Below are 144,179 nucleotides of genomic sequence, written 5' to 3' on the forward strand. Positions count from 1 at the left end.
AATCTCAGTTCCCTCCGTTTTAGACCCTCCACTGGCACTTACAGAAATAGCCACCAACATATTCCCAAAGCCAGGAGCAAGAACTTGTGGAGTTCTGCTTTGTGTTCATGATTACTTTCCACAAGCAGGATTTGCCACCGTGTCGGAAGGGTGTTCTTCACATCTAGAGCCTTACTCATCTGCTTCTGCTGTGAAGTTTGTGCCTCTCTTCCCCAACCTGCTAGATTCTTCTTAGCAAATTCCCACAGTGTAATTTTAACAGGCTTTGTTTAGTAATCTGATGGTGTGTGACAGGTCTGCAACTCAAAACTAGGTTAGCACAAAGGAGTTCTTTAACTCATGGATCCAAGAAAGAATCTGACAAGGAAAGGAACAAGCATGCAGCTGAGCTTGGGGAAAGAACTGAAACCAGACATCTGAGTGCTCCTCCAGACCTTGTCTGTATCACCTTTTCTCTGTCTGGGTGTCAGCTGAAGGCTCCCTCCTTGATGACATCACTCCCATAATGGCAGGGGTTGCCTTTCCTAAGCAACCAAGTTTTGCACCTTAGCCGTATGTGCGTGTGCATGTGTATGTGTGCGCACAGTCAAGGGTTTATTTCATCATTTCCTATGTACAAATTTGTGGCATAATAACCAGGAGCCCCTGAGGTCACCCTTGGTTGGAGGGCACAGTAGGTCTTGGCAAACATCTTGTCTGGATCATTGACAAGATGCACTGATTGGATACAGGGGAGAGATCCCCTGACAACTGGGTTATTAAGGCTTCTGCAGGAAATAGGTTTTTGATGATAGACACAAACACACTGGCAGTCTGAGTTGAAGCCTCATTTCTAATTCTTCTGTCAGTTACTGCTGATGACTAGATAAGGAAGAACTCATTCTGCTTCATTGATATACTCAGTGGAATGCCTGGAACAACTTAGTGCATTTGACACAGATACAACTGACTTTGGTGCACTGGTTCTTGGAAAATCCTTGATTTAAAAGTCCAGGCAGGATTCTACCTGGGTCTGTCTCTCCTAAACCAATCAGAACCACAGTGAAAAGTATGGATGTGGTTCCAGGAGAATAGAATTACTGGGCTGAGGGCTCCATAGATTCCTCTACACAGAATTTCCTGAAGCCCTGGAACAAATTAGATCAATGCTCCCAACCATCCAGTGCTCCCACCTTCGATCCTGCAAGTCATCTTCAGTCTCCTTCCTGGCAGACCACACTCTCTCAGTAAAACTCACCCCAGCTTCCTATTTTGTTGTTATTGTTATTTTAAGTCCTTACGTGTTGTCATTCCATTATTGCCCCCAGCTTACCACTAACCAAGCCAAAAGCTGTCCCTGACAAGCACCTCCACCCAGTCTCTTCCCCATAACAAACAACTTCTCACGCCCCCTCTCCCGTTCCTCCAGTTCTTCCTGTGGCCAGGCACCATCCTTGCTTACTAGGTTAGTCACATGCGTGTCAACTTTCAGTTGGGTTTCGCCACGTGGGTAGATTTCTTCATCTTAGCCTTACTCCCAAGTTTCCTTCACCTTTGACCCCCTTTCTTTCTGACATCTCCAATTTTTCCAGTTAAGCTCTGATGCTCTTTTCTCTTAAGCTGCATGCATCCTTATTTTAATTTCTCCTGGGGTCTTTTTCTAGAGCCTGTTTCATACATGCACACCCCACCACTGCCACAGCTTGCTTTTCATGGAGTCTCCTCTGCCTGCCTCCCTCTTTCACCTTATGCATCTAAATGAGCAAGACCATCCTCATCCTAGTGGGGGGACATCTGCTTCTGGCTGTCCTTTGCTGCCTCTTGAGTTTCTTGCTCAGAATTGAGTTACTTGCTCAGCTACTTGCTCAGAATTCCTTCTCAGTTCTGCACCATCCTCTGATCTGTCTTTTCTCCCTCCATTCCCCTTCCTGACTACAACTTTTCTTTTCTTTTTAATTTTTTCTTTTTTTTTTTTTTGTTTTCTTAGTACCAGGAATTTAATCCAGGGGTGCTTAACTATGGAGTCTCATCCTCAGCCCTTTTTTTAAAAATTATTTTTAAGATTTGAGACAGGGTCCCTAGCTAAGTAGTTTAGGGCCTCCTCCTGCCTCGGCCTCCCAAGCTACTAGGATTACAGGCATGCACCATGGTGTCTGGTTGACTACAACTTTGCCTTCTTTAACACAATGGCCCCCCTCTCTCTCCCCACAACCATAGGCACCGGCCTATTTCATTTCCCCTCTCAATCTGAGCCTGCCTCTGCTGTGGTTAGTTTATACAAATGTAACTTCCCTCCACCCAAAGATTACCCCAGCCATTTTTTATTTTATTTTTTTTCTCAAGAGGCTGTATAGGCACTATGCTTGAAACACTATTCTCAACTGCAATACTGAATTCAAACAGTTTCCTCTTTTTGTTGCATTTTAAAGTCACAAAATGACTCTTGGCAATTGCAAAAATAATACACAGCTGGAATACAAAATCTGGTAATGAAAATAACTTTTTGCTGTACAGTTATTTCCTTTGTTGTTTAAAAAGACACTTTTAAAATAAATAATCTTATACGTAACAATTGATCCTTCCAATTTCACTCAGTATTAAAACTCATCCATCCAATATTTACTGAGCATTTTTATGTGTGAAGGATTGAATTAGGTGAGCTAATGGTGCGGTGTCAGAAGTGATCAGGTGTTTGTGATATTGTGCACAAAGTACAAGGTTCTGCAGCCTCCAAACTGGTCTTGGAGGGTAGTCAGAGAGGGCTTCCCTTAGTGAAGAAAGGTCCAAGCCACTTTGTGAAGAATTAGCAGGATTTACCTGGGTAGTAAGGAAGGGCTGCTCTAGAAAAAGAGCCTGGAGGGGAAGCGGCCAACGGCTGTTTTGAGTCTAGAGAGGCAGTAAAGGCCTGTGTAAGCCAGGTGTTGGGTTTATATTTTATCATAAGAGCAATGAAGAATTTCTTTTGTGCATTATCAGATTTGCTGATCAGTGGCTGAGTGCCCTGAGTTCAATCCCCAGTCCCCCCACACCCCCCAAAAAATCACATGATAATTGATAATTACATACCACCTATTAAAAATTAAAATAAAATTAAAAAGAAATAGCATCAAAACACAAAGCTCCACTCAAATACAATCCATGATGTTTATCTACCTAGATCCACTACTAAACTTCCACTGGAACATTTGGTAAAGCAAGAGAGACACTCAAACATTTAATTTTGCACCCAAAAGAGAGACTCCATGGACTGAATTGCATGTGTTTTTGCAAAGAGTCAGGAGATCTAGTAGGAGAAAGCATGATGAGAAACCAACCGTGTATGCACTTACTGAAAGTGTACTGAGAACACACACCAAGCATTTTCAAACACTTCCTCTTTTACTCAGACCCTTTTTTTAGTTATCCCAGCTCAGTTCTTAATTACCATCAGTGAGTGTAGAAGAGGAAGGAAGCAAATAACACCCTTCTTGAGTGGTTGTGCTATTTTCAGTCACATGTGATGGATCCACAACTTGAAACGTTGTTCTAAAAGTTCTACTAAGCTTCCCACCAACATCATAAATCACTAAACCTCATTGCTTCAGTTGGATTTCAAAGAGCCAAAGTGTGTGTTGGATGCTCTCTAACTATTTGGGGCAAGTAGTATCCCTCCATTTCTAGTATTTTCTACTCTTTGAAACTCTTGTTATTCAGTCATCTTTTTTGACGATATGCTTCCTCTTAAATTATATTTTCTTTATTAAGGAAACACCCTGTTTTCATGGTTGGTAATTTCTTGCTAACCAGACTGTGTATAACCAAGATATAAAAACTCATACCAAAGTTTATAAATATCTTGGAAATATCACACTACAGCCCATTTCATTCTTAGTCCCATGTTAGTGTGTTTTAAAATCCTTTTTTTTATTAGTTGTTCAAAACATTACAAAGCTCTTGACATATCATATTTCATACATTTGATTCAAGTAGATTATGAACTCCCATTTTTACCCCATATACATATTGCAGATTCACATCGGTTCCACATCCACTTTTTTACATACTGCCATACTAGTGTCTGTTGTATTCTGCTGCCCTTCCTATCCTCTACTATCCCCCCTCCCCTCCCGTCCCCTCTCCTCCCATCCCCTCCCCTCTCCTCCCATCTTCTCTCTCTACCCTATCTACTGTAATTCATTTCTCTCTCTTGTTTTTTCCCCTTTCCCCTCACTTCCTCTTATATGTAATTTTGTATAACAATGAGGGTCTCCTTCCTTTACCATGCAATTTCCCTTCTCTCTCTCTTTCCCTCCCCCCTCTCGACCCTGTTTAATGGTGATCTTCTTCTCATGCTCTTCCTCCCTATTCTGTTCTTAGTTGCTCTCCCTAAGTCCTGTTAAGAATGCCCAAGCTCCTTTATGCAGAAGGGGCAATGCCAGACAATAGAATACTCCATGAACTTATTTATTCATTTCTTGTTTCAAGACATATTTATGAAAATATCCATGATGCATGAGCTTTGTGATATATGCTCTACCAGGAATTAGGCCAAATCAAGTAGGAGCCAAGTTCCAGCACTAGACTCAAACCATGCTCAAGAGTTAAGAAGTTATTCCATTTCCTGAACACCCTACCAGGAAAAAAAAAAAAAAGAGTTCTTCATAAACTTACAAAGAAAACTCCATTGTGGCGGCACACCTAATATAATCAACCTCTAGAGCAGATCATTTTTCAGTATCTCCCTTCTTTCCATGACAAAATGATTTTCAGCCATTGTCATGAAATGAACTAAATAATAGTTATGGTCAGAAGTGAAACAGACAACAAAATATTATATTATTGAACTTCAAAAACATAATCATGACAATAAAAATAAATAAATGAATAAAAATATCATAATACAAAAAATCAAAAAAGCAAATTATTATTTTTAAATTGCATTAATGTATTTTAAGAAAGGAAAAAATCGGTGTATATTTATCTGTGTCAGGAAAGAATAAAAAGTTAGTGTCTGTTTTCCAGTGATCATTCCTGAGAATCTCTCAGCAAGTTTGTGAAAATCAGTGTTTACATATTCATATGCAATTTCTATGCTCGGATTTGCCCATCCTCACTTGTAGTTACTGAAGAGCAGTTTACACTAACTTTAAACTCGAAAGTTCCCTTCACATGAGACAACAGAGTTAAAAGAGAAGGGATATAGTTTAGCAGAGATTCCCTTAAATGCCATTTCATAAATGCACTGCAGAATTCACAATACTGCCCATAAATTTACTTCTCTAAGTGATTCCAACAGTTTTCAAAAGACTTCACCTTCAAAAATTTCCATTATCTTTCAAATATCTTTTCTAGAAAAATCATCATGTGTTTCTTCTATGTTTTATAAAAACTTTCAAAATTTTTCTTCTGCAAAAATCAGGTACAATAATGGCAGAATAAGAGAAAACATTGATATTATTTGATTTATCCCTTGAGGACGAGTCTTCAGTTCTTGGGGAAAAGGGATAGGGCATTTATACATCACTCTTTGAGTTTTTTCTGGCAATGCGAAGCCAGCACGTTTTGTGTCATTTTCCTGCATTCTGCTTCAAAATTTAAATTTATTTTCCATTTAAATGTCACTTGCTAATATTTGGCCCTTGCAAAGTTGAAGGTCATCTCCATAATTTGTGGGCAACAGTCTTCAAGGAACAATTTTAAAGCTCATTGATTACTGTATGAAAATCATTTAAGGCTGATGCCAGCTATTGGTGGCATTTTAGGTCTAATTAACCTCATCTAAAACTTCATTAGGGTAAAAAATGTAACTTAGAAAATTAAAATTGTGTGAAATAGAAAGCAAAATCTAAACTGATCCTCTCAACCTTAGATCTTAGTGTCAAATTTCAAAATTAGTCCTTGTGGAATACACAGCTTCATACTGGGCACTCTATCTTGTCTGGGAAAGACTTTTTTATTGGTTGTCTTCACTGCAATACTTCTTCATTGATGAGGTAAGATTACAAATAATGAATACAATTCATAGTTCCAAAAATGTCACACATGAAGAAACATATCTGGGAGCATAGACTCCTCGAAGGTTGAGAGGATGGTTTGCAGAAAGCATTTTGATAAGGACTTTGATCAATTTCTTCCATATCTTCCAAGCACCACTGTGAACACTGGTTGTGATTCTGTGATTGTTATTTACTAGACCACACCAGAAGTTTATGCTCAACCCATCCATACACAGTGTTCCAATGGATGTTTGATACATTCAGCAACAACTTTCCCATAAATAAAAGAAATACCCCAAAATGATTATTTTAACTTGTCCCACTTCAGTATGACTACATCTAATCATGCCAGCTAAATATTTAATATTAAGAATATTATCAAAAAGTATAACAGTATAATTTGCTTTTTTAAAATGTGTCATGATTCTCATGTTGATACAATTTCCCAGAAGATGATTAAATTAATTTTGCATTTTTTTTGAAATGGGTACATACTATGATTTGGATAAATGTTCCCAAAAATCCATGTGTTAAGACTTGGTAACCAGCCTGTGGTGCTATGCAGAACTTTTAAAAGGTGAGACCTATAGGAGGAAGTTAGGTAACTGGGGCATGTCCTTGAATTAGATTTTAGAATTCCACTCCCCACCTCCCCACCCCCGTCTATTTTTTGGACTGCCATGAGGTGAGCAGCCTGCTCCACCACACATTGGCCAACATGATAAACTGTCCCACAACAAGCCCAAAGCTACAGGGCCAACTGATCATGTACCAAAAGCTCTGAAACAATGAACCAAATAAAGAAAGCTAGGCTCTTGTTAATTTGATTATCTCAGGTATTTGTTGTGGCAGTGGAAACTAATACCATATGAAATCAAAACATATTCTACAGTAACAGTCCTCCAGAGCTACATGACAATTTGAGGCAATTCCCACCAGCCTCCAAAAGAAACAGAGCATCATTTCATGTGCTAATGATATATCACAAAAACAAAGTCTTTGTTTGGCCAGAAACATAAGGTACAAATGATACTATAAAATTTCTCACTATTTCAGTTTTTTACGGATGAATTTTATCTGTAGTTTTAGGAGTTTCTGTTCCATGGCCAAAATTTCTCACTTTTCTTAGCAGGAAAGATTTGATAGAGCACTCACATATGAAAGAACTTCAAGAAATAACTTTTGGCAGATTTCAAAGCCAGTTATAAAGTTGGGTGTTCAATTTCTTTCTGTATGTGTATGTGTGTGTGTGTGTGTGTGTGTGTGTGTGTGTGTGTGTGTATGGCCAGAAATTGAGGCCAGGGTCTCATGCATGCTACCACATGCCCTATCACTGAGCTACACTTCAAACCCTCATTATTGTATATGAATTATCTATAGATAGGCACCTTCTTATTATCTGCACCCTGACAGACACCTTCCACTGCCCCACACCCAGTACACTCCTGTCCTGTCCCTCTATAGTTAAGAAACTTGGTTCTTCATGGCAACATTAGATTAGGAGATGATTAAGTTGTGGGTCTTCTCAGTTTCAACATGTCCCAACCAAAACCATCAACACCCAGTCCCCAACCCTTCCCTGAATGACCACCTATCCTCTTTCTGTCAAACTCATCACTATCTGTCCATTCATCAACACTTAAAACTTTATGTTCATCATTGACTCATTTTTCTCTTTCACTCCCACATCAAGCAACATGACTCTCCTACCAGGTTTTTCTTGGAAAACATCTTAGACTATCTCCTCTACCATAATCAAAATTCAGGCTTACACGTCTGAACTTATTTAATAGCTTCTTAAAGTAAACTCTTGGAACTAAGTGGACTTCTGTTTTTTATGAAGTGACTCTTGTTCTTTTTAAGCTAATCTTATTTCATGGTGCTTTCTTCTCGAAACTTAATAGCAAGCTACTTCCTGCCACACCAAGGGGAAAGTGACCTGCATTATTTCCAGGACCTTCAAAGTATGACCCCACCCACTTACCAGTATTTCTTACAACCCTTCAACTTCTATTGTGTCAGGACCACCCCCTTGATATTCCACAAACTTGTCTTACTCATTCCTGCTTCTGCTCATTTGTTCAACCTTCTTCCCTTCCTTCGGCCCAGCCACATCATACTCACCCTGTGTATTAGTCAGATTTCTATTGCTGTGACAAAGTACCTGAGGTAGTCAACTTATAAGGAGGAAAGGTTTATTTTGGCTCTCAGTTTTTTAAGTTTCAGTACACAGTTGGTTGGCCCTGTTGCTTTGGGGCCTGTGGTGGCCTAGTATATCATGGTAGGAGCATATGGCAGAGAGGCCTATTCACCACATGGCAGCTGGGAAACAGAGAGAGAGACAGAATGGGATCAGGGTCCTAACCTTCCCTTCTAGAGCACACCTCAACATCCTAACTTTCTTCCAGTAAGCTCTACTCCTAAAGGTTCTACCACTTCCCAATAGTGCTCCAGGCTGTGTTCCAAGTCTTGAACACACAGACCTTTGGGGGATCCAAACTATAGCATTCTGCAAAGGTCTTTCTTAAGTGCAGTAACCTCGAATAAGCTACTTCATCTCTCATTTAATTATTTAATTAATTTATTTATTTATTGAAGCATCAGGAATTGAATCCAGGGCCTCATGCATGCTAGGCAAATGCTCCACCATGGAGCTACACTCCCAACCCTTCTCACTTAATAAAAACAAAAACAAACAAAAAAACATTGAAGCAGTGAGAAAGACCTGAACTAAATTCCTTTTAAGAATCTATGCTAGATATCTTCATACGCTCCTCCAGATCCACTGTCGTAACTTCTCCACCCAGCTCTGACCCCTGGGAGACTTACCTGTACTACCTACCTCAATAAACTTTGACTGGCTCCTGTTGCTGCTCTTACCCTCTGACTCTTTTCTCTGTGAGACAGTGTTGGATTGGTGTTGTTCCTTGACCAAAGGTCACTGACATCCCTGACATCCTCATGAATGTCTGGAGTCCAGTAACTGCTTCCTTCCCTGAATCCTTCCAGCCTGAAGTTGATAAGAGCTCTTCTGTCCGTGCCAAATCAACCCCCATGTTTTCCTTATGCGGTCATCTCCAGAAAAAAAAAAAAAAAGCCTTTTTGAATAGATTCTTCTGAAATTGCCCTAATTTGAGAGTCAAATTTCTTTTCCCTTAGAATTCTGTATCACATGCAATGTATACACCTCCTCAGGTTTGCCTGACTCCACCTGCCCCCGTGCCTTTGTTTGCCTACTCATAGACTCCTCCCACAAACACATGGCTGCCCTTTGCCACCGTTGCAATCACATTGATGATCTCCAAGCTTCCACCAAGGGAAGTGCCCAGCGCCGACATGGCTTCCAATGCAACCCCATAGGTGCTCTGTCTGGACTTGGAAGCTCTGGTTCCTCCTTTCATTTACAGATTTGGAGGAAGTGTTAGACTGCTGCACTGAACACTGCAGCAACTCCCTCAAGGTGTGTGGAGGCCTAATCCAGAAGGACAGGAGCGTTCATGCTCATGGAAAGCCCTTGACCAATGAGAGATAAGATATGAGAGGCAGAGAAAGTGAATTTCTCTTCCCTTTTCCCTTCACTAGGGTATTTCCAGGACACCACGACCTCTCCAAACGTACCCCATATGATTAAGCAACCTACTGGGTCTTCTCCTAAAGCTGTCGCTGATGCAGTCGTCCACTCCTTTTATTTGCTTTTCTTCCTCGCCTGCTCTTCCCTCTCCCACTTCCCACTTCTCTCATTTGCAGGGTCCTGGAACTGTACTTCTCATAAAACATTTCACTTAAGTTTTGCCTCATGCACTGTTTTCTAGAAAGCTGAGACTAAAAAAGACACTACTGAGGCAAATTCTTCCCAGTTACATGAGTTAATGCAACCCTCATTGCCTCCACTTTGTATCCTGCATATACTCCTACAGCAGTCTATATATGAAACAAAAGGACGTCCTTAATTACAATGAATGATATGGTTGCTATCATTTAAGGGTCCGGCTCTTATTGTGTTTATGAGTAAAGACCACATTCTCTACAGTTCTGTGTGTGGTAAAGAAGAAAACATGTTCCATTAACAAACACTATATATAATTCGATAACTTTATTTCTGAAAATAGGAATAATCTAATAGTCATAGGATTTGAAGGCTTACTTTTGCAAACTTGGGTAGGAAATTTTTCTTTATCCTTCCTTCCTGTGACATTGTGAAACAGTAGAATTTATTGGGAATGGCGAGAGCTTTGGAGTCAGATGGACTTGTATTCATATCTCGGGTCTGCTGTGTTCTAGTGGGTGTGTGCTCATATGATTATCTGACCTCTCAGACTCAGTTCCCTAACATATGTAAAAATGGCTGTCACAAATAATCCCTCAGTAAACAACTCCTTTCCTCTGAGATTGTTTTCCTGCTTGCAAAAATAAATAAATAAAAAGAAAATACCCTCATGGGACAAGGGCTCAAGCCATACCTTGACCACTACTAACTGAACAGACTTTATAAATCCCCAGCATAGCCCTTCCCTGCCCAGGCATGGACTCTGGTTTACATGCGACAGGTCTGACCCAATCTGTACTCCCTCTTTTCTGAGCTTCAGTTATCAATACAAATGATGGAGGAAACCAACACTCCCAACACATCTACCAACGCCAGAGTTAGTGTTAGTTTGGAAGAGCTTTGCTTTTAGAACATAGGGCATCACTTTGCATAATTCACAAATTACTGAGATTCTGTTCCTAACCAGAAACACCATAATATGGCTCACATGAAAAGTAGTTTGAGTCCCACAGTATCAGTTCTATGGACTATGACTTTGTGTCTTCCCACAACCGCATTCTAGAATTCTTGGGCACACAGCCATTATAGCAACTTCAAAATTAATTTCAATGAGAAGTCCATGACTTTACTTTCTTGCACCAAGAAAATCTATCAGTTGTTCTCTCACAGTTCTTTTCCTTCAATATCACTTTGATTTTTCCTCTGATGTAGAATCTTTTCTCCTCTCCATTCTTTATCCCAGAGCCTATTCTTATCCACCTGCACTATATCCCATGACATCAACTTGAGACAGGATCCAGTGTCTTGCTATTAATAAAAGGGAACTGGGTCAGTCTAGCCAGATAGTTCCTATCAATTCCTCATACCCAAAAGTTAACCTAAGTATAAACTGCTGTCTTGCTTCTTCTGCTCTGGGATTTCCCAGACCATCAATATTAAAAAGGAAAGTAAGCATCAAGAAGCAGTATGGTGTGGTGGAAAAATACTTTTTTTGCTGAAAATTTTCTTCTTCTTTTTCATCTCCCTTGATGCCTTGGGGAAAAAAATGTTAATTAAATTCAAATAGTTGAATGCATTTGGATTTACAGAGGGACCACTATGGAGATGTGTTCCAATAAATTGCCATCTGAAATTCTAGGTTTATTTGGGAAAGATAAAGCTCTGTTCTTAACCGATTATTCATGGATTTGTATTTCCAGTTGGCCTCCCTTTTACGGTCACCAGAATGAACAGGATCTCATTAAGTCATTCATTGCCTTCTGGGCAACCAGCTGGTCAGTTATTAATATCTGTTATATATGGTGAAGCAGATGTCCCTGAGTTGGTTAAGTACTCAGAAATTATCCAAGCATTGAAAATAAATGGGGCTTAAGCTCTGTTCTTATGGGTGATAACTGTGAATGGTCATCAGACTAAACCAATTTCTGACAATGAGGTTAAGCATAGGTAATATGGGAAGAAATCTGCAGTCCAAGTGCCAACTGTTGAAGGCCAGCTGTTGCTCCTGGAGCTAAGAGCTTTTTAGCAGCAATGTAGGACATGATTTTCTCTTTCTCCTCTTGACATTCTTACCTAAACACCCTCCCCTCCCCAGAGAAAGCCAAGCACAGATCCTGGTGAGTGTGTACACAGATTAGTTTAAAAAAAAAATGCTTGGTAAACAGCTGCTTTACATTTTTCCTTTCTCTGGTCCAAAGTGAGTTTTGAAACCTGATAGTGGTCTCAGTCATGTTTTATAAGCATTATTTTTTATGCATTTCAGGTTAAATTGATATTTTTTTTAAAGAGAGAGTGAGAGAGGAGAGAGAGAGAGAATTTTTAATATTTATTTTTTAGTTCTCGGCGGACACAACATCCTTGTTGGTATGTGGTGCTGAGGATCGAACCTGGGCCGCACGCATGCCAGGCGAGCGCGCTACCGCTTGAGCCACATCCCCAGCCCTAAATTGATATTTTAAAAGCCAGCTCTCAGGTAAAAGGTAAAACTACAAGTAAATACTTAACCAAAAAAGTCTTTTTGAAAATAAATGAGGATGTAAATTAAAGCAAAAATCTTCTAATAATTCCAAATGTGTTTCCTTTTCAGCTGGAACTGAATGTATGAGTGGCCAGGACCTTCTCTTATTTGTGATTCCTACAGGGCCCAGCACAGTTTTGCTTTCTTTATGCTCAGAGTGGTTGCCCTAGGGCTTCAACTCTCCATTAACAGATCTGCTGTCCTGCTGAGCACATTCCATCTGGCAAGGGAAATGGCATCAAGCAGTTCTTATTTCCATTCACATTGGAGACCCACAAAAAGAAAAGAAAATCCCCTAGGCTTTCCAGAAAATTAATGTTGAGTTAAACCACAGAAATGCACTATCCATGAAAGATCAAATTGCTGTGAGATCCCACCAGGGAAGAACCAAAGAACCCAGGGACTGACAGAATCCCTTTCAGGTCCCATTCTAATACTCAGTGACATGGCAGATGTTCAGTGGAAGCTTATCTCAAAGGACATAGATGCACTGGCTGATACCCAGATAGAAACCATCACTTTAAGGCTAGGCAACTTCCCATTAAGTCCAGAAAATTCCGAGTAGGCAGTCTTTGTGCTTGCCTTCTGGTTATTTTATAGATGGCAAGGCAAACATGAGGTGGGTAGTGAATCAGAAGATGAAGCTGCAGATCGGCCACATGACCTCCCTGAGCTTGTACAACTACCCATCTATGTAGCAAGGGGCTTAGACTAGTGCTGGAAAGCGCTCATCTCCTGCTGCCTGGAGCTAAAATACCAATGGTGAGCAGAAGTTGGTTCCAAGAGGTGATGATTCTATCCTGCTACACTCAATCTAACTACGTCAGTGCCCCTCTTCTCAGGAGGAGCTAAATGACAAATTCCCTAGGAACCCACTTTCTTCTCTTAAGCTGAATCTCTGCCTGGTGACCATCTTAGTTGCAACTCCTGGCCTTGCAAGCATACAGCTCTGCAAGTCCTTGGTGCACAGGTCTCAACCGTGAACTTCCCCTTCTAGCTCTTTCTCATGACCACTTCCTCACACACCACCACCTTACACCCACTCTTAACAAACATATCCAGAGCTCCAAATGATTTCAAAGGAATAGTTTTCTCCATTCCAAATGGAATTAATTAAGTGGAACTCAATTCCTATTGACTATGTACATTTAAAAAAAAAATATCAGGAACTATTCTCTTACCCAAGGGGTGGGGGCTGGTCCAAGTTTGGTTAGGTCTCATCTGGGGTAATTTGAAACTAGGCTGGAGCTCTGAAGGGGCCCATACAAGTGAGGAGCCCTGAGACTGTGCTGTATTAGCTTCAAGGTAAATACACTCTGTCCTTTCCGAGGAAACTGAAACCCAGAGGGACAACTGCACTTCCTCTGCCGTGAGATGTTCTGTCCCTCGTAATAACTCACTACTTGTAGCATAATAAGAGCCTGAGTATGGGAGTCAGAAGGTCCAGGTTCAAATACCATCTCTGTCTCTTTTTTTTTTAATATATATTTTTTAGTTGTTGACAGACCTTTATTTGTTTATTTATTTATTTATTTTAAAATTTATATGTGGTGCTGAGAATTGAACCCAGTGCCTCACACATGCCAGATAAGTGTGCTACCACTGAGCCCCAGCCACAGCCCCCATCTCTATCTCTTTACTTGCCTTGTGATCTTGGGCTTAAAGTTGCCTCACTGTGCTTCAATTTTCCTCCCTAAAAAAAAAAAAAAAAAAAAAAAAAATGAGTAAGAGCTGGGTGCTGTGGCGCATGTCTGTAGTCCCAGTGGCTCGGGAGGCTGAGGCAGGAGAATCACAAGTTCAAAGCCAGCCTCAGCAACTTAGCAAGATCTTAAGCAACTCAGCAAGACCCTATCTCTAAATAAAATGTTAAAAAAGGGCTGGGGATATGGCTCAGTGGTTAAGCACTCCCAAATGCCCAGATGTTAAAAGCTTGGCTGCCAGCCTATGGTGCTATTGAGAAATGGTATAAATCTTTAGAAATGGAACCTCATGGACGGGAATTAGGCCACTGGAGGTGTCCCCTTGAAGGAGATATTAGGACCCCCACCCCTTCTCTCTTTCTCTTTTGCTTCTCAGCTATCATGAGCTAAGAAGCTTCCTCTGTTACATGTTCCTGCCATGATGTGCTGCTCATCACAGACCCAAAGGTAACAGGGCCAAGGGACTGTGGTCTGAAACCTCTGAAATCATAAGCCAGAATAAAATTTTGCTCCTTAAAAGATGATTATCTCATGGGGGAATCCGGGAAAGAAAGATGATGGAATGAGATGGACATCATTGCTCTAGGTACATGTATGATTGACTGCACATATGGTGTGACGCTACATCGTGTACAACCAGAGAAATGAAAAGTTGTGTTGCAATTGTGTACAATGAATCAAAATGCCTTCTGCTGTCATATATACCTAATTAGAATAAATAGACTTTTTAAAATCACGGAAAAAAAGGTGATTATCTCAGGTATTTTGTCACAGTGACAGAAAACTAATTAATGTATAAGGGATGGCATTTTTTTTACTTAATATATGAAAGAGTCTTGAATTCTACTCACTCAGTGAATGAAAGATAGTATTCCCATTCAATAATTTTCATTAGATTTGGTGTGTCTTAAATTTGCCTTATACAAAAGCAAGTCAGTTATTAATTTTCAAATATTAATAAGAACATGAAATCCTCCATTCATGGGAAATATAAAAGTACAAAAACAAAATACAAAACAGGACCCCACTTACCATAACCAGTGGCTTATGATTTTTTTTTTTTGTACTTCAACATATCAGAGGATAAAACACATGTCAGTTGACAACAATGGCTTTAGAGAGCAGCAATGGGAAAAGAGTACACAATTTGCAAACTCCCAGGTATTTTTTTGCCTTCTTAATTCTCCTTCAACATATATCCCAAACTTATGACCCATCCCGTCCCAGTCAAGAAGCATACTTTTATAATAATTAAGACAAAATATTAAATTTATTCAGTTGATTTGACCAGTCACATTGGACAAAAATGTTGGGTTTCCTTTGCATAATGTAAAAACATATTTTAAGTAGGAATACTTACATACTTTACAATGCTACAAATATGTACATATATGAAAAATTCATGAAGGCATTTGATATAAAACATACACAGTATGCTATTTTCATATACAAATGCTTTAAAGAAAATACTCAGAAGAATTACAAAAGTAGTAGTATCACCAAGAATTTACAAATGTTTCCATTTTTAAAGGTCACATTTCTCATCCTTTGGGATGTACAGAGATTATGTGGTTTACACAGTTTTATCCACATTCAAAACATCATGTTTCAAATGCTTTAAGCATAGCATGTACAGTACAAAGTGTTTCCATAGGAACATAAAAGAGACTCACTAGTGGCCTGCTGTCTGATGGCTCCTAAGTAAACAGCCATTTTTAAGGCACTAGTTAAGCTTATTGCTACAATAGTCAAGTTATTCTATTTACCCAAAATATAATGTATTCAATTGATACTTGAATCTACCAACAAAGGCTCCAAGAATTATCCTACTATATACACCAATATATACAACACAATTATTCTGAGTTAAAGGAAGATCCCACATTTAAATAAGAACCAAGAATAGTAATTTTAGGCTAGTCTCCTCATGATTGGTATTTTTAAAATTTCAAGCAAAATTCACACTGAATGAAATCAGTCACCAGAAATGATCCTTCCATCAACTTTTCCCTTTCTTCCTTTAATTCCTGCCACATGAGAAATGAGAACCTTGAGACCTGGCATATACCAGAGTAGCTTCACAAATCAAATCCACAGGGGCCACTTGGAGTCCCATTCATATGTATGTCACTGGAATCCCTACTGCCGGCTTTTAATAAAGGTTATAATTCACTATCTAGAGCCACTCTGTAGAGTCTGCAGATCCAAAGTCCAGGAGATAAAGGCTGTCTTTAGTTGAGAGCAAATAGTGCCATCCATCAGCCATATTCCAGTGTTGGTGGGCCCCGAACAAGATTGAAGTAGCCAGCCAGGGCACCAAGGTCTATGTAGAGAGAACGCTGTCTCTTGAGCATCTCAGATTCCTCAGTGCTTCCTGTGCATGAAGAATCTGAAAAGGGAAACATTGCAAAAACACAATAAAATACAAGGGGCCATGTGAAATAACACACACATATTCCTTCTGCAAAGAAATGATCCTTTGGGGCCTACTCAAACAGGGTCCAAGCTCTGGTTTTGTTACAGATAGCCCTTTGAATACTCTATGGGCTAATTAATGGATCATGACATAGACCAAAGAGTTCAAACAGGAGTTAATGATGACAAGAAATTTGTTAGAAATCCTGGCACATTTTACAACAACCCAGATGGTTTTCTTTAAATACATTAAAAAAAAAAAATCAGACAAAAAGCAGAGAAATGGAAACAAGCATTCCAGACTTGACATCTGGGTTTGGGCCTCAATGGACTACGAATGCCACAGATTAATAAAAATGAAAGTACCTTTCCATGCATATCCAGTCTCCTGGAATGCATAATGACTTTCCTAGATGGAAACGATTCAGAGCTGACAAAGAGAGTTTAAGCACAGAAAGAAAAAAATGCAAATTGACTTCAAACTCAGTATTTTATCTGTTCAGAGTAAAACAGTGCCAGGAGGCTTCTAACCCAAGATGCGATGGTCTTACCCTGTTAATTAAGGTAAATTAAGTTAAACATAACCTGCACTTACAGCAAAGTTGTCATGCTCCATTTGTTTTTAACACCAAATAACAGTCTCTGTTGCAAAAAAGCAAGTCAGAGGCAATTTTTAATGATTACCTTAGGTAACATTCACTTACCCTGAAAACCTGCTATAATTTGATGGTAAATTAGCCATTTTTTAAAAAAATTGCTTTTGTTAATGTTTTTGTTGAATTTCTCAAACAACACATGGTATTCAAGAACAGCGCCTGCCCAGTTGAATTCTTGGGCTCAAGGGATCCTCCTGCCTCAGCCTCTTGAGCAGCTGGGACTACATCTAGGCATGTGTCATTGCACCCTGTCATTCCCGCTTTTTTTGGAATACATTCCTGAACAACATCAGAGATTTGACATGAACAGAGAAAGAATAGAGGCCAGGGGCACTGCATGCCACAGGGTGTCCTACCAGCAATATTCTCAGGAAGCTCCAGCTCCTTCCTGCTTAACAGTCTCTTTCGTTCAAAGAGAGCAGAGTCCAGGCTCTGACAGCGTGGCTGATCCTCTCTGGGGGGATTCAGGGCTTCATGTTTTAGCAGGTCTGCTGCTCTTGGACGGTGATTGGGGTTCCTCTCCAGGGCGGCTTCTATCAGCTCTCTCATGCCTGGACTGCAGTCATCAGCTATATCTTCCAAAGGAGGTGCTTGCTTGTGGATCTACAAAAAAAAAAAAAACAGTTCTTAGTATCAATGGCATGGAAACAGACCCTCAACAGAGGTCCAGACCCAGAAATTAATCTGCTCCCCACCATACAATTTACAACAAATATGGTTCATACTCCTAAAGAAGATTCCCTTTAATTTCCTAGGGCACTTAAACCCATCTTTTGGTTTAATGCTGCAAAAAGTACATGCTAGGTTTGAATAAGCAATGATCGCTTCCCATGGATGGCCCAAAGGTCACCATGCAATAATAGGAAAACATTTGCTCTCAATAGCAAAATGGGAATTGCACATTCCACTATAAGCCAGGCTGGAGCAAAGATCAATAATCTACCTTTTCTTTAAAAGTTTTCAAAGAGCATATAAAATTTTCTTGGTTGACAGATTTGTAGTATTTTGACACTATTATGTAGTATTTTATTATTACATATACAGTGCAATAGAATAGCATATAATTTATGCCCAATGGACATTTTGGTATGTTCCCACTAGAATAGCCCTGTTTTCTTTGCAAAATGGAGCTTACTTCCACAGGGGAGGAACCCACAGCTAACTTTCATGAACACTATTTCACCATCACCCCATTCAGGAGTGGGTATTATGGGTGGTAGAACAGTCCCTACCCATCAGCAGGTGAAACTACCCCCATCCCTGGTTGACCCTCACTTACTATATACAGGTAAGAGGGATAGGCTGAGCGGGGGTAGCGCTTCACCCAGGGTGGGGTGCCTGTCTGCATGTGGATGAGCGTGGCTCCCAGGCTGTAGATGTCTGCCTTCGTGGAATGGCCTCTGCATAGGATCACTTCTGGACTCATGTAAATCTGGAAAAGATGTGGGAAACATCAGCCTGATTCCTCTCAGTTGTCTGGGTTTTCATTTCTCTAATCCAGTTCTGAAAATTGGCTCATTCATTTTTATCATATTTTTTTCATGTTTTGTCCTTTCAGAGGACAATGTAATATCATTGCTGTGTTCCCTTAAGCTAAGGAGTATGCAGTAGACATTCTCTTGGAACTAGGCAGATTTGGATGGATGTATCCCTGCAGTCTGACAAAGAATACCTCCTTCCACAGACAGAACACATGCTTCATCAGACAGCAAAGGGCCTAGAACAAAGAAGCCACCTGGGACTCCCACCAATCAGAGTTCTGCAAACACTGATGGGGTATAGTTAATTTTTCTATCAAAACACCAATTCCTTTCATATATATATATATATATATATATATATATATATATATATTTTTTTTTTTTTTTTTTTTTTTTTTTTGGTAGCAGGTATTGAACCCAGGGGCGCTTAACCACCAAGCCACATCCCTAGCCCTTTTTATATTTTATTTAGAGACAAGGTCTTGCTAAGTTACTTAAGTCCTTGTTATGTTGCTAAGGCTGGCTTTGAACTTGCAATCCTTTTGCAAAAGGACACAGGCATGTGACACAGCGCCCAGCCTCCTTTCATATTTAAGTGATACTACAAACATACTTCCTCATCTGTTATTTAGTTGCCAAACCTCTAATTATCAGTAGTGTTAAAAGGTGGCAGAAACTTACAGAATATCAACACCAATTGCTTGGAAGGGAAGAACTTTAACCAATAAAGTGTAATGCTGCAAAAGGGGTCCTAATGAGTCATTTCTTTTTTTTCTTTGTGGTGCTTTTCCCAGGGCCTTGTGCATGCAAGGTAAGTACTCTACCAACTGAGCTGTATCCCCAGCCCACAATGAGTCATTTCCATGGACCACCTTTTACTTCCACCTACCATGTAAGCCCAGTGACTGAAAATGACATGCCTCCCACATTAATGGTGTCTAAGTTCTCTTTAGTATAACAGGTAGATACTAAGTAAGTAGGGCTAGTTTTATAAATAATTCTCTAAGAAGTGCTTATTTCTAAACTTCTAAGAGATAAAAACAGAAAACATCAGTAGCAAATAATCCATGTTTATGGCTAGGTACAGACATAGTAGGTAATATCCTAAGTTTTGATTCAGGTTGAACAGCCCTAATCTGAAATCCAAAATTTTAAAGGTTCCAAAATCTGAAGCTTTCTGAGTTCTGAGAAGATGCCACAAGTAGAAAATTATACCCCTGATCTCATGTAACTGGTCATGTAACACAAGTGCACAAGGCATGGTGGCACATGCCTGTAATTCCAGCTTCTTAGAAAACATGGGCAGGAGGACCATTTAAGTTCACAGATTACAGGACAAGCCAGGACAACATAGTGAAGCCCAGCTCAAAACAAAAACAAAAATAACTCCAAACTACAGAAACAGAGGCATATTAAAATTATTGTAAAAATTTTCTTCAGTCTCTGTGTATAAGGTAGGCATGAAACATAAGTGAATTTCCTATTTTGGTTTGGGTCCCATCCCCAAAGATATCTCATCATGTATATGCAAATGTTGCAAAATAAAAAAAAAAAAAGCCAGGAATCTTAAACATTTGTGGGATTAAGTATTTTGAATGAGAAATAATAAATTATTTAGGTTTAATAAAATTATTTAGGTTTAAAAAATTTTGATGCTGTCTGTCATGTGAATATGGAGAAAAAGGTAATGTTCCCAGAATATATCTCTGAATAAGTAAGTAGAAAACAAGCTTCAAAAACTGGGGAAATTGCCCAGTTTCCCCTTCCCAGCCCTCAACTTTGTCCTACAACTCACTTCCAGGCTGACTTCCTTTCACTCTCAGCAAACATGCTAAACTGAGCTCTCTGCTCATAAACTTTCTCTGCAACAAAGACAGAGTATTTAGATTTTGTATGGAGTGGGCGTTCATATCAATAGAGGAGACCTATCTCCTTGAGGCCCCTCAGGGTAAAGTAAGGATTAAGCCAATTGTATATTGTTGATATAACCAAGAGTGGCCATGCACAGGTGGCTTTGCAGACTCTTTGACTGCACACTGAGGCTGCATCTGGCAATGGCAGCATAAGGGTCCAGCCTGGTGACCTGGATGCTGGCCCTCAGATAGACACCCAGAACTTCATGGCTCAGAGCTCCTATTCCCTCAAGCTCTACAAGAGCCAGAACAGGCAGACCACTGAGCAGCAGGGCATGATGTACAAGCACTCTTCAGGCTGGCTGCCTGGAAGGTGCAAACAGAACTAATGGGACCCTCTCTGAGAGTTGTACATCCTCAGGCATAAGTAAGAAGTAAGAAGCCCGATGTCAGGATTAAGTCCTTTGCCTCTCAACCTGTTTTTTATTAAGGGAAAGACTATGCATGTGGATGTATGTCTGTATGCATGTGCCTGCGATGATTACATATCAACCTAGAGAGGGTAAGACCAGGCTCAGAAGAAGGTGAGAACTTTAAAAAAAAGGACTGCACTATGGATGTAATTATAAATTATTACTTATGTTCATGCAATCTTTGTTTTTATCATATAAAGTAAAACTAAAAAAATACATGCAGATGGACCTTTATATGTTTTATATGGTTATAATATAATGCTCTGAATATGAATGCCGAGAGTGAGAGACAGACAGACAGAAATCCAACACAGATGACTGGTATTTGTAAGCTATTATATGTTAGGGATCAGAAGTCATCTGGCTGTGCAATAGCCATATAACTAAGTTCTAAAGGAAAGCAAATCCATTATATGTGTACAGTTGACTTTGACTAAATATATCTCATTTGCTATGAGAAATAAAAGCAAGTTTACTGAAAGAGTTCATTGATAACTTTACGAAATTTATCACACTTCCTATTAGCAAATTTTAGTCTGTGAACACTGCACAGATAGTAAATGCAGGTTGATTGAAAGAGAGTTTATAAACACCAAAGCCGGTTTTGCACTTCATATAAAGTAGTTTGCATTAGCTGAAAAATACTTGTCTAAACACTATGCAGTGGTGAAATCTGCTATTATGTCATATCCAAGTATCCTTCAAGAATCCCCAAAAAGACACATCTTTCTCTAACATTGCAAAATGTTCAATTTGACTGCATTGCCAGGAAGCAAAAGGTATTTTCCATCTCTAATACCATAAATAGTTTCTCATACTGGCTCCAGGAAAAAGGGTGGAATGTCACATATCTGAACGACTAAGTAATGCCAAAATATGCTGAAACATTTTCCAAAGAAAACATGTCATAAGCATCAAGTCTTATTAGATTTTGCTGTGGCAAAGTACTCTTAAGATCTGAGGACTAAACATAGTTGTTGTTGTTTTTTAACACTCTACAGTTTCTCTTCTGAATATTATTCTGCTCAAACATGATGATCAAGAAATTTCTCTCAAATAAGTTCCAGAAATTACATCAGGCATGTCAGCAAAACAAGGGTTTCTTCACTGCCCGGGAAGTCTTTGTTTTGGGAGAGTTAAGAAAAGGATAACAGAATCTCGGTTTAGAAGCAAGATATTTTTTTTTCTCACTGCAATTCAGTTCATGACAGCATATATACCAGCTACACTATGGGCTGTCATCTGGTTCAACACCAAGACTGACATGGTAGACTTGAAGCAAAATGTAGCCAAGGACTCTCTTCACTTCCAGTGGCCACTATGGGTGTGGGAGGTTCAGCAAAGAGTAGCCAAGAGGCACCTTTACCTTTCCCAGGTGCATTGCTGTGTTCCCATCACATCCTATTGTGAACTCAGCTGCTGATCTCTTAATAATTCATGTGAATCTCAAAGAGATCCTTCTGGAGAAGGGAGGGATGGGGAAAGGTTGATCACTGAGAGCTCAGCTGTTATTAGATATGAGCAAAAAGTTCTGGTGTGCCATTTGCATGGTATCATGACTATAGGCTGTGATTGTGTACTGTCTCTCTTGAAATGCAAGAAGAAGGATTTTGAATGTTTTCACCATAAAGAAGCGATATAAGTTTGAGGAGAGAGATGCTTAAACTGATATATATGTGTATTGAAACATCACAGGGTAACTCATCGATATGTAAAATTTATGCCTTTATGTATGCAGTTAAAAAATAAATGCAATTAGGTATCACATGATATGGTACGTGCCTGTAGTTCCAGCTACTCAGGAGGTTGAGGCAAAAGGATTCCCAAGTTTGAGGCTAGCCTGGGCAATTTAGTAAGACCTGTCTTAAAAAATTAAACTAGAAAAAAAGGGCTGGAAATATAGCCCAACGGTAGAGCACCCCTGGGTTCAATCCCCAGTACTGCAAAAATAAATAAATAAATTTAGTTAGATAAGAAAATACTATGTTAGAATAACTTTCTAAAAAGTAAATTGATTAATCTAATTGACTATACAGTGGGGACCAAGAAGTATCACCAAGGGCACATGCTGGCTGGTGTCCTTAACAGTCTGTCACATGCCAAACCCTCAGTAGACACTGGCTATAGTCAACCACTCAGCCTAATGATGGGAATGTTAAATATATTATTTAAAAGCCCATAAATGTTTGCCCCAGAAACTCATTTAGATTCACAGATGAGCTAAATACTATACCTATTTTATATCTTCAAATGAGATGTGTTTGTGCTAATGACTTCAGGTTTATTATAAGACACCTAGAATGAGAAATAGGGCTTTGTAGGAAGTTCTCAATAAGTAGTAATGATCATGGTAATTAAGACCATAATTGAAACAAAACATAATGGTATTAGTTATATTAATAGTACATTTTAGCAATATATTTATTATGTTAAATGGGCTATGTGTGTTATTCAGTGGTAGAGTGCTTGCTTAATGTGTTTGAGGCCCGGGGTTCAATACCTAATACTGAAAAAAAATAATTACACAGTAGGTAGACTTTAGGCTTAAAGAAAGAACAGAATTCAAGTCTCAGACCTGTTAGAAGCTAAACAACTTCAGGTATTTTATTTTGATCTCTTCAAGTTTATTTCCTTATAGTATAATAATATGATAATATTACTACCAATAATAGAGTTGTCAGAATTAAATAACATAATTCATTTACAGTGTTAAACCTATTTTTGTAAAGTTAACTGTAATTTCATAACTGCTTTTAAAGCTGAATTGTGGATGTGCAAGTTGAATCTCTCTTATCTGAAATGCTTAGGACTAGAAGCATTTCTGATTTGGGAGTTTTTTGGATTTGGGAGTATTTGCATAAACTTTACCAGTTGAACATCCCTAATCTCTGGATTTTCAGATTAGGATGAGGATTGTTCAACTGGTAATCTATTTTGGCATTAGATGGTATCTAAGAGTTGTATGTTATATATATACACACACACAAATATATATGTGTACATGCATACATATTATATTATAATATTATAATGTATTATAAATAGTAGAGAATAAAGAATTAGAATTAAAGTGTTAAACTAAAAACTTGGTACAAAACAAAAGTGACCATTAAATTTGTTCTGATGAGAATGACTTTCATGCAATGGTTTTCATCCCCTTCTTTGTCCTTTCTCACAGTAATTCTAGAATACATTTTTTTCTAAAGATACTAAATATTTTCATATGAATATAATTACCTCTGTTCCTCGAAGATCCTTAGGGAAATAGATATCTTCAGTCATCTGAACGCTTAGGCCAAAATCCACCAACACAGCTTTTGTGGACATGAAAACAATGTTGCTAGCTATAACAAGAAGAAAAAAATTTAGCACAAAATTGTTTATATAGCCTATGTATATAAAATGAAACCATTATCTAAAATAAAAATGAGTCTCAAATCAGAGCAGACTGAAACGCTTTCCCTAATGAGAGGGTATATTATGTTTAAAAGAGGAAGATGAATCTTTATAAGAATTTAGGTGAAAATCATTTCAAATCTCAAGAATTAAGCCAATGCTGGCATAGATGATTACAGCCATGAATAATGCTCAAGAGCTTGAGTTTCAAATTCTAAGATATAAGCATACTATTATCTAATTACTTTTTTAAAACAGGAAGTACAATATTCTTCTTTTTTTTTCAGTAAAAATTGTGCTAGTCCAACTTAGCATTAGGTTTTTTTTTTTTTGTATTTTTAATTTGTAGATGGACACAATACCTTTATTTTATTTATTTATTTTTATGGGGTGCTGAGGATCAAACCCAGTGCCTCACACATGCTAGGCGAGCGCTCTACCACTATGCTACAACCCCAGCCCAACATTAGGTATTAAAGGTTTATAATGGGTTTCTTCTTTATTTCCTCACCATATCTTAATTCTAGAAAAGGGTCAGTAAAGCCTGGCTGATCAAATTATTAACTAGTTGGTGCTCAAAATTAAAATTAAAAAGTTACTTTGTTCCTAAAAAACTCTTGATTTATGTGTTTAAAGAAGTAACTTTTTTTTTAATTCTTTCAATTTTGGGGATCCAGTCCAGTGTCTTAAGCACGTTAAGCATGCTCTCTACTACTGAACTCCACCTCCAGCCTTGTTAACAATGGCCAAGGCAGAATATCTTAACAGATATGTGGCTATAATCTTTGAATCAACTGTTGGGTTATAATCTTTTCATCTGACTTTTAAAGTGCTATCAACAGCCCATTTCTAAGACCTACCTCAGGCGCAAAGAGAAGGAAGGTGAACTGTGCTGTCTTCCCTGCCACTGAGGCTTCAGGTTGAAGGAAAGAGCCCATTTGCCTCCCACCTCAAGAGTCTGCTTAAGCTAAAATGCTACACACCCCAAGCTACTCACGTTTAATATCGTGGTGAATCACTTTCTTTGAGTGTAGAAAATCAAGTCCCTTGAGAACATGCTTTGTCACCCAAATAATTTCAAATTCTCTCATGGGTCCACAGCTCTCCAATTTTTCCAGAACAGACCCACCCTCGCCTGCTTCCATAAAGAGATGGACAGTTTCGCCCCAAAGGACAGCACCATATAATTCAGCAATGTTCTCATGCCGGAAGCAGGCCTGGATTTCCACATCAGATGGTTTAAATTGATCTACGGGGATCTAGAATACAAAAGTAGGAACAAGAGTCTAAACAACCTGAGAATAATTGAAAAGTATAGAATACTGGTCAACCAACAAACCAGAGGGCAATAAATAACCTCAAAGCTACTTTGACCTGTATGAAAAGGTATGTCCACCTTAAAGTAATGTTTACCTCTGATCTGCCTCTACATTATATCAGCTCTCGGTATAAAATTCAAAACAAGTACTCTAGTGAATCTTTAAGAAGGAACAAATGAGGGCAACATATTTTCGGTCCTTGAATTATGATAAGAGACTGAAACATAATATTCAGCAATTAGTTTTTATTTTATTTTTTGTTAAATCCAAATTGAGTGTTTGGGTCTGGGGATATAGCTCAGCAATAGAGCACTTGCCTAGCATGCATGAGGCCCTGGGTCTGATTCCTAACACCACAAGGAAAAAAAAGATGAGTGTACTTTATTTGACCACACTTTAAAGTCCATTTAAAACAAACAAACCAGACATATATAAAAGTGTAAAGATAGTGAAATGTCAAACTCAATGAACTATCAACTGAACACATAAATGAAATCCCCATCTAAATAAAAATACAGAACTCTACCAGCAAACCAGAAATCCCCTCTTTGACTTTTCCAGTCACCATTCTACAAGGGCTCCCCACTATCCTGGTGTCGAGAAGCATGGATTTGTTTTGCCTGTTTCTGTCCTCTATATAAAGAGAAATCTCATATAGTAGATCTTATTTTGTGTCTGTCTGCTTGAGCTCAACGTGATGTTTTTGAGAAGCATTCACATTATTTTAGTCCTAAATCATTTATTCTCCTTGTAGGACAGTATTCCAGAGTATAAATATTCTACCTGTCAACATTGGGAAAGTTTCCAGTTTGGGACTCTTACAAATAGTACTCATACGAACATGCTAGAACTTAGTTCTAGCTTTTTAATGACCATGGACATGCTTCTGTTGGGTGTACCTACAGAAGTGGAATTATTAAGTCACATGATGTGTGACTGCTCAGCTCAGGTAGACTCTGCTAAACACTGTTCCCAGGTGGCAGCACCTTGGCAGTTATCACTTAATAAGAAGAGATGGGGTCTTTTCAATATGTGGTATATATATTTAAATTCAGCCCTTTAAATCTGAAGCCCTGAAAAGCCTTTTGCTTTCCTAGTCTCCTTCTCTGCCTAGCCCCCTTGTTTGTGGAGAGGATTAAAGGAGCTACACACAGATTGCTCTTACAGTACAGGAGAGCTGGCCTTCACTCCCCTTCAAGGGAGATGATGCTGTCCAAGCTGTTGCTAAATATACCAACACATTCCTTTAATTTGATTAAAATCAAACAGGCACCTATGCAGACATTCAGGGGCTGAATGGCACCAGGTAGAAAGAAAATCCAGAAAAACAAATGCTTTGGGGTAAGATACACCTAGATAAATCCAGTGTAAGTGTAAGAAACTTGGATTAATACAATTAAAAAAAAAAAAGCTCATAATGTCAAACATTCCATGTGAATGTACATACCAGTTTACATGCCATTCTTTTCTTGGTCTTCATATCTTGTGCTAAGTACACTTTTCCAAAAGCCCCCCGAGGAATGAAATCCGAGCCTATGTTCCTATAAGTCAACTTCCAAGGGATGAGGAGAACATCAGAGTCTATTTGGTAGCGCCCATTCTGGGGAGTGATTACCTATTAGAAAATAAACATGCAGCAGGGTGAGAATCTCAGCAAGGTTGTCCACCCAATAAGAGCTGGTTATTTTAGAAGCATTCTTAAACACTGCATTTAAAATTAATGGTGCCTTGTGTAATCCTAACATTGTACAGAGACTATATTTAGAACTTGAGCAAGACAGAGAAAGCATGTAAGAGAGACAGAGATCCCTGGTCAGACCTAGTCACATTTCCATCTATGCATGAGTGATTAATTGTCAAATAGAACTTCAAAATTATTTATCTAAGGAGGATGACCCAAAGGCTGAATATGAAGATTGCCAACTGTGCCTGCACATTGACTTGTTTCTATTAAAATGTGCTAACCTGTTTGTCTGCATAGCTCTTACTCACACATGATGCATAGAGAGAGCGTGGAAATTACCTGAGGATCATGGAGGATTTTGGAAAACAATATGTGATGCCAGAGCAATGACTTAACCATGCCACATAAATAAACTCAGGGAAGGATCATTTCTCGTCCACTTACTCATTTAATATCTATTTCATGCCTAATGTGTGTCCAGCACTGGGATTGGCGCTCAGGAGGCAGCCATGAATGAGAGATAGAAGATGCCTGACCTCAGAGGGTTTGAGACCAAGCAAACACTTAGAACCGGTTTTCAAAACTAGTCAATGCAAAGAAAAACATAAGTAAATAAAAAACAAAATGAGTCAACTTGAAAATTAAGAGCTAATAGCAATGAGGGTGACAAGGCTGTGGGCATTTGTCAAAGCTCAACAAAGTGGACATTTAAGCTCTGTGGGTTTTACAGGGTAGAAAGTATATCTCACCTTTTAAAGAGGAAAAAAAATGAAAAGATAACAATTAAAATGAACACAAATTAACATAATAATCCATGGGAAACATGACCAGGAAGATATATCAAGAATGTCTAGAATGTTCTTTCAAGGGTTAGGTAGGTAGTCTCAAAAAAATTAGTTTTTCCTAAATGCAACAAGCAATATTATGGCTTCAGATTATGAATTCAGGAATTTCTGAAACTATCTAAAGACATTATGCTATACCAAGAACAGAAGCACCTGAAGGGGATCATAAAAAACTGCCATATCTACTCTACAGGGCAGGAATGAGCACCTGACCCAGTTGCAGATGGCTGGGATTCCTCACTCATCACTGTTTCAGGCATAGTTCTAGAAACCAGAAGGGTTGTTCCCTCAGCCTCCGTGATAGCTCATTTTAGCTACAACAAGGAATGAAGCAGAGAATAACCCTGAGAAATGCAAAGTCACTAAACCTAAAAATCAGACATTTACTGAGTGCTTCTGCTTGTGTGGGACCCTGTGCAGGGCCCTGGAGGGAATATGACTAGGTACAGACCACAGTCTTGCCTTATTTGAAACATGACCTCTTTTCTCCAAGTGCCACCTATAGTTGCTGGAGGCCTCTTTGCAGCATGCTGAGGATATGGTGCACATGTAGACAGAATTATACTCAGTACTCAACTGAACTTGATTTGTGGCCCTTTCTTGATGGCAAATATTAACAGACCCAATTTCATTGCACCCTCCAGTTAACAATTTCAGGGCTTAATTCACCTTCATGAAAGTTTTACTTTTGTCCAAAATAATTTTGCTATGACCCAGTTTCACCCTCTTATTCTGTTCAAGATGATGAAGGACATTAATGGCATTGGTTTATTGAGTGCTAATTATGGACCAGGCAGTATACTCAGTACTTTAATGCATCATCTCATCAAAGTCTACAATGGTCTTCTGAGGCAAGTATTATTTTTATCTCCATTTCATAGATGAGGAAAGTGACTTCAAGAGTTTAAGTAATCTACCAGTCAGTTCCAGAGATAGGATTCAAACTCACATCTGTCTTAACCCCAAATCGTAGCTCCCATTGTCTGCCTAAGAGCCTTTTGTGTTCTAGAAGGAGGCAATCAAATCTGAGCTATGATGCAAACCCAGTTATTAAAAGCCTACATTTACATGTCACTGAGCACATTTTAGTCTTTTCCTCTACAAGTCTCTTCAACCCTAGTTTACCCACTTTTGTCTCTTAAGGGCCTTGCTCTGAATGTCCCCATGGCTACTTTGATGACAGGCTCTGAACTTGTGATGTACAAATGCTGACCAATGGACAGTTTTGCAAAGTTCCTGGTTCTTTCCCTAGCCTTAGACCTTCCCTATTGGGATTTGAGATTTTCTTTTATTTATTTATTTATTTATTTGTTTGTTTGTTTGTTTGTTTATTTATTTTCCTTCTTTCTAGAGGCCCCACCAAAGAATCTTATGGAACTCTATGCTGTTTATCTCTGCCAATTCTTCAACTTTCCAAATGCAAACATTACATCTTCAAGTGTAAACACTATGATCCTGCTTTCTATTTCCTCATCTAGATAATAATCCATCCTAAACAATATTGGGTCCGGGAAGAGCACTTGAAAAAATTTCTTAAGTATTTTAGTAAGAAAAAAATCTGTAAATGACTATATGATGTAAACTTGTGTTACAGTCACAGAAACAGATTATCTAGAACAAAAGCAAAGCTAGCTCTATCCTACTCTGCTGGTCACAAAACACACGGAACCTTCACATTAGGTTCTGGGCTGTAAGACTGATGGCAGGGGCGTTGAGTTCAGAGGCTACAGATGCTGAGGCAAGTTAACACTATAACACATGAGTAGGATTTTTTAACCTAGAGAAACTCTGACTTCATGACTAACCCCCAGGGAATGTCACCTTTGAATTCTTTGGGGGCCCTTCAGCTCCACACATAACCACGAAAGAGTTGAGTGTTTGAAACCCATTTTGGGTTATCTATCCCTGGATCAAGTCATAAGACAGCCTAGGTTATTAAAAAACAAAAGAAAACTTGTAGTGTTCTAACACAAAACAATTGCTAGTTAGTCTCCTAAAGTTCCTTTCCTACATCTCACTGGATGTCAGTGGAACCTTTAACAAATATTATTTTTAGGAAAATAGCACACACACATGCACACACTCACACACACACACACACACACACACACACACACACACAGAGTACCATTCAACATGCCTATGCTTCAGGATATTTTTATAATTCTTGGTACTCCACCCTGCCTAATTAACTCTGCAGCGTTGTGGTTGTTGGCTGCTTGAACACACCTGGTCTCTATGCCTCCAGGCCTTTGCACATGCTGTGCCCTTCTTCATCCGAAACACTCCCCACCTCATCTGGCTGACTCCAACTCCATGCTTCAGACCTTGGCTTAGGTACCAATTCTTCTTGGAAGCCTGTGCTGTCATTCTCTCTTCCCCTACCCATACTTGTGGCTCTGTGAGGTGTTCTGCTGAAGCATTCCCAGAACAGGGGCTCAATTGCATTGGGAAGTGGCACACTGTTTTAAAATTACCTACTCAGTTGTTTTCTGCATGCACCAGGCAGTAAACTCCAGTCTACTCAAAGTTCTGGATGTAGCTTCTGGAAAAGAACCTGATATACTATGTATGTCCCAACTATGGCTAGCAAATCAACAGGTGAATAAAGTTGTCCACCCCTATAATACAAAGGGATGGACATACAGGTACAATTTATAGATAGATTTTACCTTGGAACCAATCTAGATGGTAGATAATTTCCTACCTTGTTCCATCCCCATCCCCAAAAAAGACATTCTTAATTTGTAGAACCACTACTAACTTACGGTTGACTCTTTAAATGGAAAACAGCAAATAAAGCCCACAAGTGTAAAGTTTTGATAGGGTAGTAGATGGAGATTGATGAAAAGAAAAAGATCTGGTATATCAGCTGGGTCCATAGGAAGCACAAGGCTAGAAGGAATGAAAGTTAAAAGAAATCCTGCCTGCTTTACCTTCTGTCTCACAGTGACTGAGATCAGAGATGACAAGTCCCAATGCCTAGGCCATTACTGATAAAGTAGGTTACCACCAGTCACAGAGGTGGAGACAATCTTTATGTCAGTGACAGCAAAGTCAATCGTAGCCCCCCAGACCCACTGACCACTGGCCTGGTGAGACTTGATCCACATTCCTGTGCATTTTGAGGTTCTTCTCTTATTCCATTCTGTTTTTCAGACTTCTTGCTTTTGCACATTGTTGATCATTTTTGAAATAAAAATATTGTGAAAGCTTTCAAGATCCCTACCTTTATGGTAATGTCCTATTTTAAAATTTTTCTTTAGTATGCATTTGTTCCTTTATAGAGCATAGGCCCCTGGTCAGAGAATGACAACATTTTACTTTTACTCTTTATTTATGAAATTTTCACTTCCTTTGAATGGATTAGTTTGTCACCTTTTCTGTCTTAGCCTTTCTGGCCTCACTTCTAAAAACTTTCAGGAGGCTATTTCTTTGTATTCTTTGTAACTTTCATGAATTCTTTTCTATACATGCCCCATCTCTCCAACAGTCTGATGGGCCAGGGGAATGGCCAATCATACCTAGTTCTTTATATGTTTACTAGCAAGGGCAATTTGTTTATTCTGAAGGTTTTCATTTAACAAATAGGTAAAAAAAAAATCAAACATAAAAAGTCTGTTCATCATTATACACATTTATATAATTAAAATCAGGCATTGCTCCCAGTTCAAATTATTACTTCCTATTTATAAAAGCAAGTAATATTCTGAAAGCAAAGGAATTAGTGAACTATTAAATGCATTTTATATCCAGTATATCCAGACCAAAGGAAGCCACACAATAATGCAAAATATAATCTTGCTCCACATTCATCTGAACATAATTGGCTTCTAACAAAACAACACAACATAGCTGACCTAAATTACTGTGTTGTTTTTCATTAAATAGTATCAGACTGTATGCTCATTTATCACTAATATTCCCCGAGCATTGGCCATTCTGCCATTTAGATATACTAAAGGAATAGTATATATAGAGAGTCACTTTCATCAATAAGCAGGTTTTGCAAGCTACCACCTACTGTTTTGCAAACTGTTCTTTTTTTAAAAAATTAGATCACCTTTAGCCAGCACCCACGTTCACCTCTGACATACTAAAAGCCTGGCACAAAGCCAGTTACACCTAAACATGTCACCTGATGGAACTATTGGGGCAACAAAGTGTTGTCACAATATTTTGGATTATTTGCATACTTGGGATGACTACGCAAATACATCATCTGTCTTTCAGACTGGCGATTGCAGAGTTGATCTGTGGGAAGCTATCTGCTACTTACAAACTAGGTTTCTGCAAGAACTGAATTTAGCCAATATTAGTGTATTATAACACTTCACAATGTGGCAAGAGAAGAACGACTAAATCAGCCTTTAAAGGTATTAAGTCAAAGAGTTTATTCACCTCTCAACTGAAGGAGTCTCATTAAACCTCTCTTCTGTATAAATGATGAATAAGCTTTTTAATAATTTTTTTAATAAATGCATTATTAAGGACTGGAGGAATAGTGAAATAGCCCTTTCCTTGTTCCATCCCCACCCCCCAAAAAAGACATTCTTAATTTTTAGAGCCACTACTAAATTATGATTGACTCTTTAAGTGGAAATTTTCACGAAGACCTTTTTTGCATTTTTAACATGGAGGTTATTCTTACCAGTAACTGCATTCAAAAACCACACCTGGAAGACAGTGTAAACCAAGTTCAAATGCCACTCTGCATTAAATGAAGCCACACTAGTAAAGCGGACACACAGCACTCAACTGATCAGAAAAAACATACCATATTTAATAAAATTCCAGATTCTTGTGGTCGATGTCCATAAAAATGCTTTGAGGTATTTGATATATGGTTTGCAAAAGCAAGCAAATCCTCCACGGTTCCATATCTGACGGATGACAACAAAGGCACCTCTTGGCCACTAAGCAGCAGAGAGTCTGAACGCTCCTCGTTTTGATTACTATCTTGACACATGGTCCTTAGACTGGGTTTGTAAACCGCTGGCTCTTCACTTGTATAAAGATTTTCCATGATGTCTATTACATCCGATACATTTAAATGTTTAATTAGTAAATCAATTTCTTCTTTATTGTCACTTCCAGTGCTCATGTACTCCATTACTGTGGTGCCTTCTGGAGAGTCTACGAAAACAACAACAACAACACACTTAGTTTACTATTGATATTTGCATTCGAAACCAATGGGAATCTGAATTGAAAGTACTGTGACTAGGCTTCTCCCTGCCTTTATTCATAATGAGGGCTCTCTGTCAACAGTGTGTGTGAATTCAAGTGGACAGGCAGTGTCAGTTGAAAGAGACCTTAGATAATCTTTCATGCAGCCAGCTTTGTGAAGGGAAACCTGAGATCTAGAGATTCTGCTGGTTACTCACTGTGGCATCAGCTACTGAAAATGAACTTCACTAAACATAAATACGAATAAAGAACAGCTCAGAACTCTTTAGTCCTGAGGTTCCCTGCTCCTTAGAGCTTCCAACTTCACACAACCCAAGTGTACCCCAAAGTAGTATCTCCCTGCAAGAATCACTATGTCTTTTATGCTTATAGTAACTGTAACAAAAAAAAAAAAAGAACTACTTGACAAAATTCAGGAACTAACTTACAAATAAAAGCCAGGTGGAGAACCCAAAGAAAGTAAAACAGATTTTAATCTAGGCAAATGTGATGTTGATAGGTCAAGTTTCAGTAAAATTCTTATACAAACAAGTTTAAAAGCTCATTAGAAGGGGGATAGGACCTCAGATCCTAGTTCTGCCAGGGGTAAGTATGAGAAAGGAGACAATTTGTCTAACCTGTGATACAGCTCTCCCCTTCTGTAATAGTATAAAACAAACATAATGCAAGTCCCAGAAGGTTAATTTAATATCTAAACCAATGACCTTCTAGAAGCTGTGGCAGCAGAAATAAGCCAAGAAAGTCCAATCTACCATAAGCAAACCACAGGTTAAGATCAACTGACTACCTCAGACAAAGCTGTATTTCAGTTCTTTTATGCAATCAGGTACAACAACTTGGGAATGTGTAGATGAGAAAAAGAATGCCAAGGATAAAAGAGAAGCTGTTCCTGTGGATCTTAGAACAACTCAACCCATTCCCAAAGTAAAAACAACAGGATCCAAGAGATGTAAGCAAACTTTGAAGCTATCTCTCTACTTAAACCACAGCATTCCTGAAAGTAGGGCCTCTCTCTGAAAGATGTTTATGCCCTGGTTGGTATAGCTCAGTGGTAGAGTGTTTGCCTACCATTCATGAGATCCTAAATTCCATACCAAACACCAAAAAATAAAATAAAATAAAAAAGCACAAGAATTAATACACACAGCACTACCAACTCTATGTATCTCGATCAACCTGGAGGTTCAGTTTAAAGCTTCAGGAAATGCTCTACCTGTGGCCACCTGCATGCATGACCCAGCCATCTGCTTCTCTCTGAGTGCATTTCATTTTTCAAACAAATCCCACATAATTTAGTATCATCAGTCTCTTACCATCCTGCAGTCTAATATTCCTCTAGACTCAGGCAACTTGGAGTCAAACCTTAGCCTGCCTGATGTTAAACAAGTACCTTAATCTCTTAGTACCTCATTTCCCCCCATCTGTAAAATGGAAAGAAGACCAGCACCTACTTCCTGAGAAGGCTGAGAGCATTAAATCAATTTGTGTGCACATGTCTGGTGCAAAGTAAATAAACTGTCATGGGTTGCTGCTTTATGTGTATCAAGAGAGAAGTACCAAGTCATAGATCTGGCTTTGCAGATATCGCTAGCCACCTTTCTTATCAGCAAATGAGATGTGGCTACCTGTTCCGCAGCCTCCTTCACAGTAAACTTTTGAAGATTGCCTAAAGTAAGAGTCAAAGAAAAAAAGAAAAAGCAGAAATCTATGAAATGCTTTGATGGTTGCTACCTCTCAGAGATTGCTCCCTCTCAGAGATGTTGCATGTCTTTTTTCTTTTTCCTCTAAGAGCTCAGTAGTTTATAAAGACAGACAGATCCAACAGCAAGATCTTATACATTTTTGAGGGGAGACTGAGATTCAAGTTCTTGGCATCTGTAACATTATGAAGGGAACTTCTCAGGGTATGGAAGAACATTTGACTTCAGTTTCACTGAGCCATTTAGTTGCAGTTTCTCCTCATAGAATTTACTAGAAAAACAGAAGTAACAACAACAATGGCAACAAACCAGTGTAATTTATGGCCCAACTAACTGCAAGGATCCAAGCCTCCTGGACTGACTTAAATGGATCACTTGAAAGGAAATAAAGTTCCCAATGTTAAGATGACTTAAGAGAAGAAAAGTCTATATAATTTATTCAGTTGATCTAGAGAGGAAAGACAGCTTTTGGTTTTTAAATGCTGCAGAAAGTCTCAAGCATTTTATATGTAAACCAAAGAGGTTACACACACACACACACACACACACACACACACACGCACAAGCACACTCTTAAACTTTAAGGTGAGGGGAAGAGAGATCTGAAGGGGAGGACAGGAGAAGTGAAGGAGTGTTTGACACTGAGCCTTTCCTCAGAGCTTGCTCCATTCCTTAGCAACTTAGGACTCTTGTCACACAAATCTGTGCTCCCTGGCAACCCTGAAGACCAGTCATTCCTGCTATACACTCCAGCAAAGACACTGAGCATTTTCTCACCTTAATTAAGCAGACAGTAGGCTAACAGTTTAAGATATGCATGATCAGTACACATCTAGACAAAGTACAGATGGTGAATACATTTTAGTTTAGCAATAAAGACTTTTAGCATAAGATGACTGACCTAGATACAGTTTATAATAAAAATCCTCATCAAATTTTGGCTTTCTAATAGAATAAAAATTATGCTAATTTTATAAATGGAGAGATGGGCAAATACAGTCAAAAGTATGCACTCGAATTTTTTTCAGAAATCAGCAATAAAATCAAGAGAAAATACTATTCGTAAACATTAATGTAATGCTCCTGGCTACTGCCACTGACATAAACAAAACTTGAGTGTTTCCTGGCAAGTGTGAATGAAAATGGCCAAGATTGTTAGGCATGAACTTCTGCCTAACAAAAGATGAATACATCTTGTGTTACTTCCCAATTAGAAGATATTTTTCCTGCCAAAATAGTACATTGCCCCGCAGGGCACATCTCTTAACTGTATTTTTGTTCTCAAAAGTCCCAGAATGGTGCATTCCAGCCCTGTATAATCTAAGTCGCTCTTCTTCTAAATACCACAACTATCCTATTTCCCTTATAGGACAAAGCCTTAGGGCCATATGCCAGAGCTGACAGCACACAAACCTCAATCCATCAGAGGGATGAGGGCCTCGGCTGGAATTGGAATGTACTCTACTTAGCAAATACGTTTCTCTCCCTGTTTTTATCAAGAGCAGCCTTTAATTACGGTCCAAAATTGTCTTTCAACCTAACACACACACACACACACACACACACACACACACACACACACAGAGCACCATCACCACCACCAAACACACACTCCTTTCTACCTGATCCTTAAAGCCAAGGGAGCCTCAAAGGGATAATAACTTATAAAAGTACCCATCATTTGAGCGAGTAGCAGAAGGCTCCTCCAGCCTCCATGGTGCACTCACCGATCTCCGAAGGGACAGTGCAGCCGCCCAGGCGGCGTCCCCCGAAGGAGGCGCAGTGACAGTGCGTCCAGGGTTCACAGCTCACTGCCCAGACCCGCACTGCCCAGTAGCCCGGGATCCGGGAAGTAAGAGGAAGGGGGAGGAGCCGCAAGTCTATACCTCGTGAGACCCTTGCGCAAGGTGCTTTCCAGCTGTGCCTGCCTGCAGCTGGCGACCAGCGCAGACGGCGGCGGCGGAGTTGCACCGGCTCACCGCAACACTCCTAACTCACTTGGCCTGGGACTTCTCCCCTTTGAGGGCAGTACACTCTATTTCTGAGTGTGAAACCCCGGAGCACCCAGGGGAGGCTGCCAAATGGCTCCCAAACTCTGGGTTACCTGCGTTCTTCGCGCACTCCCTCCAGCCCAGCGCTCCAGCCGGGTTCTCCCGAAGGCTCGGTGCGCAACTGGTGGCCGGCCTTCCGGAGCCAGGCACACCGGGGCACCGAGGTCTTGCGGCAGGATAGGGAGCCAGGGCGATCGGCCCCCGGAGCGTGGCGCGTCCTCAAGACTTGAGCCGGCGAGTGCGTTCCCGGCGGCCCGTGCTCTCAGGCCGTCCTCGTCGGCCCCTGACTCACAGCGCCTGAGCCAGCCCAGGGGCGGCGCAGCGGACGCCAGCCGCCGCCTCCCCGCCTTTTCCATTTCCCCTTTCTCTCCGTAAACAGAAAGAGACTGCCCGTTTGCCGTGGAAGCCCGAGCCCCCGCGCTGGGAAATTCCGTCCGCTCACCGCCCCCCCCCCACACACCCGTTTGCCCTCGGGGCGCTGGGGCGGAGCCGAAGGCGGGACTAGGGAGGAGCGGAGCCGGGCGCTGGAGTCAGGTCATCTCCAGCTTGGGAGGTGTGTGTGTTGAGGGGAGGGGGGGATCTGAGGACAGACTCCACTGGGACCCTGGATAGCAGCCGCAGCCCTAGTGGAACTTAGGCAACACCGATGAGCTTGCTCCCAGACCTGTGAGCAGAGGAGGTACTAATGGCAGAGTCGGAAAGGGTGACCGTGTCCTTGCTCAGTTCTGAAGGAAGATAGTGTATTCCAGTGTGGTCACGCGCTGTGGCCTGTTCCAGTGTCCCAGGCGCGGCGGGGAGGATACGCGCTCCTGCGCTCCACGCCCGGAGCAGGGAGTCCAGGCACCTCTTCCTCTCCCAGCCGAACTGCGGGAGGCATAGGGAACTTCTGGATTTCTCGGAACCAAGTCTATTGGAATACCCGCATTGCGGACCGGCTCCGCCCAGATTTCGGCTCTGGTCCACCAGGAAGGGCGGTGATTAGTGGTCGGCAAGTAGGGACTCTGCTGTAAAGATTGGGAGAGGCTGCGGCACTGAGAGCCCAGAACCTGGGGTCGAGCACCCAGAAGGAGACCTGGTATTTGGCTAGCAGAACCTGATTTTGTTATGTATAGTCTTTATTAGTACTGGTGGTTCAGCGGTACCGCCCCCTCTACGAAATAGTTCTGATCTCCCCTTAATCTTTAGCACCAGCTGATAACCAGGGGTTTTCCTTCTCGAGAGGAAAAGCGTGAACTCCAGGTGAAGCCGGAAGAGAATTCTATGGAAAAAGCACCCACCGATCTCCACGAAATTCAGTCTGCTGGGCATTCCCATCACCTAGGTACTTGAAGCACACGCCTCCCTCCCACCCTTCCATCCTCCCTCCAAATTTCCCAAGTATCAAGCACCTAGTAGAAGCCAGGTATTTTGCAACACAGGCCAGAGAAACAGAGGTAAGGTAAGGCAGACATCCTTTCTGTCCTACCGACGGACGAGAGCATTGGGCGTCCCAGGCACATTCTAGATTAAAACACCCTAAAATTTCTGTCTCTTTCCTACTCTGTGCGGTATCCACGGTCATTCTCCCTCCGCAATTTCAAAACTGCTTCTGACCCGTACTAGAGCTCGCCACAGGACTGTTGAAAAGTGAAATACTCCTCTGAATTAGTCCTGAGAGAATTGGTGACGGACATAGGCTAGCCAGAATGAGAAGCAAGGCCCTCATTATAAGACCTTAACTCGCATATGGGCAAGTCCAACTAGCATAATGCAATGACGGGGACAGATTATTTTAAATGCCAGCGCTAGTGAGTGCTGTGACAGGAGTGATGCAAGACCTTTGCTATCCCCTCAATGGTCCAGGCGGTTGCATGCACCTTGAGGAGAACCCTTGGGGGGGGGGGGCTCTTGTCTTGGAGGAAAGGAGTGGAATTTCCACCCAACCTGCAGCACTGGTTTGGCAGAAGCAGCTGAGCCCAGGCTGAGGTGGAAAAGCCCCTTGGCCTAGACGCCGCTCAGTGAAATTTGGCACTGGTTCAGGAGCTGATTATCCCATTCTCCTTTGAAATAGAAGTTATCTGTATGTACCCTCTTAGCTTTTTCGCTGGAAACTAGGTTAGCACAGATTGTTAACCTCTAATTGTAACGTGAGAGAGGTCTCTCCCTCATCTATAGTCTAAAGACAACAGAGAATGACCTTTATAAGCTTTTTAAAAATAGAACCTTCAAGCCACTCCCTTCCCCGCCCCTCCCCCCCCCCCAATGAGCTCATTAAAACCACACCTAATCTTCTGGGAACTAAGTATTAGTTTTACTTCCTACAGAGAGGTCTCCCAAAGATAGCTGCATTTAGGGAGCTGGTGCAATGGCTGTTTCTGGCTGGCTGCTCCTGACTTATGCAATAGGAGATTTCATATCTGTTGGGGTGAAATAGATGACTTAAAAATGTTTTAAAGTCTAACAAAGATTGAAGCTGGCAACCTTGAACAGACTGGAGGGAGGAAACAAAAAAGAAAAAGAAAAGTTTGTCCACTTACTACATTTTTCTTAGGACTTTTTACAGGCTTAAAGAGCAATCCTGTTCTTTTAGGAGCATGTTAGCATGAGTTTTAAATGTGCCAGTGAGAAACCACCTAAACCAGAGTGCGGGCCATCATAGAGGGGTTATGAGAGAAAACATTTTAAAGTACATTACAAAATGGCACTCTTGAAACTGCTGGCAGCCAACAAATTGCACTTACAAATTGGGTTGTAACAGGTTGCAATTTACCTAAAAAAGCTATCTTCACTCAAATTGAGATAATAATGGGTTTATACTCTATTGTTTGGAAATCTGAATTCACTTGCTCATTTCTTTATGCAAGAAACAAAAAATAACTAATTATTTGGCTAGTCTATTAATCTATATAATCACAAATGTGGTTGTGTAGTAATAAATATAATATAGGGTACTATTTTCCAGTGTCTTCATAATCATAAAATTTGGAATTTTATGAATAAAATAAACTGGAATAAATTCAGTGGTACTTATATGTGGCTTAGTGAAAACTGTAGTTTTTCTTTTTAAAATTATACTCACAAAACACGAAGTGTTAAGGGAAGATAATTGCTGAATTTGAAGAAAGTTTAACAAAGGTATTTTTAAAGCTAAGAGGAACTTGAACCTGATTTCATGAGCATAATTTTTTTCAATATGGCTTTATATTGAAACAGCTATATATATATTTGCTAAGATGTTTGAATAATCTCTTCAATTTCTAAGGAGAAATTGGTTAGACATATAGGTAATACATTTAAAACTATTATTATGTTAAAAAATTTTAAGCAGTTGAAACTAGATTTTAAAGATATAGTAACTCTTCTTTTTCTTTTGTTGACATATATAAGTTTCTTTTGATAATGCATGTGGATTTCAAATGTAATGGAACTTTTTCATATTAAGTATTTGAAAATGACAAAGCTTTAGTGTGCACAACACACATGCTTCAATGGAGCACTTGGCTTAGACACCACTAAAAGGACACAACAGCATCACGGATAATGTATTCCAGGGAGGTGGAGAGTCAAGGCTCTATCCCTTTTGTAGGGACCAGGAATCTATCTCATGCCCCACTCCAGCTACTGACTGGGCTTCTTGGGCTTTTACCATGCTCCTCTGCTACCTGAAGTACAGGCTTCTCCCTCTAACACCAACTGGGCCCACCTATCTCTCACCAGTAGCAGAGCCCTTTAGAATTGAGAGATGAAACCTCTCAGGGAATATAGGACAACCAGGCTAGCTCTTTGTTTTAGGGAGTCAGGAGCCACACCAGAAAATTGGGCATCAAAAAGTCAATCAGTCCTCAAGGCTTTGGTAATGAGATGACATGCCAGGAGATGGGAGACTGAGAAGACAGCTCAGCTTTTGAGATTATGTGGTCAGCAGATGCTAAGGAGCTGGGGTCAGAAAAAAGCAAAATCATTGAAAGTAGTCCACTAAGAAGGACAATAGTTTGTCCCATTCTGAAAAATATATCAGCAGCTTTTGTAGATGATAAAGGGCAACTCCAGATGGTGAGGGGCAAACACACACAGAGAAGAGTCACTAAAGTAACTACAGTTACCTTTACCTTATTAGCATAATAAACGCACACCACCAAGTACAGTCTTAAGATGGTATGAGACATGCCATACATGAAGAGGCATGAAGAAAAATGCAGATGTGGCTATTCCATACATGATGACATAAAGAGATTGAGTTTCTGCTGACTCCATAGATGCTGTAAAAGCTGACCCCTTTGTCCTTTGCTTGAGCTGACCTGAAACTCTTGGTCAATACTGTCTTCCTTCTGACTTGAGCAGAAGCCCCTAATAACAAAACCTTGCCTATATTAAATCCTTTCTGTATCCAGTTTTCATTTTTACCTACCCTGGACCCAACGACCTGAGTTAGGTAACAGTATAAGTGTGTTCTGCAGCTACGGGTTGATGCAGGACTTGCTCAGTCTCAGCATCTTGGGTGGATCACCATCTTGGTTGGATCACCTTCTTGGATGTCTATCCATATGTGATAAACATAGGGATGTCTATCACAGCTGTGGGGACCACAGGGTACACCATTAGATTCTGCTCTGCTCTAGCAGCCCCCTAAGACATTCTGGATACAGTTGCAAAGACAAAAGGTCCTGGAGCCTCAGGCTCCACCTGCCTGCCTTTGGGAGTGAATGGGGTATTTCTAACACATTGGGGCTCCTATGTGTGTAATCCTATGCACTCAGCTCTTACAACCCTCTGGGCTTCCAGTCTCGGATAGGACTATAGGGGAGGGATGCAGACAAGGAGGGAAGTATCTGTCTTCTCTGTCCTCCTCCTATCCTTTGGACCTTTACTGTACTAAACAACTTTCACCATCATTATGTGAAGTGGGAACAGCAACTGACCAAGGGAAATAGGGCCCCAGGCAGAGAGGGAGTCTTCACGTGTGGGAAGGGGAGAGAAGTCCCCATGACCTTGGGAAGGGAAGGGGAGTTCCTGAATGCACTCAGCAGTAGCTGTTGTTTATATGTGAAGGCTGTGTGTAAACTGGGCCTGTGTGTGAATCAGACCATCTGTTCTCATGTGCAGAAAGTTAAAACCTGGGCCTCTCCAAGTGCCTAAATTGCACTGTTCTGTATGTGTAATGTTTTGAATTTTACTTGCTTAGTATTGACTTCCCCAAAGTGTGGTTCACTTGGACCACATTTTGAAAACAGAAACGTTTGCTCTGAGCTTCTCTGTTCCACGTCCCCAGTGGAAACTTCTGTAGCATTTCTCAACTGTGGCCTTCCAAAATGACCACATAGCTCAGGCCCACTCCCAGGAACTGTGCTGGGCTTTGTACTTATTTGTCACATATTTAGAGAGAGAGAAAGGCTCAGTAATGATCATCCTCCTATTGGGTATTCCTCCAAACCGCCTGGGTCAGATGTTATGGAGTAGCCCATTTGTGGATTTGTGGAGATTACCCACGTACCATTTTATGTGTCTTCTGCTACTCCTTTATCCACTAACCTTTACCTACTAACCTCACAGTCCTCTCTGTCCCCAATACCATACATGCAACACAGAAAGGGCCCTGCCTATAATCTGAGTGAACTGTTGACAACATGTTGTTTGGGTGAGGGAGAAATTGGTTAAAAAGAAAAGCATATGTACAATCTGATCCTCTCTCTCTACATGCAGTAATAGAGAAAAAATAACTACACTATTGTACTCTTCAAAAACAATAATTTTCTAAACCTCTATCAAAATGTTGTTCTTCACAGGCAACATATTAAGAAATTGATGAGATTACTTCAGTAGGTTGAAGGGGTGTGGCATGCTTACCTTAATGTGAAACTTGGTTTTAAACCAACGTTGAACAATTTTTGGGGGTCCTCTCCTTGCTTTGTCCTTTTGTGCTGCTATACCAAAATACCGGAGTTTGAGTAATTAATAAAGAACAAAAATTCATTTTCCACTGTTCCAGAGATTGAGGAGTTCAAGATCAAAGTGACAGCAGGTTTAGTTGTCTTGTGAGGGCTGCTCTCTGCTTCCAAATCAGTGTCTTGCTGCATCCTCTGGAGGGTCCTCCTGTGAAAGGTGGGAGGAACAAGCTAGCCCAATGCCGCAAGGTGTCTCCTTTGTAAGGGCTTTGGTCCTATTCAGGAAGGAGGGGTCCTCATAGCCAATTACTTCTTGAAGAACCACCTCTTCATTCTGTCACATCGACAGATGCCTGGATTTTAAAGGGGACACGTTCAAACCATCATAGTTTTTTTGTTACAGTACTAACAGCAGCTGCCAACTGATTCAATCTCTTTAGTGTGGGTAGGGAGAGATTTCTTTCCTTCCTTTATTAAATCTATGGATTAATGCCAATCAGACTTTTCCTAATAAAAAAGCATCATTATAGACCTTAGCCATATTAAAATAACTTTCATAGTTACTATACTTTGAGTGCGTACTGTGTCCAAGAACACTGCTAAGTCCTTAGATGGATTGCCTTCTTATATATTCAGAACAGTTCTGAGATGTGTACTATTCTCTCCATTTACGTGTGAGATTTACATGAATTTAAAGAAGTTTATTTACCTTTATTTAAGTGTCCAAGGAAATGGATTCTAATCTATGTCCATCTGACCATAAACCCAAACAAACATCCTCCTGCACGTGCTGCATCTCTGAGCACAGCTGGTATTTGTTGGTGCCCTTTGGAGGAGAACAGGGCTGCCGTAGGCTGATTATGACATGCCTGGGTTGTTTTCTTACCCCAGTGTCTTCTCTGCAGGTTGACTCTTCTATCCAGGTTCTAGCATATGGGCCCTTCCTCAAGATATGCATGGACTTCAGGCAGTGCTAGGTCTTCCATCTGCAATATCCAGAGGAGGGGCTCTGAAGGAATTTCAGATGCGAGAAAGGGCTGAGCCCAGGAAGCCTCAGAAATAGAACACTAGTTTGGCTTTTCCTTAAGGTCAGTCTGCTTCAATTTCTCCAGGTGGCAGGGATCAAGAGTCCTGCCTTCTCTCACACTGAGATTCTGAGGGAGTTGCCTGGGTACGGTGATGGGGGATGAGAAGAGGTGCTGCTGAGGCTTGTGGTCTCTTCCTAAGGTGTTCCTAAAAATGCCTGGGGGAAGCAGCTGTTCCCACTGGTTCAGACAGCTCCCACAGAGATCACAGTTCTCCAACTCAACACCACCACCACCCCCAACAAGGATCCTCACCCCAGAGATTCCCAATAGGCAGCAGCATATCATACCAGCTCTAGGAGCCAGTGTCAAATTTCTCAGAAGCTGTGAGAGCTAGTTATTGAACATGGCCATTATTAAAAAATTAAAATCACATGAAATTAAAAGTAAATAAAATATATATTAAAGATAGATAATAAACTTCCTGACTATTGACTTACCTTTTACCATTACCTAGGACAAAATTACTATTATATCTGCTTTATCTGTGTGATGGAAATACTACGTTTGGTGTGCTTCTTTGAAACCCTTTCCAATGATCAGCGGCCTCACATGGGTAACCTGAAACACACCTTGGTGGAAATATTTACACCACAGAAAGTAGCAAAGTCTACAAATCAGTGTAGGATTTTCAGAGAGCTTCATTGTTAAACATTTGCACAGTACTGCCTCCAAGGCATCATTTGTTTTGTGGCACTTTTGCAACATTTAAAATTTTAAGTTAGTTTTATTTGTGTACCATACCTTCTTTTCTTATATTTAATAGCATATTAATCTTGGAGAATAAAGGATGATCATGGATCTCAATGTGGTTAGTTGATGTATTACTGTCACTTCATCCCTATTCACACAGCCGAACCAAGGAAGGGGGTTAACACTCATCTGACACCCACATTGCCAGTAGGCTGCTGTGGAGCATGAAACCACTGGCCAGCCAGCCTCCTCACTTCCGCCTGCAGCCCTGCTTTCAGAGTTCACACCAGGTTACCCTTTTGGTCCTTCCTTGCTTGAGACCCATACCATGGGTGGTACTGGTGAAGTGAACTGTGCCCAGCCAGTTTCCCAGTCTCCCCTTTTTAATCCAAGATTGACTGAGCACAGTCTTGGGGAGCAGACCTCTGGTGGGAGGGTGTGGAATAATGAGATGTTTTCTTAGTTCCAGTTAATTAAAAATTGGGAAGCGTCAGATGCCCCATCCCAGAAGAACACCAAAGTAGAGAGCACACCAAGAGTTCACTCCGCCTCCCCTCACTTTTTTTTAACTTAAATCTGGGACTGGAGATGTAGCTCAGGGGTAGATGTGTGCTTGGGATGTGTGAGGCCCTGGGTTTGATCCCCAGAACCACAAACAAAACAAAACAAAAACACTTAAATCTGATTGCTATACAATTCATGTTCAGTTAAGATATTTGGGGAAAAAAGATTAAAAATTTACTTAACTTCATGACACTCAGATCAGTAACAACTGCTGTCAATATTTTAGTAATCATCATTGTGATTTTTTTAATAATGCAGAGACTTTAAGGTTTTATTACCTTTAACCCTGGCAACTGCTTCTAAAATTAACTTTGCAAAGTGAGAAGAATTACCATTATTGCCATTTCAGAAACAATTTGCTCACTCAACCATTCATGCAACAAATATTTTTGGGGGGTACAGGGGATTAAACTCAGGGGCACTCTACCACTGAGCCACATCCTCAATCCTATTTTGTATTTTATTTAGAGACAGGATCTCATTGAGTTGCTTAGCACCTTGCTTTTGCTGAGGCTGGCTTTGAACTCGCAATCCTCCTGCCTCTGCCTCCTGAGCCGCTATGATTACAGGCATGGGTCACCATACCCCGCCATGCAAAAAATATTTGAGTCTGAATTATATGCTAGTCATAGTACCAAGTGCCAGGAAACAGCCAAGCACAGAACTCCTAGGCCTATAATTTAGTTGGGGAAAGAGACACTCTGGACAAGTAAATAAGCACACAAAAAAGAAGTAGCGCCAAGTGCCAAGAAGGAAATGAACAGGTGGGGGAAGTGAACAGGGTGTAGGGAGATGCTTTTGACCTTTTGAGGTCACAGAGGTCCTTTTGGAGAATGTACCCTCAAATAATGGAGATAATACTGCAGATTATGGCAATCTGGTAAAAGCCAAAACTCACAAGTCACTGCAGATTATCAGTTAGTTGAAATGCTGGGACTTCAACTTTCTTATTAGCTAATATGGATCGATTTTCAAAGTGAGCAAAGATCTTAGAGGTGATTTAATCCACTATTTTCATTTTAAAAGTGATTAAATTGAGGTCAAGCAGGAGTGGGACTTACTTAGAATCAATTACTAGCAAATAACAGAACCCAACCCAGAGGCCGGTTTTTTGAACTCCCAAATCCCATCTATTACGGCCATACCCTGTAACTTCTTTTTAGAAAAAAGTGATATAAAGAAATGTTACTCCTATAATTCCAAAAAACATACTATAATCAAATACATAGTATTTGTATCTTTTTTTTCCCTCTGGTGGAAAGTCTGGAATAAAAGAACATGGGTTTTTAATTTACATGACATATAGATGCCAATTTTTGTTTTCATCTTATTAGCTGTATGATTTGGAAAGGCTATTTAATCCCACTGAGCTTTAGTTTTCTCATTTATGAGGTCAGGATACTTGGGAAGCATGCTTATTGTTTCAATGTTTAAATGTAGAAAACAGTGAGAGATTAGAGTTAAAAATTGGCATAGAGTGAAAAAATTTAACCTCTTCAATGCAGGGGAAATAGAACGAATGGAGCTTAATGGTAGTTGGGTTTTCCTTTCAACCAAACAGGGCTCTAGTTAGTAACTAGAAACCCTAGGTCCGTGCGTGGAGAAACCTGGGTAAGCAATGCAGCAGATCACAGCCATATCACTGTGGTTTTTCTTTTTAAGATACCAAACCTTCCGGTTTCCTTTAGAGCCTCTTTTATTACACTTACTTCATTTGCGGTAGTGGTTTCATTTTTACCATGTGAACTGGATTATCCCACTGCAAATCTCCCTCTAGTTCTTGGAAAAAAAAAAATCTGAAATTGATAAGAAGCAGGACACTTTTAAGGAAATACCCAACTAAGAAACTGTTGAATATTTGACATACTTTGCAGAGGCTTTGGAGAGATCTCAAAAAGTCTTTTTAGAAAGGTCATCTTAAAGGCCTATTTTTGTATCTCAGGGACATCCACAGAGTGCTCATTTTTTAGAACATGAAACAAACAAGAACGAGTCTAGTATCTAATGTTTTTTATTCCTTCTGTGAGGTTCCTCAGGCAGGTGTCTTTTTTCCTAAACCAGCTGGGATGCCACAGAGCAAGCAGAAGTGGCTGGACCCAGGGAGAAAAATTGTGGGCTCTATCCTGAGAAGTGAGATGAGATTGCTCCCATATGCAGGTCCCCATCCAGCAGCAGGGTGATTTTCTCTCCGCTGCAACCCCCTAGTAGGCACCTATGCCCAGAATGCAGCATCTCGGTGGCAATAGCATTTCCTAAGGGTGCCAGTGGCTTTGAGAGAGGACAAGAGCCTGCAGAGAAAAGAAAAATGGCAAATCTCCCTTACCTTTTGCTTCCTCCAAAGATCTATTCTTTCTTCCTCTCCTCTTTTAAAGAAATGAAGACATAAGTTAGCATTAAATGTGCCAAGAATAGAAATGACATATTCATTAATGGTGGCTATCTGTCGAAGTTCATGAGCTTATCAGGGGTCTGACTTTAAGAAATCATTATTAGAAGATGGATCACAATTAAAAATCACATATAAGTGAACTAGTAAGACTCTCTGTAATCTGAGTAAAAAATCAATATGTAAACAAGCATAAAATGCATTTGCTTCCTCTCAACTTTAGCAATAGTTAGATTAGGTGGGATGTTTTTTATGTAGAAAAGCCACCTTTTTAGAAAAGTAAATAAAAATCTAACTATAGCATTCTGTAGATTGTACACACACGTCATGATGGTGGTTAGCAATGGTTCCCATGCTTTATCATACTGAAGAGTTTGTTAAAAAATTAGCTCTCCAGATGCTTCTGAAGAAAAGAATGGGATTCCTGAATCAACTTCAGGAACCCTAAGTCTCCCACAAGGAAAGAAAACTTATTTGGAAATACACAGAGCCAAACATTGAGGTCAGAACATTGGGGTCATATTCCAAAAGCCAATGTCTACATTTTAAAAACTATCTGCCTGCAAGCCCTGGTGGATGGCTTTATATCTAGTTGAACCTTCATGTTTCCTGAACAGCAGCAATTGCCAGTGGTCCTGGTTAACAAAAAGCATGTCCATAGGATAGCAAAGATACAAAACCTTTTCAATAAACACTTTTTTGTTTTGTTTTTTAGATCAGAGCTGTGACAGAAGAGTTTCTTTTGGTCCTAACAGACATATTTCCCATTATTTGAGCCCTACCCCAAATCCCTGAAGTTTATGGATTACCTTTTATTTAAAGATTGGGGCTTTTAGTCAACTAGTTGCTATTTTTCCTCTACTTTCAGACTTTTTGACCTTGGACAAGTTATTTAATCTCTGTGTTCCTCAAGTGTCTTGCTAATAAAATGAGGGATGATAATAAAAAATTATTTCATATTCTAAAATTTAAAATATTTTATAATAAAATGATCTTATCTATTGTAATATGAACATTTTCACATTTTAATATGTTTAAAATCAGAATGTGTCTCACCACTTACAATAAAAAAGCCCTGTGCCTTAATTGAATTGGCAGCATCTTTTTTCTTCCTTTTTTTTTTTTTTTTTTTTTTTTTTGTGGTGCTGCGGCCTCATATGTGTGGGGAAAATACTCTTATCACTGAGCTACATCCTCAGCCCCAGCTGCAGCATTTTTCCTTTATTTATTTATTTGTGTGTGTGTGTGTGTGAGGGAAGGGTTACTTGGGATTGAACTCAGGGACACTCAAACACTGAGCCACATCCCCAGCCCTATTTTTGTATTTTATTTAGAGACAGGGTCTCACTGAGTTGCTTAGTGCCTCACCATTGCTGAGGCTGGCTTTGAATCCATGATCCTCCTGTCTCAACCTCCAGAGCCACTGAGATTACAGGCATGTGCCACAATGCCCAGCTCCCCCCCCCACTTTTTTATGATGGACATAATATCTTTATTTGTTTTTATGCAGTGCTGAGGATCAAACTCAGTGCCTGTCAGGTGCTAGGCAAGTTCTCTTACCACCGAGCTACAACCACAGCCCCTATATTTTTCTTAAGGATGCAGAAAATGAATAATAGTTTTTAAAAATAATGTCTTAGACTAGGATAGATATGATGACACCATATCCTAAGGTTTTGTGGGGATTAACTGAGTCAAGAAACAAAAATGCTCAGAACCATGACTGGCTAATACTAATCACTTAATCTATTATAATCTGATCTGTGTATAGGTTGTGAATTAACTCATCCTCCCCTTGTTGGGCCTGAAGATTGTTCCCATTTTCCTATCATATATGGCATTGAATATCCTTGTATGTCCAGCTTTATGTGGATCTCTAATTAGGACAGATTTCTTGAAGTAGAATTACTAAATCCAAAAATCATGGACATATTTATGGGATGGACTCAAAATCATAGTGATTAGGAAGTCAGTCAAACCTGGGTTAGAAACACCACTTACTCTGACCTTGGCCATTTTACTTAACCCTTTTCAGTTTTTGCATCCATAAAATGAAAATGATAATAACATTCATAAGCATCTTTTGATGTTTAAATAAGATGATGTAATTGGCTATAACATAATATTGGCCACATAGTAAATTAGTTTTATTGGGACATCAAGAGGGGTGCACAGCATCTCTTCATCCAAGCTTTGGATGAGAACTCATTGGATAGTGTAAAACCACCAGTTGTCAACAGTGACTCTGTGTGGCCATAAGAGAAATTGCAGCAGCACAAAATAGACACGAGTTGTTAGAAATGGTCAGATTGATCAACTCATTAATAAAAAAATTAATTATTGAGAGACCTTTATTTATTTATGTATATGCAATGCTAAGAATCAAACCCAGCACCTCACACATGCCAGGCACTACATGTGTGCGCTACCACTCAGCCACAGCCCCAACCCCCAACTCATTAATTCTTTTTCTTGGTCTGTTTGGATGGTAGAAGGTTGTGCCAGGGATCTTGAGTAATCTAATACAGACTCACCTCAGGAGAGAGAAATGACCCTGACAACTTGCATATGAGATTCTAAGTGGTTGCTTTATAGATTAAAAAGGATGATTATTGCATTTGGATCTCGTGTGTGTGTGTGTGTGTGTGTGTGTGTGTATGTGTGTGTGTGTATGTGTGTGTATGTGTGTGTTTGTGTGTGTGTTTGTGTGTGTGTGTTTGTGTGTGTGTTTGTTTGTGTGTGTGTTTGTGTGTGTGTGTTTGTGTGTGTGTAGCTGTGCCCCGTCTGCATGGTTTCAGTTACCCAGGATCAACTCCCATCTGAAAACATTAAATGGAAAATAAACAATCATAAGTTTTACATTGTGTGCTGTTCTGAATAGCATGAGGAAATCTCATGCCATCCTGTAAGGTTCCACCACCATCTTCCCTGGACGTAAATTAGCCCTTTGTCCAGCGGTGTATCCACACTGTGTATATCACCCATTCATTAGTGACTTAGTAGCTGTCTATTAGTGCTTGTGTTCAAGTAATTGTTATTTTACTTAATAAAGGCTCCAAAGTACAAGATAGTGATGCTAAAATTGATAACATTAAGCAAGAAGCTTGTCTGATGATGCATATACATATTGAATAAATCTCATTTCAGAGAACATCATACCAATCTATTAGACAATTCCATGGTTTCTATAATCCACTCAAACATTAAATAAAATATAACTTTTTTTTGTATCAGGGATTGAACCCTGGGGCACTTACCACTAAACCACATACCCAGTTCCCACTTTTTAAAAATATTTTATTTAGGGACAGGGACTCTCTGAGTTATTAAGGGCCTCGCTAAATTGCTGAAGCTGTCTTTGAACTCACAATCCTCCTGTCTCAGCCTCCCAAGCCACTGGTATTACAGGCTTGCGCAACTGCGCCCCTCAAGAAAATATGATTATAAAATAAGCTTCTACTTTTTAAAGAAGAGGTTTCATATATCCTTTAACTGAAATGCTTAGAACCATAACTATATTGAATTTTGGATTTTTTCATATTTGGAATATATGTATATGTACACATACAGATCTTTAGATATATCTTGCCAATGGAACCCAAGTCTAAACACAAAATTCATCCATGTTTCATACACACCTTATATGCACATAGCCTGAAAGTAATTTTATACAATATTTTTAGTGTGGCTGCATTTTGGCTGTGACTTACTAAATGAGGTTAGGTGTGAAATTTTCCATTTTTGGCATCATGTTGCAGTTTTGGGGGTATTTCAAATTTCAGATTAGGAATGTGTTGAATAGAATATCTAAAACTAGAGAGCTTCAAGTAGCAGTTGAAAAATTATTATTAGCAGCAAGATCATAAAACACAAAAATATGGTATGAATGGTCAGTTGGAATTATAATAAATTTGAAATATGTATTTTTAAAGTCAACCATTTTTTTCTGTTCCAGGGATTGAACCCAATGGCACTTAACCACTGAGCTACGTACATCTCCAGCCCCATTTAAAAATGTTTTGTTTTGATACAAATTCTCATTAAGTTGGTTAGGGTCTCACTAAATTGCTGAGGTTGGCTTCGAACTTGGAATCTTCCTGGCTCAGCCTCCCAAGCTGCTGGGATTACAGGTTTGTGCCACTACACTGGTTCTTAACCATGTATCTTGAAGATAGTTTCAGATAAATAAAGAACCTCCTCATTCCTTTAGGTTGTGTTTTATCTTTTTTAAAAAATCAGCTTCAAGATCAAGCAAATATATGTACAGCATGTATTACTTTAAATGGCTTTCTGCACCCAAGGCTGTATGCATTTGTAATTTTCATATAATGATCATTTATAATTATTGTCAAAGCATCTGAAGGAGATTTTTGAAGTCTTCCTCTTCAAGTAGTTCAAAAAAACTTGGGACACAGACCACATTTGAATTTTCTTTGCAGATCCTGGCTTCAAAAATAATGGAAGGCAAATTTCAATCTCTCTTCAAGATTAAATTCCAAATTGGTAGAATATCAACATATTTCCTGAAGAACTAATGTCAGTGAATTCTTTAATAATTTTTAATTTTATTATAATAAAAAGTCTATTTAAATGGAAGAAAATGCCTTTTGAATCAAGTTAAAATGAAAGACAATAAGTAATCAAGCAATGTTTTCAAGTTTATGAACATATCGTTGTCAGAAAAAGTTTATATTTTAGGCTATATATATATGTTACACACACACACACCAAGGATTGAATTCAGGGGCACTTAACCACTAAGCCACATCCCCATCCCTTTTTTGCATTTTATTTAGAGACAGGATCTCATTGAGTTGCTTAGGGCCTCTCTTAAGTTGCTGAGGCTGTCTTTGAACTCTTAATCCTCCTGCCTCAGCCTCCCCAGCTGTTGGGATTATAGGTGTGTGCCACCATGCTTGACTAGGCTATATTTCAATGTGTTGCAAACCTGCTGCTATGCTGTACAAACAGGAGTGAATAAGTCTAGTCTCTAAAATCAAACTGCTCACAGTACTGATGTATGTACACACACATATATAGATGTATACATTTACCTACTCTTATAAGTCAATGGCTCATTCCTACTGCTGTCCTTCACTCACCCCCCACCTCTCTCTTGGAACAAATACTTTCTATGTCTTCTCTTTTCATAGACTTACTGCTAGACCACACTTACTTATCAGCTAGTGAGTCCTTAGAGGCTGGACTCCGTGAGGCATAAATACTACTTACATTTTATATAACCTGCATACATACAACTTACTAGTTACTGGCACATAATTTTAACGTAATATGTCTTAATTGGATTCTAAGTGCTTGTGTTGTGAGTAAAGAGAAGATCCTGTTTTCCCCTTCTTGCTGGACAAAAGAAAGATGTTGAGGGACTGGGGCTGTAGCTCATGGCAGAACACTTGCCTAGCACGCAGAAGGCACTGGGTTCAATCCCTAGCACCACATTAAAAAAAAATAAACAAATAAAATAAAGTCATGTATCTGTCTATCTACAACTACCAAAAAAAAAAAAAGATGTTGAATTCCTTCCCTGATGCCAGTTAGGGTTCTGATAGAGGCAGGACTACAACCAAGGTGTCCTGATTCCTTTACACTATCCTTTACAGCGCCCTTTATACTATCCCCCTTGGTGCTTCTGCCTGGATCTTCAGTTAATATTTAAGTACTGCTCTTGTGCAAGGAGCTGGGCTAAGCCCTGAAGAACAGCTCTTGTGGTGAATGGACACATGAAATAAATGTCAAATATATTTATATATTAAGTATATCTTATATATATATATATATATATATATAAGATCCTGTGATATATATATATATATATATATATATATATATATATATATATCCAAGAGAAGTGAAAATTAATTATTTATATCTTATATACTTATCTTTTATATATTAGTAATATTTAAGTAATATATAAGTAATTTTTTTACAAGGATTAGTCTAAAAAGCCAGTGAAAAGGGCTTGAGAGCTTTCCTCATTAGTGTGAATAGAAAGGCTATGCACTCAACCATTTCCCTTCCATGATTTTAAAGATAAAATGCACAATTTCAAAGAATTTCATAGCTCATGCCTATCAAAACTTCAAGAAAGTATAGGTTTGCTTTATTCTACTAGTAACATTTACCCTGGAACCTCTGCGGGCTGACTCGAAATACATTATCAGTTGATGTTGGCCTTGAACATGAAAATCCTCCTTAGTGACTCAAGCAAAAGCTAGGATCTTAAAGACCGTTAGATAACAGTGTAATTTATCATTCAAATCAGAACACGTTTGAGAGTGAAAGTGGGTACTACTGGTAAGTACATGGGCATGACCTGAATATATGGTCACATAAGTCTTAAATCACACATGTTTCCAATTTATCTATAGCTTAGCTTACCTTAAAATAAATATTTTAAGTGAAATAGGAGCATGATCCAAGAATTTGTTACTTTTCTACTGGCTTTCCAATCTAGAATAACACTTTTTTTATTCTTTTTTCTTTTTTATTTATATATGACAGTAGAATGCATTACAATTCTTATTACACATATAGAGCACAATTTTTCATATCTCTGGTTGTACACAAAGTATAGTCACACCAATGCATGTCTTTATACACACACTTTAGATAATAATGATCATCACATTCTACACCATTTATAACCCCATGCTCCCTCCCTTCCCCTCCAACAACTCTGCCCTATCTAGAGTTTGTCTATGGAGTTAGAGAAGATAATGCTAAGTGAAGTTAGCCAATCCCAGAAAACCAAATGCTGAATGTTTTCTTTGATATAAGGAGTCTGATGCATAGTGGGATAGGGAGAGGGAGTATGGGAGGGATTGACAAACTCTTTTTTCTTTTTAATGATAAAAAATAATATTTTTAAAAAAGCCATACATTAAAAGTCCCTCATATCTAGGAACCTCATCTTCTAATTTCCCTCCTCATCTATAGCCACTGGGGACAGCGTAGACAGTAACCTTCTAGACATTTCCAATGTGTGTGTGCGCGCACACACATATACACAAAACAGTGAGCTGCCACTCATGCAGCTGAATTTCATAGAATCTTTTAAATAAAAGATAAGTATGTTGGCTTAGTGGTGTGAAATACACTGAATCTGATAATTACGTTTTGATGTCAAGATAATATCTATAATAATTGTAAGTTTTAGTTTCCTAAGCAGAGTACCACAAACTGGGTGCTTTCAAATAACAGAAATATATTGTCTTATAGGTGGGGAGACTTGAAGTCTTGTCTCAGAAGACCTGTGCAGCTGCATAATTCCATTCTCTGGCTTGCCATCTAAGATGTTCTCCCAGTGTGTTCCGTCCTCCCATGTTCATATTCTGACAAGGACAGCAGTTACATGGGATTAGAGGCCCACTCTACTCCAGTAGGACCTCATCTTAATTACATTTGCAATAACCCAGTTTTCAAAACAAGGTTATATTCTGAGTACTGGGAGTTAGGAGTTCAACATATCTTTTTTTTAGAGGGGGACACAATACCATCCATATCAGCAAGTTATCTTTGTAAACCAATAAATTAAGGCTATAACAAATAAACAGTAATATCTGAGAGTTTTTTCTTCTCATGTTTGAGAGAATCTACATGGATTCTGATAGAGAAAAACTTGAATGAACTGACCTTAGTTCAGTCAGTTCTCCAACTCACTAAAAAATTTTATTTGCACTAGTCTTTTTCTTTTTTAGTTATAGATAGACACAATATCTTTATTTTTTTAAATTTATTTTTATGTGGTGCTGAGGATCAAACCTAGTGCCTCACATGTGTGAGGCAAGCACTCTCCTACTGAGCCGCAACCCCAGCCCTACACTAGTCTTTTTAAAAGAGTAATTATTACATAGAAATAATCAGGTATCATGAGTATAACTTTTTATTAAATGAAGTATGTACAAAACAATATTTATAAATATGTGTACAGGCAGAAGAATTCTAATAAATACCCATGGCCCCACAATACAGTTTTAACAAAATAAAATACAATTATTCTTCTTGAATTTTTAATTATCTAAAATTTTTTAAAGCATTTTTCACTTAAGATATATTTTCAGCATGTTTGTTTTTAATGACAAAATTAATATGTTGGTATATGATATTTATTATAAAAATATATAATTCAAAATTATGTGGGGTAAAAATTAAAGTCTTCCATGTCAGTGATATCTTCTACGTGTACATAAATCTTTGGAATAGGGAGAGGGAGTTCCATATTATGTCTTCATCCTAGTTTACATAATCAATCATGTGTTTCCATTTTCCTGCTATTATGAATAATTCCTCAGTGAACAACCTTCTACAAATAACATGATCACTTCTGCAAGTATATAAGGTAAACTCCTAAAGGTAGGAATGATGAATAAAAAGCATGAAAATCCCTTTTAAATTCATATGAAATTGAGTTGGATTCCTAGTATGTGAAATGAAAATGAATTTGAGTTGGATTCCTGGTATGTGAAATGAAAATGGTTCTAAGTAAAATAACTGCTGTAACAGTCTCCAGAAAATCAACAAGTCAACACTTGAACCCATATTTTAGTATTCTAGTCTACAACTCATTTGATTATATTCCATAGAAATATGGACTCTCATCACAAAAGCAATCAGGGAAAGTCCCACAATGCTAGGCCACCAAATGAAATTTCCTGGGGTAAGAACATCAGTATGTATGATGATTTTCTTTTAATCCCTTAACAGATATTCCACTTCAATAGATGAGGGGGAAAATATGACAAAATCCAAGACCCTTTCATGATAAAAACTCTAAGTAAACAGAGAAGTGAACTTCAACCTGGTAAAGGGAATCTACAAAACATCCACAGCTAACATCATACCTAATGGTGAAAGACTAAAAGTTTTCCCCTAAGATCAAGACCAATACAAGGATGTGCATTGTCTACTCCTATTCAACATTGTACTCGAGGTTCTAGCCAGGGCAATTAGACAAGAAAATGAAATTAAAGCTTTCAGACCTGTGTTCAGAATACATACAGAACCCTTTAAACTCAATAATAACAAAAAGAGTGACCAAAGGATCTGAGTAGCCCTTTCTCAAAAAAAAAAAAAAAAAAAAAAAAAAAAAGAAAAGAAAGAAAGAAAGAAAGAAAAAGAGAAACCCGAATGTCCAACAATTAAATAAAAATTGCTCAACATTCACAGTGAAATGCAAATAAAAAATATAATGCAACACTCTCACTTGGATGGCTAAAATTAAAAACAAAGCAGAAAATAACAAGTATTGGCAAAGATGCGCAGAAATTTGAGCCATCAAACATGATGGTGGGAATGAAAATGGTACAGCCCATTTGGGATTTTGCCTGAGAGTTCCTTAAAAAGTTAAACATTGTTACCTTTTGGTCCAGCCCTCTACTCTTAGGTATATACACCCAAGAGAAGTGAAAATGTACATTCAAAAAAAAATTGTTCATGACTGCATTATTTATAATAACCAAAAGGTAGAAACAACCTCAATATTCATTAAGTGGTGAATCAATAACAATACATGGAATATTAATACTATGAAATATTATTTGGCCAAAGAAAGGAATGAAGTACAGAGCTGATAGATGTTACAACATGGATGAACCTTGACAACATCATTCTAAATGAAAGAAGTTAGTCTCAAAAACCTCATATTGCATTTACATGTCACATCCAAAACAGGCAATTCCATCCAGAAAGACAATATATAAGTAGGTGCTTAGGGTTGTGAGGAATGGGGTGACTGAGGTGACAGCTACAGGAAATTTCTTTTTGGGGTAATGAAAATGTTCTAAAAATGATTAGTGATTGTAGTAAAACTGTGAATATAGTAAAAAAGTCACCGGGTGTAATATACTAAAAAAACCACAAATGGTACATCTTAATATACAAATTAAATATTAATAAAGCTGTTATTAAAAAAGGGAAAAAATAAACACTATCAACCAGGAAGCTTTAACTCCCATATCTGTTCCTGACTAGCTATGTAACTTTATGAGTATTACTTAACTTTCTTACACCTAGTTTCCCTGCAAATAAATGGCGATAATAATATTTTGTCTCACATCGTTGTTATAAAGATTAAGAGAGACAAATGTATAAGAATAGTTGTGCCATTTACTATACCCTAAGTCATTCTTGAAATCATTGCACAAATACCTTACCTCCCATTACTCCATCATTATAAATGACAGGGATCAAAGTCTCTGAAGTTCTTTCCTAGGAGGAGTTTCAACTACACTGCGCTCAAGACATTTTAGAAATTAGGTGCCGTGTTTATTTTTAATTTTTCAGTCTTGTCTGTTTTTCTCCCCACTCGTGGCGTGTATAGGAAGTAGTTTTTAAAAATTTTCCTCTTTTATGAGGGGGTGGGGTAAATAAATATAGTCCAATTAGTAATTTGCACTTAGAAACAAAAAGAGAAATTGTTCAGGGGAAGGGGAACAAAGAATGAATTCAAAACGGAGCCAGTCATATAAGTCACTTTATAGTCATATACAAACCGATAAGAATTGTAACGTTTTTGAAAATAAACAAAACTCATCTTTTGTAGGGGACAAAACAATAACATTGGGAATAGGACCTTGGTCTGACTTCTGAATCTCATTAATTTTCCTTTTCTCCTAAAATGAGAATGAGCTGTAAGAATTGTTACACTCCTTAAAGTGGAAATAATATTACTTCACAAGAACACAGTGAGACATACAAACGCTTAAATTTGGACCATATAAACGTGCTCGAAACTTCAGGTGATTTTCCGGCTTCAGTTTCTTGTTTCATAAACCAACGTCTTCCATCTAGTTTGGCCCTTGAGACTTCCCGTTGGTTTTGTCTTAGAACGCATGCGCAAAAAAAAATTGACCTTTGAGCTGGGCCCTTCCGCTCCTTTAACCATGGCGGCTTGCGGCGTGGGGCGCTTGACCTGCCTGTCTCTGTGTGCCCAAAGAAACGCTCGATTCCAGCGCCCTGCTTTTAGGCCTCTCAGTTCTCCAGGAACTGTAGCCGCAGCCTTCAGGAGAGAAGAGCTGCCATCTGGGAGCGCGGAGACAGGTAATGGTTCTGTGTCGTCGGTTTGCCATACCTCCGTCCCACAGCGAGCGAAGAAAGGGAAGAGACCGGGGATCACGGAGAACCCCTTGGCGTGTGGAAATGGCCGTGGATCCTTTGGCACAGTTAAGGCTGTGTCCCGCCCTCCTTTCATTTCACGAGGGAGACCTAAGGCTGCCGCCTTTGCTGAAATTGCTTGTGTGACGTTTTGAGGGGGCTGCTCCTGTGTACAGTAATGAAATTGCTTAAGCCTCAGTGAAGTTCAGGCAGGAGTAAGTTTGTTAGCCAATAATAATATGCCTCCTGTCAATGATTTGCTTCATTATTCACGGAAGCATCTGATTTTGATATCCATAAGATGTTGCTGAAGACCGAATGTAGTGAAGTCTAGTGAATTACCAGGATTTCTGGATCCCAGAAATAGGGCTCTATTGATAAAAATTTTGGCTGTTTAGTTTTGGGCTGTTTTGAGCAAACTCTGTTTTGTAACACATTTTCATCCGCTGTTGTGGGTGGGGCGAGTGTTCTAAATTTGTATATGCTTCTTTGTGTATTGAGAAGTCATTCTTATTCAACCGCTCTTGTGGCCCAAGAGCTGGTGTATGCTATTTATAATTCTTAAAACAATCTTGCTACAAATATATGCTTGTCTTCATTTTACAGATACAGGAAGAGGCTTAAAGAACTAAATAGCTTTTGCATGGTTATACAATTTAGATCTTGAGTCAAGTTGCCAAAGAAGTATTTATTTTTACCATTTCTTGGAACTAACGTTTTAAGAGATGAAGTTATTTCTAGCGGCAGTTCAAAAGCATACTAAACAAGTAGAATATTGTTCTTTATAAGTTATTGTCTTCATAAGACTGTGTGAAAGACTCATGGACAGGGTGCAAATACTCATAACATCTCATTGAAATATTGATTGGATTCTATTTATTTTTTTATTTATTTTATTTAAAATATTTATTTATTTTTTAGTTCTCCGCGGACACAACATCTTTGTTTGTATGTGGTGCTTAGGATCGAACCCAGGCCGCACGCAGGCCAGGCGAGCGTGCTACCGCTTGAGCCACATCCCCAGCCCGATTGGATTCTATTTAATAGAAGCTGTTTCCATAGAAAATTTTTCATTAGTCCTGCAAATTTGAGTAAGGATTTTGCCAAAAATGCTACTGTAATTTAATATTTGTATAGTGCTTTAAGTGCTTTAAATTTGAAAGTATTTTCATGTGCTCTTTGAGATCTTCCATACCTGTGGACTAGGTATGGAAGAAATTATTATTTACTACATTTTATAGTTGAAAAGACAGACTAGTTCAGCTGGCTTGTTCAGTCCTTCTCTATTTACATATGGTACAGATTAAAGTAAAACCCACTTTTGATTTCAGAGCTTTCCTCTTCACTTAGTGGCAAGAGAATAAGAGTGTTATTCAGGACTCTTGAATGCAGGTGGCAAAACTTAACTCAAGTTAACTCATTAATTCCCATGGTCCTAGATGTGGGATACCTGTAAAACTTTAAATTGAGAGCAAATATACCATCATGGTAACTTTTGAAATAAAGGCTGTACTTTTAGAGTTCTGTTATTTTGAAAAATAGGTGTTTGAAATGCATATATGTATATGTGTTTATATGTAAGGGATGCCTAAGCTGGAGATTATGATTTCCAGCCTATTTTAATGCACCCGTGTCAACTTCATTGACATTCACAGAATTGAAAGCTTGGGACTTAATGGGTTAAGTAGAATAGAGAAGATATACCAACCCAGGTAATCCAGCTCCAGAAACACGTTTTTATTGCTTTAAGGTCTGTTTGATTAATGTAGTCAGTGTGAGCCTCATCAGGTATTATTTGGTGGCCTTGTAATTTCAGATTCTTCTGCATGGGGTTTTTATGGTGGGGTGATAATCGGCAACTCTGTTCACATGCTTGCAGCTTTCTCCAAAAGAAAAAGTAACTTTTTACCTGAATTTGACAAATTCCATGAAAGAGCTTTCCATTGATGATATGCCCACCCTTTGGACCAAAAGGAAGTTTCCAGAAATTGCCTGGTAATCTTGGCTTGGCTCATGGGGTGGGAGTAGGTGTGATAGGTAGGATAATTGTATTGACACTTCTACAACTACACAGTGGGAATGTGTGTGTTTTTTTGTTTTTGTTTTAAACAAGGGTGTGCTGTTATCAGAACAGGTGGGGATGCATACCAGGCAGCCAAACAACAGCTAAATTCTATAGAAGGCTGTGCAGTTTGTTAGATGTTTGTTTTTATGAAACTTTTTTGTTGTTGTTAAATCTGTAATGATACCTGCTGTGACTATCTGAAAGTTCTTAGGAGTTTCAGAAGAGAACATATATGTGATTGACTGGAAAACTGTCAAGTGCTGCCCAAAGAGAAGATGTCATAGTGTATTTGAAGGCATTGTTTAGCTTTTAGGTTCTCATTAGTTTTGTTTTTTTGTGTGTGTTTTTTTGTTTTTTTCTTCTTTCCCAGGCTATAAATCCTCACTTTATGTATAGTAATTCTCTAGTCTTTCTGCTACTTCTTTCTGAGTGCTCCCTGGCTTATTAATATTCATATCCATTATATCTAGAATGGAATATATTTTCCATATGTGTCCTGACCAGTAAATAGCAAAGGAATGCTATTATCTCTTGGATTAAATGTCTTAAAAAACTACTGCTAGTTAATTTATATAGTGTCTTTATTTTGTTTTAATATGCTTTGAAAATGTCTGGTTAGTTATCATTAGGGTAAGAGGTTCTGAGGAACATTTATACTTTTACATTATAAACTTTTGTACTATTTGACTTTACTTTTATAGTAAGCAGGTGGGCATCTGTCTAGACTCAGTGAAATCAGAGGCAAGAGTGTATACAAGAATGTATTACAACTGAAAAAGTATCAAGATGGACTAAGCAGAGTCTGTAACAAGAAGAGAAGGAAATAGGGACCGGTAGGAAGGAGGACAATCAGTAGACTGAAATCAGATTGAACAAGAATATAGATGTCTGTGTCCTCAGCATGGAAAAAGATGTTCTTCTATATTGTTAAATAAATGTTTATTTATTTAACTGCGAGACCTCTAGTGTTAAATATATATTTAAATTGTACAATTACATTCCTTCATAGAAGCTGAGGTAAGGTAATACAGAGATGTAAGAGATTCTACCATGGACAGTCAGAAATCTTTACAGACCTGAGAAAAATTTGGAGGATGAATGAGAATTTGCCAGATATAAAATGAGAAGATGTGCATTTTAACAGAGGGAGAAGACAAGAGAGTCCATAGTATGTGATAATATCATGTGTTTACACTGCTGTGTGTGAAAAGTGCAAAGGGAAGAATAGTAGAAACTGACATTGAAGAGGGAAGATGGGACAAAGTGTGAGGAACATTATAACTGTGCTGTGGAATTTGGACTTGATCTTAAAGGTAATGAAGAAACTTTTAAAGGATTTTAAACAGGCAAATTAAAGAATTAAGGCTTTTATAAAAATATATTTTCAGAGGTTGATGGACCTTTATTTTATTCATTTATTTGTATCAAAACCAGTGCCTCACACATGCTCAACAAGTGCTCTATCGCTGAGCCACAACCCCAGCCCAGAATTAAGGCTTTTTAAAAAACAATTTTATAAAGATTATGTTGGCAGCAGCATGAAGAATCACTTGAGAAAGGTAAAGCTAGAATGACTGAGAACAAATTCGGAGTCAAGCTGTTGTGACAATACAGGACTGAAATAAGAGTTTAGCATTAAAGAATTGATATTGGGAATTGAGAGAAAGGCTTATATTCAAAGGATGTATTTTCAGCATCCAGTACACTAGGAATATCAAACACTTTGTGTTTGATCGAATGTTAAAAATGATGATCAGGTCAGGGACAAGAATTTTCTGATTTGCCATTAGAGATTTGCCTTTAGCTAATACTTCACGATTCAGCCAGCTTCTACTGTCAGTAACCCATATTTATCTGTCTGGTCCATGAAGATGTCTTGGAGTTTGCTGAAATTCAATGATAGTGTAGGTGGAGTATTTCCTTGATCCATCAGTTTTGTGGCTGTTTGAAAGGAAATGAGGCTAAAAACTCCTTCTGATTTCCATATAGCTAAAAGAAGCACTTTAAGCTACTTAACTGGAAGTTAAATATTTTGGAGGCAAAATGAGTTGTTAAAAAAGAAAATTAGTGTTTGGCTTTAATGTTTTCTTAGAATTTAGTGATTTCTTTTTTCTTTATATATATAGTTCATTTGTTGATCTTCCCTTTGTGGCCAGTGGATGATTAATATTTATTTCTTGACTATCACAGTTCTTGTCTTCATCCTCTGTTTGTAAAACTCCTTGTCTGTAGAAAGGTACTTAAATGGGGGGTGGAGAGAGAAAATGCCCCAAATCCTTAGTGAAATTATTATGAGCTCTTCTTGGGCAGCAACTAGGTTTTAAATTCTTTAATTTCTCTGTAATATAAGTCATATGACAGATAATAACTTAATTGTTAGAGACTGATCAAGACCCTTGACAAAGAAAAAATCCTTAAAAACTTAATTCACTATATTGAACTTATAAACTCATTGTCTCAATACATTAGGCTTATGATAATTTCTTGTGGGAATGCACCTATCACTGTATTAAGATGACTTTAATTCTTCAGGATAAATACTGAGGAGTCGTATAGCTGGGTCATGTCGTGGTTCTATGCCTAGTCTTTCAAAGTATGTTTTAAATTTTACATGTGAGTATATATGTATGTCATGGAAATGTTTTTGTTTCATTCATAGGCTCTGAAGACAGGAGTCCCAAAAAGAGATTCACTGAGTTGCAAAAAGAAAGACGAGAACAGGCACAGCGAACTGTTTTAATTCATTGCCCAAATAAAATCAGTGAAAAAAAGTTTCTCAAGTATTTATCCCAACATGGACCTATTAATAATCACTTCTTCTATGAGAGCTTTGTATGTATTTGAAAAACAGTCTAATTTAATGTTCATGCTTTTGAAAGGTGGATATTTTTTCTTGTTGACTTTGTAATATGGTACAGTTAGATTTTCTTTTTATGTGCTACATCTTTCCTCATTTAAGTTTTTTAATTAGGTTTTTCTTTTGACATAAGAATAAAAATTCATAACAGCAGCATTTTAGAATTATAAATAATATTTGAATAATTGCTTATTTGAATACTTTTGATAATTTAATATGCTACATAAAGTGCAATGGGAGGGGACCTTTGTTTTACCTTTTAATTTTCAATTTCAGCATTCTTTAAAGTTTCTCTTAACTGATAATCTTTGTTTTCTTAATCTATTTATAATGAGCAAAACAAATGCTCATGTTAGAATCATATCATTTATAGATTTTAAAATGTAGTTTTTATAGCATTATGATAATTATTTTAAAGATACTATATTAAACATATCATCCTGAAGTGTGTTTTGTTTTTTTTTTCTTTTTTTTGTATTTTTGATATAGGGCCTCTATGCTGTTGTAGAATTTTGCCAAAAAGAAAGTATACATTCACTGAAGAATGGAACTCATACTCCAAGCATGGTCACAGAGGCTGCAATTCCATTCAGGTCACGTTTCTTCAATTTAAAGCTAAAGAATCCATCAAACCAGACTTCTGAACGGCCATATATACAGTCAAGTAATCAGTTGCCTCCTTCGAGCAAGAAGCTTTTTGAATTACTTTGTTGTGCAGAAAGTGTAAGTTTATAGGTATACTTTAAAAATATTTATGACATTATTATAGAAATTCTTAGAAAATATGCACACTGTAGTATCGTTTAATGGGTATAGAGCTTCAGTTTTACAAGATGAAAAGTGTTGTGGAGATGGATGGTGGGATGGATTCGTATGCACAACATGAAGAAGAGTTTTCTTCCATTTCTAGCTTTCTAGGAATTTCATCAAGGTTCAACACATCAAGTAAATGTCAGGTTTTTCACACTTCAGATTATTTATCTTGATAATTGGTATATGATCTTGAGATCATACAGTTTTTCTCCTTAGGTCTTTTCACAGAGTAAACCTAAAGTATATTTTTTTAAAAAATGCATTAGTATTATTTTTTTGCCAATTTTTTAAAGCTTTACTGTTAATAAATTAGATTATATAAAAAATTCAAACTACAGAATATGTTGAGTGAAGAGTGAAAGTAATCCTCCATTCCACACCCCATGCCCTCTTGTACTCCTCAGAGGTAATCAGTCTTCCAAAATTTTGGGCCTTTTTGGATGATTCAAATTTTCTTTCTGTTTTCAACATAATGAACATTGTGGCCAGTGGATGATTAATATTTATTTCTTGACTATCGTAGTTTTTGTCTTTATCCTCTATGTTTGTAAAACTAAACATAATGGGGGGCTTGCAAAAAGTAGTTTTAATAATGAATATAAATTGTACTTGGTATTATGTAAATTTTTAAAGTGCTTATTTCTAGTTTTGTCTCTTTTCTTTGTCCTAATATTGTTTTATCTTGATTTTTCTTAGACTCTTGAACTTTTAGCTAGTTTTGTAGCCCTTAGAAAGAATCAGTTCATGGTTTTATTTATCAAAATACTGCCATTTTTGGGGTTGATTTTCTAACTTTTGAATTCTGTATATATTTACTTTCACTTTTTTTGAGTTGAATGTTTAGTTCAGTTATTTTCAATATTGTTTTTAAGTAAGGGAATTTGAAGTTATGATTTTTTTTTCTTTTTTACTTTAAATACTAAAACGTAGCACACAATTTCAAAGTCTATTTATTTTAACACCAATCTTCTGGTGAATGTACAGGTTGTTTATAGATATGTAAGCCTTGAGTTTTTATGATTTGAGTTGTTGGTTGCTTCTGATGTTTCTTGCTCTTTAATATTGGTTTCCTAGTTTTGTGATTGTTTTGACCTCTTCTGGAGCACTTTGCTTACTTTTTGTTTTCCTAAAACAGCTTTCTACTCATTTCTTGCAAAAAAGTAGTTTTAATTTTAGTCAGCTTTTATTTTGCTAGTGTTTTCAGTGATTTTTTAAAATTTGTTTTTTTTTAAAATCTACTTTTAAGACTGAAAGAAAAAAAGTGTATTTTTAAGGTAGGTCTCTAAAGCCGTCTGTCTTTAGAAATAAAATGACAATTATTTATATGACCTGTACATTTTCTATATTTTATGGGTTTTGTTTTGGCCAGCTAGATAGATGATCAGTTAAACACTCTCCTGAAGGAATTCCAGCTAACAGAGGAAAACACCAGGCTCCGGTACCTCACCTGTTCTCTTATTGAGGACATAGCAGCTGCATATTTTCCAGACTGTACAGTCAGACCATTTGGCTCTTCAGTGAACACTTTTGGGAAATTGGGATGTGATTTGGACATGTTTTTGGATTTAGATGAAATCGGAAAACTCAGCACTCATAAGGTAATTGTGGTTTTTTTTTTTTTTTTTTTTTTTTCATTACCGTAATCATTTAAAGTTAGGAAATCAGAAAAGTGAAATCTTTGGACCTAATAAAATTTTAACTTTATTTTTAAACAGTAACATTGTGATTAAAGAATATGGTTTATCTGCTATTGATTCTTAGGAATTGTAAAGTCTTTGTATTCATTTTATATAGGGAATCACTTATTGTGACTATTCTGTGCATAATTTGTTTTATTCAACATCAAAAATTCCTATACATAATTGAGTCTATGTATATTATTTTCTTTTATACTCTTTTACTCTTGTAGGCTTATAATTTTAGCTATTAAAAAGTAATGGCAAACTGGGAGAGAGCAAATATATATTCACTGAATTTATAGAATAAGTAGTTGTATGTATAGTATTGCTTTAGAAGTTAATTAGAAAAAGCCTGTGATTTTTCAACTTAGTATTTTATATTCTGGAGAAACAAAAGGCAATTAAGGATATTTTAAGCCAGCTTTTGGCAGTGATTGAATGAAGACTTTTTATTTTGTAGATTTGTTTCCTTTTTGCCAGATAAAATTTAGGGCAACCTTCTACAAGAAAAGTTTACAGATAAATTCCTTCTTACAAAAACCCCTTATTTACGGATTTTTTTTTTTCTTATTTAGAACATAGGAAATTTTTTGGTGGAATTTCAAGTGAAAAATGTTCCTTCAGAAAGAATTGCAACTCAGAAGATCCTTTCTGTGATAGGAGAATGCCTTGACCACTTTGGCCCCAGTTGTGTGGGTGTACAAAAAATATTAAATGCTCGGTGTCCGCTTGTGAGATTCTCCCACCAGGCCTCTGGATTTCAGTGTGATTTGACTACTAACAATAGGTATGATCTCTTAAGTTATCATCTTAAATATGAACTTTGTAAGTTATTAGTTTAGTTTTTTCATATACAGGAACAATGGCTTTGGATTCATTAGGACATACTTCAGTACTAATTTTTTAAAAATTCAGATTGAAAAGTAGGAAATCTTTTGTGTTATACCTATTGATTATTTGACGTTCCTGAACAAAGTATTGCATTAAAATGTCAGCTTACCTAACATCATAGGAGAAGATTTATATTTCTTTGTTCTAACTGTATAGCCTGATGTTGCAAAATGTACCTATTTATAGCATAAGTCTTCATAAGTATACTTAGAAATAAAGTATCACCTTGAGTTTGACCTCTGAATTGCCTCTGATTTTGTGTACTAAACAAATATGATTTATGCTATTGGGTCAAAAAGAGTTCTATATAGCTTAAGACTTCTGCAGGATGTTTACTTAAAAAAAAAAAAAAGTGAGATGGGAATGACGATTTCTTTTTATATAATGATTACTTTTCCTAAGTTGGAAATAGGGAAAACTTCTCAATTCAGGAGTTTATTTCTTAACTCTAGTAGTCTCATTGGATGAGTTTGATTTTAATATACTGTATATTACATGAATAATCATAACTGAAAGTAGATGCAGAAAATTCAGTCTAGAGCAGTTTAGATTAAACTCAAGTGTTCACTAACAAATTAAAGCGAACTATAAGTATTTCTGAATTTCTTTCAAGTAGCCCACAGAATAAAGTCTTTTGGTTTCTTGCCACTGCCCTCCCCCTTTTCCCCCCACTATTGGAGAGTGAACCCAGGGTTGCTTTACCATTGAGCTACATCCCCAGTCCTGTTTTGTTTTTGAGACAGTGACTTCCTAAATTGCTAAGGCTGACCTTGAACTTGTCATCTTCCTACTTCAGCTTTGTGAGTTGGTGGGGGTTATAGGCATTCTATATTGCCAAATTTTAATATAATAACTAAATGTCTGTTTTTTGTCTTATATATTTTTTTATAGTATGTAAAATGACATGTCTTTTTGTAAGTTTGTTGATGTAGGTTTTTAAGAACTAGTCTTATACTTTCTTCATGGTTTAATATGCTTGCATTGTTTATACCAGATATTGTACACTATTGATATTTGTTTTTCAGCTTACTTTAGCTGTATTTACACATAGAAAACAATCACCATGTATTTCTAATTTGCTATTTCTTCTATTTTAAATTCAGATGTAAATGCTGTAATGGTACTTTAGTGACAGTTTAAGATGATACTCTTAAGTGATTTTGTGCCCTCTGTAGGTTCTTTGAGAAATTACAAGATATATTTTGATCAGTAAGAACTTAATTTTAAAATATTTCTGATTAATAATTCTTCAGATTTGTATTTTAAAATTTTGACTAGGAAACTTACTGAAAATAGAGTTTGAGTTTGGTTACTTTTTCTTTTTTCTTTCTTTTTTTTTTTTTTTTTTTTTTTTTTTTTGGTACAAGGGTTTGAACCCAAGAGCACTTAACCACTAAGCCACATCTCCAGCCCTTTTTATTTTTTGAGACAGGATCTCACTGAGTTGCTTAGGGCCTTGCTAAGTTTCTGAGGCTGGCCTTGAACTTGCAATCTTCCTTCCTCAGCCTCCAGAGTCACTGGGATTGCAGGCATGCTCCATCATGCCCAGCTTGAGTTTGGTTTTTTAACAGGCATTTTACCTTCAGAGAGGTTTGATTTTTATAAACATTGGAATTTATTTGGACTGTTTTAGAAATTATAAGAATTTTAAGATTAAATACTTACAGAATGTTTTTCTCTGTGTATGGACTAATTTTTCTGCCAAAGGACTGAATAAACTAGGTGTGATGTGTCTATGTCTTTATTGATGGTTATAAAGTTAATTAAATAATGTTTAGGAACTTTGATTTTAAAATTCTGAGTTTTTGAGTAGAAGATACATGGACAAATTCACATAAGTACAGTTATTTCATAACATAAAGGCACCATAAACATACATTGGGAAAAAAGATAGCCTTGTCAACAAATGATACTGGGAAAACTGGAAATCCATATGTAGCAGAATGAAATTAAATCCCAATCTCGCACCCTGCCCAAAACTCAACTCAAAGGGGATCAAGGACCTAGGCATTAGACAGAGACCCTGTGACTACTAGAAAAAAGTAGGCCCAATTTCCATCATATTGTCTTAGGAATCAAATTCTTCAACAAGACTCCTGAAGCGCAAGAACTAAAATCAAGAATCAATAAATGGGATGGTATTAAACTAAAAAGCTTCTTCATAACAAAGGAAACAGTCAAGAGTATGAAGAGAGAGCCTACAAAATGGGAGAAAATCTTTGTAACCTGCACCTCAGATAGACCATTAATCTCCAGGATATATGAAGAACTCAAAAACTTAGCACCAAAAAAACAAAAACAACAACAACAAAACACCCAAATAACCCAATCAATAAATAGGCTAAGGAACTCAACAACAAACACTTCACAGAAGAAGAAATATGAATGGTCAACAAATATGTGAAAAAGTGTTCAACATCACTAGCAATTAGAGCAATGTAAATTAAAACTACACTGAATGAGATTCCATCTCACTTTAGTCAGAACAGCAATTACCAAGAATACAAGTAACAATAAATGTTAGCAAGGAAGTGGGGAAAAAGATACATTCATACATTGCTGGTGGAACTGCAAGTGGTGTAGTCACTCTGGAAAGCAGTATGGAGACTCAGAAAAGTTGGAATGGAACCACCATTTGACCCATCTATCCCACTCCTGGCATATACCCAAAGGAATTAAAGTCAACATACTTTTGTGATATGGCCACATCAATGTTCACAGCAGCTCACTTCACAATTTTAAGCTATGGAATCAACCTAAATGCCCTTTAATAGATGAATGGATAAAGAAATTGTGGTGTATATACACAATGGAATAGTAATGTTACTCAGCCATAAAGAAGAATGAAATTAGGGCATTTGCTGGTAGATGGATGGAACTGGAGACTGTCATGCTAAGCAAGATAAGCCAGTCCCAGAAAACCAAAGACTCTGATGTGCAGATGCTAACATTCAATAAAGGATGGGGTTGAGGAGAATAGAAGTTCATTGGATTAGACAAAGGGGAATGAAGAGAATGGAATGGGGATAGGAATAGGAAAAAGAGTGGAATGAATGGGATATAACTTTCCTATGTTCATATGTGAATACATGATAATGTATAACTCTACACCATGTACAACCACAAGAATGGGAAGTTATTCTCCATGTGTGTATAATATGTCACAGTATATTCTACTGTCATGTGTATCTAAAAAGAACAAATAAAAAGAAAAACATTAAAATTCTGAGTTTTAAAATTTCATTGTGATTGTCAGTTTTTAAAAGGATGTTTTAATGGTAATAAGTGTATTTGATATTAGACCATTTACATTGAATTTTATGTTGCTGATATCTAATGCTTCTGATTATTTCATCATGGTGTTCTCAGTACATTCAGACGTACTAAGATATTTAGATAATTTCCCATTTGTATGTTTACTTGAAACTTGGATAGTAACTTTGGGGGCTGAAAATTCTTTTTGTTTTCTTTTTTGAAGGATTGCCTTGAAAAGTTCTGAACTCCTTTATATCTATGGTGCCTTGGATTCAAGAGTAAGAGCCTTGGTGTTCAGTGTGCGATGTTGGGCTCGAGCACATTCCTTAACGACTAGTATTCCTGGTGCTTGGATTACAAATTTCTCTCTTACAATGATGGTCATCTTTTTTCTCCAGCAAAGATCACCCCCTATACTTCCAACACTAGATTCCCTAAAAACCCTAGCAGGTAAGACTACAAGCAGTCTTCTGTATTTTCTTTTTTGACATTATGAATGAAGTTAAATTGCCATGCATTATTAAAGCCCTAAATATCTGTTTTTTTAGTCGTATAATGTTATCTTTAAATCCAAAAATTAAATTGTGGATCTGAAGGTTAAGTGATTTTTTAATTCTTTTTAATGGCCACCAGGGGTCATGAGAAGATTTGATTTACAGAGCCAGGGCTTTTCCAAATTTTGAGAGTTCTATTTTATTTGAGTCAATTGGCTAGGTTGTTTACAACAGTTGTGGGACGAATCAGAGCCTCTTCCTTAGTTGACTGAGTTTAAAAAAAAAAACAAACATTTCCCAGATACAGCTTTTGATTGGAGCACAGTTTCAGAGGTGGCTTTCTAAATATGAACTTCTTTCCAGAATTTTAGTAAAATATTGTCGTTCTAATTTCTAAAAGGAGAAGACAATTAAAGGATGCATATATTGAAAAAAAAAAAAATATATATATATATATATATATTCTCCCATCTTTTATCCATCCTATATATTGTTGCCAGATAATTCTTATAAGTTCATCCTTGAATTTTCCCTGTCTACAGTAACATTAAAGGGGATTTTTATTCTCTTTGTAATGAATCTCAAACTATTAGTGTGGCACTGAAAACCTTTAGATATGTAGCTACAATACAGTTTTCCAGTCTCTTTTTCCACTGTTTGTCTTCATGTGTTTCCACAATCCAGCCAATGCTGTGATTTGTCTCATGACATTTTATCTTAGTGTTTTTATTCACACTTGTTTTTCTGCCTGGAATGTCTCCTCTCATAATAAACGGTTTATTCTGTACTGCCTTCCCATATTATCCAAATTAGAGTAATCCCTTCCTGTGAACACTTTTAAGTGTTTGTATAGTTTGAAATTGGGCTTTTAAGAAAGCTGTGATAAGGGGCTGGGGATGTGGCTCAGGCGGTAGCACGCTCGCCTGTCGTGCATGCCGCCCGGGTTCGATCCTCAGCACCACATACAAACAAAGATGTTGTGTCCGCCGAAAACTAAAAAATAAACATTAAAATTTTCTCTCTCTCTCTCTCTAAAAAAAAAAAAGAAAAAAGAAAAAAGAAAGAAAGATAGCTGTGATAAGATAATGGAAAGTAGGAAGTTTTCAGAGGGGTAGGGTGATACTCGTGTGTCACTTTTGAAGTAAAAGGCAACATCCATGCCTGTGCTCATTTCATCCCTTGGTATCATCCATTCAGTTAGTGTTTGTTGATTATTATGTGTCAGTTGTTATTTTTGGAGCAGTGGGAATGTAGATGATGTTCTACTGAAAAGGTAAGGTATACTCATTCAAAGTACTGGTAGAATCTTACTAATAAGCAACCTATAAGTAACCCTTCTTTTATTACTGCTGTGTGAGTTCACTGATGCTTAGTATAAATCATTGTGGGGAAAAATCATGGAATTTTTTGAGTTCAAAAACAGAGAAAAAGCTACAAAAAGGAGGAATAACTGAGGCAGGTTTATGTCAGGGGCAGAGTACTATGAGCATCCTAATTGTTCTCTTCCAGTATTACAAATACTTCCTACTCTACCTGAGACAGTTCCTTGTTGCCCCTCCTTTTAGGACTTACAGTCTTTTCCCCTGTAGTTTGCATCCTACCATCTGTTCTTACCTAACAAAGTAACTTTTCAAAAAGACCTTTCTGATAGTGTTATTGTCTTTTGAAATCCCTCAAAAAAAATTTTAAAGTAGGGCTGTGGTTGTGGCTCAGTGGTAGTGTGAGCGCTTGCCCTGCATGTGTGCGTCACTGGGTTTCAATTTTCAGAATCACATAAAAATAAATTAATTTAATAAAGGTCTGTCAACAACTAAAAAAAGTTAAAAAAATTTTTAAGTTTAAAATCTTAAAAATATTTCCAGTAATTATTTGAAAAGATATGATTTGTGAACAAATTAAAAATTACATGTTGTTTTTATTTTAATCGATTGAAAAACAAGTTTAAATATATTTATGTCTTATGGTATCAAAACAGACTGAACTAGTTTGAATTCTTTATTTTTCCACTTAAAACCATCCAATTGTCCTAAAATTTTTCTTTTAGTTTTTAAACATTGTAAAAGAAATTTTTAGGCTTTTTGCAAGTGTTTCTTTGCAAATAGCATGTTGTAGGTATCAGTTGTCAGTAAGTTTGCAACATAATTGTTATGGTCTTGGCATACTTTATTATTTTTGACTTTTTGAAATTGCTATAAAATAATTTTTCTTAAATGTGTATTAAAGATGTGGTGAGAATCATTTTTGAGCAGAATTTATCAATATATTTTCTTCCTAATGTGTTTTTCAAAACCTGTAGTTTTAAATTTTCTGATTTTAGTCAGCAGTCTAGTATTGATGGACAATAGATGAATAAGAATAAAAAGTGTTAAATTGTAACAATCAAAACTATCTGGGTTACTCATCAACTGAATAACCTGAATCTTTCTTATAATCATTTGATTTTTTTTAAGTTGTGCTTCTTCTTATATACATTATATGTGTGTGTGTGTGAGCTATGATATATATATATATAATATATATATCATAGCTCACACACACATATATATCATATCTCACACACACACTTAAATAGAGTTTATCAATTTGTTATTTTTTAAATGAAAAAAAAAAAGACAGGCTGGGGTTGTAGCACAGTGGTAGAGCACTTGCCTCGTGTGTGAGGCACTGGGTTTGAACCTCAGCACCACATAAAAATAAATAAAGGGATTGTGTCCATCTGTAGAAGTAACTAAAAAAAATGAAAAAAAATTCTTTATTTATTAATAGAGGACAGCACGAATTCTTGGAACACCTCCAGAACTTCTAGGACTTTGTAATAAGGCACTGTTTTGAACTTAGGTTAACATAAAGCCCAAACTTTTTAGCATTGTATGTAGGCCCTTTGTGGTCTTCTCTTTTATCTCTTACATTGATTTCTGTGAGCACTCTAAAATTCTTGCTGATATCAGTTCTTTCATGCTTTTTCATATGTCTGCCTTTGTCTGTGATGGCCACCTCCTTAACCTTCTGTTTTACCTGGAGAGCTTCCTTAAGATTAGCCATGGGAGAAAGCAGACAAACCCAGTGCAATGTAGATCTCATTTGTTAGGTCTTCCCTGGCTGTCCTTCCTGCCTTCCAAGAAGTAGTGTGCTCTGTTGCCCTCTAAGTGCTCCACACCTGTACAGGAACAGCTGTTAGATTGTTGTGGTTCTTTTATCTGCCCAACTCAACTGGATAAAGCTTTTAGTACAGCAGACTGTCTTTTGTTTGCCTTTGCACCTTTTGTTCTTGGCATACAATTGAGTCCATAGTACAAGTTTAATAAATATCTTTCAAACTTAATTGGATGAACATTTTAATATTTGTATTTAATGTTTGTATTCAACAATGTGGACTATAATGGGAACCTTTATATTTTAATTACTCTTGAATTTTTCTGTTTCTTTATGTTTCTTAACAGTCTACTACTTTCCTCCATGTGTCTTATTTTCTTTTATCCTCCATCTTTTTTGGCTTTGCTACCTTTGTTAAATTTATTTCTGTGCTTAGTGCTTATATCTAGTGTTTTCCTCTTACAAACATTGGTTGGTAAGAGTTTTGTTGGTCTGGGTCCTCAGTGATGAATTAAGAGGTTGAGGAAGAAATGACTGGGCAGTGTTATTATCAGTATTGATGCAGAGATCCCAGCAGAGAGGAGAGCTTTAATTTATGACCCAGTAACAATTTCTTGAGGACTAGTTTTATGCCAGGCGTTTGGCTAAAAAATTGTATGCAGCATTTCGTTCTGTCCTCCCAGCAAACTTATGAGACAGTATTACTATTTTAATTTTGTAGATGAGGAAAGTAAGACTCAGAAGTTTTCTAAATTTCTTAATGTCACATAACTAGAGGGTAATTAATAGAGCTAGGATTAAAACCCACGCACTTTTCAGAACTTACACTTTTTAAACTGAAATACAAATACATGTTGAAGCGCATGTATACATACTAATTTTCACAAATGGAACATACCAGTAATCGCCACCAGATTAGATAAAATGCTCCAGAAATTCCAGCTATGCTTCCTTTGAGGCCCTACTCCGCCCCACCCTTCCTTACAGCACAGATTTTTAACTATTTATAGATAGCATCATACGGTATGTATTCTTTTGTGTCTTTGCCCTGTTTAACATTATTTTGGTGCATACATATTTTTAGTGTATTTGTGAACTATTAATTCTCTTTGGTATATAGTATTTTATTATATGGATGTGCCAAAAATGTTTTAATTCTATTTTTGATGGGTAGCTGAGTAATTTGTAGTTTGAAACTATAACAAATATCCATTGATAGGAACTTTCTGGCACATATCTTTTGGTAAACATGGGCATTCATTTCTGTCAGGTATATACTAGGAGTAGAATTCCTGAATCTTAGAATTTGGGTATTTTCAGCTTTAGTGGATATTACCAAATAGTATTCTAAAGTATAAACTCCCATGCATATTATATATTATAAGTTCTAGATTTTCTTTGTCTTTGCAGACATCTGATACTATAAGGTTGGCTTTTCTTAGTGTTTGTGTAATGGCATCATGATTTTTTAAATTTCTTTTTCTCCATTGACTAATGAAGTCGAGCATCTTCTCATGTCTCTTTTTAGTAGCCACTTGAGAAGCTTCTGTAAGCCTTTGCCCATCTTTCTTTTTGGGATATTTGTATTATTTGTTTGTGGGAACTCTTCATATATTCTGGGTATGAGTTCTTGTGTGTGTGTGTGTGTGTGTGTGTGTGTAATGCTCAAATATATGCACACTGGTGTTGACTTCACTCTTACTAGTATTAACAATCTTACTAATAATGAAAATAACATTTTTAAAATGTTTCATTTTTTGTTGAAGTTACAGACACACAGTTAAAGAGTAAACTAATTTTACAAATTTTGTAAAAATAACTTACCCTCTGAACCTTTTCCTTCTACTTCTTTTATCTTACTCTATGGGTGGCTGACTGCTTTTAATTCTTTTAACTAATTTATTTCAGACATTAAATTTCTTATTTCTAAATCAAGTGCTTGGATTACTTTTCTTTCTTTTTTTTTTTTTAGGTGTAGATACCCAAGACTTCCTTTTATGGAAGAGGAAGAATTAACTCTTTTGCTCCTGTAGCCCCCACTGTGTACATATCCTTTCTATCCCTCAAATAGCAAAATTTTGCTATGTACTTACTACATTACATTATTATGAGTATATAAATGCTATTCATATCTAATCATGATATAAAGTAAAATAAATTTTCCTGCCCAACTTTTTATATTGTTTGGAGCTAATGGTTTTCTTATTTTTGTTTCCCTGATTTGCTATATATTAACATTAACTCAATCTTAGACTTGTTACCAATTGTCTGTCAGAAATGTTCAGAAGTATCATATGATCTATTCATGTTGTCTTTGTCTAAACTCTTTTTAAAAAATAGTTTTTCCACTTTATTTTGTGTAGCCTCACATTGGAGTCTCTCCTTAGATGTCTACTAAGTCTAAGCTTCTGTCCTCCACAGTTAGCATTGTTAATAAATAGGGCAGAACCACATGTTGGCCTCTCTCATTTAATGATTGCTGACTCATGGTATCCTGGAAGGTTTAGACTTATTAGTAATTATAATAGAACTTGAATATAGCTCTTTATATAATTTTTAGCTATTCTAGTTACAGTAAATTTTCATTATAAAACAGAACATGATACAAGTTTTTTTTAATAAGAGGTGTTAAGCCTTTATATGAACTTGATGTCTACTATATCCTTTATTCATGTTCTCATCAACCTCTACTTATTTATTAGAAGTGCTTGTGCATCAGATAGAGCACTAATCTCCAGGATATAAAGAACTCAAAAAACTTCACACCAAAAAAACAACCCAATCAATATGGGCTAAGGAGCTGAACAGACAAGTCTCAGAAGATAAACAGTAGATCAACAAATATATGAAAAAATGTTCAACATCTCTACTAATTAGAGAAATGCAAATCAAAACTACTCTTAAGATTTCATCTCACACCTGTCAGAATGGCAGATATAAAGAATATAAGCAACAATAAGTATTGACAAAGATGTGGGGGAAAAGGCACACTCATACATTGCTGGTGGGACTGCAGCATGATGCAACCACTATGGAGAGTCCTTGGAAAATTTGGAATGGAACGACCATTTGATCCAGCTATCTCACTCCTCAATCTATAGCCTAAAGACTTAAAAACAGCATACTACAGAGACACAGCTGCTTCATTGTTTATAGCAGCACAATTCACAATTGCTAAACTCTGGAAGCAACCTAGATGCCCTTCAATATAGATGAATGGATAAAGAAAATGTGGTATAGATACACAAAGGAATATTACTCAACATTAAAAGAGAAAATTATGGCATTTGTAGGTAAATGGATGGAGTTGGAGAATATCATGCCAAGCAAAATAAGACAATCTCAAAACAAACAACAACAACAACAAAAAAAAAAAACAGGGGCCAAATGTTTTCTGTGATAAGTGGATGCTAATCCATATGGGAAGCGGGGCATGAGATGAGTGGAGGAACTTTGGATGGGGCAAGGGGGGTGGGGCAAAGCGGTAGGAAAGATGGTGGAATGAGATGGACATCATTATCCCAGGTTACATGTATGATTGCATACTACTTCATGCACAACCAGAGAAGTAAAAACTTTTGCTCCATTTGTATACAATGAATTTAGCTTTCTACTGTCATGAATAACTTATTAGAACCAGAAAAAAAAAAGTGTATCTGACACAATGTTGCTTCTTGCTCCTTTGACCAGACAAATGAACATAAATGGTTATACAATCCATAAATATATTTACTGTAACCCTTAGTAATCTATTAATATCAGTTATTGTCAGTAGTGATCTCTAACAAATTATGAATTATTGTAGTATTATATGGCTTCCTGAAAAATGTGGCTAAGTTTATCAATCTATATGTGTCTCTGAGAATATTACTCAGTGACTTATTTTTAGTATGTATTGTGCTGAAAAAGTGATTACTGTATGAATCCATGAAAAGCTAGATTTCCAAAGGAATCAAGGGATTTTATAAGTACATATATTTCATTTTTATTATGGTTTTTAAGTTCATGTAATGTAATGGGAGGTTTCATTACATTTCTGCATTAAATAAGTTGTGTCTATGTTTATTTTTCTCACCACTGAGTGTTCATATTTTCTTAGGAATATTTGCCATTGTTTCAAACCATATTTTTAAGAAGAAAATCAGTGGCACAGGATTAAACAGTGATGGGATGTCATCTTTGAATAGAGCAAGAATGGAGTTTCTAAGGCATTACTATCCAAGAGAACTTTTTTTAAAATATCTTTTTAAAAATTTCTTCTTTTTAGTTATACATGACAGTAGAATGTATTTTCACATATTATACATACATGTAGTATAGCTTTCCATTCTTGTAGTTGTACATGATGTGGAGTTACACTGGTCGTGTATTCATACATGAACATAGGAAAGTTATGGCCGAATCATTCTACTGTCTTTCCCATTTCCAATCCCCCTCACTTTCTCCCATTCCCTCCTGTCCCCTATCCCAATCCAGTGAACCTCCACTCCTCCTTCCCCTTGATAATTGTGAGTCAGTATCAGCATATCAGAGAGAACATTCGGCCTTTGGTTTTTTGGGATTGGTTTATTTCACTTGGCATGATAGTCTCCACTTTTCATCCATTTACTGGCAAATGCCAAAATTTCATTCTTCTTTATGGCTGAGTAATATTACTATTCCATTGTGTATATATTCCACAATTTCTTTATCCATTCATCTATTAAAGGGCATCTAGGTTGATTCCAGAGCTTAGAATTGTGAATTGAACTTCTGTGAACATTGGTCACTGTGGTATGTTGACTTTAAGTCCTTTGGGTGTATGCCAAGGAGTGGGATAGATGGGTCAGATGGTGGTTCCATTCCAAGTTTTTCTGAGTCTCCATACTGCTTTCTGGAGTGACTGCACCACTTTGCAGTTCCACCAGCAATGTATGAATGTATCTTTTTCTCCACATCCTTGCCAACATTTATTGTTACTTATATTTTTGGTAATTGCTGTTCTGACTAGAGTGAGATGGAATCTCAGTGTAGTTTTAATTGACATAGCTCTAATTGCTAGTAATGTTGAACATTTTTTCACATATTTGTTGACCACTCGTATTTCTTCTGTGAAGTGTCTGTTGAGATCCTTAGCCCATTTATTAATTGGATTATTTGGGGGGTTTTTTTGGGTTTTTTTTTTTGTTGTTGTTGTTTTTTTTTTTTTTTTTGGTGTTAAGTTTTTTGAGTTCTTCATATATCCTGGAGATTAATGGTCTATCTGAGGTGCAGGTTGCAAAGATTTTCTCTCATTCTGTAGGCTCTCTCCTAATGTTTCTTTTGCTGTGAAGAAGCTTTTTAGTTTGATACCATCCCATTTATTGCTTCTTGATTTGACTTCTTTTACTTTTAGGAGTCTTGTTGAAGAATTTAGTTCCTAAACCAACATGATGGAAATTTGGGCCTACTTTTTTTCCTAGTAGGCACAGGGTCTCTGTCTAATGCCTTGGTCCTTGATCCACTTTGTGTTGAGATTTATGCAGTGTGAGAGAAGGGCTAATTTCATTTTCCAACAGAACCTTCTGTGGTGGTAGAAATGTTCCGTATCTGTGCTGTATGATAGTTTTGCCCCTAGCCATCTAGACCTGTTAGGCACTGGAAAGATGGTTAATGTGACTGAAGAACTGAAATTTTAACAGTTGCAGGAAGCTAATGGCTATTGGATTGAACTTACATGTGTTGTTTGGGTGTTAGTTACAGTAAAAAAAAAATAAAATAAAATAAAAATAAGGTGAAGCACTCAAGAAAGCTGCTTGTTAGATTTGAGTGCCTTAGAGGTTTTGAAAAAATAAAGATGGCATTATCTTGAATCGGAGAATAATTTTTTTCTTCAAATTTTAGTAATATCTATTGAAATCCTTTCAGTGAAAAGCAACACTATAGTCTTAGTTTTTAATGGTTGTACATTTCTGAAATGTTAGTAAAGCTTCAATGGGAGAAATAGTCCTAAAAAGAGAAGCAACTGCTGAAAGACCATCAATATATGCCAGTGGTGCTGTGTCACAAAAAAATACAAATTGTAGATCACTTGAAATAATTAAACATGTACCCAGGTCTCCTAAAAATAGAAGAATATGTAAGATTCACTGTTAAAATTAGTATGAGTCTAGAATAAAGTTTGAGAAGTCATCAGTAACAGAAATTGACAAAAAAAAAAAAACACAGAAAAAGAGGAGACAGAAGTTTGAAGGAATCTTGTTTGTCTTTCTAGTTTCTCTTTGGTATAAATATAGGCATTCAGAATCAAATATCAGTAATCATTCAGATTATTATGTGCTTGTTGTATGCTGTATACACCTTTGTTGTGGGCTAGACAGGGAAGGAAGAGAGACAGTAATGAATAGGAGAGTGGCACTTTAGTCCCAGGCGAGGGGTGAACACAGAGAAGCTCCAATGGAGGATGAAACTGAAAGAATGGAGGAGCAATACCTTAGAATTATGAAATGTTAAGGAGGTAGCCATTGATTAGACTTTTGAATAATGTGAGCTTGCTCTAAAAACTGCTCTTTTTTTATATATGTTATAGAGTGGAAGGTGGATTAGAGTGTACGAGGGATTTCATCATGGCTATATATCATAATTAGGAAATGATTACCTCTAGATAATACTAGTAGAACAGTTGAATGCCTAAAATTAGTATGTTATTGAATTTGTTTTACTGAATTAACTGAAATTTAGACACTCTAAAGTACTGCCTGGGCAAAGTGGTGCATGCATATAATCCTATAATCTCAGCATCTTGGGAGGCTGAGGCAGGAGGATTGCAAATTTGAGGCCAGCCTCAACAAGTTAGCAAGATACTCAGCAACTTAGATCCTGTCTTAAAATTAATAAGTTAAAAGGGCTGGGGATGTAGCTTAGTGGCAAAACACCTATGGATTCAATCCCCAGTCCCACTCCCCTCAAAAAAAAAAAAGAAAAGAAAAAAATGTAATGTTAATTTTACTGTAGTATAGTCTGAAATCTTTTTAAATTTTATTAACTATAAACATATGTAACACTAATAATACGACATACACACACACACATATATATATATGTAACTTTGATTTTTTTTAATCAGTTATTTTCTGAGGTAGGAAATATCTTTGAAGTATAATATGAAATGTTTTAATTTCTATTTAAGATGCAGAAGATAAATGTATAATAGAAGGCAACAACTGTACATTTATTCGTGACTTGAATAAAATTAAACCTTCAGAAAACACAGAAACATTAGGTAAGTGCTTTTCTTTTTCCTTTATTTCTTTTTGGGTTCAACTTTCTTCTTATTTTTATTACTTTATTTTCTTGCAGAATTACTACTGAAGGAATTTTTTGAATATTTTGGAAATTTCGCTTTCAATAAGAATTCCATAAATATTCGACAGGTAAATGTTTTAGTGTTTGATTATAAGTTATCTGATATTCTGCTATTCTGATATATTAAATTTAGTTTTCAGAGTACTCTAACAAATGTTTCATTATAATGTTAAAGTAATAGTAGTAAGGAGATTGATGTCTGTAGGAGTTGTCTAACTTACCTAAGCTTGTTCATCTAGTTAAATGGAAGAGCAAAAGGCAGCTCTTTCAACATTTGCCTCCATCACAGTGCTGTGGCACCTCTGACATCATTTAGAGTTAATACTATATTCTTTCAAATGTGGAATTATATTCTGAAAAGTTTTCTGGAAAAGGTAATTTTACATACAGTTGTTGTTAAACTGGATTTGGGTTTCCATGCAGCAAATTTAATATGAAGTCCCAAGATTTGACTTGAGCCCTTAGGAATTAATTTATTTAGAGTATATGAATTTATGATTGTGGTTCTTCTAATGATAGACTTTATTCTAAGAAAGAAAATCGCAGCAGAAGCCTAGGCAAAATATGTTTACAATTAGGGGATGCTTGTGAAAGCTCTGGGCTTATTCTGTTTAGATCTGGCTTCATAAAGCAAAAACATACATATTCTTTTTTGTCATTTTTTTTTCGCTCTCCTGTCCTGTTTGGGAGACTGTGTTAAAGTAAAAGTGTGAGGAGGAGAACAAGAAGGGACACTGAAAGCTCTGGAATGTGATCTAGAAGCAAAAGGTCACCAAACATATATGTTCTTTTTCTTTTTTTTGTACTTGAGGTTCAGAGATGGCAGACAGGCATGATACCCACTGAGCAGCGATATGAGAGAAGTTAGGGAATAAATAGGTGCTGCCAAGTTTGGAGAATCCAGATCTTTGGCTTTTGAATATTTATGTAATATCTGTGGTATCATTTGAAGGAGGAAAAAATAGATAGGCTCACTACTGTTTATGTGATTCGTGGTTTATATTTTTCTAAGGTCTTAAGTGCAAGAATGTAATAGAACAAATAATCCTTTGTTCCTCTCTTTCTTTTTCATTTCATACTTGGAAAGCTAATTTTTACATTTGAAGATTCTAATTTTATATTTTTCTTTGACCACTGTAATAGGTTTTTACCAAGATACATGTATCTTCATCTTATTTTCTACAATTTCTCTTTCTTTCATGTTATTTCAGATAAAGAGTTACATTATTTTAAATATATTTCTATTTTTGAACTAGTGCGGATACCTGACATTGGAGCAGTGCAATCATCATCCATAGATCATGAACCTAATTATTTTTCTCTAAAGATACTCATAAAACTAAAATGGGAAAGATAACAGAAGTATACACATTGACATTCATATCACATGTATACCTACCTAACTCTCTTAGGGAAGGATCTATTTTTTACCCTGTGAAGTTAATGGTAATATTTCATGTGTTTTTGTCATTAAAACCCTTCATATACTTATACATGTTTTTCTCCTGTATCATAATCTATAGGGAAGAGAACAAAACAAACCCGATTCTTCTCCTCTTCATATTCAGAACCCTTTTGAAACTTCTCTCAACATTAGCAAAAATGTAAGTCAAAGTCAGCTACAGAAATTTGTAGATTTGGCCAGAGAAAGTGCCTGGATTTTACAAGAGGAAGATAAAGATCGACCTTCTCCATCAAGTGACCAGCCCTGGGGGCTGGCAGCCCTACTACTGTCATCCGTCACAAATAGTAAGTCTCTTGCCAAGAAGAAAAACAAAAGGCCTGCGAGTGAAAGAATTAGAAGCTTGTTAGACTCCATAAAAAGTAACAGTACAGAAAATGCCACAACTGCCAATGGGAAAAGAACAATTAGTACTCATACATAATGGCTGCTGCTTTGCTTTCTGTGGACTACCGGGAAGAACAGATATGACAGTTGACAGATCTCATCTTTTGTCATTCCTTTTCACAGCCTTTATCACTTGCTCCCTTAACTTTGTGGGATGTTTTCTGTCTGACCAAGCAGATACTAAGGTGGCATTTTATTACAACTTCGACTACAAGGAATGGACAAAAGAAGGTTGGAATATACTTGACTAAATAAACTATACAAATTGAATAGTAAAAATGAGTTTTAGAATCTAGCCATTTAAAAGGACTTCTAGGTATATATGTATGGAATGAATACAATAAAGCTTCAGAATTTGGGAGTGCCCTTTAATATGTATTTTTTTATATTTCAAGCAACAAAGTACTCTTATTCACATCTAAATTAAAAGTTGATACTGATATCCAAGAATATTTATGTTTTTTTAAACATTAACCCAACCTAACACTGTGGTCATTACATTCAAGGTGTTCCAAATCAAATATATAAAAATATTGTGATATTTTAAATAGTATTTAGTTTTTCTGTTTCAAAAAATAAAATTCTGTTTCTACTAAAATGTGATATGGTGTTCCCAAAAGCCCTTCACTTCTGTTATTTAGAACTTTCTTTTCCTTATAGGAAATACATGTAATTTTTATTACATTCAATGTAGAGTAACATTCAGTTGAAGAAGCAAGTAGTGTAGTGTTTAAAAACACACGTAAGCCATACTGGCTCATGGCAAATTACTCAGTCTTCTTGGGCCCTGGTTGTTTCATCTGTAAGATGGGAATGATGATAGTACCCACTTAACTAGGTTGTTGTTGAAGTTTAATTAAGATAATATAGGAATGTGCTAGATCAAGAACCTGAAACACAGTATATGTTACTGATTGAATATTTTTTATCTAGTCACTCCTGTCAAGTGTTTGTGGTGTGTAATTATTTTTCTTGCTACTTAAAAAAATCATGTTTAGAGCTTGTTGAGGTTTTCAAAGGTTTGCATTGAAATTTTTAATTCAAAAATTATAATGTATTCTGCTTGGTATAAGAAACTCAGTAATAGAATAGTTATGAAGCAAGTAAGTCCTCGTCCATGAGGCTGTGCTGTTGGATTTCACATCTGAAACCAAACAAGTAGTCAGTGTTCTTAATGCAGGCAGAGTCTAAGCTAAAAGCCAGGATTTAAATTGTTTTTTAATAAGTTTACTCTGTTGGGCTGGAAGTCAATACTGATTTAAAAAATTCAAAAGCAACTATTTAAGAGTCTATGGCTTTTTAAAAATGTTTTCTATTCACAGATATTTTTTTCTATTCACAGATACTTTATCTGTCATTTTTGTAGTTTGCTGTTAAGTCTAAATTGGTTATTTAAGCACACAAAATATGTGTATATTAGCTTTCTTTTTGTAATTTACAGGACAGACTTGATAGTGTGTATCTATTTTACTTTTCAGAATAGATTTAATTATGTGATGAATTTTAGTCTTTAAAGATTTTTTAAATGTACAGTTTTGAATTCTGTTTCATAAAATATGGACTACAGACAAATGTGTTTTCTCATAACTTTGGTGTATTATATCCCCAAGTTTTAAAACATAATTTTTATTACATCATAAGAATAAAGTAGCAATTTTTTTTGCCAATGCTGTTATTTAATTAAAATTAAAAGTTTTTCAAGTTTTTTTTTCTAGTATTACTAGGCTTTGATTCAATATCTTTCACCTATAATGAATTTTATTTTCAGTATGTGAAAGTAGTTTTAATATGCGATTACCTAAATCAAATTTATTTTAGCTGTGTATCATTCCAGGTATTATAGCCCACTAGTATAATTCCTGATATTGTTACCTATATTTAGGAAATTAAAGAATTGGGCAGAGACATTCTAGGAAATGAGAATTAGCTTAAGTGTTCTAAGAAAACAACGTGTATTTTATCTCATTCACAAGCCTCCAGTGATCAGAGAAGGGAAGGGAAAACAAGGACAGTTCAAATAAGACTTTGTTCCTGCTGTCATTTACTACTTATATCTTCTTTCATTTGCTTTACACTGTAGTCAGGTGATAGCTGAAATATATTGTTTATTTCATGTTTATAGAATTTTCTTGGCCTTAAAAGTATAGCCATGTTCAACCCCTTTACAGCCTGCTGGTGCCATGTTATGGAAAAACTACATTTGCCATACATAAATAAACAAACTCAGTGATGATTGGTGGCAAAGCCAGCAGAAAGAGCATCCATGCAGATGCAACTTGTCCACATAGCAATTCTCCACTTTATGGAGTTTGGTATTCAGTTGGTGAGTAGCTATGGGGTCTTAGTTAAGTCTCTTCAGTAAACATTACAGGAGTAGATCATTCCAAATGCTATTGAAAGGAAGAACTGTTTCTGGCAGGGATGATCAGGAATAATGGGCCCATGGGCAGAGAGGCAGGGATTATCATTCTGGGAAAAGGGAACAATATAAATAGGAATCAGAAGGAAAGAAGCTTGTTTGGAGACCTGGAGGTCCAGAATGCCTGGGATGTGGTTTTTACCATGATATCTAGAAGAATTAAGGTTGAATAAGTTCAAGAAAGACTGCCAATTGCAAATTAAGGGGGTTGAATGTATTTTCAGTGGTAAACCATTGACAGATTTTGTGCAGGAAAATAATAAAAGTTGAAGCAAGTTTTTTAATTTGTTAGTGCCAAGTAGTTCTAGATCATGGGGTGGTTTTTTTTTTTTTTTTTTTTTTAAGCGAAGTTAAATACCATAGGTTCCATTATTAAGTTAGATAAAATTTGACCATCAGTTTTCCACAAAGGTTCCAAGCTGACTGCCTTACTTACCTCAGAAGCGTCTTCTTAGTGTTTAGTAAGAGAGTAAAGCTTGAGTAGTTTAAAGCTATCAACAGGAAATATCAGGTCATGACTTACGTTTGATTTTGAATGTAAAGCTTGTAATGAGAACTTCTCTACAGTATATACTTGGAAAGGAATGAAAACATGACTAGAAATCACTTTTCACCTTAGTATGATGTTGGAAAATTTATTTTAAGTACTTGAAAGGCTTATTTTGGTTTCCATGCTGAATTCAATTATTTGTAGATACAGATTTCAAAGAATATTAACATTACCACATTTCTTTGGAATTCCCATGGAGCAACTCCCAGAAAGTGTCTGTTGTAGATAGAATCTTTAATCTGTAGTATCTATGATACAGGATATATAAAATCACAGATTATTTTTAAAAATACATTTCATCCTTAAATGTGATTGCTTATGTTTTATATTATCTTTGTGTATCCACCCACCTTTCAATACTGAGTGGTCAAAGCTACATTAAAGGCATTATTTACTTTTTCTGTTTACCTATAAGTTAATACATTTAAACTTCCCCCATCACCACTACCCATAAGCAAATTTCTAAACTTTCAAAATGCAGTGCTAAGATCTGTTTTTTTGTTTTTTTTTAAGGAAGGGGAAGAACTTTTTTTTTTTTTTTTTTTAAGAGAGAGAGAGAGAATTTTAATATTTATTTTTTAGTTCTCGGCGGACACAACATCTTTGTTTGTATGTGGTGCTGAGGATTGAACCCGGGCTGCACGCATGCCAGGCGAGCGTGCTACCGCTTGAACCACATCCCCAGCCCTAAGATCTGTTTTAAAGAGAGTTTCAGACACAACTTGATGCTGTAAATAATGTACTGTTGTAAACATGTGCCATGGTAAAATACAGGTTGAGCGTCATGGTGTAGTGTTCATGAAGTTTTTGACTTTGGAGCATTTCAGATTTTGGAGTTTTGATTTGGAATGCTTATATTCCAGAATCTGAGATATTCATCAGGGATATTCAACCTGCACCTAATCCGGAATTGGTCAAGTCTAAGTTAATGAAAAATGAAATTACACATTATTTTTGTCTGATTTATTTTGAAGTTGCACTATTGAAAATTTACTATAATGGGCTGTTGAGAGCCACAGCCCAAGCGGCCCTAGCAAACTTCCAGCTGATTGGCTCCTCTGCAGTGACGGTCATTGGGCTGTTTCCCTGCCTTTTCAGGCCAGGGAGCTGCTCATTGGGGGATTCTTTTGGCTCTGCTCACGTGACCCAGCCAATCGGCCTCAAGGGTCGGAAGAGCTGGTGGTGGCAGTTGGGCTCTGAGGGAATTCCCGAAGAGCTCCCGTGGTTTGGCATGTGCATTCTAAAAATTAAGTTCGTTCCTGCTTGATAAGTGGCTCATGAATTGTGCCCAGCCAGACTGCGGCAATGGGTACCATCGAATAAAATGAAACAAGTTAATGATAAATTAAATCTGTATCAGTTTCCTGGCTCCAAAATTCTTCATCAAGTTCAACTTGTTATAATAGCCTTACTATATTTCTGAAGTTTTTCCTATTATATAAAATTACTGGTGTTTGGCTTAGGGTAATTCAGTTTAATGACTGGTTTTAATTAATGTTTGATAAGTTTATTAAACCAGGCCTTGAAGAGTGGATTGAAATGTCATATAATGATATGCTAGTTCTGTACTATCTTAGAAACTGATCATAAAAGTTGGATTTTGAAGATGGCTGATGTTTTGTAAGGAAAGCAGGCTTGCTAATAATTTTATAAAACTTATTATGAAGGATGTTGAACATGGGCAGAAGTATACAGAAGAATGTAATGAACTTGCATAAATTCATTACCTGTTTGATAGGTAACTCATGTTGAATTCTCTTTAATTTATAATCCCATTATTACCACTTTTGTATTATCTTAAGCAGATTCCACTTACTTTTCCATTTCCTCTACATCAAATCTCTAAAACAATGTTAGTTCTAACATAATCCCCAAATCATTGTCATACCTAAATCAAACAAACAGACAATAACCCTTTAGTTAATTATACCCAGTTACTGTTCAGGAGCCCACCTGTTTAATGGCTATCACAGTTGTTTTTTTCCCCTCAAGTGGATTTCTTTGAATTAGGATCCAATTATAGTCCAATAGAATAACAGAGTAACATTAGTTGGTTTCTTAATTCCTGATGCTCTCCATTAGTGCTTCACCTCTTTGTCTTGCAGTATTATGGACCTTGGTTGTCTGTCTTATGGATTTTCCTACAACATGGATTTCTAATTGTGTCAGCACATAATCATGTATGAAAATGTTCATCATTACCTAATGATTTAAAATACTTGTTACTGGTTTTAGAAAATTCATTAATTTTCAAGTACAAGTTTGCCTTCATTCACCTTTATTCCATTAGGATTCTAGCTATATTAGTTGTAACCTTTTGTTTAATTCCCTTTGTCTCTGACGTGTTTTCCTGTATTTTCTATCCTTTTGTCTGTCTTGATTCTGTTAATTTAATTTTAATTTTTTAATTTGTTCTAATTAGTTATACATGACAATAGTATGCATTTTGACATATTGTACACAAATGGAGCACAACTTTTCATTTCTCTGGCTGTATGTGGAGCAGAGTCATACTGGTAGTATGATCATTCATGTGTATAAGGTAATAATGTCTGTCTCATTCTAACATCCTTCCCATCCGCCATTCTTCCCCTCACTTCCCTCTGCACAGTCCAAAGTTTCTGTTATTTTACATCTGACTTACATTATAGTTTTCCAAATTTTTCTTCATCTGTGATAATTTATTTATTTTGGTGCTGGGGATTAAGCCCAGAGGCTCTTTGCCACTGAGCCATATCCCCAGCCCTTTTTATTTTTTATTTTGAAACGGTTTCACTGAGTTGCTTACAGCCTAGAAAAGTTACTGAGGCTTGCCTTGAACTTGGTGATCTTCCTGTCTCAGCCTTCTGAGTCACTGGGATTACAGGCATGTGCCCCTTCTCCTGCTGTGTTTAATTCTTTAAATCCATTTATTGAATTTTCAATTTGAGTACCCCCCCCCAGTTCTAGACTTCCCATTTGGTACTTTTCCCAAAAATTCCATTTTTCTTTCAAAATTTTTAGTCAAGAGTTTGATGTCCTTTTATTACTCATACTTAAAAGTTTGTATGTCATAACTCAATTATCTGGTTCCCCTGTGGGTCTGCCTGTTTTCATGATAATGATTCTCACTTAGTATACCTGGTGATGGTGATGGTGGTTATTTTGTGTGTTGACAGTATCTGGAAAATAGTAGGAATTACTTTGAAGAAGGATGATGTCATCTTCATGTTTATTTTTGCTTCTAGAAAATAGGTAGGGGTTTTTATGATCCTGTGTCACTGTTTCTTAAAGGGCTTGCGATAGATTCAGTTCCAGATTCTAGCCCCTCTTTATTCCCAGAGTTTTGCATTGTAGTAGGGAAGATCTCCTTCCTAAGCCTGAAGCACTCACAGGAGCTCTGTCTTGGGCCCAAACTCATTTTTGTCTGGTGTCTCGAAGAGTCCTTTGCAGCCTATGCTCTGCTGTGAACTACCTCATCAGCAGATGTCCCTGGGAGAAAAGCAGCCCAAAGCTAGGCTTACCTGTATGCATTTACTTCTCAATCCTGTAGGTTTTTGTTTGTTTGTTTGTTTGTTTACTGCTGCTTCAGCATCTTGGTGCATTCAAGCAGCTGTTTTTGTTGTTTTGCCCAGTTTTTCTAGTTTTTGCAGTGAGTCAATATGTATTAATTATCTAGTCTGCTATTACTAGAAACCATTGAATTCTTTTTGTTTCCACCTTCTGATTCCTGTAAACTTTGTTTAAATCATAGAAAAATGTGTACTTTTTATTTAGTTTGCATCCTTCTCAATGAGGTCTTACTTGCCAGTGCCTTATTCAGTTGGGCGTTGGATAACAGTACAAACATCTGGCTAGAATGAATGCCTAGTTTACCACTAAGAAAAGTAGGGTACTGCAAATGTTGTTCCATGCTCTGCTTCAGAAATCAGAAATTGCCAGCTTTTTATTTCTGGTCTGTGATTTTGTACATGCCAATTCAAAGCTTAAATTTAAACCATGTGTGAATATGTATATAAATGCCCAAATAAGAATGGGGAAAATATCTTTTCCCAAGCATATTGAGACATCTCAAACAAAATGGGAAATACAAATTTTCTTCCAGCTTTCCAAAGTATTTATCTGGATTGAGAACAAGAATGAAGCATTTTAATCTAAAATGCTTCTTGAAAATGTAATGATTTTTTTAAGAATTTAGAAAATATCTTTGGGGCTTTAAGTGTACGTTTTTATTAGGATGTCTTATTCATCAACAAAATTCTAGCATATTTTTTACATAGATGAAATTATTTAGGTATTTGTTTATTATAGTTGGGTTCTTTTGGTTTTTTTGTGCTGAGCATTGAACCTGAAGGTACTCTGCCACCTATCTTCATCCTCAGCCCTTTAAAATTTTTATTTTGATACAAGATCTTACTAAGTTGCCCAGTCTGGCTTTGAATTTGCAATCCTACTTCAGCCTCCCATATCCAGCTGGATTAGTTTTGGTTTTTTGTTTTGTTTTAAATAATGTATGGTTATTTGACATTTGTAGTTTTTCAGCTATGCTATTAGCCTACGTTAGGGGACAAATTAACAGAATATCATCCTTTAACTTTAAAGTTAGTTTTCAACTTGTATTCATAGTTTCTGTATGTATTCTAGCACTAGTATATTGCCAGACTTCAAGTACTGAACTATTTAATAAAGTCATGTAAGAACTGGAATTATTTGATGTTTTATCTTGATTGTTCTGAACAAAGACAGTGCTTTAGACTTCTTGATGCTTTAGAATGAGAGTTTTGTTTGAATCTAAATGTGGTTGAAATTTTTCTTAATTTTAAAGCTTTTATAGTTCCAATTTTCTAAGCAATATTAGCCATATTTGATCTTCTAGATGAAGAATGATTTGACTATGATTAAATATGTGCAGTACCATCCTGGAATAAATTTTATTCATAGATTAATAAAATATGTGGAGCATGAGTTAGGAGGAAATATTTTAGGGCATTAAATTTAGTTACATAAGCTACAGTCTGTTTTAAATTCTCTCCAACTAAAATCTGTTTTGCTTTAAAAAGAAAAAAAGTTCAAATTACACTGGGAAATGTATTTATTTTTTAAGACCATCAGAAACATTCAATCACACGTTTTAGGGAACTTTTGAAATATTAATTTTAACCTCTCAACTTAATGGTCATTGTTATCACTATCTAATTTTCTAATCTCACTTATAAGTACTTAAGAATGCTTGATTTGGTAACATAGTACCTCTTTGGTTCAAATGTACTTTTCTCTGGTGTGGAATGAATCGTAAAAGACCAACCACAATGCCTGGCACACATTTAGTAATCAATAAACACTGCTTTTTTTCCCCTTACCCTTTCACATTCTTAGCTCATGATTTTAATGGTATTGAGAAAATGGTGTCAAGAAAAATTTAAGAGGTCGGCTTCCATTCTAAATCTTTAAAACTTCTAAAAGTTTTGAATTAATGCATAATGTTACAGGCAGACTTCTGTGATGGCCTTTAGGATTCCCGATAACCTGAATATATATCCTCTATGTAATCATTTCCTTTTGCATGTGATTACAACCTCTGTATATGAATTATCACTCCATGATTTGGTTGCATTAAGTGGCAAAGGTGATGCCATAATTATCTCTGTGATTTATGACTCAAGTAGTCTGGAGAAATAGAGTCATTCTGGCTTTGAGGAAGTAAGCTCCATGTCGTAAAAGGGCCTCATGTCTAGCCCCTAGAAGCTGAGAGTAGTTCCTGGCAACAGCCAACCATAATTCAGAAATACCAGTCTTTGCCAAAAGGAGACACAATTTTACTCACAACAAGGTTGCTCCCAGAACACAGGTGTTATGGTTTGGATCTGTAATGTTTCCCAAGTGCTCATGTGCAACAATATTCAGAGGTGGGGATTTGGAGAAGTGAATGGATCTTGAAGGCTCTAACTTCATCAATGGGTTAATCTATTGACGGATTCATACCAATGGCATTATTTGGAAGTAGTGGAAATCCTAAGGCTGGGGCCTAGCTGAAGGAAGTAGGTCACTGGAGGCATTTTTTGGAAGGGTATATCTTGTCCCAGGCCCATTCCTTGCTCACTCTCTGTTTCCTGGCAGTCATGCGGTGAGCAACTTTTCTCTCTATGCCCTTTTGCTGTGATATTCTGCTTCATCATGAACTGAAACCTCTGTAATTGTGAGCCAAAATCTTTTTTCTGTAGTTGTTTTTCTCAGGTGTTTTGTCAACAGTGATGAAAAGCTGATTAGCGCAGCTGGTATCATGAAACCTACTGTTAAAGTCAAAAAGGGAAAAGCGAAGACTCAAATATTGTCCTCATGAGATATGTAGACTCAGTCAAGTCCACTGGTACTAGCCATCTGATATGCAGATATGGTGGGATCAACAAAAGAACTAAAAAAAAAAAAAATCGAGAAACTGGCTACTAAGGTGGGCAAGGGCTACTTCAAGTATGCCTGAGTCATGGACAAACTGAAAGCTGACTGAACCTAATATCACCATTGAGATCTGCCTGTGGAAATTGGAGACATGCAAACAGTAGTCCCTGCAAGTAGTTATCTGTAGTTTGGCTCAGAGGTTTCATTTACCCAAAGTCAACTATGATGCAAAAGTATTTCATGGGAAATTCCAGAGATAATTCATAAGTTTTACTTTGTGTGTTCTGAGTGCCTTGATGAAATCTCATGCTGATCCACTTTGTCAGGACTTGGATCATCCCTTTTTCCAGTGAGTCCACACATTATGCTACTTGCTCTTAGTCACTGAGTAGCCATCTTGGTTATCAGAGTAATTATCAGAGTATTAGCAGTACTTGTGTTTAACTCTTACATAAAAATGAGCTGAAAGCATAAGAGTGGTAATTTGGATTGTGCATGTGCCCTTCTGGCTTCTGTCAGTTTGTGAAACAATTTTTTTTTTTTTTTTTGGACCAGGGATTGAAACCGAGGGGCATAGTGACCAAGCCACATCCCCAGTCTTTTTCTTTTTTGGGGAGGGCAGGGTCTTGCTAGGTTTTGGGGGGCCTCACTAAGTTGCTGAGGCTGGCTTTGAACTCAGGATCCTCCTGCCTCAGCCTCCAGAGCCACTGGGATTACAAGTGTATGCCATTGTGCATTTTTGATGTTTAACAAAATGCATTCCATTTAGCCACTATACAGCCAGAAGAAAAATGAAGAAATTGTTAAAGATGTCATTACCTACACTGAGAAAATGGGCTATAAATACTTCCAATATTGTAGCATTTACATCAACTTCTAGTGAAAATGGTAACAACATACCGGAGCCAAGTGTTACCATGCCTAGACTCAAGGAATAGAAAGTCACCTGTGAAGATGGCAGTGCCAGTGGAACACAATGCTCTGGATTGCATCCTGCCATCAGCTCATTCAACTGACAAGCCTTTCTATCTGCCCCTCCAGGATGCCTGTGAAATGGAGGGTATTGGTACTATCCTGCAGGCTGGGGTTTTCAAACCTTGCATGGTCTCTACCTTTGCCCCAGTTCACATTACAAGTGAATGAACTAAAGTCTATTGAAATGAATCATGAAGCTTTGACCTAAGCTCTTCTTAGGGAACATGGGTTTCATTGTAAAGAATGTGTCTTTCAGATAGTAGAATTAATCGGACATAAGAATGGGAAGTTATACTCCATGTATGTATAATGTCAAATAAAAATTTGAAAAAAAAATGTGTCTTTCTAAGATGTTCATCATGGCAGATGTGGTTGGTGACAAGAGAAAATGACTCAGCAATGGCTAGCATCTGGCTTCGCTGCCAAAGTGAACCAAGTTAGTGCTGGCCCTGCTCCTACGTTAGATGGTCACATTGGTCACATTGCTTGTGAATTTTCTGAAATTAAAAGAGATGATAGATTGTTCTTCTAGTAGGAAGGTCCAAGATGGTCCCAAATTCTTGAAACCTGGTAATGCTGCCATCATTGATATGGTTTCTAGCAAGTCCATGGGTGCTGAGCTTTTCTCTGACTATCCTCCTCTGGTCATTTTGCTGTTCCTTGATATAAGACAGCTGCTGTAGAGGTCATCAAAGCAGTGGATGAAAAGGATGCCAGTCTTGACAAGGTCCCCAAGTCTGTCTAGAAAGCTAGGAGGATAAATGAAAATCATTCATAGTACTTGCCACCTGGACTTAATCAGTGATAAAATGGTCTTGAAATATGTGTCTCAATTGATCACTTAAGTTTGTTAATGATCATACTTTATAAAACCTTCTGGAGGAAAGAGAGTATCTTGTGAACATTTGTTTTTTTTGTGTGTTTGTGGTCATTCTAAGTTATTTTTATAATAAGCACTTTTTATTGGAAACACTTGGCCCAAAATGTGTTGCAGAATTTTGAGGCCCATTAAAAACAAATTTTAATGAGAAAAAAAGAGGGATTGGGAGAAGACTAAGATAATACATGTAGAGCTTTTAAGATGACCATGAGCCTCAGGTGAAGTCACACCCTGGCCAACACCTTAATTTTAGTCTTTCAAAACCCAGAGCAGAGGACCAGGTAAATCATTTTCTGACTACTGAGCTACAGAAACTGTGAGAAAATAAATGTGCATTGGCCGAGACTCCTAAATTTGTGGTCATCTGTTGTACAGTAATAGAAAATGAAACACATGGGAAAACTTTTCCTTTGAAAACTCAAAAATTTAAAACATTTTTAAAATTCATTTTACAATATAAATGTGTTGGGACTGGAAGTAAGAGGATGAGGGTCAGATACTTGGAACATAAATGGACAACCCAGGGTCACTAGGTATGATAGGTTGACTCCAACTCTACCTATATTCTAATGCCCAGACACTAGATACCTTACTTTATGTGGCTAGAGGACACTGCAGTTGTGATTAAGGCTTCAAGATGGATTATTGGATAGGTTTGATGTAACCACAGGTGTCCTTATAAAGTCTGGCAAGTCAGAGCTAGGGAAAAAAAAATGTGATGAGGGGAGACAGATACTGATTGAAGATGCGACATTGCTGACTTAGAAGATGGAGGAAGGAACTTGAGGCAAGAAGTGCAGATGGCCCCTTGAGACTGGAAAAGACTAGGAAACAGATTCTTTAGAGCCTGCACAAGTAATGTAGCCCTGCCAACACTCTGCTCGTAGACATATGACCTCTCTAACTGCAAAATGACAAATTTGTGTATTTTAAGTCACAATGTTGATTGAAATTGATGAGGCAACAGGAAAAAATGCACTAGATTTCTGATAGGAACCTCTTACATGGAAGAAACAAAGTGATTGGTAGGACAGAAACTATAAGGAGAAAGAGCACCTCAAGGATAAAAACTTCTAACGTACTTGTTGAGCAAGTAAAGGTATGCATCTGCGAACCCTTGGAAAAAGACAATAATTCTTGAAAATTGAAATATAATAAAATTTTAAAACAACATAAGCATTGATGGATAAATGAAACTTAGCAGAAAGATCAAAAGGTAATAGAGTTTGAAAAAAAGAGGTAAGAAAAAGGAGCTAAGCAAGTGTGTCCAAAATCTGAACAATAAACCCATCATCATCAAGAACAACAAATTGCCAGAATGGAAGGATATGAGCCGCCAGGTTGACAATATTCACCAAGTAGTCAGCGTGATGGGTAAAAACAGACATATGCATATTGCCATGAACTTTAAATGGGAGCTATTAGATGATCCCATAGGCCTCCAGAGGCAGGGGAAACAGAGAAACTGATGGCAATGAAAGAAATAATACTGTTGAAAAAAAGAGTAGGATTGATCTTTTGCAAAGCAAGATAATGGTCAGTGCCTTCAAAGTACTAATGGAAACAGTGCCAACCTGGAATTCTGTGCCTGGCACAATAAATACTTTTACAGAAGTACCCTAGCATGCCACTGAGGGTGTCTTCTACCCAAATGGAGGAACAAATCCAGAAAGAGGAAGATGGGATTCAGAGGGCAAAGGGGTGGATGTGGGAGACCGAAATATTGGAGAAAATTGGAAGAGCATACCATAATGATGGTTAGGGGAAGACCTCAAAATATGCCTGAAGCATGAATCTTGGAACTCCTCTAACAATAACTGCTCAAGATGAGATTAATTTTTTAAAGTATATTAGTATTTTAAAAGCATATCTAAAGTGTTTCACTTTGCCGAAATCAAGTTTATTTATTTCGGCACTGGGGATTGAATTTAGGACCTTGCACATACTGGGCAACCATTCTACCACTAAGCTACATGCCGAGCTGTCTTTTATTTATTTCTTTATTATTGGTTGTTCAAAACATTACAAAGCTCTTGACATATCATATTTCATACATTAGATTCAAGTGAGTTATGAACTCCCATTTTTACCCCGAATACAGATTGCAGAATCACATCGGTTACACATCCACATTTTTACATAATGCCATATTAGTAACTGTTGTATTCTGCTACCTTTCCTATCCTCTACTATCCCCCCTCCCCTCCCCTCCCATCTTCTCTCTCTACCCCATCTACTGTAATTCATTTCTCTACTTATTTATTTTCCCATTCCCCTCACAACCTCTTATATGTAATTTTGTATAACAATGAGGGTCTCCCGAAATTTCCATGCAATTCCCCCTTTCTCTCCCTTTCCCTCCCACCTCATGTCTCTGTTTAATGTTAATCTTTTCTTCCTGCTCTTCCTCCCTGCTCTGTTCTTAGTTGCTCTCATTATATCAAAGAAGACATTTGGTATTTGTTTTTTAGGGATTGGCTAGCTTCACTAAGCATAATCTGCTCTAGTGCCATCCATTTCCCTGCGAAATCCATGATTTTGTCATTTTTTAGGGCTGCGTAATACTCCATGGTGTATAAATGCCACATTTTTTTTTATCCATTCATCCATTGAAGGGCATCTGGGTTGGTTCCACAGTCTAGCTATTGTGAATTGTGCTGCTATGAACATCGATGTGGCAGTATCCCTGTAGTACGCTCTTTTAAGGTCCTCAGGGAATAGTTCGAGAAGGGCAATAGCTGGGTCAAATGGTGGTTCCATTCCACCAGCTTTCCAAGGAATCTCCATACTGCTTTCCAAATTGGCCGCACCAATTTGCAGTCCCACCAACAGTGTACAAGAGTACCCTTTTCCCCACATCCTCGCCACCACTTGTTGTTGTTTGACTTCATAATGGCTGCCAATCTTACTGGAGTGAGATGGTATCTTAGGGTGGTTTTGATTTGCATTTCTCTGACTGCTAGAGATGGTGAGCATTTTTTCATGTACTTGTTGATTGATTGTATGTCCTCCTCTGAGAAGTGTCTGTTTAGGTCCTTGGCCCATTTGTTGATTGGGTTATTTGTTATCTTATTGTCTAATTTTTTGAGTTCTTTATAAACTCTGGATATTAGGGCTCTATCTGAAGTGTGAGGAGTAAAGATTTGTTCCCATGATGTAGGCTCCCTATTTACCTCTCTTATTGTTTCTTTTGCTGAGGAAAAACTTTTTAGTTTGAGTAAGTCCCATTTGTTGATTCTAGATATTAACTCTTGTGCTATGGGTGTCCTATTGAGGAATTTGGAGCCCGACCGCACAGTATGTAGGTCGTAGCCAACTTTTTCTTCTATCAGACGCAGAGTCTCTGATTTGATAACAAGCTCCTTGATCCGTTTTGAGTTAACTTTTGTGCATGGCGAGAGAAAGGGATTCAGTTTCATTTTGTTGCATATGGATTTCCAGTTTTCCCAGCACCATTTGTTGAAGATGCTATCCTTCCTCCATTGCATGCTTTTAGCCCCTTTATCGAATATAAGAAAGTTGTAGTTTTGTGGATTGGTTTCTGTGTCCTCTATTCTGTACCATTGGTCCACCCGCCTGTTTTGGTACCAGTACCATGCTGTTTTTGTTACTATTGCTCTGTAATATAGGTTGAAATCTGGTATCACTATACCGCCTGATTCATACTTCCTGCTTAGAATTGCTTTTGCTATTCTGGGTCTTTTGTTTTTCCATATGAATTTCATGATTGCTTTCTCTATTTCTACAAGAAATGCCATTGGGATTTTGATTGGCATTGCATTAAACCTATAGAGAACTTTTGGTAATATTGCCATTTTGATGATGTTAGTTCTGCCTATCCATGAACAGGGTATATTTTTCCATCTTCTAAGATCTTCTTCTACTTCTCTCTTTAGGGTTCTGTAATTTTCATTGTATAAATCTTTCACCTCTTTTGTTAGGTTGATTCCCAAGTATTTTATTTTTTTTGAGGATATTGTGAATGGAGTGTTTTTCCTCATTTCCGTTTCAGAAGTTTTGTCGCTGATATACAGAAATGCCTTTGATTTATGCGTGTTGATTTTATATCCTGCCACTTTGCTGAATTCATTTATTAGTTCTAGTAGTTTTTTTGTAGACCCTTTTGGGTCTTCTAGGTATAGAATCATGTCACCCACAAATAGTGATAATTTAAGTTCTTCTTTTCCTATTTTTATGCCTTTAATTTCTTTCGTCTGTCTAATTGCTCTGGCCAGTGTTTCGAGAACTATGTTGAACAGAAGTGGTGAGAGAGGGCATCCCTGTCTTGTTCCAGATTTTAGAGGGAATGCCTTCAATTTTTCTCCATTCAGAATGATGCTAGCCTGAGGCTTAGCCTAGATAGCTTTTACAATGTCGAGGTAAGTTCCTGTTATCCCTAGTTTTTCTAATGTTTTGAACATAAAGGGATGCTGTACTTTGTCGAATGCTTTTTCTGCGTCTATCGATATGATCATATGGTTCTTATCTTTAAGTCTATTGATGTGGTGAATAACATTTATTGATTTCCATATATTGAACTAGCCTTGCATCCCAGGGATGAATCCTACTTGATCATGGTGCACAATTTTTTTGATGTGCCTTTGTATTCGATTCACCAGAATTTTATTGAGGATTTTTGCATCTAGCTTCATCAGAGATATTGGTCTGTAGTTTTCTTTCTTTGAGGTGTCTTTGTCTGGTTTCGGAATCAGAGTGATGCTGGCCTCATAGAATGAATTTGGAAGAGCTCCCTCTTTTTCTATTTCCTGAAATAACTTGAAAAGTATTGGTATTAATTCTTCTTTGAAGGTTTTGTAGAACTCCGCTGTATACCCATCTGGTCCAGGGCTTTTCTTGGTTGGTAGTCTTTTGATGGTTCTTCTATTTCTTCCTTTGTTATTGGTCTGTTTAAATTGTGTGTATCCTCCTGACTCAGTCTGGGCAGATCATATGCCTTAAGAAATTTATCGATATCTTCACTATCTTCTATTTTATTGGAATATAGGGTTTCAAAATAATTTCTAATTGTCTTCTGTATTTCTGTAGCATCTGTTGTGATATTGCCTTTTTCATCCCGTATGTTAGTAATTTGAGTTCTCTCTCTTCTTCTCTTTGTTAGCATGGCTAAGGGTCTGTCAATCTTATTTATTTTTTCGAAGAACCAACTTTTAGTTTTGTTAATTTTTTCAATAGTTTCTTTTGTTTCAATTTCGTTGATTTCCACTCTGATTTTAATTATTTCTTGCCTTCTGCTACATTTGCTGTTGTTTTGCTCTTCCTTTTTTAGGGCTTTGAGATGAAGTGTGAGCTCATTTATTTGTTGGTTTTTCCTTTTTTTGAGGAATGACCTCCAGGTGATGAATTTCCCTCTTAAAACTGCTTTCATTGTGTCCCATAGATTCCGATATGTTGTGTCTGTATTTTCATTTATCTCTAAGAATTTTTTGATTTCCTCCTTTATGTCTTCTGTAACCCATTGATCATTCAGTAACATATTGTTCATTTTCCATGTGATGTAGGATTTTTCCTTCCTTCTTTTATCATTGATTTCCAGTTTCATTCCATTATGATCAGATAAAATGCAAGGTATTATCTCCACCCCTTTATATTTACTGAGGGTTGCCCTATGGCATAATATATGGTCTATTTTTGAGAAGGATCCATGTGCTGCTGAGAAAAAAGTATATCCACTTGATGATGGTTGATATATTCTATATATGTCAGTTAAGTCTAGGTTATTGATTGTGATATTGAGTTCTATAGTTTCTTTATTCAACTTTTGTTTGGAGGATCTGTCCAATGGTGAGAGAGGTGTGTTGAAGTCACCCATAATTATTGTGTTGTGGTCTATTTGATTCTTGAACTTGAGGAGAATTTGTTTTATGAATGTCGCAGCACCATTATTTGGTGCATAAATATTGATAATTGTTATGTCTTGTTGGCGAATGGTTCCTTTTAACAGTATATAATGTCCTTCCTTATCCCTTTTGATTAACTTAGTCTTGAAGTCGATTTTATTCGATATGAGGATGGCCACCCCTGCTTGCTTGCGAGGACCGTGTGCGTGGTATATTTTTTCCCAACCTTTCACCTTCAGCCTGTGTATGTCTTTTCCAGTCAGATGTGTCTCCTGGAGGCAGCATATTGTTGGATTTGTGTTTTTCATCCATATTACCAGCCTATGTCGCTTTATTGGAGAGTTTAAGCCATTAACATTTAGAGTTACTATTGATATATGGTTTGTACTTCCAACCATGTTTGATTATTTATCTCTCTTTTTTTTAATTTAGTTTGTTTCTCCATGATTAGCTTTCCCCTCACCGTCTGTCTTTACTGAGGTACTTTCCACTGTTAGCTTTGGTTATTGTTTTTCATTTCTTCCTCGTGTAGTGTTTTGCTCAAGATGCTTTGCAATGCTGTTTTTCTGGCTGCATATTCTTTTAGCTTTTGTTTATCGTGAAAGATTTTTATTTCGTTGTCATACCTGAAGCTTAATTTTGCTGGATACAGAATTCTTGGTTGGCATCCATTGTCTTTCAGTGTTTGAAATACATTGTTCCAGGATCTTCTCGCTTTCAGCGTCTGTGATGAAAAATCTATTGTTAACCTTATTGGTTTACCCCTGAATGTAATCTGCCTCCTTTCTCTTGTAGCTTTTAATATTTTCTCTTTGTTCTGTATATTGGATATCTTCATAACAATGTGTCTTGGTGTTGGTCTACTGTGATTTTGTATGCTCGGTGTCCTGTATGCATCTACAATTTGTATATCCGTTTCCTTTTTTATTTCTCGAAAGTTTTCTGTAATTATTTCATTCAGTAGGTTACTCATTCCCTTGGTTTGAATCTCTATATCTTCCTCTATCCCGATAACTCTTAAATTTGTTTTTTTTATGTTATCCCATATCTCTTGGATGTTTTTCTCATGATTTTTAACCAGCCTATCTGAGTTGGCTAGACTCTTTTCAAGATGATATATTTTGTCTTCATTATCTGACGTTCTGGCTTCTACTTGCTCCACTCTGTTAGTGATACTCTCATTTGAGTTTTTAATTTGGTTTATAATTTCCTTCATTTCTAAAATTATTGTTTGATTCTTTTTTATAATCTCTATCTCCTGATAAAGATGCTTAACTTCTTCTTTTATCTGTTTATGTAATTCATTCTCAATGTGTTCTTTCGCTGCTTGAGTTTGCTGTCTTGTATCCTCTTTAAGGTTCCATTCCACCTGTCTAAGGTGTTCCTTGAGTTCTTTATATGACCATTTTTCTGATGACTCTAGGTCCTCCTGAATATTCAGGCTGTCCTGCATTGTTTGTACTCCTCTTCTTCCTTGCTTTTTCATGCTGCTCATGTTACTTCTTATTCTGTTTGAGTGCTGAGTTACTGTTTACTCCTATAAATTTATTTGATGCTTGGGAGGAAAGGTATTAGAAGGGAAGGGAAGAAGTCACTAAAGAGAATGAGAGTAAGCAGGTAGAATTCAAGGAAAGGGGAATAAGAAAATTGAAAAGACAGAAAAAAAAAAGAATAGGAAATTAAAAAATTAAAAAATAATAATAATAATAAAAATTAAAATTAAAATTAAAAAATAAAATAAAATAAAAATTTAAAAAACAACAACAACAAAAAAAAGAAAATGAAAAAAAAAACCCAGATTTTTAAAAAAAATTTAATAAATGCAGTCTTAGAGTTTGATTAACTTCTCTTCCAGTAGGTGGAGCTGTGCCCACCGGGCCAAGCTTCTCCCCTCTATAGGCGGGAGCCAATCACTCTGCAGCAGGTCTTCCTCCCTGACTGGGCGGGTCTCCAATCCTGAGTGCCTAGGGCCTTCTCTTGTGTCTAGTCACTTCCCTACTTTTCCTGGAGCCAGGCCCCGCTCACCGGTGACGCTCACCACAATACTGGCTACACGCCAGGTCTGCTGCTCCTGGGAGCCCTGTTTTCATGAACGCCTGGGCACACTCTCCCTGTTTGCCATTCCCTTGGACCCTAAGTTTGTAGAGCTTGGGGCTGAGAACCCCCAGCGAATTTGTTTGCCCTCCGGTAGCCACGCCCTCGGAAGCTGGTGCAAGAGACCTCCGATCTTAATGAATAATCATATTTTGTCTCTTTTCCCCCTAAAGAGAGAAAAATTAATTTTGAGTGTGTTAACAAGTGCTCATTACTAGTAAATTGTGTTTCATGTTTCAAGAAAAAAATCATTGTGTTCACTAGGCCACTGTGGACTCAATGAATTACAGTAGTAACAGTGACAATGAGTAAAATTTAGAAGGCATTCTAACTACTAATCTGAAAATAGAATGCCCAGAAGTAAAGTTTTAGATTTTCTTTTGCAAAATAAAATTTTTAGTCTAAAATATAATTTTAAATAGCAGGAAACTCCTAAATTTGGACATTTAATTTTTTTATGTTTAATGAAAAATAATTTATCTTGTCTTTGTCTTTGCTTGCTCTCTTTCTCTGAAAAGGCTTTAAAACATTCCATTTATTTATTCATTTATTGTTTTCAGTGCTGGAGCTTGAATCCAGGGCCACTCATCAAATACATTCCCAACCCCACTCATTTAAATGAGAAGAGGTCTTAAATGACAGAAAAGTAGAAATCTGATGGCCTAATAACACTGATCTGAAAATCCATGTGGATGTTGCTTTAATTTGCTATTAGGGAGTACAGTAAGGATGAATTACTCTAGATGTGTCACTAGAAAAACAAAAAACTTCAAACATTGTAAAGTAATATGACTTAGTCCTGAAATGCATTGATAAGCCATAATAGTTTTTAATAAAACACTCATTATAAGTCATATTTTTGGCATAAATATTAATCTATAAGGAGTTTATAACTCTTATTTAAAAAATTTGCATGATTGTTTTTAGGAAAAGTTTAGAAGTGAACTTAATAGTAATATTGGCTAATAAGAATTACAACAGCATATTGATACAGCAAAGCTCTGCTACTTTGTGATTTTGACAGCTGATCAATAAGTAGGTCAGAATTATAATGTCTTATTGGTCAATAGATCAGAATTACAATGTCTGTTAAATAATTGAAGTTAATGTTCTAATTTTGATTGGGTGGTTTTAGAATGGTGAACTAAGATTAGTGAGCGAATCTAGAGCCAAATCAAGAGATGTGACCCAAGAAGATGTCAGTTTGGTCATCTAAGAGAATCAGCCAGTCTCTTCTGTGTCCACTTTATTCCTCAGGAGGAAAAGGATTAAATTTAAAAGAACAATACTCACTTTCTGGGCAGAGAAGGCTAGTCAGCTAAGAAGGCATCTGGAGGGCTGGGTGTATGGCATCTATGTTGCAAAATATGTTCAATATGACCAAAACAAAAGCAGCATTTGTAAAGAAAAATTCTGTTAAAAAAACAAGCAACAAACAGTAATTTCTGTGTCCTGCTGCTGAGGCAGGCTGTGCTACTGCTACAGGTAGAAATCTTAGTCTTAAAGAGGCTGGTGTTCCCTTAAATGTAAAGCCAAAATTAGGGCTATGATTTGGCACTAAAATAGTGGCTTCTTGGAGATTTCTAAAGGTCATTAAAATGATAATTTTTCTCCAAATGATTTAAGAACAATACAGGCCTATGTAATCGTGCACATTCCTTCTCTACTTGGAGAATGAGTCATTGGTCACTGTGTAGAGGAAACACCTCTGAAGCCTTATTTGGGGAATTGGCCTATGTGTCTTGTGTGCTATTGATTTAATTCACTCTGAGATTTGTAGGGTCTTGTTTTATTGTAAAGATGCATTCCATGGGCTGGGGATGTAGCTCAGTGGTAGAGCACTTGGCTAGCATGGGCAAGGCCCCCGGTTCCATCCCCAGCACCGAGGGGGAAAAAAAAAAGTATAACATAACAGTTAAGACCTGCACAATCTCACGATTCTTTTTGTCTGAAAATGCCTTCTGATTCATCTTCCAGTTTATTATTATTTTGTAGCTAAGAGTTTTCTCTTGAAGTCCAAACCATAAAACGTCAAGTTCACCTGATTTTTTTTAACCTAGATATAAATCCTGAATTTAATTCTTTGATTTCCTCACCATCCAAGTCTAATCCATCAGCACGTCCTGTGATCCATTCTCCTGCACCACTCCAGACCTATCTACTTACCCTCTCCACCACTGATGTCCTAGCTCAAGGCCACATCTCTGTACAGCTCTCCTCAGTTCTATGTGGATTCCCCCTTTCATTTATACACACTAGTTACAGTTAGTCTACCCTCACTGCCATAACTGAATACCAAGACTGGGCTTAATCTATAAAAATTTGGTATTTCTCACAGTTCTTGGTCCAATACCAAGACTGGGTTCTTAATTTTTTTGTTTCGTGGATTGAACCCAGGAACACTTAGCCACTGAGCCACATCCCCAGCCTCCCTTTTTCTATTTTTATAATTTTTATGTTGAGACAAGGTCTTGCTAAGTTGTTTAGGGCCTCACTAAATTTCTGAGGCTTTGAACTTGTGATACTCCTGCCTCAGCCTCCTGAGCTGCTGGGATTATCAGCATGCACCACCATTCCTGGCTTCCAGGCTGGATTCTGAATCACCAGGACCGATTTCCAGTGAGGTCTCTCACTAGAATTGGGGAAGGGGAACCACAGTGTAGTCCATAACAGATTGATCTTTTAAAAACTAAAATCAGTCATGTTTATTCCCCAATTAAAACTCCCCATTACTTGAGAATAAAATCCAGACTCCTCAACTTACCTTACAAAGTTCTAACTAGTCCCCAGCGGCCCATCTTACCCAGAGCCACCATGTCACAACTCCAGGAGCCATGGATGTCATTCAATACAATAATTCAGAGATTCCTCATTAGTTTTACTTTCTATACAGTCAGGAAGGTCATTGTTATGATCACCTGAAGAAGCTGGTTACCCCTCCAAAGTCTGGTTCAGAGATTCAGACTAATGGTGTCACACACAAACCAAGATGGCCTAAAAAGTCTGTTGTTTACATAAATGAGGCCTTTGGTTCAGGGCAAAGGCCTGAACACGGATCTGAAGAGTTTTGAGGGAGCAAGGTAAGGACACTGGCCTGGGAGTTTATTGTGGTTAGGAGATGTCCAGATGTCCAGATGGGGGCGGGCATAAGGGAAATGGAAGGAGGCACTAGTCCAAATATTGTTTCCTAGTTATTTTTAACCCACCTGAACTTATCACTAAAAGGTATGCTGAATCACTATGATGGTAGATTTGTCAGTACATTCTAAAAGTTTAGTAATATTGGTTTACATATTTTGGTGCTATTTTTTAGTTTGCTTAGAAGATATATATATATATCTTCTTCAAGACTATTTTCGGCTCTTTTGTCTTCCATGTAACTTTAAGGATTAGTATGTCAAGTCCCATAAAACCACTTTTCATATTTCTATCAGAATGACATTGACTCTCTCTATAAATTGCGGAAAATCTAACACCTTTAAGATGTTAGTCTATCTAAGAATAGTATATTATCTATTTCAGTTTCCTTTAACCTTTTAATAAAAATAATTTCCTCATCTCAGAGTTTTTGTAAGATTTTAGTCCAGGTATGTTACATTTTTTTATCACTCTTATAAAGTCGTTTTATATGAAATTACATTTCCAAATGATCCGAACTTTAACACATGAATTTTGTATTCAGTACCTTGTTAAATTTTCCTGTTTTATCTGTAGATTCACTTGGCTTTTCTATATAAGGAATCAGATCATCTGCAAAGCAGGGGTAGTTTTGTTTCTTCCTAGCCATTGTTCCTACTTCTGATTTCTATTTCTGCTCTTGCTGGCCCTGGCAATGTCCTTCAGTGTCCCATTGAAGAGATGTGGTGGTGGAGGACATCCTGGTCTTGTTTGTGATCTCAAAGCAAATGTATTACAAAGGATGTCTCTGTGCCTGTGAATGACTTTTCAGTTTTAAAAAGTTTCCTTCCATTCCTATTTTGTTGAGAAATTTTATTGTGAATCATTTTGAACCTATCAAATAAATGATTTTATGACGTTTTAAATGTAAACACATCATATTTTCCTGGGATTATACCAAACTTGGCTATAGCTTAGCATTTTTTTCCTTAATACAGATTCAACATTTATAATCCGAAATCTGAAATCTGAAATCCAAAACTTTTTGAGAACCATATGATGGTCAAGAAGTTTCATAGTTTGGAGCATTAAAAATTTCAGACTTTTGAATTTGGGATACTCATCTGATAAAGTCTATACAAATATTTCAAACTAAAATAAAATAAAAATAAACCTCCCAAATCTGAAACTTTTCTTTTCTCAATCATTTTGAATATGGGATAGTCAACCTGTATGATATTAGATTTTGTTTCCTAGTATGTTTAGGATTTTTGCAGTGATATTCAGTAATTTTTCTTTCTTACTATGTTTGTTTGATTTTGTTATCAAAGCTACAGCTGTTTTCTAAAAATAACTACAAAATTCTGAGACTAGTTTTTATCAATTTCCATTTTTCTAGAATATCTATTTGGAGAGGTTCAAAATCCCTAGACAACATCCATCAAATTCTCTTGTAGCTGTCTGTGTAAGGTGGTGGCTACCAGGAGTCTGCTCCAGCAAATAAGGATATTTGCATAGAGCCCCATGCCTGGTCTCCACCTCCCTGAGATCAGGCATTTATGTTTGTGGCAACGACAATATCAGCAGCTTTTTGATTTCCAGATGACAGCTAAGGTGAATGGTATAACTTTGAACCTCAAAACTCAGTACCTGCCCTGCCCCCATGTAATGGAATATTACATATTATTACTCTCTAACCCTTTCATGTAATGGAATTTTACATATTAAAATATTAAATCTATTTTTGATTAAAATATCAAGAACATATTCTATGCCTTAGATCTACCTCAAAAATAAAAATTGAAGTAATACATTCCTTATGAAATTGCTAGAACTCAAACGAGACTGTTATTTTCTTTCTTTAAAATTTTTTAAACTGTTGATTCAATTTTTTAAATCATTGAAAAGCCATCTAGATTTTAATTCTTCTTGATTCTGTTTCAAGAAGTCATATTTTTCTAGCCACACTTTTCTGTTTTATATATTTTCAAATTTTTTGACATAAAGTTTTCGCAATGTTCTTTTATGATCTTTACAGTTTCTAACCTACCTAGATTGTTCAATGCCCCGGATCATTCCCAATGTTAATTATTTGTATCTTCTCACTTTTTCTTAACTGATCTTGCCAAGACAAGAACACCAAATTTTTCAGTAGCAACACTAGACACCATGAAATAGTTTAAAGGAAGATAGATGCACTTTCAGTATTCAAATGCTGACAGAATTCTATAGATCTGCAGTGCAGAACACAGAAAATGACAACATTTCTCAAACGTTAGCAGGAATGTCATGTTTGTTTGTCTCCCTCCAAAGAACCAACTTATGGCTTTGTCTTTCATTTAATTAATTTTTGTTCATTGTAAATATCTTCCTTTCTCCTTTATTTGTATTTATTGTGATTATTTATCTAATCTCTTAAGCTTCATTCATAGCTTATTAATATTCAGTCTTTGCTCTCTAAATTTATTTAGAATTGTTGTGTACATGTTGCTGTCACTATTTCCTGTAAGTTTGATATAAAGCATTTTTATTATTGTTCATTTCTAAGAATTTGGAACATTTACATTTTGATTGCTTTTTCCATCTCTGAGTTATTTAGACAAAATTTTTTCCTAATTCACAAAAGTAAGGGATATTTTGTTTAATTTCCTGACTTCAATTTCATTGTGGTTAAAGAATATGATTGTGAAGTCCTTATTCTTTGTCATTTGTTGAGATTTTGTCTTAATACTTGATTGTTCATTTAAAAATCTTTTTTGGTAAATGTGAAAAGAGTGTGCATTCTCAGAGTTCTTTATGTGTCCAGTCAATTCCAGGTGATAATTGCACTAATCAAAGTATTGTTTCCTAGTAATTTTTAACCCACCTGAATTTATCACAAAAAGGTATTCTGAATCACTATGATGGTAGATTTGTCAGTACATTCTAAGAGTTTAGTAATATCTGTTTACATATTTTGGTGCTATTTTTTAGTTCTCTTAAACTTCAGAATTACACAAGATTTATCCTTAGATAGTGACTTCCTTTTATATGTAATAATGCTTCCCACTCTACTATATTTTCCTGTTGTTGCTATAGCAACCTCAGGTTTCTTTAGAGTGGTATTTTCCTGGTATGTCATTCTCTATTCTTTCATTTTCAATGTTCCTGGGTCCCTGTGTTTTAAGTATGTCACCCGTACACATGTCACATTTTCACAATTTTATCTCTGTAATCCCCTGAGTTTGGATCATAGACATTTCCTAGGATTGTTGATATCATTGAACTTGTTTCTTCCATCTTGCTTTTGTTTTCATTCTGCTCTGGTGTTTTTCCTTTTTAAATTGAGTATTTATTTTTCACTTTTAAATTTAATTTGTTTTTATCCACACTGCATTTATACGCAATTTCCATTCTTTTAGTGGTTACACTTGCAGTTTTACCACACATACTTAACTCACCAAAGTCTAAACTCTCTAGACCACACAAAACGGCTTAACTTTGTTTATTCTCCTTCCACTCATGTATCCTTGTTACCCAGTATTTCAGTTCTGATTCTTGTTTTCATTCTACAAATTAAAACCGTGCTTTATATAATGATTTCATATTTACAAACATGTTTACTAGTTCACTTGCTTACATTCCTGCTAATATTTCAGATATGTTGTCGTTTTCTGTGTTTTGCACTGCAGATCTATAGAATTCTGTCAGCATTTGAATACTGAAAGTGCATCTATCTTCCTTTAAACTATTTCATGGTGTCTAGTGTTGCTACTGAAAAATTTGGTGTTAGTCATATTGTTGATTATTTGGTGGTGGTGGGGGGGAAATCTGCTTTTCTTTTAGATGTTTTTGGAGTTTCAGTATAACAAATTGATGTGTGGATTCTTTTCCCTTCTTGGAATACATTATGCTTATTGAATTTTCTAGTCAACTCAAGGAAATCTTAGCCATTTCTTGCTAAATATTGCTTTTTTGATACCCTCCATAAGATTGATTAGATATAGGGCTGGGGATGTGGCTCAAGCGGTAGCGCGCTTGCCTGGCATGCGTGCGGCCCGGGTTCGATCCTCAGCACCACATACCAACAAAGATGTTGTGTCCGCCGAGAACTAAAAAATAAATATTAAAAATTCTCTCTCTCTCTCTCTCTCTCTCTCTCTCTCTCTCTCTCCTCTCTCACTCTCTCTTTAAACAACAAAAAAATATAAAAAAAGATTGATTAGATATATAATGAATATTCTCAATTCTGTCCTCCTTCTCTCTTAATTTCTATCATAAATAGCTGTTTGTTTATATTTCTTGCCACCCTTACAATCAGGTTTGGCCTAAGTTCTTCTGGTCAATGTAATTTAAGCCATTATCATGCATACAACGTTTCCACGTAAAAGCTTAAATGAATGTTGGCAAATTGAGTTTAGTAAAAATTTAAAGATAATACATCATGGCCAAGTGGCATTTATACCAGAAATATAAGGTAAGTTTTACATTTTAACATCAGAATGAAGGAAGAAAAATATATATGATCATGATGGTAGACTGCAGAAAAATGATGTGAAAAAAAATCCAACCACCTATTCATTATGGAAATTCAGCAAACTCTGAATAGAGGGAACTTGTAAATATTGCATGTGATAAACCTAAAACTAACATCGAACTTAGTGGAGAAATCTTGAATGTTTGCTCCCAAGTATGGAACAAGGAAAGGACATATTCTTTAAACACTTTCATAAAACACTACCATAAAAGCCCTAGTCAATGTAATTAAGTTTAAAGTCTGAGAAGAAACTAGTTTAAAAAGTAGAATCTTTTTTAAGAATATATTTTTTTTTAGTTGTAGATGGACACAACGCTTTTATTTATTTTTATGTGGTACTGAGGATTAAACTTGAACTCAGTGCCTCACATGTGCTAGGCAAGCACTCTACTACTGAGCTGCAACCCCAATCCCTAAAACAGTAGAATCTTGATGAGCTGTCCAAATTTAAGAAGATTATTTTTTAATAATTGAGAGTACCCAGTTTGGTTAGGTGCACAATTCCAGAGGCAGAGGCATACAGGAGAAGCCAAGAAATTACAGTTAGAGGTCATAAGAGTCTATTGAATTTCTAAACAGTCAACAATCTGAAAAAGGAAATTAAGAAAACCACTCAATTTATAGTAGCACCAAAAATAATAAAATACTTAGGAATAGACCTATCCAAGGAGGTGAAAGACTTGTACACTGAAAATTATAAAACACTGCTGAAAGAAATTTGAGACAGAAGTAAATGGAAAAATGCTATTTGTGGATTGAAAGAATATTGTTAAAATGTCAATACTATGCAAAGTGACCTACAATGTCAATATAACCCCTGCCAAAATCCAAATCACTTTTTTTTTCAGAAATAGAATTATTTTTGTAAGGGACCCTAAATACTAGAACAATCATGAGAAAGAATAAAGTTTATTTTTAAACTCACTATAAAATTACAGTATTCGAAACAATGTGGTACTGGTATAAAGACAGAAAAACCAATGAAATAATATCAACAGCCTGGAAGCAACATATGAGGATTTTTGTTGTCTCACATCCTTGTCAACCCTTCTTAGTAATGTCAATTATTAATTTTAACCAGTCCCTGGTCACCTCTGTTCTGCTTCTGTCTCTGTGAATTTTTCTATTCAAGGTATCTCATATGGGTACAATCATACAACATTTAGCTTTTTGTGTTTATCTTATGTCACTTAGCATAATATTTTCAAGGTTCATTTGCAGCAAACATTGAAATTTCCTCTTTAAGACTGAGTAATACTCTGTTTTATGTATTAAAATAAAAAATGTATTTGGTTTGATATACCCATTCATGTGTTCAATGGGTACTTGGGTTGTTTCCAACTTTTGGACATTATGAATATGTTGCTTTTTTTTAGTACTGGGAATTGAATCAAGAAGGGCTTAGCCAATGAACCACATCCCGAGTCCCCCCCCCCTTTTTTTTTTGAGACAGGGTCTTGCTAAGTTGCAGAGGGCTGCCTTTGCTCTTGTGATCCTCCTGCCCTAGACTCCCAAGTCACTGGGATTACAGGTATGCACCACTGTGCCTGGTTGAATATGTTGCTATGAACATTGGTGTACAAGTAACTGGGTCCCTACTTTCAGTTTTTTGCATATATACCTAGGAATGCCACAAGGATAAAAAAATGTCAATAAGTAACAGTGACAGATGGCTGGGGAAATTGTAGGAGTGTGAGGCAAAAGATCTTCTCTGAGACGAAGCAGAATGCTCTAAAGTTGAAGAAAGAACAGACATTGAGAAAAATTCTCCAGAAAGTGAGCCTCATCCTAAACACAAGGTATTGGTAGCAGATTTTAAGGGCTGTGGGGCACTGTAGACCTTCAGCCCAGCTTGTCACCTGATGATATTGACTCAAAGCCCAGACTGAAGGACTGTGGGAGGAAACACATGTCCATTTACAGGAATAAAAATAACTTGCCTTCACTCACCACTGACTAACACAAGAAAATATTGCACAGCATGTGAAAAAAAAAACATACGGCCAATAAGCAAAGCAATCAGTAGCCCATATTCAGATATGACACAGATGTTGGAACTGTCAGACAGGAAATTTGAAATCACCATGATTAATATATCACAGACTCTAAGGAAGAGATGAGCAATAAACAAGATCACATGGAGAATTTCAGTAGAAAGATAGATACGATAAAAAAGAATCAAGCAGAAAGGCTACCAGTGAAAAACACTGAAGATGTAATAAATGCATTGAACTGGCTCATCAAGTCATTTGATGAAACTAAGGAAAACGTTATACTTACAAACTGATACTTTCATAGGGCAGGATACCATTTAGTAATACAAAGGCATGAGCTATTGTATGTACAAGAACATGTATGAATTGCAGATGACTTTTTCTTAGTGAAAGAAACCAGACCAAAAATATTACATATCATTTGTAAGATATTCTGCAAAAATTAAAACTGTAGAAATGATGAAAAGGTTAGGGGTTGCCAACTTTTTATGTTATTATGATTATAGTAGTAGATAAACCACTCTGTGTTTCGTAACACAGAACTATCTTCAAAAATGAATTTTACTCTATTTAAAATTATAAAAAATTTATTTCATTAAAAAAGTGTCTACCCTCGCAGGTGTTTTTTTTTTCTTTGATTATCCTTATGGTATGAATTTGGAGTTTAAACCCACATAGAAAGTGGCTTATGCTTACAAATTCCCAGATTATTTTGTTTTCTACTAACAATACTTCCAACCACTTGGTGTCAAAACTGTTATCCTTTATGGCTATTCACTTATTGAGGTGATATCTCCAGAGGATCTCAAAGTTTATATAATAGCTCTCCACTAGATTCCTCATTTAGGCTTTATTTTCTGTATTAGGGTTCTCCAGAGAACCAGAACAACAGGGTAGAAGAGTATGTGTGTGTGCAAAGAGATTTATTTAATGAACTAGCTCATATAATTGTAGAGGTTTGGTGAATGCAAAATCTGATAGGGGAGGTTGGTAGGCTGGAGACCCTGAAAAGAATTGCAATTTGAGTCCTAAGGCAATCTGCTGGGGAATGCCTTCTTGTTTGGGGGGCAGGCAGAGGTCATCCTTTTGTTGTATTTGGGTCTTCAACTGATTGTTTGAGACCCACCCACCTTATGGAAGGCAATCTGCTTTACTCCAAGTCCACGAATCTTAATGTAAATCCTACCCAAAAACATCTTCACAGAAACATCCAGAATAGTGTCTAGACTCAGTCAAGTTGACACATAAAATTCATCAACATACCTCCTATCTCTCAAGCCCATTTCTTCACTAAGGCACAAATTAAAGTCTGAGACTCAGCATGAACCTGTAAGATAAAAGCCCATTTATATATATATTTCTGATGATTGCCTTCATTCATGCCAGTTCAGCAACTCATCAAAGAATTCTTAATTTTTTTGTTAATTTTGGGCAGTATTATCTATCTATCTATCTATCTATCTATCTATCTATCTATCTATATTTATATTTATATATAACAGCAGAATGCATTACAATTCTTATTACATATATAGAGCACAATTTTTCATATCTCTGGTTGTATACATAGTATACTCACACCAATTCGTGTCTTCATGCCTGTACTTTGGATAATAATGATCATCACATTTCACCATCATTAATTACCCCATGCCCCCTCCCTTCCCCTCCCATCCCTCTGCCCTATCTAGAGTTCACCTATTCCTCCCATGCTCCCCCTCCCTATCTCACTATGATCAGTCAGTTTCCTTATATTATAGAAAACATTCGGCATTTGGTTTGGGGGGGGGGATTGGCTAACTTCACTTGGGATTATTTTCTCTTTGAAAATAATCCTAAGTGAATTAAATTAATTAAATTTAATTTAAATTAAAATTTAACCCATTTAAATTTTTGTTGTTTCATTTGGGAGGGACCTTCAGTCTTTAACTTTACTATATTGCTAGAGAGAGAAATTCCATATCTATTCCTCTTTGAACTTAATGCTGCCATTTTCCTTATCTCAAGCATATCAAACTTGTCTCTGCTTTATGAAGCTTGCGCTTGCTGTTCCCTCTGCCTAAAATATTCATCTCCATTCCTGCAGAGCTGCCTCCTCCTTGTCAGCATTTCTGTTTAAATGTCACCTCCTCAGAGGACCTCCCTGACTACTGACTCGAAGGCAGCCTCTCAGTGTTCTCATTTTACCATACCACTTTGTTTTCTTTCTCTGTACATGACTGAACTCTGAATTTCTTTTTTCTTTTTTTTGTCTGTTGTATTCTGCTGCCTTTCCTATCCTCTACTATCCCCCTCCCCTCCCCTCCCCTCTCCTCTTCTCTCTCTACCCCCTCTACTGTAATTCATTTCTCCCCCTTGTATTATTTTTCCCTTTCCCCTCACTTCCTCTTATATGTAATTTTGTATAACCCTGAGGGTCTCCTTCCATTTCCATGCAATTTCCCTTCTCTCTCCCTTTCCCTCCCACCTCTCATCCCTGTTTAATGTTAGTATTCTTCTCATGCTCTTCTTCCCTACTCTGTTCTTAGTTACTCTCCTTATATCAAAGAAGACATTTGGCATTTGTTTTTTAGGGCTTGGCTAGCTTCACTTAGCATAATCTGCTCTAATGCTATCCATTTCCCTCCAAATTCTATAATTTTGTCATTTTTTAATGCAGAGTAATACTCCATTGTGAATAAATGCCACATTTTTTTTATCCATTCGTCTATTGAAGGGCATCTAGGTTGCTTCCACAGTCTTGCTATTGTGAATTGTGCTGCTATGAACATCGATGTAGCAGTGTCCCTGTAGCATGCTCTTTTTAGGTCTTTAGGGAATAGACCCAGAAGGGGAATAGCTGGGTCAAATGGTGGTTCCATTCCCAGCTTTCCAAGAAATCTCCATACTGCTTTCCAAATTGGCCGCACCAATTTGCAGTCCCACCAACAATGTACAAGTGTACCCTTTTCCCCACATCCTCTCCAGCACTTGTTGTTGTTTGACTTCATAATGGCTGCCAATCTTACTGGAGTGAGATGGTATCTTAGGGTGGTTTTGATTTGCATTTCTCTGACTGCTAGAGATGGTGAGCATTTTTTCATGTACTTGTTGATTGATTGTATGTCCTCCTCTGAGAAGTGTCTGTTTAGGTCCTTGGCCCATTTGTTGATTGGGTTATTTGTTATCTTATTGTCTAATTTTTTGAGTTCTTTATATACTCTGGATATTAGGGCTCTATCTGAAGTGTGAGGAATAAAGATTTGTTCCCATGATGTAGGCTCCCTATTTACCTCTCTTACTGTTTCTTTTGCTGAGGAAAAACTTTTTAGTTTGAGTAAGTCCCATTTGTTGATTCTAGATATTAACTCTTGTGCTATGGGTGTCCTATTGAGGAATTTGGAGCCCGACCGCACAGTATGTAGGTCGTAGCCAACTTTTTCTTCTATCAGATGCCATGTCTCTGATTTGATATCAAGCTCCTTGATCCGTTTTGAGTTAACTTTTGTGCATGGCGAGAGAAAGGGATTCAGTTTCATTTTGTTGCATATGGATTTCCAGTTTTCCCAGCACCATTTGTTGAAGATGCTATCCTTCCTCCATTGCATGCTTTTAGCCCCTTTATCGAATATAAGAAAGTTGTAGTTTTGTGGGTTGGTTTCTGTGTCCTCTATTCTGTACCATTGGTCCACCCGCCTGTTTTGGTACCAGTACCATGCTGTTTTTGTTACTATTGCTCTGTAGTATAGTTTGAAGTCTGGTATCGCTATACCGCCTGATTCACACTTCCTGCTTAGAATTGTTTTTGCTATTCTGGGTCTTTTATTTTTCCATATGAATTTCATGATTGCTTTCTCTATTTCTACAAGAAATGCCATTGGGATTTTGATTGGCATTGCATTAAACCTATAGAGAACTTTTGGTAATATCGCCATTTTGATGATGTTAGTTCTGCCTATCCATGAACAGGGTATATTTTTCCATCTTCTAAGATCTTCTTCAATTTCTCTCTTTAGGGTTCTGTAGTTTTCATTGTATAAGTCTTTCACCTCTTTTGTTAGGTTGATTCCCAAGTATTTTATTATTTTTGAGGATATTGTGAATGAAGTGGTTGACCTCATTTCCATTTCAAAGGAGTTGTCGCTGATATACAGGAAAGCCTTTGATTTATGCGTGTTGATTTTATATCCTGCCACTTTGCTGAATTCATTTATTAGCTCTAATAGTTTCTTTGTAGACCCTTTTGGGTCTGCTAGGTATAGAATCATGTCATCTGCAAATAGTGATAATTTAAGTTCTTCTTTTCCTATTTTTATGCCTTTAATTTCTTTCGTCTGTCTAATTGCTCTGGCCAGTGTTTCAAGAACTATGTTGAACAGAAGTGGTGAGAGAGGGCATCCCTGTCTTGTTCCAGATTTTAGAGGGAATGCCTTCAATTTTTCTCCATTCAGAATGATGCTAGCCTGAGGCTTAGCATAGATTGCTTTTACAATGTTGAGGTAAGTTCCTGTTATCCCTAGTTTTTCTAATGTTTTGAACATAAAGGGATGCTGTACTTTGTCGAATGCTTTTTCTGCATCTATCGAGTTGATCATATGGTTCTTATTTTTAAGTCTATTGATGTGGTGAATAACATTTATTAATTTCCGTATATTGAACCAGCCTTGCATCCCAGGGATGAATCCTACTTGATCATGGTGCACAATTTTTTTGATATGTTTTTGTATCCGATTTGCCAGAATTTTATTGAGGATTTTTGCATCTAGGTTCATTAGAGATATAGGTCTGTAGTTTTCTTTCTTTGAAGTGTCTTTGTCTGGTTTAGGAATCAGGGTGATGTTGGCCTCATAGAATGAATTTGGAAGTTCTCCCTCTTTTTCTATTTCCTGAAATAGCTTGAAAAGTATTGGTATTAGTTCCTCTTTAAAGGTTTTGTAAAACTCTGCTGTATACCCTTCCGGTCCTGGGCTTTTCTTAGTTGGTAATCTTTTGGTGGTTTCTTCTATTTCCTCAATTGATATTGGTCTGTTTAGGTTGTCTATATCCTCCTGACTCAATCTGGGCAGATCATATGACTTAAGAAATTTATCGATGCCTTCACTATCTTCTATTTTATTGGAGTATAAGGATTCAAAATAATTCCTGATTATCTTCTGTATTTCTGAAGTGTCCGTTGTGATATTGCCTTTTTCATCCTGTATGCTAGTAATCTGAGTTCTCTCTCTTCTTCTCTTCATTAACATGGCTAAGGGTCTGTCGATCTTATTTATTTTTTCAAAGAACCAACTTTTAGTTTTATCAATTTTTTCAATTGTTTCTTTTGTTTCGATTTCATTAATTTCGGCTCTGATTTTAATTATTTCTTGCCTTCTACTTCTTTTTTTTATTGATTGTTCAAAACATTACAGAGCTCATGATATATCATCTTTCATACATTAGACTCAATTGGGTTTTGAACTCCCGTTTTTACCCCAAATGCAGATTGCAGAATCACAACTGTTACATACTCACATTATTACATAATGGCATATTAGTGACTGTTGTATTCTGCTACCTTTCCTATCCCCTACTATCTCCCCTCCCCTCCCCTCTCCTCCCATGTTCCCTCTCTACCTCCTCTGCTGTTGTTCAATTCTCTCCCCTTTTTCCCCCCTTCCCCCTTGCCCCTCATAACCTCTTATAATTTTGTGTATCACTGAAGGTCTCCTACCATTTCCATATGCTTTCCCTTCTCTCTCCCTTTCTCTCCCCCCATTCGTCTTTGTTTGCTATTAGTCTTTTCCTCATGCTCTTCCTTCCTGTTCTGTTCTTAGTTGCTCTATTTATATCAAAGAAGACATTTGGCATTTGTTTTTTAGGGCTTGGCTAGCTTCACTTAGCATAATCTGCTTAATGCCATCCATTTCCCTGAAAATTCTATGATTTTGTCATTTCTTAGTGCTGCATAATACTCCATTGTGTATAGATGCCACATTTTTTTTATCCATTCATCTATTGAAGGGCATCTAGGTTGGTTCCACAGTCTAGCTATTGTGAATTGTGCCGCTATAATCATTGATGTGGCCGTATCCCTATAGTGCGCTCTTTTAAGGTCCTCAGGGAATAGTCCGAGAAGGGCAATAGCTGGGTCGAATAGTTGATCCATTCCCAGCTTTCCCAGGAATCTCCATACTGCTTTCCAAATTGGCCTCACCATTTTGCAGTCCCACCAGCAGTGTACAAGTGTACCCTTTTCCCCACATCCCCGCCAACACTTATTGTTGTTTGACTTCATAATGGCTGCCAATCTTACTGGAGTGAGATGGTATCTTAGGGTGGTTTTGATTTGCATTTCTCTGATTGCTAGAGATGGTGAGCATTTTTTCATGTACTTGTTGATTGATTGTATGTCTTCCTCTGAGAAGTGTCTGTTCAGGTCCTTGGCCCATTTGTTGATTGGGTTGTTTGTTATCTTATTGTTTAATTTTTTGAATTCTTTGTACATTCTGGATATTAGGGCTCTATCTGAGATGTGAGGGGTAAAAATTTGTTCCCATGATGTAGGCTCCCTATTTACCTCTTTTATTGTTTCTCTTGCTGAGAAAAAACTTTTTAGTTTAAGTAAGTCCCATTTGTTGATTCTTGTTATTAACTCTTGAGCTATGGGCGTCCTATTAAGGAATTTGGAGCCTGACCCCACTATATGTAGATCGGAGCCAACTTTTTCTTCTATCAGATGCACCGTCTCTGATTTGATATCTAGCTCCTTGATCCATTTTGAGTTAACTTTTGTGCATGGCGAGAGAAAGGGATTCAATTTCATTGTGTTGCATATGGATTTCCAATTTTCCCAGCACCATTTGTTGAAGATGCTATCCTTCCTCCATTGCATGTTTTTAGCTCCTTTATCAAATATAAGATAGTTGTAACTTTGTGGATTAGTCTCTGTGTCCTCTATTCTGTACCATTGGTCCACCTGCCTGTTTTGGTACCAGTACCATGCTGTTTTTGTTACTATTGCTTTGTAGTACAGTTTGAACTCTGGTATTGCTATACCTCCAGATTCACTCTTCCTGCTTAGAATTGCTTTTGCTATTCTGGGTCTTTTGTCTTTCCATATGAATTTCATGATTGCTTTATCTATTTCAACAAGAAATGCCATTGGAATTTTGATTGGCATTGCATTAAACCTGTAGAGAACTTTGGGTAATATCGCCATTTTGATGATGTTAGTTCTGCCTATCATGAACAGGGTACATTTTTCCATCTTCTGAGATCTTCTTCTATCTCTCTCTTTAGGGTTCTGTAGTTTTCATTGTATAAGTCTTTCACCTCTTTTGTTAGGTTGATTCCCAAGTATCTTATTTTCTTTGAGGATATTGTGAATGGAGTGGTTTTCCTTATTTCCATTTCAGAGGTTTTGTTGCTGATATACAGGAATGCCTTTGATTTATGCATGTTGATTTTATAACCTGCTACTTTGCTGAATTCATTTATTAACTCTATCAGCTTCTTTGTAGACCCTTTTGGGTCTGTTAGGTATATTATCATGTCATCCGCAAATAGCGATAATTTAATTTCTTCTTTTCCTATTTTTATGCCTTTAATTTCTTTTGTCTGTCTAATTGCTCTGGCTAGTACTTAGAAAACTAAATTGAATAGAAGTGGTGATAGAGGGCATCCCTGTCTTGTTCCAGATTTTAGAGGGAATGCCTTCAGTTTTTCTCCATTTAGGATGATGCTAGCCTGAGGTTTAGCATATATAGCTTTTACAATGTTGAAGTAAGTTCCTGTTATCCCTAGTTTTTCTAGTGTTTTGAACATAAAGGGATGCTATACTTTGTCAAATGCTTTTTCTGCATCTATCGAGATGATCATATGGTTCTTGTCTTTAAGTCTATTGATGTGGTGAATAGCATTTATTGATTTCCGTATATTGTACCAGCCTTGCATCCCAGGGATGAATCCTACTTGATCATGGTGCACAGGTTTTTTGATGTTTTTGTATTCGATTCGCCAGAATTTTATTGAGGATTTTTGCATCTACGTTCATTAGAGATATAGGTCTGTAGTTTTCTTTCTTTGAGGTGTCTTTGTCTGGTTTCGGAATCAGAGTGATGTTGGCCTCATAGAATGAATTTGGAAGAGCTCCTTCTTTTTCTATTTCTGGAAATAGCTTGAAAAGTATTGGTATTAATTCTTCTTTGAAGGTTTTGTAGAACTCCGCTGTATACCCTTCCGGTCCAGGGCTTTTCTTGGTTGGTAGTCTTTTGATGGCTTCTTCTATTTCTTCCTTTGTTATTGGTCTGTTTAAATTGTGTGTGTCTTCCTGTCTCAATCTGGGCAGATCATATGCCTTAAGAAATTTATCGATATCTTCACTATCTTCTATTTTATTGGAATATAGGGTTTCAAAATACTTTCTAATTATCTTCTGTATTTCTGTAGTGTCTGTTGTGATATTGCTTTTTTCATCCCGTATGTTGGTAATTTGAGTTCTCTCTCTTCTTCTCTTCGTTAGCATGGCTAAGGGCCTGTCTATCTTATTTATTTTTTCAAAGAACCAACTTTTAGTTTCATCAATTTTTTCAATGGTTTTTTTGTTTCAATTTCGTTGATTTCTGCTCTAATTTTAATTATTTCTTGTCTTCTACTACATTTGCTGTTGTTTTGCTCTTCCTTTTCTAGGTTTTTGAGGTGTAGTGTGAGTTCATTTATTTGTTGGTTATTTCTTTTTTTGAGGAAAGAACTCCAAGAAATGAATTTTCCTCTTAAAACTGCTTTCATTGTGTCCCATAGATTCCGGTATGTTGTGTCTGTATTATCATTTGTCTCTAAGAATTTTTTCATCTCCTCCTTTATGTCTTCTGTAACCCATTAATCATTCAGTAACATATTGTTCATTTTCCATGTGATGTAGGATTTTCCCTTCCTTCTTTTATCATTGATTTCCAATTTCATTCCATTGTGATCAGATATGGTGCATGGTATTATCTCCATGCCTTTATATTTACTAAGCGTTGCCTTATGGCATAATATATGGTCTATCTTTGAGTAGGATCCATGTGCTGCTGAGAAGAACGTGTATCCACTTGATGATGGTTGATATATTCTATATATGTCGGTTAAGTCTAGGTTATTGATTGTGCTGTTGAGTTCTATAGTTTCTTATTCAGTTTTTGTCTAGAGGATCTGTCTAATGGTGAGAGTGGTGTGTTGAAGTCACCCATAATTATTGTGTTGTGGTCTATTTGACTCTTGAACTTGAGGAGAGTTTGTTTTATGAATGTTGCAGCTCCATTGTTTTGTGCATACAAATGTCTTGTTGGTGGATGGTTCCTTTTAACAGGATATAGTGTCCTTCTTTATCCTTCTTGATTAACTTAGGTTTAAAGTTGATTTTATTCTAGATGAGTATGGCCACTCCTGCTTGCTTCCGAGGGCCATGTGAGTGGTATGATTTTTCCCAACCTTTTACCTTTAGCCTGTGTATGTCTTTTCCTATCATATGAGTCTCTTGAAGGCAGCATATTGTTGGATTTGTTTTTTTGATCCAGGTTACTAGCCTATGTCTCTTGATTGGTGAGTTTAGGCCATTAACATTTAAGGTTACAATTGAGATATGATTTGTACTTCCAGTCATGCTTCTTTATTTATTTATTTTAGTTTGGCTGGTTTTACTTTTTGGTTGTTTTCCTCCCCCTTTATTGAGACACCTCCTGCTGTTAGTTTTGGGCACTATTTTTCAATTCCTCTTCTTGTAGTATTTTGCTCCAAATGCTTTGCAGTGCTGGTTTTCTTGCTGCGAATTCTTTTAGCTTTTGTTTATCATGGAAGATTTTAATTTCATTGTCAAATCTGAACCTTAATTTTGCTGGATACAGTATTCTTGGTTGGAATCCATTATTTTTCAGCGTTTGAAATACATTGTTCCAGGATCTTCTCGCTTTCAAAGTCTGTGATGAGAAATCAGTCGTTAACCTAATTGGGTTACCCCTGAATGTAATCTGCCTCTTTTCTCTCGTAGCTTTTAATATTCTCTCCTTGTTCTGTACGTTGGCTATCTTCATAATTATATGTCTTGGAGTTGGTCTATTATGCTTTTGAATGTTTGGGGTCCTGTAGGCTTCCAGGATTTGGCAATCCATTTCATCTTTCATCTCTGGGAAGTTTTCTTGAATTATTTCATTTAATATGCTGTCCATTCCTTTGGTTTGAGTCTCTGTGCCTTCTTCTATCCCGATGACCCTCAAATTTGGTTTTTTTTATGACATCCCATATCTCTTGAATAGATTGCTCATGGGATTTAAGCATCTTTTCTGTGTTGGCTATATTCTTTTCAAGTTGATAAACCTTGTCTTCATTATCTGATGTTCTGACTTCTACTTGATCAAGTCTATTTGTAATATTCTTGTTTGAGTTTTTAATTTGGTTTATATTTTCCTGCAATTCTAGGATTATTGTTTGATTTTTTTTTAAGATCTCTATCTCCTGGTAGAGCTCATTCTTTGCCATTTGAATTTGTTTGTTTAATTCGTTTTCAAAATATACTTTTATTGCTTGGACTTGCTGTCTCATGTCTTCCCTAATATTCCTTTCCATTCGAGTTAGGTAGGCCTTGAGTTCATTCCCTATCCCTGCTTCTGATGTTTCTATGTCCTCCTGTAGAATTAAGTTGTCCTGTATTGTTTGTACTCCTTTTTTCCCTTGTTTTCTCATGTTGTCCACGTTACTTTCCAGCTCTATTTGATTGCCGTGTTTCTGCTCTCTTCTATAGATTCGTTTTGGTTCTGTATTACTCTGTTGTTTCTTTTTTGTGTTGTTCAACTGTGCCTGCTAACGTGGATTCTGCTGGGAAGGAATTCCGACTGCCGAGCTCTAGTGACGTCACTACTCTGCTATGACGGGCCCCAGGCTCCTTCCTGGTGTGTCCTAATGGGGCTGTGCGACTGGACTATCTCTGTTTGGTTTCAGCTCCCCGTCGAGGCAGGCGGGCAGTCTCCAGCCACCCAGTATCTCAGGCAGCGGGCGGGTGATCGGTCGCCGGCGGGGGAGTGGACTTCAGCCGCCCAGTCACGCGGGCAGCGGGCCGGCTGTCGCCGGTGGGCGGGCAATCTCTAGGCACCCTGTCCTGCGGTCAGTAGCTGGCGGGCGGGCATTCTCCTACCACCCTGTTACGCGGGCAGTGGGTGAACTGTCACCGGCGGGCCTGCGGTTTCCAGCCGCCCAGTCGCGAGGGCCTGACCTCTAGTCCCCTAGTTTCTCCTGCTAGTCTTGGTTTCTCCTGCTAGACCAGATTTCCCCTGAGTGATGGCTCTCGGCAGTTCAAACTGTACTCTGGACCTGCCATTTGTTGGGTGTGGAGGGTGTCTGTTGGGGACCCCGGCACTCTATTATTTTGTTCCCGTTGTGGGGGATAGAACTGTACCACTTACTTCCCCCTCTGAAATCCCGTACTCAGCCCTGTGGTCAGTGCGGGCTTGGCCGGCGGGGTTCCACCGAATGGCAGCCACTTTCCTCCCTGCTTGCTAATTAATCGCTTCTCTGCGGCGTCCCGCCTTCTGTAGCCGCGGGGCAGGCCGGGTGAATCAGTCAGCCCAGATCCCCGGGGTCGCACAATTGCCTATTGGGATCCCTGGCACTCTATCATTTGTTTTTTTCTGCTTGCCCCTCCCCCAGCGCTGTCTAGACAGGTTTCGTTTTGGCTGCTGATGGGAGGGGGAGTTGAAGGTCAGGTGTCTCTAGTTTTCCCCTAGTCTTTACGCGGGCTCACTCTGATACTCCCTCCCCCGGAAAGCCTAGGAGGGGTTTTATGCGGAGTCCCCGATGTGTGGGGGATGGGCTGAGTGACACAGACCTGTTTTATTGTTGCAGTCTGTCGGAGAGTGGCGGTGGATACTTCAGCTCTCCAAGATGGTGGCCGCTGATTGCCTTGGTGGAGTTTCCGTTGTGGGGGACGGGACTGTATCGCTTCCTTCCCCGTCTGAGATCCCGTACTCAGGCCGGGAGTCAGTGCGGGCTTGGCCGGCGGGGTTCCACCGAATGGCAGCCACTTTCCTCCCTGCTTGCTAATTAATCGCTTCTCTGCGGCGTCCTGCCTTCTGTAGCCGTGGGGCAGGCCGGGGGAATCAGTCAGCCCGGATCTCCGTTCTGCCTTCTACTTCTTTTCTGTTGTTTTGCTCTTCTTTTTCTAGGATTTTGAGATGAATATGAGATCATTTATTTGTTGGTTTTCTTCTTTTTTTAAGGAATGAACTCCAAGCAATGAATTTTCCTCTTAGAACTGCTTTCAATGTGTCCCATAGATTCCGATATGTTGTGTCTGTGTTTTCATTTATCTCTAAGAATTTTTTAATTTCCTCCTTGATGTCTTCTATAACCCATTGATCATTCAGTAACCTATTGTTCATTCTCCAAGTGATGTATGATTTTTCCTTCCTTCTTTTATCATTGATTTTCAGTTTCATTCCATTATGATCAGATAAGATGCATGGTATTATCCCTACTCCTTTATATTGTCTAAGGGTTGCCCTGTGACATCATATATGATCTATTTTTGAGAAGGATCCATGTGCTGCTGAGAAAAAAGTGTAACTGCTTGATGTTGGGTGGTATATTCTATATTTGTCAATTAAGTCTAGGTTATTAATTGTGTTATTGAGTTCTATAGTTTCCTTATTCAACTTTTGTTTGGAAGATCTGTCCAGTGGTGAGAGAGGTGTGTTGAAGTCTCCCATGATTATTGTATGGTGGTCTATTAAACTCTTGAACTTGAGAAGAGTTTGTTTGATGAACATAGCTGCACCATTGTTTGGGGCATATATATTTATGATTGTTATGTCTTGTTGGTGTATGGTTCCCTTGAGCAGTATGTAGTGTCCCTCTTTATCCCTTTTGATTAACTTTGGCTTGAAATCTGTTTTATTTGATATGAGTATGGACACTCCTGCTTGTTTCTGAAGTCCATATGAGTGATATGATTTTTCCCAACCTTTCACCTTCAGTCTATGTATGTCTTTTCCTATCAAATGCGTCTCCTGTAGGCAGCATATTGTTGGGTCATGTTTTGTGATCCATTCTACTAGCCTGTGTCTCTTAATTGGTGAGTTTAAGCCATTAACATTTAGGGTTATTATTGAGATATGGGTTGTTCTTCCAGCCATATTTGTTTATTTATGTTACTGAACATGGTTTGTTTTCCTCTTTGATTATTTTCCCCCCTTTACTGTCCTACCTCCCACTGTTGGTTTTCATTGTTATTTTCCATTTCCTCTTCCTGTAATGTTTTGCCGAGGATTTTTTGGAGAGATGGTTTTCTAGCTGCAAATTCTTTTAACTTTTATCATGGAAGGTTTTAATTTCATCTTCCATCCTGAAGCTTAATTTTGCTGGATACACAATTCTTGGTTGGAACCCATTTTCTTTCAGTGTTTGAAATATGTTATTCCAGGATCTTCTAGCTTTCAAAGTCTGTGTTAAGAGATCAGCTGTTATCCTGATTGGTTTGCCCCTAAATGTAATCTGCTTCCTCTCTCTTGTAGCTTTTAAAATTCTCTCCTTATTCTGTATGTTTGGCATCTTCATTATAATGTGTCTAGGTGTGAATCTCTTATGATTTTGCACATTCGTCGTCCTGTAGGCTTCTAGGATTTGGGATTCTGTCTCGTTCTTCAAGTCTGGGAAGTTTTCTCAAATTATTTCATTGAATATTTTGCTCATTCCTTTGGTTTGGACCTCTATACCTTCCTGTATCCCAATGACTCTTAAGTTTGGTCTCTTTATGTTATCCCATATTTCTTGGATGTTCTGCTCATGGTTTCTTAACAGTCTTGCTGAGCTGTCTATGTTCTTTTCAAGTTGAAATACTTTGTCTTCATTGTCTGATGTTCTATCTTCTAAGTGTTCTACTCTGCTGGTAGTATTCTCAATTGAGTTTTTAAGTTGGTTTATTGCTTCCTGCATTTCTAGGATTTCTGTTTGTTTGTTTTTTATAACCTCTATCTCCCTGTATAGTTGATCTTTTGCTTCCTGGATTTGTTTATGTAATTCATTGTTGAAGTGATCTTTCATTGTCTGATTTTGCTGTCTAATGTCTTCCTTGAGACTCCAGATCATCTGAAGCATGTATATCCTGAATTCTTTATCTGACATTCCATCTGCTGCAGATATTACCTCTTCTAACGTTGAGTTGACCTGCATTGCTTGTGGTCCTTTCTTTCCTTGTCTCTTCATACTGTTTGCATTTCTTTCTGCTTGCTGAAACTGTTGTGTTATTGAATTTTCGCCCTATATATTTGTATTACTCTTGTATAGTTGCCAAGTCTCCCGCACAGGCGTGGGCAGGGGCTCTGCTCCTCCTCCAATTGGGGCAATGTGCCTACCACACCGGCAGGCCGCTGGGCCTGTTCTGCCAGTTGGTAGCAGGTGCGCCTACCTTGCAGGCGCGGCAGTGGCTCTGCCCCTCTGCGGGCCGCTGGGCCTGTCCTGTCGGTGGTCGCAGTTCCACCTACTTTGCAGGCGTGGGCAGCGGCTCGGCCCCTCTGAAGGCTGCTGAGCCTGTTCTGCCGGTGGGTCGGAGGTTCACCTACCTTGCAGGCGCGGGAGGCGGCTCTGCCCCTCCGCGGGTCGCTGGGCCTGTTCTGTCGGTGGTAACAGTTCTGCCTACCTTGCAGGCGCGGGGGGGGGCAGCTCTGCCCCTCCACAGGCCGCTGGGCCTGTTCTGCCGGTGGGTCACAGGTCCACCTACCTTGCAGGCACGGGAGGCGGCTCTGCCCTTCTGCAGGCCACTGGGACTGTTCTGTTGGTGGGTCACAGGTCCGCCTACCTTGCAGGCAAGTGGGGCGGCTCTGCCCCTCTGCCGGTGGGTCGCAGGTCCGCCTACCTTTCAGGCGTGGTTGGCAGCTCTGTCCCTCTGCGGGCCACAGGGCCTGTTCTGTCGGTGGTCACAGTTCCGCCTACCTTGCAGGCGCAGGGGGAGGGGGCGGCTCTGCCCCTCAGCAGGCCACTGGGCCTATTCTGCAGGTGGGTCGCAGGTCTGCCTACCTTTCAGGCGTGGTTGGCAGCTCTGCGCCTCCGCAGGCCACTGGGCCTGTTCTGTTGATGGTCACAGTTCCGCCTACCTTGCTGGCGCGGGGGGAGGGGGCAGCTCTGCCCCTCAGCAGGCCACTGGGCCTGTTCTGCTGGTGGGTCGCAGGTCTGCCTACCTTGCAGGCGTGTGGGGCGGCTCTGCCACTCCGCAGGTTGCTGGGCCTACTCTGCTGGTGGGTCGCAGGTCCATCTACTTTGCAGGTGTGGTTGGCAGCTCTGCCCCTCCGCAGGCCACTGAGCCTGTTCTGTTGGTGGTCACAGTTCCGCCTACCTTGCTGGCGCGGGGGGAGGGGGCAGCTCTGCCCCTCAGCAGGCCACTGGGCCTGTTCTGCTGGTGGGTCGCAGGTCTGCCTACCTTGCAGGCGCGCGGGGCGGCTCTGCTACTCCCAGGTTGCTGGGCCTGACCTGCCGGTGGGTCCCAGGTCCACCTACCTTGCAGGCGCAGGGGGAGGGCACGGCTCTGCCCCTCAGCAGGCCGCTGGGCCTGATCTCTGAATTCTGAATTTCTTTCTTCATTTGATCATTTTATTTTTTTATGTGCCATCCCACTTTCCCACAGAATGAAGTGCCTTAAACACTTGAGCTGACTTCATTACGCTCTTTTCCCAGTGCCTAAAATAGTACTCTAAATATTTGTTGAATGAATGATGATTTTTAAGTTATCTGTTAAATAGTGACATCAACATGCAGATATTTAAATCCATCTTTCTTGCCTAACAACTAGATTTAGAACTTGACTCTCAGAGCTCCAAGTCCAGTGTGAAGAGGAGCAAGGAGCTTTGGGGGGAAGTATCTGAAGCTAAGATTACTTTATCAATCTGTTACTCAGCTGTATTGAATGAACACTTGAGACAAGGCTCAGCTGAGCTCCTGTGTGCAATGCTGAGTGGTGGGGATGAAGTAGTAATGATCAGACCCCTGAGGAGTGTACTTATTATTTTGTGAAATATTGAACATACACATATCAATGAAGGTTTGCATCAAACACCATAGGAACTCAGCTAAAGATTTTGGAGGTACATGTTGGAGCCTTCTCACTCTTCATGGAAGTTTTACTGAACAGGGGATGTTTGAGCTGAGTGGGTAGTGGTGAGACTAGACACCACAAAATTGGATCAAAGGTGGCAGGAGGGGAAAGTCTGGGGGAACCCTGAGCACTATCTGACAGAAGTATGATGTGAGCCACAAATAAGTCTCACACCCCACTTAAATTTTCTAGTAGTGACATTAAAAAATAAAAAGAAACACCTACATACCTTCATCTTAACTAATTTTTATGGTGGTAAGATACCCATTATATATACATATAGGCTCCAGGGATTGAACCCAGGGACACTCAACTACTGAGCCATATTACAGCCCTTTTTATATTTTATTTTGAGACAGGGTCTTGATAAGTTGCTTAGAGCTTCGCTAAATTGCTGAGGCTGTCTTTGAACTTGTGATCCTTCTGCCTCAGCTTCCCAAGCCTTTGGGATTACAGCCATATGCCACCATGCCTACCCTATAACATAAAATTTTGCTCAACCATTTATCTTGAACATTTATAAGTGAGATTTAGTGGAATTAAATGCATTTATAGTGAGGAACCATCACTGCTGTTCATCTTCAGAAATAGTTTTATCTTGTAAAACTGAAATTTGATAATATATTTTAACCCAATATATCAAAAACATTATTTTAATATCTTATTATAAAAATTGAGACAGTCTACATTTTTTAATACTAAGTCTTTGGAATCTGACATGAATTTCACCCTTACCTCACAAGGCAATGTAGTATTCAATGACCTCATGGTTAGTAGATACATACTGGTCTAGTGGAACATCATTGTATTTCTAAAGATCAGAACCAGGCATCTCAAACTATCTCTGGTGAAGAATCGTGTTTTTCTTTGTTTTTAAATTTCCATTCTGTTTTGGACTGATACTTTTGTAAAGTAAAGAAAGAATCACTGGAAAAATAAAAATGAAATGCAAAAATACAAGCTTAATTTTTTAACATCTAACCCAATAGACGTAGAATTTTATACTCTCATTTCTAGTTTCTCTACTTGTCTTAGTATGGGTCAGTAATACATAGTTCACAGACTGGAGCCCATCTGCAGAACTTTGAATAAGGTACAGTTCAATTGCTTATAGCCAGTTTTGGTAATTCCTGCCTCATTTCCTCTAGCAATTTGAGGCTCAGATGCCACATCTAGACCTTTGGTACTGCCCTCATTTACCTTATGTTCAAATCCATGCATGCACAGCACAAATTCTGTTTGCATATTCTCCAGTGTCTCTCAGAGTCTGAGAGAATCAATTTTATAAAAAAAAAAAAAGTATAGTTGTAGATGGCCAGCATGCCTTTTATTTTAGTTTTTTTTTTTTTTTTTTAATGTGGTACTGAGGATTGAACCGAGTACCTCATACATGCTAGGCAAGTGCTTTGCCACTGAGCTACAGCCCTAGCCCAAGAGAATCATTTTTTGTTTGTTTGTTTTTTTGTTTTTTAATTTCCCAAGACTTGAAAAAAAGTCTCTTAACTGGAAGCAGCAGCACAGGACTATAATTGGGAAGCTGAGGCAAGAGGATTACAAATTCAAGACCAGCCTTGGGAAGACCTTGTTTCAAAAATAAAGGACTGGGGAGTAGTTCAGAGGTAGAGAGTCCCTGAGTTTGATCCTGAGATCTCTAGTATGAAAAAGGAGAAAGAGAGGGGGAGGATGGGAGGACGGGAGGAAAGAAAGAAACGTCTCTCAAAGGTTCAACTTTTTGGCACAAACTTCTTCAGGTTTTCAAAGTTTTGTCTTTTTAATAAAATTGTAGCTAGGAGGTAGAGTCTGAGCCTAAGTTGTATCTAATGTAGGGCTAAACAAAAAGATAGGGGAGCTGGACATAGTGGTGCATGCTTGTAATCCATTACGGGAGGGAAGCTGAGGTAGGATGATTACAAATGAGAGATAAGTCTGGGCCACTGAGTGAAACCCTGTCTCAAATTAAAATAAAAAGGGCTGGGGATGTAGCTCGGAGGTAAGGGTGATAAAATGCTTGCTTAGTAAACAAGGCCCTGGGTTCAATCCCCAGTACTGGGGCTGGAGGGTGTGGGGAAGAAGCAGAAGAGGGAAGGCCAATGTGAGTCCTCACTGAGTGTACTCTTGGGGGGAGTGGACCAGTGGCATTGAGGCCTGCTACTGTGACGAGACAGGGGGTCCTCATTCCAAAGGCACTGCGTCCTCATGGCATAATGACCCTCTGTTGAATACCTCCTGGTGTGTACAATACGTTTTAAGTAGATCATCACCTTTAACCCCTCTCCTGAATCAGCTTGACTATACACCCCTTTTAATAAAATTAAATTCTTTTGAGGCACTAAATAGTTCAAAATTTTATGAAAAGGATATAACATCGAAACACAATGAACTGTCTTCCTCTTACCCCATGTCATGCCACCCAGGTCTCCCTGCCACCAGCCCCCAATTACATACCTTTCTTGTTTACCTTTCCACACATCTTTTATGCTTGTGCAAAACATTTGTGCATAATTTCTTTTTCTACTTTTCTGTCAGTCCCCTCCAGTGGACATTATATCCTGGTAATTATCCCGCCTTAGATATGAACTCTTTTCTCCAGTGTTTTAGAGCTGTAAAAATTCCCATCAGGTGGATAAATTATTTCTTTATTTCTTTCTTTATTTTTTTTTAATTTTTTATTGGTTGTTCACAACATTACAAAGCTCTTGACATATCATATTTCATACATTAGATTGAAGTGGGTTATGAACCCCCAATTTTACCCCAAATGCAGATTGCAGAATCACGTCAGTTACACATCCACAATTTTACATAATGCCCTATTAGTAATTGTTGTATTCTGCTACCTTTCCTATCCCCTACTATCCCCCCTCCCCTCCCCTCCCAACTTTTCTCTCTGCCCCATCTACTGTAGTTCATTTCTCTCCTTGTTTATTTTCCCATTCCCCTCACAACCTCTTATATGTAATTTTGTATAGCAATGAGGGTCTCCCTCCATTTCCATGCAATTTCCCTTTTCTCTCCCTTTCCCTCCCACCTCATGTCTCTGTTTAAAGTTATTCTTTTCTTCCTGCTCTTCCTCCCTACTCTGTTCATAGTTGCTCTCATTATATCAAAGAAGACATTTGGTATTTGTCTTTTAGGGATTGGCTAGCTTCACTAAGCATAATCTGCTCTAGTGCCATCCATTTCCCTGAAAATTCTATGATTTTGTCATTTTTTATTGCTGCATAGTACTCCATTGTGTATAGATGCCACATTTTTTTTATCCATTCATCTATTGAAGGGCATCTAGGTTGGTTCCACAGTCTAGCTATTGTGAATTGTGCTGCTATGAACATCGATGTGGCAGTATCCCTGTAGCATGCTTTTTTAAGGTCTTCAGGGAATAGTCCGAGAAGGGCAATAGCTGGGTCAAATGGTGGTTCCATTCCCAGCTTTCCCAGGAATCTCCAAACTGCTTTCCAAATTGGCTGCACCAATTTGCAGTCCCACCAGCAATGTACAAGTGTACCCTTTTCTCCACATCCTCGCCAGCACTTGTTGTTGTTTGACTTCATAGTGGCTGCCAATCTTACTGGGGTGAGATGGTATCTTAGTGTGGTTTTGATTTGCATTTCTCTGACTGCTAGAGATGGAGAGCATTTTTTCATGTACTTGTTGATGGATTGTATATCCTCCTCTGAGAAGTGTCTGTTCAGGTCCTTGGCCCATTTGTTGATTGGGTTATTTGTTATCTTATTGTCTAATTTTTTGAGTTCTTTGTATACTCTGGATATTAGGGCTCTATCTGAGGTGTGAGGAGTAAAAATTTGTTCCCAGGATGTAGGCTCCCTATTTACCTCTCTTATTGTTTCTTTTGCTGAGAAAAAACTTTTAAGTTTAATTAAGTCCCATTTGTTGATTCTAGTTGTTAACTCTTGTGCTATGGGTGTCCTATTAAGGAATTTGGAGCCCGACCCCACAATCTGTAGATCGGAGCCAACTTTTTCTTCTATCAGACGCAGAGTTTCTGATTTGATATCAAGCTCCTTGATCCATTTTGAGTTAACTTTTGTGCATGGCGAGAGAAAGGGATTCAGTTTCATTTTGTTGCATATGGATTTCCAGTTTTCCCAACACCATTTGTTGAAGATGCTATCCTTCCTCCATTGCATGCTTATAGCCCCTATATCAAATATAAGATAGTTGTAGCTTTGTGGATTAGTCTCTGTGTCCTCTATTTTATAGCATTGGTCCACCCATCTGTTTTGGTACCAGTACCATGCTGTTTTTGTCACTATTGCTCTGTAATATAGTTTGAAATCTGGTATTGCTATACCGCCTGATTCACACTTTCTGCTTAGAATTGCTTTTGCTATTCTGGGTCTTTTATTTTTCCATATGAATTTCATGATTGCTTTATCTATTTCTACAAGAAATGCCGTTGGGATTTTGATTGGCATTGCATTAAATCTATAGAGAACTTTTGGTAATATCGCCATTTTGATGATGTTAGTTCTGCCTATCCATGAACAGGGTATATTTTTCCATCTTCTAAGATCTTCTTCTACTTCTCTCTTTAGGGTTCTGTAGTTTTCATTGTATAAATCTTTCACCTCTTTTGTTAGGTTGATTCCCAAGTATTTTATTTTTTTTGAGGATATTGTGAATGGAGTGTTTTTCCTCATTTCCATTTCAGAAGTTTTGTCGCTGATATACAGAAATGCCTTTGATTTATGTGTGTTGATTTTATATCCTGCCACTTTGCTGAATTCATTTATTAGTTCTAGTAGTTTCTTTGTAGACCCTTTTGGGTCTTCTAGGTATAGAATCATGTCATCTGCAAATAGTGATAATTTAAGTTCTTCTTTTCCAATTTTTATGCCTTTAATTTCTTTCGTCTGTCTAATTGCTCTGGCCAGTGTTTCGGGAACTATATTGAATAGAAGTGGAGATAAAGGGCATCCCTGTCTTGTTCCGGATTTTAGAGGGAATGCCTTCAACTTTTGTCCATTCAGAATAATGCTAGCCTGAGGCTTAGCATAGATAGCTTTTACAATGTCAAGGTAAGTTCCTGTTATCCCTAGTTTTTCTAGAGTTTTGAACATAAAGGGATGCTGTACTTTGTCGAATGCTTTCTCTGCATCTATCGAGATGATCATATGGTTCTTATCTTTAAGTCTATTGATGTGGTGAATAACATTTATTGATTTCCGTATGTTGAACCATCCTTGCATCCCAGGGATGAATCCTACTTGATCATGGTGCACTATTTTTTTGATGTGTTTTTGTATTCGATTCGCCAGAATTTTATTGAGGATTTTTGCATCTAGGTTCATTAGAGATATTGGTCTGTAGTTTTCTTTCTTTGAGGTGTCTTTGTCTGGTTTCGGAATCAGGGTGATGTTGGCCTCATAGAATGAATTTGGAAGAGCTCCCTCTTTTTCTATTTCCTGAAATAACTTGAAAAGTATTGGTATTAATTCTTCTTTAAAGGTTTTGTAAAACTCCGCTGTATACCCATCCGGTCCTGGACTTTTCTTGGTTGGTAGTCTTTTGATGGTTTCTTCAATTTCATCCATTGATATTGGTCTGTTCAGATTGTGTGTATCCTCCTGACTCAGTCTGGGCAAATCATATGACTTAAGAAATTTATCGATGTCTTCACTATCCTCTATTTTATTGGAATATAGGTTTTCAAAATAATTTCTAATTGTTTTCTGTATTTCTGTAGCATCTGTTGTGATATTGCCTTTTTCATCCCGTATGTTAGTAATTTGAGTTCTCTCTCTTCTTCTCTTCGTTAGCATGGCTAAAGGTCTGTCGATCTTATTTATTTTTTCGAAGAACCAACTTTTAGTTTTGTTAATTTTTTCAATAGTTTCTTTTGTTTCAATTTCTTTGATTTCTGCTCTGATTTTAATTATTTCTTGCCTTCTGCTACATTTGCTGTTGTTTTGCTCTTCCTTTTCTAGGGCTTTGAGTTGGAGTGTGAGCTCATTTATTTGTTGGTTTCTTCTTTTTTTGAGGAATGACCACCAGGCGATGAATTTTCCTCTTAAAACTGCTTTCATTGTGTCCCATAGATTCCGATATGTTGTGTCTGTATTTTCGTTTATCTCTAAGAATTTTTTGATTTCCTCCTTTATGTCTTCTGTAACCCATTGATCATTTAGTAATATATTGTTCATTTTCCATGTGATGTAGGATTTTTCCTTCCTTCTTTTATCATTGATTTCCAGTTTCATTCCATTATGATCAGATAAAATGCATGGTATTATCTCCACCCCTTTATATTTACTGAGGGTTGCCCTATGGCATAATATATGGTCTATTTTTGAGAAGGATCCATGTGCTGCTGAGAAAAAAGTATAGCCATTTGATGATGGTTGATATGTTCTATATAAGTCAGTTAAGTCTAGGTTATTGATTGTGGTATTGAGATCGATAGTTTCTTTATTCAACTTTTGTTTGGAGGATCTGTCCAATGGTGAGAGTGGTGTGTTGAAGTCTCCCATAATTATTGTGTTGTGGTCTATTTGATTCTTGAATTTGAGAAGAATTTTTTTTATGAATGTCGCAGCACCATTATTTGGTGCATAAATATTGATAATTGTTATGTCTTGTTGGTGAATGGTTCCTTTTAACAGTATATAATGTCCTTCCTTATCCCTTTTGATTAACTTAGTCTTGAAGTCGATTTTATTCGATATGAGGATGGCCACCCCTGCTTGCTTGCGAGGACCGTGTGCGTGGTATATTTTTTCCCATCCTTTCACCTTTAGCCTGTGTATGTCTTTTCCAATCAGATGTGTCTCCTGGAGGCAGCATATTGTTGGATTTGTTTTTTTAATCCATGATACCATCCTATGTCGCTTTATTGGAGAGTTTAAGCCATTAACAGTCAGAGTTACTATTGATATATGGTTTGAACTTCCATGCATGATTGATTGTTTATCCTTTTTTTTAAAAAAAAAAAATTTTAGTTTGTTTCACCATGGTTGTCTTTCCCCTCGCCCTCTGTCTTTACTGAGGCACTTCCCACTGATGGTTTTGGTTATTGTTTTTCATTTCTTCTTCATGTAGTGTTTTGCTCAAAATGCTTTGCAATGCTGGTTTTCTGGCTGCAAATTCTTTTAACTTTTGTTTATCATGAAAGATTTTTATTTCATTGTCATACCTGAAGCTTAATTTTTCTGGATACAGGATTCTTGGTTGGCATCCATTGTCTTTCAGTGTTTGAAATACATTGTTCCATGACCTTCTTGCTTTCAGTGTCTGTGATGAAAAATCCGTTGTTAACCGTATTGGTTTACCCCTAAATGTAATCTGTCTCCTTTCTCTTGTAGGTTTTAATATTTTCTCTTTGTTCTGTATATTGGATATCTTCATAACAATGTGTCTTGGCATTGGTCTACTGTGATTTTGTGTGCTTGGTGTCCTGTATGCATCTTCAATTTGTATATCTGTTTCCTTTTTTATTTCTGGAAAGTTTTCTGTAATTATTTCATCCAGCAGGTTACTCATTCCCTTGGTTTGAATCTCTGTACCTTCTTCTATCCCGATGACTCGTAAGTTTGGTTTCTTCATGTTATCCCATAACTCTTGGATGTTTGTCTCGTGATTTTTTACCAGCCTTTCTGAGTTGGCTAGACTCTTTTCAAGATGGTATATTTTGTCTTCATTATCTGACGTTCTGGTTTCTACTTGCTCCACTCTGTTAGTGATACTCTCAATTGAGTTTTTAATTTGGTTTATCGTTTCCTTCATTTCTAGAATTATTGTTTGATTATTTTTTATAATCTCTATCTCCTGATAGAGATGCTTAACTTCTTCTTTTATCTGTTTATGAAATTCATTCTCAATGTGTTCTTTCGCTGCTTGAATTTGCTGTCTTGTATCCTCCTTAAGGTTCCATTCCATCTGTCTAAGGTGTTCCTTGAGTTCTTTATATGACCATTTTTCTGATGACTCTGTGTCCTCCTGAATATTGAGGCTGTCCTGCATTGTTTGTAGTCCTTTTCTTCCTTGTTTTTTGAAGCTGCTCATGTTACTTCTTGTTCTGTTTGACTGCTGGGTTACTGTTTACTCCTATAAATTAATTTGATGTTTGGGAGGAAAGGTATTAGAAGGGAAGGGGTGAAGTCACTAAAGAGAATGAGAGTAGGCAGGTAGAATTCAAGGAAAGGGGGGATAAGAGAAATGAAAAGACTAAAGAAGAAAAAAATAGGAACTAAAAAAGAAAAAAGATTAAAAAAAATAATAATAATTAAAAAAATAATAATTAAAAAAAATTTAAATTAAAATTAGTAGAAAAAAAATTTAAAAAAAATATTTTGTAAAAAAAAATTAATTAAACAACAAGAAGGAAAAAAATGAAACTGAAAGAAAAACCCAAATCAAAAAAAAAAAAAAAAAAACCTAATAAATGCCGTCTTAGAGTTTGATTAACTTCTCTTCCACTAGGTGGCACTGTGCCCACCAGGTCAAGTCTCTCCTGTCAATACGCGGGAACCAATCACTGTGCAGCAGCTCCTCCCAGATTGGGCGAGTCTCCAATCCTGAGTGCCTAGGGCCTCCTCTTGTGTCCAATCACTTCCACTTTTCCTCTAGCCAGGCCCCTCTCACCACAATACTGGCTACAGGCCAGGTCTCCTGCTCCCGGGAGCCCTGTTTTCATGAACGACTGGGCTCACTCCTCCAGATTGCCATTCCCTCAGACCCTAAGTTTGTAGAGCTTGGGGCTGAGAATCCTCAGCGAATTTTACTTGCCCTCCTGTATCCACTTCCCCGTAGCTGGTGCAAGAGACCTCAGCAGTCATCCCTGGTGGGAGCGGTAGATCCGCGCCCCGGGACCCGCACCACCTCTGATTCCCTCGGGCTGGCTGTAGCACTCGTGGGAGAGCTGGGAGGGGCCCTTAAGGTTTTCCCGATGTGTGGAGAGGGAAAGCTGTGGGATCACACACCTGTAGCTGTTGGTTTCAATGAAGTTATCTCCTCCACAGCAGTCTGATGACGTTGTTTCCCTTTGCTGGGCTACCAATGCAATGGGTGGGTCCTTCTCTCTCAAGCCCCGTTTCAAACCTGTGGCCACTACTTATGAAGACTCGGTAGGCATTTACCTTCGTATGATGAGAAGGGCTGACCAGTTGTTTCAGCCGGATGGATTAATGCCGAGTCATAGCTGTTTGTCTGCGGGAAGCAGGTGACCGGGAGTTTGAATTCAGCGGATCAGCGCTCAGTGCGTGTTCTCGGTTCACTTGGATTTTAAATTGTCTCTCATCTTATCAGCTGTTTCATTTAATTCGGCAGCTCATTTGCGCGGTGAAGAGTCTGCTCTATGGTGCTCTGTGGGAGGCGGCTGCAGCAGCGGCGGCGGCAGCGGCCTTCGGGACCCCCAGAGAGGGGGTGCGGGTTGGGGGGGGGAGGCGGCTCCTCGGGGCCGCGGTGGCCAGGTACCGGACACGCGGGAGAGCGGGCGGGGTGGGGGAAAGAAATTGAAATCTAGATTTAGAGACTGAGCTTGGGAGGAGAGACAGCTGGGGATAAGCAAGGCGGAGAGGCGGAGAGGAGAAGGAGATGGGGCCGATAGAGCCGTGCACCTGGGGCTGCAGCCTTACTGCTCGCGCTGAAGTCGTGATGGATTCCCTCCACCTTGGCTCATGACTTGATGTTTTCAATCACAGGCCTGGGCTCTGTCCCAGGCAGCGGCTCCGCGGGGCTCCGGCGGTGTGGGCCTGGCGGCGGCGAAACCACACTCAGCCGCCCAGGGACCTCGGGGGCGCTCCAGCGGCGGGGGCCGCTCGGCGCGGGCGCCGCGGACTCGGCGCCGCGTCCCGGCAGGTCCAGGTCCCACGTCTGCGACGCGCCCTCCTCCTCGCACGAGGCGGGAGGTGGCTTTGGCGCGGCCCGGTCCGAGGCGCCGGCAGCGGCGGTCGGGGTGCTGGGCCGTTCCGCTCCCTCAGGCTCCGGCTCCGGCGGGCCTGTGGTGGCGGTGGTGGGAGTGCGGAGGCGCGGGGCGGCCAGTTACCGGGCAGCGGGGAGGGACCGGCGGTGCTCAGGGGAGTGCGGCGGCACGGCCGGCGGCGGCGGCGGCTGTGGCTCCTCTTCTTCTTTCCAAGCCGGCACTGTGATTTCTTCCAGTCCCTGGGGACCCTCAGTCTTCAGCTGAAATTGGTGCAGATGCTGCTACAGGAGCTGTCTAAATTATTTCTTTAAGCAGCCTCCCATTGTCGGTGTTTTACAATCTTTTGCAATTAGAGACAATGCTGCAAATAATGTCTTTGTGCTGTTGTCACTTGTCTTCTGCATTGAAGTATCTGTTGATAAATTCCTAGAATACTAGGAATACTCTGTAAGTCCAAACATTGTACATTTGCAACTTCAAGTGCTCTTCCAAACTGCCCTCATGACCCTGTGAGTGACTGTTACTTCACACCCTCACCAGAGGGTGTCATTCTTTTCTTTGCTAATACAGGTGAAAAATGGTGTCACAGCTTCACTTTGCATTTACTTTTTGAATGAGGTCGAGTATCTTTTAAAGTTTAAGACTCATTTCAATTTCCTATTCAGTGAATTCTTCGCATCCTTTATAAAAACTTCTATTTTTTTAAATTTACTTATAAGAATTCTTAATGGATCAGGGAGCTTAGCTTCTTGACAACAGGCCCATGTGCTTGCTGAAAGCTTGGTCCTCAGACAATGGCACTATTGGGAGGTGGTGGAATCTTCAAAAGATGGTGTCTGGTGGTAGGAAGTTGGGTCATTGTGATGTGCCCTGGAAGAAGATATTGGGATCCTAATCTCTTCTTTTTTCTTTGCTTCCCAATCACCATAAAATGAGTAGATTTTTCTTGCTTCCCACCATGATGTACTGCTTCACCTCAGTTTCAAAAGCCAAGAGACCATGGCTGAAACTTCAGAAGCTGAAAACCAAACAAGTTGATTATCCTGGTATTTTGTTACAGTAACGGAAACCTGCTTAACCCAATGAGGAAGTGTTCCCTTGATTATCATATGTCTTTTGACATCAAATTTTTAATTTTTACATAGTAAGACATATCACTTTTCTGTTCAGAATAAAGCCTTCCTCACCAGGATTATTTTTAAATTATCTCATTGTATCATCTAATACTTTGTGATTTTATTGCTTGTTTAAGACTTTGGTGTGTCTGGATTTTATCATAGTATACAATATAAAATACTATCTGGTATATTTTTCCACTTGTCCCAACACTATTTATTAAATAATCCATCTTTCCCTTATGAATTTTAACTTTTGCCACTTGTATGTAGTAGATTTTAATTTGCATTGGAGACTATTTCTTTCTCCTTTCTTTCTTTTTTTTTTTTTTAATTGGGGATAAAACCAAGGGGTGCTTTACCACTGAGCTGTATTTCCAGCTAGGATCTCACTAAGTTGCTGAGGGCCTTACTAATTTGCTGTGGCTGGCCTCCAACTTGTGATCTTCCTGCCTCAGCCTCCCAAGTCAGTGGGATTACAGGTGTGCACCATAATGCCTGGCCATTGGGGTCTATTTCTGATGTTTTGTTTTCCTCTATTGATTTCTATAATCATGTGTCAATACTCCATTTAACTTATACATTATAGTATATTTTAATATCTAAAAGGGCCTATTTTCCTCTCATTACTCTTATTTTCAAGACCTCATTAGTTATTTTGGTTTATTTTTTACTATTAATTTTAGAATCACTTTGCCAATGTCCAATAAACTCTGGCTGGTATTTTCATTGGAATTATATTAAAGTGATAGGTTAATTTAAGAAGAGTTAATATCTATATAGTATTGTGTCTACCTATCTCAGAATTCAGATATCTTCAATTAGTTTACATTTTCTTTTGTCTCTTTTGATACTGTTATTAAAGTTTTCTTCATATTAAGCATACCAATTTCATTTCTTATTATTTATCTCTGTCACTTATCTTTTTTTGGTACTGGGAATTGAACCCAAGGGTGCTTTACCACTAAGTAATATCCCAAATTTGCTTTATTTTTTTTTTTATTTTGAGACAGGTTGGCCTCTGACTTGCAATCTTTCTGTGTCACTGGAATTACAGGTGTGTGTCACACATACAGCATCCTTTTTCTTACTGCTATGAAAATGGTATCTTTCTTCCATTCTGTCTGAATCAACTCTTTTTAGTATTCCCATTTTTATAAATGAGAAGACTGATGCTAAGAGGGGTGACTCACCCCAAATCTCACCATGGATAAATGGTAAGGAAGGAATTTGACCCCAAATCTTCTGATTTTAACTGCTACCCCAACTTGTAGGTAGAAGCCATCTACTTGAAGATTAATTTTGGTAACAAATACCTATGGTTTCTACGTATGTTTCTTCTTTTCAGTTAGTGCTTAAGAAACCTCAAGACAGGCTCTAACCCCATCTCATTTTACTCATGAGGAGAAGAGTACAGAATATAGGTTCAAGAGGGAAATAGATTCTGTGTGCTTTTGTGACCTCTGTTATCTCTTAAGAGCAACCTCAGAACATGAAGGAGGCCTTTCTCCATAGAAGCTGGAAATTGTGGATTTTACCCTGGATCTTTATTTTTCTAATTGGTAATGATATTTTGCTCACCTACCCTGCTAAATCTTTGTAAGAAATGGAAATTACAAGAATGTTTCTTTTTTATATACTTATTCAAAATACTGCATTTCTATCTATTACCATAGAATATGCAACAGAAAGATTGGGAACAGGGTGCTCACTTTTCATTTTATTTAAAATAACAGCAACTCTGTTGGCTTGTGTCTTGACATGCATAACTAATTAGAATTAAAAAAAAAAAAAAAAGGAAAGGTCAGTTAATGCTATCAGAGACCTGCAGGGGGAGCTCAGTGGGTTATTTTTCCTTTCCAGCGCCAGCTGCTTGTCCATTTCCTAATATGAGAGTTTAGGCCAAGGTGGTCGTCACACTATAGCTTATGAACTATATATATTTGGAATGTCAAGGTTGTTGTTCCTTTCTGTACATCTCTATTATGTAATGGATTATCACTCTGGGAGGAGAGGGGTTCAGAGCATAAGCAGTTCTAGTCAAATGCAGCTGTAGTGCTTCTGAAAGGTTCTAGAAAACCTTCCTTAGAGGGATGGGCCAAAAGAAGCTCCTGACTCCCTGAGAAGTCAGTTTCCTTGGCGTCTTTAGGAAGAGCCATTTCTGTTTATACTTTCCTTTATAGCCTGCCATTGTAGAAATTTTTGAAAATGAAAAACACATTCAAGAAAAAATAAATAAATAATAATGATCGCCCATAATCTCCAACCCACAACTCTTTACAGAGAGCGACTCTTTACAGAGAGCGACACTGCCTAAAAATTAGGCTCTGCGGTTTTCACTGGAAAAGTTCTGAGCATTTTCCCCATTGAAATCCATGCCAAGACAACTTCCTGAGCTGGAGAGGGGTCAGGGTAGGAAGGGCCTGGCATCCCCCAGGAGGTTCTGCAGTTGGAATCGAGCTGGACTGAAAAATCAAAACCCCCTCCCTAGGTGTCCAGAAGTCAGCTGGTGATCTGAGGGGGAGAGAGGCTTGTCTAGGGCAGCTTGTGGCTCAGTTTCCCAGTCCATTCAACCCAGCCATTTGAAGACTAGCTCACAGTCTTTTTTGCTTTCTCTGGAATAGCAAAAAAACAGTTTGGGCACAACTCTGAAATTCCATGTGACACAGCAGAACACATGTGACTTTTGTAACACATGTAACTTTTATTGGAGCTGCACATGGGACACAATGCACTAAATCTCTCCAATGCCTTTTTAAGCCTCATTTACTACTCCTTTATGTGGAGGAGGCAAAGAGGGTGGAACATTGGCTCTGGCTAATGTCTGTGGGGTGGGGGGACGTGAATTTTTAAAAAACTTGCAGCCCATACTTCCTACAATGTTGCATAAATCTTTAATGACTTGGAGAAGAAAAATATCCTACCTGTTAAATAATCTTACACTCAGAGCTTTAAGTTGATTTCATTTAGAAAAGTGTAGGTATTCTAAGGATAACCCAGATGCTTTCAAAATTAAATAAAAATGAAATAGTTAAATAATAAATTAAGCAGATAAATGCATAAAATTTTAAAAATCAATTACATGTGGAACACAGGCCAAAGACAAGGGAAGAGTCATTTAAATTTTTTATTTGCATTTTCTCGGATTCATTCCTTCTTGATCAAATGCTTCCCTGCTTGATTAGGTGAGATCTCCTCCACATGTCAGCGATTCAGAGTAATGGAATTCATAATAGATAAAAAACTAAACTCCATTTTAAGGGAAGCAATTGGATTGCAGAGTGTTCTGGATACTGTTGACCTATATACTGTTTTTGTAAGAGGTGTTGAGAAGGTCCTAGATAAGCCAAGGCACGAAAAAAATGTAATCTCTCTGAAGAATCTTCTCTGGTTTGCATCCAAAAAGGCCACAGCATTTCCTGAGAGTTTAGTCGAAATGGTTGTCAGCATCCTTAGGTTGAAGGTTCATACCTAGGCAAGTTGAGATGGAAAAATGTTCTCTCAGCAGGAAATGTTCCCTAAACTTCAGTTATGCATGATGCATGCATTCAAATGGGACTTGGTCTCTAGGGAACAGTTCCTATGGGTCCCAGACTTTATTTTGGTAATAGGAAAGGATGACATTGAGCCTTAAGTAAAGACTGAGAAATCAATGAAGAATCTAAATTAGTTGCAAGTGAAATAATTGGTTGAACATTTGTTTATATGCACAAACTTATCTATGGATCAGAGAAGTCTTATTCACAGAAACAGAATGTTTATAATCTTGCCAAAGAAGGAGATTATGATTTATATTTATTTCAAAGGCAACTTTATTGTTGTGACCTTTATTTAGCAAACAAACAAGAGCATTAGAGAAGTATAATGAAGAGACTGGTGAAGTTTTTAAGTTCATGTCCTTGAATTCAATGTTGCTTGACCTAAAAGCATGGTGTCTGTCCCATGGAAAACATTCCATAAACATTTGTCGAATGGCTTTAGTGAATAAGTATTGTCTTTCACCGTGGACTGTACACCTGGATCCATTTCCTCAGATAACATAAAGGAAATACCTATGTGATTCCATAAGTAATTTAGCATCTTCTTGGGTTGGATCAAGAGAACAAAGGGTAGGCAGCTGACCCAGAACTAATAGCTGCCAAGAGATGCAGCTGGAACTACTGGGGTTCAGAACCTGGCTGGCTTAGGTGCTGTGGAAATGTGGTGAGGATGCAGGACCAGGAAGCCTCATAAACAAAGAGGTTTCCTGCTGGGCCAACAGGCATCATCTTTGCCTTTCTTCTTTTGAAAATTAATTAATGAATATTCCCATCTTTATTAAGCCATAATTTGTAAAAAAAAAAAAATTACATTTAAGGTGTAGAACATGATGTTTTGAAATAGATATTATTATGAAATGGTTAAATCCAGCTAATGAACATATCCATCCCCTCATACATTGAACCATTTGTGTGTAATGAGAACATTTCAGATCTTTCTTAGAAAATGTCGAGTCTACAGCATGATATTAACTATAGCCAGTAGCTGCACAGATTTTCTTCTCCATAACTAAAACTCTGAACTTTTTGACTGATATCACATTCCCTCCTCCACATCTTCTTCCCACCCCACCTGCCCAGTCACATTGATTACGTGTGTGTGTGTGTGTGTGTGTGTGTGTGTGTGTGTGTGGTGCTGGGGATTAAACCCAGGGCCTTGTGCATGTGAGGTGAGCACTCCACCAACTGAGCTATATCTCCAGCCCCACATTGATTATTTTTGAAGTCAAATGTTCTTTGTTTTAAATTGCATGCAAATTCCATACTCCTTTGTAAAAGTATGAAAAGTAAAACACAAAGAAGAGTTACTCCTAGTCCTGGTAGTACATGATGATGTCTCCATTCTTGTTTCCAAATATGCCCTTGTGTGATTTTTTTAACTAACATATTTATGTGCTGTGTTTACAACATTAGGATTTATGATACATATTATTCAATGTTTAGTGTTTTTAATACATCATGTTCCCTAGAACGTGATAATTATGTTTGAATAACCTAATGAACTCACATGCCATACTGCTCCTAGAGACAGACTCCTTTGACTCTTTTATTGCATTGCTGTGTGTCTTTAGGCAAGTTACTAAATTCTGGATACCTAAGTTTTATTATATGTCAAATGAGGATAATAATATAATCTCACATAAATGAGTTATCTCTAAAAATGAATTATTTCTAATATCTCTAATGAGTTATTTCTAATATCAACTACATACTAGAATTTTATTTCTAAATCTTTTATGGGTTGTATCCTTTTCCATGAATATGAATTAAATCT

The 144,179-nt window shown here is 37.7% G+C and overlaps 2 protein-coding genes across 3 annotated transcripts; one reads left to right on the top strand and one right to left on the bottom strand.

The window, feature by feature from the left end:
* Positions 1-15,195: 15,195 nt before the first annotated feature.
* Positions 15,196-37,452, bottom strand: MAP3K8 (mitogen-activated protein kinase kinase kinase 8). Of its 2 annotated transcripts, none has more exons than XM_081299896.1 (8): positions 37,055-37,452; positions 32,838-33,196; positions 26,979-27,146; positions 25,210-25,471; positions 24,054-24,160; positions 18,289-18,441; positions 17,366-17,612; positions 15,196-16,327 (listed from the first exon to the last, which is right to left on the bottom strand). In XM_081299896.1, exons 2-8 carry the CDS (start codon positions 33,171-33,173, stop codon positions 16,197-16,199), a joined length of 1,404 nt encoding a protein of 467 aa, XP_081156022.1. In that variant the 5' UTR covers positions 33,174-33,196; positions 37,055-37,452; the 3' UTR covers positions 15,196-16,196. The 2 variants fall into 2 exon arrangements, with proteins under 2 accessions (XP_081156022.1, XP_081156023.1); XM_081299897.1 differs by lacking the exon at positions 37,055-37,452 and adding an exon at positions 36,678-36,895.
* A 21,014-nt stretch (positions 37,453-58,466) lies between these two features.
* Positions 58,467-83,624, top strand: MTPAP (mitochondrial poly(A) polymerase). Its single transcript, XM_081300480.1, has 9 exons — positions 58,467-58,648; positions 63,427-63,599; positions 64,114-64,347; positions 65,811-66,035; positions 66,692-66,903; positions 70,486-70,712; positions 80,997-81,089; positions 81,167-81,240; positions 82,696-83,624. Exons 1-9 carry the CDS (start codon positions 58,492-58,494, stop codon positions 83,056-83,058), a joined length of 1,758 nt encoding a protein of 585 aa, XP_081156606.1. The 5' UTR covers positions 58,467-58,491; the 3' UTR covers positions 83,059-83,624.
* The last annotated feature ends 60,555 nt before the right edge of the window (positions 83,625-144,179 follow it).

The sequence above is a fragment of the Spermophilus citellus genome (assembly GCF_964194105.1).
Source record: "Spermophilus citellus genome assembly, chromosome: 6".
In the NCBI taxonomy this organism is placed as follows: domain Eukaryota; kingdom Metazoa; phylum Chordata; class Mammalia; order Rodentia; family Sciuridae; genus Spermophilus; species Spermophilus citellus.

Bases quoted from the DNA above. Each gene is read 5' to 3' on its own strand.
- MAP3K8 (XM_081299896.1), bottom strand. From the start codon at position 33,173: ATGGAGTACATGAGCACTGGAAGTGACAATAAAGAAGAAATTGATTTA. The intron at 27,147-32,837 runs GTATGTTTTTTC...ATTTTCTAATAG, and splicing joins CTGGAATTTTATTAAATATG to GTAATCACTCCCCAGAATGG. The intron at 25,472-26,978 runs GTATGTACATTC...TTTGTATTCTAG, and splicing joins AAAGAATGGCATGTAAACTG to ATCCCCGTAGATCAATTTAA.
- MTPAP (XM_081300480.1), top strand. From the start codon at position 58,492: ATGGCGGCTTGCGGCGTGGGGCGCTTGACCTGCCTGTCTCTGTGTGCC. The intron at 66,904-70,485 runs GTATGATCTCTT...TCTTTTTTGAAG, and splicing joins GATTTGACTACTAACAATAG to GATTGCCTTGAAAAGTTCTG. The intron at 81,090-81,166 runs GTAAGTGCTTTT...ATTTTCTTGCAG, and splicing joins AGAAAACACAGAAACATTAG to AATTACTACTGAAGGAATTT.